We start from the raw sequence: 144,179 nt of genomic DNA, 5'->3' as shown, positions 1-144,179 counted from the left end.
CCTAGCGGATACAATTCTCTCTCAATCCATATCTCTTAGATCATGATTCTCTTTTCATCATATTCTAGAACTTGTTTAATCTTCAAAAACCCTAAAAATAATTATTTACTTAATTTTTTATTATTAAGTATTCGGATTTTTTTTCGGACGGATTTTAATCGGAGTATTCGGATTATTTTCCGGATATCTCTAAACGAATACGGATGCCCCTAAACGAATACGGATGCGAATTCGGATTCGGATTTCGGTTATCCATTTACATCCCTAATTTTAAGTCGATATCACATTCTCGGATGATGAAAATTGTTTTTAATTGTTAAAGAATACGAAATTAACCTAAAATGCATACCAAACACAAACGTTTTTCTATTCTTGTCCGCAGAGCTGCTAAGTGTGCGCAATGGATATACGATCCCTACTCTGTTTTAAAATACACACCTTACGAAATATTTTAATTACAAACTTAATAGCCAAAAGTAGAGTGAAATTTTGTCATGGCCAATTGCTCATATTTTGCTCCAATCATTCAATCATGCTATGACGGTCAGTCTAGATGTCTACGGTTGTGACTCCCCATTCTTTTGTTCTTTGCAGTCCTTAGAGCAGGGCTCTTGCCTCGGCTTCTTGTGTGCTCCTTGTATAACCAAAATCCATGCAAATGCCAACAAATTGTTTATTATAAACAATAATTGACGTCCATCTTACTTCATCTTTTTTTTTTTTTATTTTTTTTTTATCATGATTTTCATTGCATATGGTATAAGATCCAACTATAAGTAACTCATGGTATTCAGATAAAGGCATACTTAGAGAGCTAGAATCAGAAATCCACTTATTTATTTTCCTCATAATCATCACAATGTTAGGCTGAGTTTTGGAAATCATACAATGGTTCGTAGCACTCCCCAAAAAATTAAAAAAAAATTAAAAAAAAGAAAAAAGAAGAAGCATGTAATACAGAACACTAATAATAAGAACAACACATCTTTCCTTGTCACCGAAGAAGAGTTCATTATGTTTTCAAAAAGATTAGTCAAGAATAGGGAATGTAGATGTTCGAACCTCATTCCCAATAACTTTTCTGCACAAATTCTTTTTGAAAAACAACAAAACATAAACAAATGCCAATCTATGTCTTTTTTTCAAAAGAGAAAAACATACACCTGTCATAAATATTAAAAAAAAGGGGTGTTGTTCTCTATGTCACAGCGTAGCCTGTGCCCAGGCACATGGGGGTGAGCGTAATGACCACTCTGCTCCCTTGCACTGGCTGCCCATGTGCCTAGGCGCAGGCTGTGCTGCGGCACAGAGAACATTCTCTCTAAAAAAATTTATACAATTTATCTCTTGTAGTAAGACTACAATTGAGTAATTTCCCTTAAAAAAAAAATATGAAATATAAGATGCATGCTAGCATTCCATACTAAAGGCCGTATAAACAATCTACTTTCTCGTGTTAGAAACCACAAATGTTGAACATTGTCTATCAATCTGGGGTTTCAAAGATAGGAATCAGGCAACAACCTCAGTTATCAAAATATCATTTTTTTTTTGTAAATGGATAGAAAAGAAAATCATCATGCAAGGTTGATGCCAATGAATTGTTATTCCCTCCAAATCGCTGCCCCCTTCAATTCCTCTAATTCCTCACATGGGGGCAGAAATGACCACCTTATCCCCTGCCCAAAAACACTGCCCAAGATGGGGTTCACTTCCCCTTATTAGAGGAATTGGAGGAATTGAAGGTGATAAGAATCTTGACAATGAGAGAAACATTATGACCACGTTTTTTAAATTATTTGAAAAAGTTAAATATAGTTTAAGAACAATGACAGTTGAAAAAACTAAGCAGAAAAAACTCATTTATGATAGGTCATAGAGTTGAGATGAACTACCAAACTTGACCTATGACTTATCCAAAGATTTTCCCATCTATACAATAATACAATGATCAATAATTTATCCACTTGACAAAATAAGTTATTTGCATGCGTATCTAAGGAACATTTTTTAGGAATTGACTTAAATATTCGATATGATAGTTTGCCTATATGATAATTTTATATGAGTGAGCGGTAACAAAACAACCATATTGTCTGGCTTACAACACAACCCAATTATATCTATGACGCTTTAGCTTAATTAAGGCTCAATTTTAATACAGATCGATAAGTATCATCATTCTTCATCGACCTACAAAATTTTAGCCCAATCCAAATTTTACACATAGAGAAAAAGATGTTCATATAATGGAATCATACTATCAAATTTGATATATGATTAACCCAAAGTTGACCATACCTATCCATATGGATGGAACTTTCTAAATCATGTGCTACATGGCACAAATCATGTATTTTCTACATTGAATATAATTTTAGCCCTGCTGCAAACTATCGTATATATACTTTGGATGTAATTAGGAACCAATAAAAGAAATATAAACCTTAGTTTTTTTTTTTTTTTTTGTTAAAAACAAATATAGACCTTACTATGCAATTTGAGGGGTCTTCCATTTTCACATATTTTTTTGATAATTTGAATTTCAATCATTGAATTCTTTTTGAATATTGAGTTAATTTTCCCAACATCTATTTCCATCTAATTTTTTAAGGTCTTGTTATGAAACAGCCACTTGGTTAATCTATGAAATTACACTTAATATCAAATATCTACCATGTGGCAGCTTTGATGGATCAAACTTTTTTAAATATATCGATCACAAGTCTCCTACTCTTATGTCAAGTCTCAATACAATTCAAGTTGACTAGGTGATATAACAAACTACTTAAAAATCCAATACCATGAAGAAGGTACGTACATGAGACTATGAGGAGATGCATTGAAATACATTCGGGGGGAGCGGGGGAGGGGGGAATTTTTATCCTCTCTTGTTACTGCACGGTGCAGTAATGCATCGTGCGGTGGCTGCAAAGGCTATGTGCACCATGTGGGGTCCACTGTATCACATGGCCTTTGCAGCCCAGCATGATGCAGTACTACACCGTGTAGTAACAGGAGGTGATAAAGATCCGGGAAGGGGGACGGATGCTATTACATGAGGGGGTGAATTGATAGAATTTGAGGAGTTTGACCCATCTATCCAATATCTAGAATTTTCAATAGGAGTGCAAGTTTGGCCTTGTCAGCCTGAACTTGCCCTGAACCCAAATAGGGTCTGGGCTGAGATACCTTGGCCCTGTGGACCGGCCAGGCCAGGGTTGAGGCCTTGGCCTGAGCCCGGCCAGGCCAACCTGACCCTTTTCTTCTTCTTCTTCTTCCAGGCTTGGGCCTGCCCCTGCGTCTCCCTTTCCCCTTCCTTGAAAGAATTGAACCAAAAATTCATATTTCACCTTCTACATGTGCCATGCATAATGCTGAAGGCTGAGATGGACAGGAACTATATCATGGGTGTCCACTGTCCAGTGGCTTTTAATTTCAATTTCGACTATTCTTGTTGAATTCTGATATGATATCTCAAAGCCTATGATGTTCTATATGTATTTCTAGTCCCAAGGGTGGGCATGATGTGCGTATATGTTTTTAGCAGATGTTTGAGTGCCAATATTTCTCATTTGTAATTAGTAAATCCTTTATTTAAGTTAGCGAGTTCTAATCAACCAACAAATCTAGTAGCTTAGCCAGTTCAAACGACCCATATCAATACTCTTCATGCCTAAGGTTGTTCACTGTCAGGGCTAATAAGGGTCAGCCCGGCCCGGCCGGTCCTGAGGGCAGGTTAGGGTTGGATTTTTTCGGCCCTAAGTTATGGTTGGGCTGGGGTTTTAAAAGCTCGGCCCAACCGGACCCTATTACAATCCTAATTGCCAACATTATTTTGTAAATGGGAGCATATTGACCTTCAAGCGCACTATTGAGACATCACCGGCTTAAGCAATCCATATATTTTCCCTAATTTTAACAAACAAACTTACTATTTAGTTACCGATATTATTAAAAAAAAAAATCCCCACGCAATCAAAACCCCACAGTCATAATCTTTCATCCCAGACCCTAGTTAGCAAATTTGGATTCGGGAATTATTCGGACGGAGAGTTATTCGGAATAATTCGTATTCTTAATTTAAGAATTCGGTCAAAGAAGAGGACAAAATAAAATTCGGTTTCAAATCCATATTCGAAAAGTATTCGTTTTTAAAAAAAATAATTCGGACAAAAAATTCAGACGTTATTTTTAATATTTGTAGTACATGTTTAACATTATCAACCAATTATCATATGTGCATGCATGATACATAAATGATATAAAAATTGAGATAATATTTATTTCTTTAATCAAAAAACATAACAAAGATTAAAAATCATAACCAATAGAATCTCTCTGTAAGGATCTCAAGTTAAACTTTGGGATGACATGATGTTCTTGACTATATAATTTTTTCATTGATAAACCTTGACTATATGATTGTTATTAAAACATTAGGTCAATTTTTTACGTAAAATTCAAGTTGAGACCTTTTGAATTGATCATGGATATTTTATTGAGCCATGCGTGCCAAAATATTTGTTCTTAACGATTCTATGGTTTTAAACCATCAGCAAAAAAAAAATTACAGTTACTTGACCATTTTTTTTCTTTCTATTGACTACTAAGTTCTAACTAAGAATTTCTACAAAACAAAGACTTCTACCCAAGAAGTACATATTGGATAATTTTTTTGGTAGAATATACAAGATAATTAATTTTAAGTTTAGTTGTTTAATTCGCTGAATAATTCCCGAATTCGATTTTTTTTTTTTTTAATAATGATCGAACAATTCGGATTTGGCGAATTATTCGCAAATAATTCGATAAGTATCAATATATTGTGTATGTTTTCGAATCTTTGAGTCCAATTCAGATTCGGGCAAATAATTCAATGAATTAAACAACTAGGTCCCTGACATACACACACACTCTCTCTCTCCTCTGCCTCCCTATTGATGAAGCCAATCGACGCACAATCATTGATGAAGCGTTAGAAAATCTTCTCACTCCAGTGTCGTGGGAAACCTCCTCCCGATTATTAATAACACAAAAGGTTTTGTGCATGGCCATGCATGATACACGGTCAAACTTACTATTTAGTTACTAATATTATTAAAAAAATAAGATCCCCATGCAACCAAAATCCCAGTCACAATCTCTTATCCCTGACAGAGTCTTGCTCCTCTACCTCCCTATTGATGAAGCCGATCGACACACACCCATTGAAGTGGCATGAAAAAATATTCTCACTCCATTGTCGCGGAAAACCTCCTCCCTGTTATTAATAACGCAAAAGGTTTTATGCATTGCCATGCATGATACACGCTCAAACTTACTATTTAGTTACTGATATTATTAAAAAAAAAGATCCCCACGCAATCAATATCCCACAGTCACAATCTTTCATCCCTGACATACAGTCTCTCTCTCTCTCTCTCTAGTTACCCAAAAAAAAAAAAGACACTCTCGTCTCTACCTTCCTATTGATGAAGTCGGTCGACGCACAATCATTTATGTGGCGTTAGAAAATCTTCTCACTCCAATGTCGTGGGAAACCTCCTCCCTATTATTAATAACCCAAAAGGTTTTGTGCATGACCATGCATGATACATGGTCGTGCACAAGACCTTGCATGGAGACACAACACCCCATCAAAATAAGAAAACATCTCATATTTAATGAATCGTCGATGCATGGAATCTTGCATGCATCGATCCCTTTCGTTATTAATAATAAGCATATTTACTAGCCACGCATTCAATTGATTATTCGTACTGAATCACATATGTAAGCTGATCGGCCAGGCCGTATCAATAAGACCAATCCATATGGATATCAACCATCGGTGGTTTAGAAACCAAGGAAGACAAAAATAGTAAAAAAAAAAAAATGATATCGAAGACTTGGAGGGCAAACTCATTCGATCAAATTTGACTTGATACGATCGATCCATATCAATATCAATATCCAACAACGATATCCAACCACGATACCGGCACCATGAACTAAATCCATGGGAATGTGGGACGAACATCCAGAAATGAAAACATACCAAACATGATTGATTACCCCTGCACGGTAAAGATAATCATTATTGATGAAGCCGATCGACATATTGATGTGGCGTGAGAAAATCGTCTCACTCCAGTATTGTCGGAAAAAAAACCTCCACCCTATTATTAACAAGACAAAAGGTTTTATGCACGATTATACATGGTACACAATTGTGCACAAGACCTAATTGGATGAGGACAAAAATCTCATCAAAATGATAAAACATCCCTTATTTAACGAATCGTCGATCCACGGAATCTCGCATGCATCGATCCCTTTCCCTAGTAACAAACAATATTGAAAAATTCATTTGATCCAATTTAGCTCGATACGATCGATTGATTCAATATGATCGATCCAATCGATATGATCGACCGATATCCGACAACATACCGGCACCATGAACTACATCCATGTAGCCAAAGTCCATAAATGAAAACATAACAATATGACTCTTTACCCCCTGCATGGTAACGGCAATCACTTAATGCTATTATTCGCTTCATTTAATTCATTTATAGTAACGGTGGTCATAGTAAGGTTTCCATTTTTTCAGGTTTTTTTAAAAATTTTCAAACAGTGAAACCGCCCAGTTCTTCCTCCCGGTCATTTTTTTACCCAAAATTGTGACTTTTGGGACTGTGGGCCTTTTTGTGAAGTCTTGGTGGGCCTACTCTCTACGGTCCATTTGATAATCAGATTTATTCCCTGCCGTAGATTTAGGATATTACAGAAGAAGGAAAAGGACATGTCAGTCATTTTTGACAAAGACAAGGACTTGTGAATTTTTGATTTGGGATTCTCATTGCAAGGGCAATCAATTCCATCCTCCCAGTGTTGACCGTTACTTTCGAGATATGGTACGATATTGGGCCCCACTAATCCACACAATTTGACTCTGTAGCAGAAGTTTTTTCAAGAATTCGTCAATATTACACTTGTCATCTTCTGGTGACGTGTTGACGTGAGTTACCTAACGTTACCGGTGACGCAACCATTCCTAAAACGACGAATTAGCGTTTAGCGATAGCCATTTTATCAGTTTAGATTTCGATACCTAAATTCCCAATTTACACGCCGTCACTCTCTGCAACGCTTTTCACCACGTTTCTTTCTCTCTTTCTCTCTTTCTCTCTTTCTCTCTTTCTTCTTCTTCTTCTTCTTCTCGTTCTTCTTCGAAACCTCTCACTTTCTCTCTGGCACCTGGCAAGAACACATTTTTCCTTTTCAGAGTTCTGACCATAAAAAAAGAAGAAGAAAGAAAGACGAAAACCCTCTTTTTTTCATTTGGGTTTTTTATTTGTCTTTCAGTTTCTAGTCTCTGTGCCGTATCTGCCAATGAAGAAGAAAACAGAACTTGTTTCGGCCATTAGAACCCACTCAAGAAGATGACGAAAATCCCTCTTTCTGTGATCTTGGCCGTCTTCTTTGTTGTCTTCGTTGTCCTTCCTTCTGTAACCGATGGACTTGGTTCAGCCTCCACTATTGCCATTAGTTACAGCTCTGAAACTGTTTGCGGAATCCTCGCAAGCAATTCTTCTCAAAGAATCGAATGCTATAGAGGGGGTCAGACGTTTTCGATCTTTCCGAATGTATCTTTCGAAGTCATCTCCGGTGGTCGAGATTATTTCTGTGGATTGAATTCGGGTGGTTCTGTTTTGCTCTGTTGGTTCACCAGTTTTTCTGGTACCAGTTTTGAACCCAAAAGGGTTTATCATAATAGTACTTTTAGGTTGAGGGATGTATCGGTTGGAGATGATCAAGTCTGTGCTGTGGTAGATGAGACCCAGTTTGCAAAATGTTGGAGAGGAGATGGGAATGGGAGATTTCCATCGATGAAACAAAGGTTTCTGTCCATCTCGTCAGGTGGAGGATTTTCTTGTGGGATTCTGAGTAGCAGTAGAAGAGTTCGGTGTTGGGGTACCAACAGTGAAATCGCTATGGAGATTCAGAATCAGTTTGGGAATATCTCCATGGACAGCATAGTTGCTGGTGGATCTCATGTTTGTGGTTTGAATATTACTGGGTTTCTCGTCTGCAAAGGGAAGAACGATTCTGGCCAACTCGAAGCTCCTGAGAATTCGTCTAGAGAGTTCTATCAGCTCGCATTGGGGTTCAACCATAGCTGTGCCGCTCGATTGGATGGTTCAGTGGTTTGTTGGGGAAGAGGAGGAGAATTCTCCAGTAATGTTACAAATGGTGTTTCGTTCCAATTGATCGTCGCTGGTTCTAATTTCACTTGTGGATTGCAATCCAGAACTCTATTGGTGATTTGCTGGGGACCTGGTTGGTCTACAAACGCTAGTTCTTCAGGAATCTATCTTCCTCTGCCTCAGATTGTTCCTGGTCCTTGCACTCAAAATAACTGTAGTTGCGGTCAATATCCAAATGCTTCTGGATTTTGTGCTGGTTCAAGAATAATTTGTCAGACTTGTTTGCAACCACAATCGTCACCGCCACCTCTGGCGGCGTTACCATCTCCATCTCCACCTCCTCCTTCGCCGCCGCCTGCATCACCATCGCCTTCATCAATTTCAAGAGATAGGCGTTTATTAATCTTTATGATTGTGGGATCAATTGGGTGTTTTTCTGGGCTCTGTACCATTGTTTACTGTTTGTGGATTGGAATACGTTGTTGCAGACGCAAGAAAGTACATAATTCTGTGCAGCCCACGATTACTGGAAGCAATGCTAATGCTGGGGGTAATGGAAGTGGCGATCTCTTCAGCCTATCAAGATCTTCCACCATTAGGCGCCAGAGCTCACGAGCAATGAAGCGCCAGAGGAGTGGGACATCGAAGCACCCCGACCGGGCGGAGGAGTTCAGCCTAGCAGAGCTAACTGTGGCCACCGACAACTTCTCTTTGGAGAACAAGATTGGGGCTGGAAGCTTTGGGGTTGTATATAAAGGCAAGCTTGCAGATGGGCGTGAAGTCGCCATTAAAAGGGGAGAAACAGGTACCAAGACCAAGAAATTTCAAGAAAAAGAAAGCGCATTTGAGTCTGAAATTGCATTCTTGTCTCGGGTTCACCATAAACATCTGGTCAGGCTAGTGGGTTTTTGCGAAGAGAGGGAAGAGAAGCTTCTGGTATATGATTACATGAAAAATGGGGCACTCTATGATCATTTGCATTCCAAGGACAACGTTGAGAAGAAAAGCAGTTTATTAAATTCCTGGAAAATGAGGATAAAAATCTCATTAGACGCAGCAAGAGGAATCGAGTATCTTCACAACTATGCTGTTCCTCCTATAATTCACAGGGACATCAAATCTTCAAACATATTGCTTGATGCAAATTGGACAGCAAGAGTATCTGATTTTGGGTTGTCGTTAATGGGACCTGAATCTCCAACTGGGCAGTACATGTCAATGAAAGCAGCAGGAACAGTTGGGTACATGGATCCTGAGTATTATGGGCTAAATGTATTGACAGTGAAGAGTGATGTTTATGGTTTTGGAGTGGTTTTGCTTGAGATATTAACTGGGAAGAGAGCTATATTCAAGGCAGAAGGAGAGGGAGGAGGACCAACGAGTGTGGTGGAGTATGCTGTGCCCAAGATTAAGGCTGGAGAACTGGATTCAATTCTGGATGTGAGAGTTGGGCCACCGGTTCATGAAACAGAAGCGGTGGAGCTGGTTGCATATACTGCGATGCATTGCGTGAACATGGAAGGGAAGGAGAGGCCAACGATGACAGACATTGTTGCTAATTTGGAAAGAGCTTTGTATATCTGCGAAGGCAACCATGGTAGCATCTCTAGTGCTAGCATTTCTATCGCCTCTGACTAACCCAAATAAAGAATTCCAAAATTGATAGAGAAGATGAAATTACAGTGGATTATTTGAAATTTTTTGTCTGGGTAATTTGTTCTTCAAATGAATTTTTTTGATTAGTTGTTTGAGTTTTATTGTTATACTTGAAAATGACAGTGTAAAGAAAGAACAGAGGAGAAAGGGGTCTTTTTTCTTAGCAGTATTTGATCTGCTAACAGAAACAATTGATTAATTATTACCATTAATCAATTAATTCAAATGGGGTTTTTTTTTTTTTTTAAATTTTTTATATGGCTTCTGTGTTTGATCTAATTTTCCAAACTCCAAAAAGGATTTGAGTTTGAACTTTGAGGTCTTGAAGGGTCTCTCTGTTTTGAATTCTATCTCTGTTTCTTACAAATGGAGAGTTCCATTTCCAGCCTTACAGGTTGCAAGTAGTTGCAGTAGTAGTTGGTTTTTGGACTTTTGACTGAATCTTTGAATAACTTCTTTACTCAATCTAATCTGAAAAGGGTGTGGGACTTTTATGTTTTCACACTCACTGACCCACAAAAGCAATTAAGCAATGGGTCCACCTTCACTGAAATACATAAACCAAATGATATATGGGGAATGCCTTTTGAGCTCTCAAACATCACTTTTTCTTATTTTGACTCCTCATCATTAACCTCTTTAAGAAAGGGAACTCTCTGCGCAGGGGAGTTTCAGAGGGTGGTAGGTGACTTACAAATTTCAATATCTATAATTTTAGGCCAAAAGGTCGCAGCGCTCAAGCACTGCCATTACTTTATAATGTTAGCCGTGCTCATCAATCTGAATCGTTGAATTACTATCATTTAATCTGAAACATTTATTTTATTAAACACATTATCTGTTGTTTACCCACATAGCCGGTGAACTTTTCATCTCTTTCAAATACCTCTCTCTTTTTTTCCATACACGATCCCCCAAATCTCTTTCCTTTCTTTTGACCCATCGATACAACATCGACCCAGGATCGATATCGGTCTCAACCAATACTGATCTAAATCGATCTATCAGTTAGGTTTACCCTTTTTTTTTGTTCAAAAGTTAGAAGTTTTTTTTACATTTTCACCCTTGTCCGTACCAACCCACCGATACGGATTCAGCTAGGAATCGATATCGGTGCCGAATCCGTATCGATATTTGCAATCTAATACATATCAATCTCCATCTCCATCGATACCGATCCAGGACGGTATTTATCGGACTGCATCGGTTAGGTTAACCTATGTTCTTCAAAAAAATTACTTATTTTTTTTAATATATTGTTACCCTTGTCTATACTGACCCACCGATAGAAGATCGACCCGGAATCGATATTGGTCTCAACCGATACCGTTCTAAATCGATCTATCAGCTAGGTTTACCTTTTTTTTTTTGGTTCAAAAATTAGATTTTTTTTTTTAACATTTTCACCCTTGTCCATACCAACCCACCGATACGGGTTCGACTAGGAATCGATATCGAGTGGAATGACAAAAATACCCTTACTTTAAAAAATAAAAAAGTAAAAAAATAAAAACAAAACCTGCAACCCATCTTCCCCAAATCGATTGGGGCAGATGAGTTGCAGGTATCCTTCAACCCATTTGCAATCATCCCTGCAAACCCCTTTGATAGAACCCATTTGCAATCATCCCTTGAAACCATATGTGCCCAGCATTTATGCCTCTTCTAAACTCCGGAGGCGGCTCGGGAGAAATCTAGGGTTTTAAACCTCCCCAGCACGGAGATCTGAAATCGTTCACATTCTCATAGAACCTTTGAAACCCAGATTGGATCATATGCTCCAAAACAACAGGAATTGGGATCGGGCATAGCAGATTCGATTTGAATCGGCTTATTTTTCTATCCGATTATGATTTGTATATATCCATGAGGTGAACCCAAAGTGGTAAACATCCGCCTGTTTGGTGGCTTGTCGACTTTGGAGCTGCAGAGATTCTCGATATATCGTAGATGAAGGCAAACATAATCCAATGTTAAGTGGTGTACAAGACATCATAAATACTTGTTAATTTGTCATACAAGATTGCGTGGCTTTGGTTTTCAAGATAAAACTAGGGTTTAATAGAATGAAATTGGATTTGGATTGACCCTCTCCCATTCCGATCCATCGACTTCATTTTGAATTGATCGGCTTATCGAAACAGAATTTCGAACATGAGTCAATCAAAATACAACGTGATGCACCCTGTGTTCCCATTTCCAAAGCCGAGTTAAAATCGCCCACAAGATTTCACATCGAATTCATACTTGTTAGCTCTGGGGAGTCAAAAACCTCGCTTACGGTCACAGCTGCGACTATGTCCATTCTGTTATTTTTCATGCACCGGAACTGGAAGCCACAACACATAAAAAACCTGCTGGGTTTTGGTTAAAGCAAACGATTTGGGAAAGAAGAATTCCCACTACACTACAACAACAGTCCAAAGTTTATTCTAAAAATCTTCCCAACCTGTAACCCATCAGAGAACACAGGGAAGAAGAAGAAAAGGAAGATTGGAAGAAATCGACAAAAGAAGGAAAATGGGGGTTGAAGGATACCTGCAACTCATCTTCCCCAATCGATTTGGGGAAGATGGGTTGCAGGTTTTGTTTTTTTTTTTTTAATTTTAAAGTAAGGGTATTTTTGTCATTCCACTCTATCAAGGGTAGAATGGTCTAACCATGTACAAAAAAGAAAGAGATGAAAAGTTCACCGGCTATATGGGTAAAGAACAGGTAATGTGTTTAATAAAATATACGTTCCAGATTAAATGATAATAATTGAACGGCTGAGACTGATGGAGCACTGCTAACATCACTTTATAATGGCAGTGCTCAAGCGCTGCTACCGCCCGCCCATAATTTTAAGACCAAGTGGTGTATCAAAAGTTAACCACAGAGGTGAGAAAGACCTTAATAATGGTTATGGGCAACAACTTGATTGAATGGCAAGCCAATTTTTATTTTACCAACACATTATAGTTGACAAAAAAGGTGTAGTTGCGTTGAGTTGACAAATTGAATTTGACTTCGACAGTTCAGACTTCAACAATACCATGCCCTTGCCATTTGTGAAGTGAGCTTCAATAATCTGTGGATGATCTAACCAACCAACCAACCAATTTGACAATTCAATTGTAATAGAGAAGGAACATATAGGTTTCATTAAGTTTTAAAAACTTTAATAGGACACAAGATTGACCTCCATCGACTTTGATTTGATCAGATCGGATCGAAACCTTAGAAAATGGAATGAAAAAAAGTTGCGATTTTCGATTTTTTATTCGAAAGGTCTTGTAGATCTTGCTATAAGAGGTAAATTTTATTAATTTAAATTATCATACTGGGAAAAAGCTACAATTGAAGATCTAAATGCATTTATGACAGAATCATGCATAATATAAGAATCCGATTTAACGGATTCCGATTAGATTTTTCAATCCATGATCATCATCTGTATTATTCCAAAAAAAAAAACAGGTGAATGAGCTGAATGAACAGATTGCAGTTAGATCACCTAGTCCAACGGGTCTTAAAAACATTGCTTTTATGGGATATACTTACACAGAACCTTTTGGGGGAAGCTTAGAGCAAAATTAGGCAATTAAAGAGTGCACATGCTGTGTCACATATCGAACTGTCAGGGCCCAGCTTGGTTGATGTCATGTTCGGAGTAGAGCAAAAGAATCAAAACAATGTCTACCCATCCAACCAAGTTTCAATGCTGGCTTTAGTTGTTAAGCTCTTTTCCCTTTTTTTTTTTTTTGGTCTAATCTTGTAAGTTTAACTTTAAAATCAAGGCACATTAGTGTCTCCTATTGGGACAAGTGTAGGGAGCTGATCTCTTATATGGGAGAAGACATTTCAATAAGGGACACTGAGAGGTTTAGATGGCATGAGATTGCCTTTACAATCTTCGGCAGCATTAAAAGTTTCTTAATCAAAATAATAACTGTACCTCCTTCAGTCCCCACCTTCAGTCCCCACCTTTCACAAGAAAATCGATATATGTAGTTAAACAAACAAGTAGTATGTGGGTCAGGAGAATTTGAGAAAGAGCTCCAATAATAATAAATGATACCCATCACTCAAATCCAAAACATCATAATATTTGTAGGGGAGAGTTTTCTGTCCGGGAGCGCACAAGGGAGCATCAACAAAGGCGAGATGTCCTCCTTTCATGGGGGCGGGACAATCATTGCGACCCATCATGTGTTTGGGTACAGGAGCTATGCTCCCAGGCCATCAAGGTTTCACATTTGCACTTTCATCCCCAGGGAGCTTCCAATCCTCAGTAAGGTTAACCGTGTTGATGCATCTACTGTTTGGCTGCTCCAAGATTGCTGGACCTGCATGATACGGTATGGATATTTCATACAAATAATATATGGTGAAAGTATTTATAAGTCGCTCTCATGTATTGGATTTTCCCACATCAATTGAATGAACACACAGGAGGGAGTACCCATATGGTCAACGAGGAGAGAGCGAGTGTCAGAAAGGAAGAGAATGAAAACGATGTACATCATTGTCGTATAATACATCATTTAGGTGAAAGTATGATCGCCTTTTACGGGCACAAGACTTTACCATGTAGATTATGAGTTGCCAACATAGACCAAGCCTTACATCAGACTAGGATCTCTAGGAACTCCTCCAATCCAAAACTCCCTAGAAGATGAACCTGTAAACATCCATACTATGGACCTGTGGAACAAAGAAACATATTCACCTGCAAGAATGCATACATTCATAAGTAAACAAGAAAACTAAGAAATCCTGAAAGAATCATTTCCAAAATGTGATCCTTCAAGTCCGAAAGGACGGGATTGTCATGACAAATGGACCAAGTCGACAGTCGTAGCCATAAATCCAGTAGAATAACTGCTATCTTTTTCTTTGGTATTAGAAAAAACAAAGCAGGTCGCATCAGTCTATAAAGAAAATAAGTTCCAACTGATTGATGTTATGCATGGATAAATATTCTCCAAAACCAAGAATAGAGTAGCCTATTTTCACAATCTTCAGACAGACAAAAGACTCCAAAACCATTGATCATGTCAATGGTCTCTGCTTGAGCAACTTTACTTAGACTTATTTCACACATAGTATATGATGAAAACCTTCAATTCTACTACAAAATGCCATACTGATTAACACACTCCACAACCAAGCAGAAAGATATAATCCACTAAAACGCTCACCAACTCAATCAACAGAAAACATCAACAGGGTTTTTAACAACAGTTTCAAAATCCTGCAATTAATGAATGTAGCAAACAGACCAAATAGTATTTTTTCCAACACCCATTGAGGTTTGACGTATCAAAAATTACTATGGTCTACAGTCTATAGAATAACAAAATATTTCGGACAGGAGGGATGTGGGAGTTTCAAAGACAAGCCCAACCAAAACTTATTTTTTTGGTCACAAAGAAAACAAAATTACATAAGAAAAGAGGGGGAAAAATAGAAGTAGCAAGACACTACTATATCGGGAGATCAAATGTCCCAATTTGCAAGACCTTCCATTATACCAGTGTAAATAAAACCCCAAAAGCAGCAACTTCATTAACCTTACAATTTTACAAAATTTATATTCTGAATGCCTCCCAATCAAATAAGATTCACTGTAATGATGGAAACTTTTTCACTCTACAAGGGGTTGTGAGACCAAGGGAAGAAGATCCAACACTTTTTTCTCTGACAGAAAATTCACACATTTAATGTGTAATTCACTACATGTATTTAATATAACTCATCCCATGAAATATACTAAATATAATAAATATTTGAGGATGATCACATTCTTGGAAATCTTTGTCTTCGTTCTTCAACCTCATAATGGAGATAAAAAGAAGGCTTTTCCTCATATTGTTTCTCTAATTGCCTGTGCAAAGAGCTGCCTCCATTATGACTGAAGAATAAACAGCATGACCTTAACGACAAACTTTACCATAAAACAAACCTGCAGCATTGAAATTCCTCTGCTTTCTTGCATCTGTTCACATCTCTTTCTAAGTCATGGTTTCCAGTGCTGGCTTCCTTGACCTATGGAAGAATAGTCAAAACAGTATAGCATTTCCCTACTTCAAATTCTGACAAAGACGGGCATTCCCATAATATATTTCTAATAGTTGATAACCTCTAATTGATTATTTTCCTTTGATAAATAACCTCTAAGTGGTTATTGCAAATAACAGGATCCAACGTTTTGTAGGTGTTAACATATGCCAGAGATTTCACAACCCATCACGCACACATTCACTATCTCCACTGTGTACATCGGGATCCCATTCGGTAGTGGAGACTTCGCTTCCTGGTTCACTACTTTGTATGGTTTACCACCTTGAGCTTCCCCTTGGTTATCGCCTTGAGCTTTACCACCAACCCCTAGGTTCTCGGCAACGTAGGTTGAAGATAACCTTTTTTCCCGCTGGTTGTGTGCATGACTGTCAATGGGTTAATGACTGTCACGCTATTTAGTTACTTTCTTTATTTTTTTTTCCATATTACCCTCCCTTTGCTTCATTATTTCTCTTTATCCTTCTCCATTAAGCCAAGGACTAGAACCAGAAGAGACATGAAAAATACCTGATTGGGCAAAATGAGAGGCAGATGCAGGGTTAGGTGCAGAAGGAGTGGTGCCAAGTTGAGACATCATGTGCTGAAGAGCTAGTAGCTGTTTTGAAGAGAAAGACTGAGAAGATGCAAAGGCGGGAATTGGAGGTGCAAGTCCAACCTGAGAGATATCTGTAGTCTCAGAGAGATGGACCTGGGAGTGAGTAGAACCTTGTTTCCCACCACAACCACCTTTAGGACGACCATGTCGTTTCCAACATGTCTCACATCACATTTGACCCGTTCTCTTGTTGTGGGAGCGAGTTTAGTACCAGAAGAATCCATGCTTGTAGAACTAGAAACCAGAGCTGAGCGAATCGGAGCATTGGTAGGCATCATGACAAACCTGCAGCAGTCTTTATGTTGAAGTTATATGCCTGAAAGAGTATTGGGAAAAACTCTTTTTTTTTTATAGGTATTGGGAACAACTCTCTACCAAGAATTTGAACACAAAACTGATCATACTCCGAATTCAAACTAGTAAGAAAATCATAGACCTGTTCCATTTCACGCTCAAGCTAAAAGGCATTGGCATCAATAGTACAAGCCATCATGGGAACAGGGTGATAGAAGTCCAACAGTTGCTAGAGAGCATTAAGAGCAGCATAGTAAGCAGTAAGAGACAAATCCTTTTGTGTAGTCTCGTGAACCTATCGATGGAGCTCATAGATTTGTGCATGATTACTTGCCTGGGTATAAGTCTATTGCACGGCATCCCATAACTCCTTTGCAGAATTCATCAGAACAAAGCTAGAGCTGATTGTAGGTTCCATGGAATTAAGGAGAAAGGACATTAACCAGTGTATCATTGGCCAACCAAGTGTTCTTTGTAGGGCCCTCTTGTGGCATAGGGGTGTCACCCATCAAGTACCCTGAAAAATGATTACCATGAATAGTCAGTAGACAAGCTCTTGAGCAGGCAAGGTAATTAGACTCATTTAACTTAGTAGAACGAAGATGGATTATATGATGTGTAATTTTAGCCATACTATGATGGATTCTGACATGGTGTGAATTGAGACATACCACAAAGTGACTATTTTAGATATCTGGGGTCAATCATACATGTTAGAAACCAGAACCTAAATAATCAGTAGAAGAATGAAGGAGAAGAAGAAGAGAAGTAGGGGAAGAGAAGAAGAGAAGGTGTTGCAGGTGCCTAACTTGTATTAATATAAAGAGGGTAAGATAGTTAGGGATTTACAATATTACCCCTAACCCCTTACCTATTACATCCTTACAACTTAAGAACATAAAAATAAGAGAATTGCATATAACCCATATCCCACAACTATAAGACCAAAATACCCCTAATTCTCAACACTTCCCCTCAAGCTGGAGCATACAGGTCACCCATGCTCAGCTTGTTACAACAGGCGTGAAAATTAGGGGCAAACAAAGACTTAGTGAAAACATCAGCCAGCTGATCCGAAGATGAAACAAACGGAGTCTCAACCAGCAACTTCAAGATAGCATCACGAACAAACTGACAGTCCACCTCAATGTGCTTGGTCCGCTCATGGTAAACAGGATTACTGGCAATGTAGATAGCAGCTTGGTTATCACAATACATCTTCATCGGTGTAGGCACAGGAAAGCCCATCTCAAGAAGAAGAGACCTGAGCCACATGTGCTTGGTCCGCTCATGGTAAACAGGATTACTGGCAATGTAGATTGCAGCTTGGTTATCACAATACATCTTCATCGGTGTAGGCACAGCAAAGCCCATCTCAAGAAGAAGAGACCTGAGCCACATTAACTCTGCGTTAGTGTGAGCCATAGCCCTATACTCTGCCTCAGCACTCGACCGAAAAATAGTAGTTTGTTTCTTACTCTGCCACTAAACAAGATTTCCTCCAACAAAAGTACAATATCCAGTGGTAGACTGACGATCACTTGCCGATCCAGCCCAGTCAGCATCAGAATAAGCAACCAAATCCATATGACGATTAGGGCAGTAAATCAGCCCTTTACCAGGAGCACCCTTCAAATAATGAACAATTCGGACAGCAGCATCCCAATAAGCTTTCTGCGGAGTCTACATGAACTGACTCAGCACACCAATAGCAAAAGATATGTCTGGTCTGGTAACAGTAAGATAGATCAGTTTACCAACCAAACTTCTGTACTAGTGCACATCTTTAAAGGATCACCATCGTTCACCCCAAACTTCTGATGAGGATCCATAGGAATGTCCACTTGTTTCGAAGCAAGCAGACCAATGTCAGACAAAAGGTCTAGAACATACTTCCTTTGAGTTTAATGGAGGTGATAGTGACACTCACTGTCTCAGCCGGAGAAGTAACAACAGGTGTAGTTTTATTCTCCCCCATAATTCCAATAACCAATAAACAAAACAACCAGCAGGGATTCTTTGACCAAAGATCCAAATAGAAGGCAGCAAACACTAGACTTGCAATAAAAGATCTCAAGTAGGAAATAATAGGGCTTGATTCTCAGCCAACAAGGTAGTAACAGGGACCAGCAATGGTTACAAGAAGGACCAGCAACCAAACAACTAAAAAAATAATTCCAGAAAAAAAATCGACTTGAGTCAGGGTTTTGGAGGATCACCACAATGAAGTATGGAGAGCCAGCCACCAATAGCCGCAGAATTCCAGAGAAATAAACAGAATAATAATAGGAAGACCAATATACAGCCTAGAACCAGTAGCAACAACCAGGGCTTGAAGAAGAAACCTATCGGGCTCAAGAACAAATCCCTGAAACTCTTGTCGATGTTAAAACAGAGCAGGATCAAAGGAGGCCTCTAAACCATCAATATTGTATCATCCACCATTGGAAACAGATCGCAAATCACTATAAGGGGATACCGAAAATAACCAGCAACCATTGGAACCAGCAGCAATCAACACTGAGGAGCAGCTCTATCGATTTCACAAAATAAAAACCCAGTTCTATCGATTGCAGAAAATAGAAACAACTTCATCCTCCAATCAATTCTTCAAGAGAAGTCTTCAAAACCCCAACACAAATCAGCACTCCATTCATGTAAAAAGGAGTCTTCAATCCATCAACAAATAGGAAGCAGCTAACGATGGCTGCACTCCAGGAAACTAAGAAACCGAGAAGGAGATCAGCAGAAGAAGATTAGCAAAGACTCTTCTACTGATTAGTATGGCTGGGCCAGGTCCACAGAAAGTGTAGTACAAAGACCACATAGAATTGACATGCAATGGCTTTTCCAAAGCTAAAGGAAAAAAGACTTGCTTGTGGTACTATGTAAAATTATAATGTGGATTGATAAGAAAAATACATGTGGAATGGAGGAGCGCATTTGTGGCTATTTCAACGAAGCATCCTGCCACAAATCTAAAATACTGAAATTTCAGTATCATTTCAATGTACTTAAACACATCACCAAACTAAGAAGACCGGGGGAGAATCATGACTTACATATTCCTCTGGAAAAGGTGGGCACTGGGCAGTCCCCATCGTAACAGCGACGCCTGCAAGCATGGTATCCATAAGACAAATCTTGATGGCAACGAGCCTATGCTAGATTCAGTCTAAAGTTGTGCATTTTAAGCAAAAAATTCCACCACATAACTAAAACTGGAGTCCAATACCAATAGTCAATCCATACCTCATTCGTCAAGCTCCTGCACCGGCAAGACTTTACGAAGTCTCAGACAGGGACGGAGATGACACCTCTCATACACTTATGAACACTACAGCTCAACATCCTATCACCAGTGGAACCACACGTAGGAGCTGCAACATCATAAGCCATCCCCTCCTCGTAAACCTTCTTCCGACCCGGGTGACACTTCTCACCACAAACATGCTTTTCCATACCCAAGCATACACTCACAAAGATTCCCGCACCTAAAATCTCTCTCAAAGCATTCCCTCTCCTCCTGTCTTTCCACACCAGCATCGTACATCCCTTCCTATCACCAAGAAGGACACGAACCCTTACGGCAGACCCAAGAACACCAGTGAATTCCACAATTCTGAAACTTGGAGCAAACTTCTTTACATGAGAAATTCTTGAACCCCCCAACGCCAAACACTTGGACGGCCAAGCAAAAGAGACAGCTCTCTACGAGTTTCGGAAACGAAGGGAAAGGACCCGGTGATCTCACCTCATGAATGCTGCAAAATCCAAGGATCGCGGGAGGTGATTCTCTAATTTCCCTCAGTACCAGAGATAGGTGTTAGGAATTTGAGATTTGGAGTACAGAACCCACCATTGAGGGCAATTCAAGGGCATTGGCCGCAGCTACAGGGTGGAAGCTAGTGAGGGGCAGGAGAGTAGACAGAGCGTGATGAGGTGACGAAAGTTTAGAACTTGGAGAGATCAGGGGATGAACAACTGGTGATCTGGAGATAGGATTTGAAGATGGTGTCCAAGAGGTCGGTGAGCGGAGCTCTTCAACTGCTTCGGTTGTGCCGCTGTCGGAATCGTTGTCATAGTCTGATGACGGTGGGAGGTGTTGCCTCGTTGAGGCCCATTGGATAATTTTGCCCAAATGGGAATGCGAATATGCAATGTGAGGGAGTGAACGAGTGTCATTACTCATTAGTTTTTATTTTTCACAAGACACACAGAACAAAGTTGAAGCAAAGTTGTCCAGGAGCTCCCCGCTGAAACTTCAGCTTTAACCAAGGTCAGATTTGGTATAATTTCTATTTCAATCTTATTGATTTGATGCAATAATCAACAAATAATTTTTTTGTCAAAAAAAAGAAATTGTTTTAATTGTATCAATATAAAATATTTCAAGAATAAAAAACCCATTTAGTAGTTTAATTTTTGAGAATATATTCTCTATATTTCTTTGGGAAAGGTGGCAGTGGCAGGGTAGTAGTGGTGGTTTAATTTTTGAGAATAGATTCTCTATATTTCTTTGGGAAGGGTAGCGGTGGCATGGTGGTGGTGAGGTCATTTGGAGAAGAAAAAGGATGGTGTTTTTTTCTAAACATGAAATTACTACTTTGCCCATCAAATTAACCATGTCTCTCTCACGTCTCCTCAACGACTTGGTAGTTTGGCTCCATCCTCTAATGCTTCGGGAAGCATGAACACCAGCAATGGGGCTGCAACTCTGGTTCCCTTGTCCTCTCCCTCACCTCCTTCTATTTGAGTATTTGTGCTACGGTGCAGCCAGTTGAAGTGACCAGGTCATGTCCTGCGTCTTCCACTTTGAGCCTCCCTCTGGGGACTCGGTTTGCATCGTTACATGACCCAGCGGCGACAGAGATTTCTTGTAGTATGGATATGGCTATCTCCACAATCGTTCAAGAGCGCAACCATTGTCCGAGGCGGAGCAACCCCTCGCAACGCTACTTTCTCCCAACTTCTCAATGATAAAGTCTGGAGTATGGAACGCCAGGGGAATTAACGAGCCTCGTAAACGCCGTGCTGTGATGGATTGGGCGACATTTAACAATCTTGCTTTCTTTGGATTGGTTGAAACCCGTGTGAAGCCAGGTAATTTTAAAAATCTTGTTTTCTATTGTTGTGCAGATTTCTTGGCTGGTTTTTTACACTCCTATCAAGAAATTCATCCTTGTATAGACAACCTGATGCAGATTTATCACCAAACTGGGCTTCTTTTATTAGGAATAAGTCTAGCGTTGGGTTATATACATGTTGGGCCTTTGATCCCATGGGTTTTCTATGTAATAGGTCACTTCTATGGGCCTAAAGTTGGGGTACATGAGTTGCATACGAGATTACCCTTCTAATTAGTTTATTTTCATGTTTTTTATGTTTTAAATTGAACTAGTCCAAAGCTGGTTTGAACCAATGGTTCAATTTAAGTGATTTTATTAGTTTTTCTTTTAGTTGTTTAGTTGGGCTGGATTAGGATTCTATTTTGAGTCTATTTCAGTTTTCTAGTCAATTTAAGTTATCTAGTAGGTTAAGGAATGAGTTAGGTCTTTCCTTTTTAATGTAGGAGTCTAATTTTGAGTCTTTTATATAAGGTTGTAAGGGGGCCAAGTATTGAATACGAATTAGATTAATGAAAAGCTTTTGCTTGCTGCCATTGTTGCTGCCCTGCTCTGTTGAATGTTGCCTTGTGAATCATATCAAGGTAAAGGGACTGGTGGATCTCCAGTTGATTCCTTGCGTCTGGTAGTACCGGGAGGATCTTCTACTCATCTCTTTGCATCTTGTAGATCGGGAGACCCTATCTTCTTCAAACTACTGCTACTATTGAAGATCTATTTTTCAAGTAAGTAGTTTACTGTTATAGCATACATCCTTTTTCTTCTAATCCTCCAGCCTAAGCCTACCTATCTCCAATCGATCCTCTAAACCCTAGTTCAATCTACACCCTGTCCAGCCTACCTTCCTCATCCACCATTAATACCATAGATCCATTAGAACCGTAAAACCTGCAACTATTCTTCTTCCCTTCTAGAAGGTCACATGCAAGGTGATTTTCACTAGAATTCTACCCAGCCAAATCTAACCATTAGAATCATCTCAAGTTTTGACCTAATGTTCTTGAACCTAATTCATGAACTCGATTTTATTTTGGTACAATTCTGACATGCAGATCTGATCCTGCTGTGAAGTTCCAATTCTGCCCTTATGATTATATTGTTCTTCTAAGGTCACAATTAATATACCTATTCTGCTGATCTGTTATTGCTGATTCTTATAGGCTAAATTTATTTTCGATTACTGAACATCACCCTAATCTCTGATCTCTGAATTTCCTGGTTAAATTACTGTTTTGCCCCTTTCCTAGTTGCACTAGGATTCCTCATATTAGCTGATCTAACCATTGGATCAATTCCAAATTTTCAGCAATTGTTCCAGCCCCTATTTGGTGAACTCATATGGAATTTGGGATCATTCTAACCATCTGATTTTCTGTTATCAAGATTTTCCCTAATCTGAACTATCCTTTGATGAAAAGATCCTGGTTTGATTCCTAATTTGATTATTCGAATCTAGGACTATATTACAACCTTCCAGCAGCCCTTTTCGTACTAATATGGAATGACGCTAATGGAAGGAAATACTATAGATTGTAACCCCTTATTCTAACATTTTATTAATATAAGCTCCCTTTTATCCAAAAAAAAAAAAAAAAAGAGTGAAATTAAATGAAATAGAACTTCTGAAACAACTCCTCACCAATTTTAGAATTTCTATTCCACTTGATTTCTTTTTCAATGAAATAAGGTGCAAGAATCAAATCAAACAACTTGAAATAAAAATCATACCAAATCAGGCCTAACTTGAATTCGGAATTGAATCTGTCCTGTGATTCTAATCTGGATCGGTTAAAATCAGAGGTCTCAAAAATCCTAGAATGAATCTCTCTCAAATTGAGCACAAAAAAAAAAAATAAAAAAATAAAAAAAATTACTTGTACACCCCATGTACTATGGCCCGATTGCTTGATCACCCAACCTTTTCAAACAATTACTTGAACACTGCATTTTAAGATTTTTTATAACTAGCCCATGTCCGTTAGTCAGTCACCGTTTAGTGATGATGTCAAGGGTTAGAAAAATCATAAATGTCCAAACTACCCTCTAAGGGTAGTGAAGTGACCCTTTAACCCTCCTCCTCCTTCTTCTTCTTCCTGCAACCCCACCGCCCCTACCTACTGCAACCCAACCCACCACAATGCCCCACCCACCCCTACCCCTAGTAAAAATGTTGTTTTTCTCTGGAAATCTAGAGAAGAGCATCAAACCTCCATGTTTCCTAGACACTTGTCACATGCTTCCTTTGCAATGTGAACATCCTTTACTGTTAATGGGGGCTTTATTAAATCAGTGCAATGGGCTTTACCCTTATTCACATTGCAAAAGATCAGCCTTAAGAGTACGAGAAATCCACTAGTTTGTTATTGGTGAAGCCTGATCTCAATCCAGAAAATGCAATGGAGATCTTAGGATGGCCGTTTCAGCTTCGAAACGTGCCAAAAAGGCCTAAAAGTGCATATATCAATGCCGAGGGAATTGATCTTTGTAGAGCTCATCGAGACCTTTGAAATGATATGTATTTCGACATATGTTCAATTCTGGTCCGACCTTGACCGGGTGGTCATTTTTTGGGTTTCTAGAGGCATTTCGTATTTTTCTAGGTTAGGGCTTCCTATAAAGTGTTCTTATCTCGTTGAAAAGGATGTGTGAGATTTGAGGGTTTCACCTTGTGTTTTTCAGAGAAGTAGTGAAACCATATTCTATCGCCGGCCGTGGATTTAACCTACCTTCTAGGGGGTAAACCACGTAATATCCTTGTGTTGTGTGTTGGTTCTTCTCTTCTTTTTTTCTTTTTTTCTTTTTTTTTCTGTAAATCCCATTTCGGAGGGTTGTTTTTCTAACATAGTTATCTCTCAGATCTTAAAAATATAATTCGTCTGCAAACTACATTGTCAGGGTTATCCATTCCAGTTCCTCAAAATTAGGCCCTGATAACGGCAATTCAAAGAGACTTGGCATAGAAACCCAAGCACACAACAAAGTTTGAAAGCTCAGTTGCGGATGCATTGGGAGTAGAGAAAACAAAGACTCAAGGCTATATTCGTAGAAAAAAAAGAACAACCAAAGAGAGAAGGTCGAAGAGACAAGAGTACAAGCCTGAGGTTTCTCTATCCTTTCGTAATCCATGTGAGCTTCATTAATCAAGTAATAACCGAATGGTTAGAGTGGATTCTTCTGCTGCTGCTGTTCCTGCACAGTGCTCTGGCTATTCCCAGTCATGATTTTGAATCTGACGCCGGTGAACTGATCGGCGGCACTTGTTCTCCCTTAGCGGGGATGGCAGGGGCAAGGGTGGAGACGACGGCGGTGGGATGGCCTGAAGTTCAAGGGGTGGGGTGGGTGGGTGGGTTGCGGGAGGAGGTGTGGTTGCAAGAAGAGGAAGAAGTTGTTAAAGGATTGAATAATTCATAACAAGTAATTTTTCCAAAAAAAAAAAAATCCATCTCTCAAATCTAATAATCAAACAATCTGGTCTCAAAAACTTTTGAATTGACCACTCCAAAATGTCTAGAATCCACGATCGACATGATCCTATTCTCATTACCCAAAAAACAAAAAAGACAAGATCCAATTACCTGTGTAGGCAAGTCTTTCTTTCGCTGCATTTTGGGATTTATCAGGAGTCAGGACCATGAGATAGTGGGACCTAATTTGAGAATGCTACCTAGTATAGTTGGTGGTGATGAACCTAAATTCACACCAACCAATCAGAGGTCACCACATGGCATGACCTAAGAATGCGGGCCAAGACAGAGCCGGGGGAGAACCGACCGTAAACACCGACCACCAACGCCCACAGGCGGCAACCCCATCGGGCGCGGCCACCCTTGGGCGCTAACCCCCTTAGGGGCGCGGACCTCCCTGGGTGCCAACCCCCCTTGGGGTGTGGACCTCCTTGGGCGCCAACCCCCTTGGACGGCAGCTCCCTCGAACACGTCATCCCCAGGCACAGTCTCCTTCGAGCACAGCAGTAACCACCGCTATCAACAAGACACAGACCACATCACCAAGGACTCTAGGCCACCACCTATCGAGTCACGTAATCTGAACGGACTCATATACTAGGAACCTCACCTACCACGTAGATGAGGTCTATCCACCAAGGATGCTAAGTCTATCAGGACACTACTTCTTACAGGAAGACGACTACTAGGTCTACCGTGACACCACGTCTCATGGAAAGACAACCTATCAAGGATAAGCCCTGCTACTCAAGGACTCTATCACCTACGGCAAACACTCTACATCGACTGGGACTCTCCACACCGTCATGCGCTACTATAAAAGGCAAGGTACACAGCCCCATCAAGGGGGATCTTAACTCATATTGAATGCTACTATTCATCTGTTTACTCAGAGAGATCTAACTTAGGCATCGGAGAGTCCTAGGCCAGAACCACACCGGTTCTCCTTTGTCACCCAGGGTCTTTTGCAAGTTACGGTACTCGAAGGACCGTTGAGCGATTTCTTGACGCAACAGGTGGTAACTTAGTATAGTTGGTGGTACCCTAGGTTGCAGGACATGGGATCATTGGATCCAGCTCCACTCCTGCAAACCCATCACCCAGGGAGTGCCTAGTGAGGCATCCAAGGACTGGGCTGTTGGGTGTGTGCTGGGATGCACATCGGGCCTTACGCAAGCGCACATTCGTGTGCTGGTCCAACAGCCTTGCCATTGGATGCCTCACTGGGCACTCCCTGGGCGGAGGGCTCGCTGGAGAGGATCCCAATCCGGGATCACTGTCCTTCATCGAGATGAGAGGGGGCCGGGGAGGTTAGAGAATTGAAGAGTTTTTTTTTTGGTAGAGAATTGAAGAGTTAAATATAAGCGAAAAAGTTCATTGAGCCTCTGATGTAGGGTACACTATCAGGTATGTCTATCTCTCTCATCCTCAGATGAAATGTACTTGCTGCCTTCCAATATACGATTCTGTTTTACTACACCTTTTTTTTGCATAAATACTACACCTTATATAGGGGTGTCAATGGGTCGGGTTGGGCCGGGCCTGCCCTAAACCCTAACCCAACCCTAGAGGCCTTAACCTAAACCCTGACCCGACCCAACCCTGCCAGGGCCAAGAAACCCTCAACCCAGTCCCGACCCTACCAGGGTTTTTCCTGACCCAACCCGGCCCTGATTGACCCTGATAGGGTCGGGCAAGGTCGGGTTGGCCCTGATTGACCCTGACCCTGACTCTGATTTTGTCTGTAATCCCATGTGCCTTTAGGGCTTTTTTTGTCTTTTGCTTTTTAATTTTTTTATTAGGCTATATATATAAATAAATATTAGACCAATATATATATATATATATATATATATATATATATATATATATATATGCAATATTATATACTTATAATTAATACAGGTTCGGGTTGGGCCGGGCCGGGCTAAGCCCAGGATCTAAACCCTGACCCGACCCGACCCTGCCAGGGCCAGACTATAACTAAACCCAAACCCGCCCTTAGGGTTGAAAAATCAGGGTCTGGTCCTGGCTGGGCTCAGGGCGGGTTTGGGCGGGTTCGGGCCAGCCGGGCTTTATTGACACCCCTAACCTTATAGGTGGACTTCTATATATGGCGTGCTCAGAGAACCCTCTCCCTAAATATAATCCCTCTTTCTTGTGTCTCAAAAATAAAAATAAAAAAACCTTAACCTACGAAGTGTTTCGGGTGAGGAGCATGGCCCCTACACGCATGTCGAAGAACCATGGGGGCAATTTCCTGAATTTCATGAGGGGTGGGTTGGTCATTTCTCCCCTTCTGTGTTTGGGCACAACACCCCCCCCCCCCACCTCCCCTCCCCTCCCACCCTCCACACAGTTCTTTTTCCCCTAGTAATTTTTGTCATAATGGAGTATAGGCTTCCATGGTATATATAATGTAAGGAGAGGGATTCTCTCAACAAGCGACATAAAGGAACAACCCAATGAGGTACGATAGAATTATACTGTACATTGGAAGGCAACAATATCATTTCCTGTGAGGAAGAGAGAAATAGACATAGAGATGCTACTTATTAGCGAACCCTAACCCTAGTGGCAAACCCTTTCATGTCTATTTAATATAAATGGATAGATAAAAATCTAGATTCTATTATGATTCATATCTATTTATTCATGTCTTTATATCTTAATTTATATAAGATATAAATTTGGATACCCTTTGGTATTCTGATGTTAATTGAATATGGATTCGGATATTGATATATTCACTTCAATATATTGTAATTTTTATGTGTATCGAAATTCCATCAAATATACTTAGGATACAAATTTGATTCAAAATTTGCTTAAACCGACACAAATTTGGATACTTGTGGATTCAGTACAAATTCACTCTATTTATTTAATTACAAGTTAGTCATCATAAAATAAAGTCTTGTCTTGTGTCCAAAAATATTTCTATGGCAGTTTAGATGGGCTGAAAATTTTCTGAATAAATAGACCGCAAGGTCCTTCATTCATATTTTAAGTTTCAGTACCGATAGAATAAAAAAAAGTAGCAATTTAAAGCTTCAGATCTGTCTACCACAAAACAAAAAAACAACACTTCAGATCCATACAAAAAATGAAACTTTTTGAAAAGGAATAAATGGTTGAGTTTGAATTTTTGACATATAGTTAATCCAAATCATTGCCTGAATATTTAATGATTGGAATTACCACATTACCCTTCCATGTGATACAATCATACAAATAGATAGACAATATAGATTTCACAACGGACTTGTGTAATTCATAAACATTTTTACCACCCGGGCAGAGTGTGGCAGGGGTGGAATGGTCTGCACCCCCCCCTCCCTTGTTAGGGGCACTAGGGGAACTAGACTGGGCAGGGAATTGTAAGGGATAAAGATCCCTCTCTTTCTCTTTCCTCGAGGCAGAGAGGTCATTTCCTATTGAGGAGAGAGAGAGGGAGGTGCAACTGCACCCTCCGCTCCTAGGCAGGAAGCATTTCCTTTTCTTTTTCTTTTTTTTTTTAAATTAATTATCTCTTTTCTCCTTGACCATTGTAGACTCCCTACCGATGATACTGTTCTATGCACTACCATTGGTGTGGTGTAGGAGATTCCTCCTACATTGGCATTATGGGGAACTATTGATTCATTATTTAGATAGAGATGCTATGTCCAACTTATGCAATAAGTAACGGGAATAAGCTACCAAGTTTCATTTTTGTGTGAGGTGACAACAAGAATTTGGACGGCATGCCCAATAGTATTGAAGATTTCCGTCACTAGTTCACTACTTTGATTCCCGATGGGACCATGGTTTTAGGTATCAGGATTGGATCGGTTGTAGCAGATACTGATACCTATTCGATACTGTATCGGTGGAATCGAAACAAACGACAAAATAGTTAAAATTTTTTTTTTTAAAAAAATCCATATCAACATCTTCAAGAACAAAAGTGTTTGATCTGAAAATACTGAAAAAACATTGTGATGGCCGCATAGTTTTAGTCCCACATCGGGTGTGTGTGAGTGTGTTGTGTATTATTCGCCATTTTGTGGTCACAAAAGTTGATTAACCTTTTCCTTTTGTACAAAATCGTCTTTCGTAAGTAATCAAGTTCCTCAGAGCCCACCTAGAGTTTTGGTGCATGGTATGGGACTGGCATCGATCACCGTCAAAGCATCAATATCGATATGGATTCGGCTGAATTGAATCAGATCAGGCACTTTTATCCTTTTCTTTTTCCGGTGAAGATACTGATGCAAATTTTTTATTTTTTAAACTATTTTGTCCTCTATTTCGATTCCACGGATACAATATCGATCAAGTATCAGTATCAGCTACAACAGATCCAATCCTGATACCTAAAACCATGGTCCCGCAGGGAATCAAAGGAGTGATGGTCAATCCTCAATACTATTGGGCATGCCATCCAAATTCTTCTTGTCACCTCACACAAAAATGAAACATGGCAGCTGATTCTCAGCACTCCCGGACAGAAAACTACCTCCCTAAAGATAAAATTGTAAAAACAGTGTCTTGAGTTTTGTCATTTCTTCAAATCTACAATGACATGAACTCTTCATCATAGACTTGAGCTAACTGTTGTCTCGCAATCTACTTGGTAGGCTCCTGAGATGGAGTTTATAGACACCAAAACAGTGATAGGAGCATTCGACAAGAACACAAGAGATGTCAATGGGCTTTGCTTAGAGAAGCTTTTGAAGGCAGCATCCCTTCTTGTGACAATGAAGCATCTGCTACAAGAGAGACATTACAGTACAAATTGCAATGAGGACGGCTAAGTTCTTAAATTTGAGCTTCATGTATGTGAATAGGCTGAGTCCATGGAGCCTCCTTGAAATCGTGTGTGGGAGGGTTACTCTTCATTCTGGTCTCTTGTATGGTGACTTACTGATGTACTGTTTGCTAGTGCTGTAATGAAGCGTAATTCTCATTATCCACCTCACCTGTGATTGTCATTAATCCAAACCCAAACCAAAACCTACACCAAACCACCCCCCCCCCCCAACCAAAAAAACAAAGCAGAAAAGTGAAACACAGATAGCACTGAATGAAGATTTAGAGGACCCAAAAAAAAAAAAAAAAACATCCTTCTTTTGCAATACACAACACTCGAGTACTGATGCAAACAAGTACCTTTGTAGTGGCTAATGAATATACAATATATACAAAACATACCCATCCAAAAAAAAACCCCCCCCAAAAAAAAAACAATACATACACAACATAGCATGGTCATGGCATTATCACACCCAACCTTTGAAAACATCACAGGAGAGATCTCAAGCAAACTCAAAGTGCATAAGAAGCTTTACATTGTTGTACTTCTCTCCCTTGCGGTTATGAAGTGGAACTGCTCGGATCCCTGTCCTCAACTCTGACACGGGTAAACATGTTTGGCCCCCAAAGTCATCTTTCTCAGTCATGTCATACTCGTGCACTTCAATTCGAAGCAAAGCCAGCTCTGGAACAGTCAAAGGGAATTCAAACTCCTCATCCCAAGTTGGTGTCCAATCATCCTCGATTGTCTTTGTCTTCTTCATTGTTGTATCAGCCGGGACCCCAGCAATCCCAACCTGCAGGCAGATGATCAGCCTCCTAAACTTTCTATGTATAGTTTCACAAATTAAGCTAGTTTGGCAGTTCATTTAAGTAAAAATGTATATCCACCAGGCCTATGTACTGGTGATGGTGGTACATATGCTTGAGAGAAGCCACCATTGTATTGGTACAACAAGGGATATTGTTTTATAGGCAAGAGTATTAATTTTTACTGGAGTGTTTCTGACAACATAAAGAATATTATGAAGTGGTTGATTTGGACTTTCATTCCATGCTAATTTCGGCAGGAAAGATACCACGGATGATACCAATCAAATAGTGGGCCCATCCGTATTATTTATCAATGCTACCAAATGACCACAAACCAATGAATCTAACTTCTCTCTTGCCCAATCTTAAAACACATTTCAAATGGACAATGCATCTCAGAATGTTATACTGCACCCTTTTCTTTAATAGGCAAAACATGTTTTGAGTTAGCACTTGCACTCATAGACTATGCTAATCATGTACCGGCACAACTTTCGCCCTTCAGAGATGCCAAAGACCTAGGGCACTGACAGCACTTTATAACATACACATCCTGAAACATGGAATAAGAGTTTCCAAAAAAAAAAAAAACACCAGACAGTCTAAAATCATTTTCAGCATAAAACGTAAACAGGAAAAACTAATGGTTGAAATAAATAAAGCAAGATCTGAACAATGTCAAAAAATTTTAAAAAAATAAAGAAATCAATCAAGAAAGATCAATAAATGAAACTCAGTCACCACCATATCAGTCTTTTTTTTTTTTTTTTTTTTTTTGGGGGGGGAGGGAAGGGAGAGAAAGAGCAGGGTCAGAGTGGGGGCTGTGTAGGAGAAGGAAGAAAACCCTAATCCTGTGTTATAGGACCCATGTTCTAAAACCATACATAAATTAGGGTTGATAAACGGATTCGAGAGGATTACATTAAAAAAAAAGAGGCGGATTGGAAGGGTAACATTATAAGAAAATTACATTTCAAATACTAATGGAGATTATGATGAGAAACTAGAACAGGCATGCAACTCGGAAGAGTGTATAGTGTTTAGTTGGAGTAATCAAAGACAACTCATTGAAACAAACAGACATAAAGACCCACTTGGCAAAAGATCCAAGTTTCTAACCAACACAACATTACATAATCTTACCCTAGTATAAAAGTCCGGAGGGGAGTATATATCAAAATGAGTGTGAGGAAAATCCATATACCATCCGTCCCCCATATATACTTTCACCTGTTTAGCAACAATAGCACTCAAATCAGATCAGCTAAGTGGGAAAGAATAAGGGACACAAATTTCAAAAACCCAATCAAGTTTTGACTCACCTTCAAGGTTTTCTTAACTGGCAACTTTACTTTAGGATCGAAAACCTCATTATTCGGACCAGCTTTTAATAGAAAATCAGGTTTTTTTACATAGCCACAGCCTCCATTTGCTCTGAACATTCCATGCATCAACCAGAGTGACCTGCCATATCCCTGTGAAGAAAATCCCCACATTGGTGGGCACATGCAAATTTAGAAGCAATCATTTCTCCAGGCTGAAACCAATGGAAGGTAAGGATGAAGAATAGACCAAGATTTTCTCATTTCAATCCAGGAGATTGTCTTCCATTTTGTTTTTTTTTTGGTTGAGGAGTGCTAAAATTATCAAGCCCAAGGGGCAAAGAGAATTAGTTATTACTTGATATTGATGATTGTATTATACCACTTGGCATTATGACAAGTCTTAGAAATAATAATTGCAATAGTACATGAGAGAGCAATCCGACTGTTTAGAGAGTTTCCTAGGTTGTGTCACAGTATCATCGACCAAAATGCTCATCTGCTAAAAAAGATACTCTGCTTACCTATATCACCTGAATAAGAGGATGGCATCAATCTGGAATCTTAAAATTTAAATGGCAAGCACATGCAGCTCATATTCCACAGTGTCCAGGTAACAGAAATTTTTAGCTCCAGTAACCTCGTTAGGGAGGAAGGATTTTGCAGTTTTTTTTCTGGTTAATATGCATCCTAGGTCTCGTAAGGAATTTCTCCACTCATGACAATAGAGCCCAATATTTTGATTCAACTGCACTGGAAACCTATTGTCCGAAAACTCCCAATGCCAAACATGTAGCATGCCATCATGATAGGTCTACCAACATAGCATTACTGTATACAACAACTAGACCGCTAATGCTATCCGGTAGAATGCTGCCCAACCTCATTGACACTTCTGGAAACACCAAACATGCATTCTAATTTGTAATTGCAAGGTCCCATAATACCCAGATGCTATAATTGTATAGCTGATCATTGGCTGTCATGAATCTCGAGAGTCGAGACATGATCAATCAGTGCCAAAAGAAAAGGCTTTAGTAGAAATCCATCAGAGTATAAATTAATCAGATAGATGTGAAGGGACTGGAAGACCATAACAATGATAGACAGGAATTGCAAAACAACAACAACAAACTCGGCCTTATCCCAACTTAATGGGGTTGGCTACATGTGGATCCAAACAAAACAAAGTAGAGAAAACAGAGTTCTGACCAAAAAAGGGAAAGAAAAGATGGGAAAAGAGGGATGGGGAAAGAGATGAGAAATGAAAAAAGAAAAAAAAAGACAAATGAAAAAGGGGAAATAAATAGAAAAATGAAAAATGGAAGATGAAAGATAGTAAGAGAAAGAGGCACAGCCCAACACGTCGGGAGAAACTCAGCTAAATGGGGTTTGCGACATGGATCCTTGCCCTCCAATAGACTCTGTCCGAGGTCATATTTGGTACAAGACCTAGACTATGCATGTCCTTCCTCATCACTTCTCCTATGGTCATTTTAGGTCTACCCCTAGCTTTTTAGCGCCTTCAATCGGAATCATATCACTCCTCCTTACTGGGGCGTCCCTAGGCCTCCGTTGAATATGACCATACCACCTTAAACGACTCTCTCGGAGCTTCTCATGAGAGAGTCGGTTAAGGTGGTATGGTCATATTCACCGAAGGCCTAGGGACGCCCAGTCAGGAATTGCATTGTGCAATATACCATATGAAACTCTTTTTGTACATGTGGTCATCCCATAACATATAACACAATCTCAGGAGACAAGTCAGGAATGAAAGTTAGGACTGTGCACACCATCATCTAATAACATAGCATGTCAAAATACAATTTTTTTTTTAATTTTTAAAAATCTAGTTCAAAAGAGGAGGGGGGGGGGGAGTTATCTAACCTGCATATTAAAGGCCACCATTTGAGCTCCATGCATCCACGCAATTAGTGGATTATAATTTGACGAATTAACACGTATACCCTTTGGGTATACTCTCAGAATATTCTGCTGGGTGAACCTAGAACAGTCCAGTCATTGCAATACTTAGTACCACAAACATTCAACTAAAGTAATAAAACTGCAGTTATAGAAGTTGAAACATGATTCGTATTGAAAATCAAACAATATAAAACCCAATCCCATAAAACTTGAAGAGGTAGACCATAAGGTGGTATACAGCAAATGCAAGTAGATAGTAATGTTGAACTGGAAGATTTCCAAGGCCACATAGTCACCATAGATGATTGTAATCATTGACACATGTAAGCATTCTAAAAGAGAATATAATGGATGTAACAATGAGAAGTGTAAGGGTATTCCGGTCTTTCTCTCATGAAGTTGGAACATATCACATATGATATAAAATCTCTCCAAAATAGCAGGTTGCAATCGGTCTCACATGTGATATCAAATCTTCACAAGAATAGTAAGTTAGAATCGTCCAAGTATGGCAAGTTAGGATTGGCTCCACATGTGATATAGAATGTAATATCTCTAGGTGTAGTTTCCATATTTTATGTGAGTCATTACCATAGATGGTGATCATGTAATTGTATCTCTATATATTCTCCTATTGAGAGGAGATCAAATTAATGCAATGAAATCAAAGTTTGAACTCCAACATGGTAATCAGAGCCTCAACTCCAACGAGCTTCTCTATTCTCTAAATTTTTTTTTTCAATTACGGAAGGAGCTCTCTCTTCTATGGTGGTTGGGGCACTCTCCTCCTCTACCGAGGTGCCCAACCTTCCCTCCTTCCCCAACGCACATCACTATATCTCTATCAAATTAACTTCAAAGAATTTTCTTTATTGGCAAACTCAAGTGGAGCCGTTTCTAGATGGATTAGGCCTCTTTGGTCATGTCGATGGCACCCTCACCTGTCCAACCGAGCCATCTGCAGCAACTCACTGGCGTCGGCAGGACTCCATGATACGAAGTCTTCTCCTTGCATCTCTTTCCGATGAGGTGTTCTCTTTGGGGCTTGGCAAACGAACTAGCAGAGACATATGGACCACACTTTCTACTGCTTTCTCCGCTCCTTTAGAGAGCCGTATTATGTCCTTGTCTATGGCCCTTCAAGACCTGGAACAAAAGCCGGATGAGTCAATTTCACAGTTCTTACAGCGAGCGAAAGCAATTGCTGCAGAGCTTGCTGCCTCGGGACAACCTCTGCGTCCCACCCAGTTCAACTTGCATATTTTTAGAGGATTAAAGCCTGACTTCCGTCCAATGGTTTCTTCTCTCCTTACTCGGACGGATCCTATTGAATATGATGACTTGCACGCGATGCTTCTCAGCCATGAGTTCCTCAATGGATCGTTCTTAAGCAAGCTGGCCATCTGCGAATAATGCTCAACGAACTGCTTCACCTTCTGACTCTGTTTCAGCCCCGGCTAACCGCGGTGGACGTGGTGGCCACTCTTATGGTCGTTTCTGGTGCACTATTTGTAGGCGCACAAACCATAGCACCAATCGATGCTTCTAAAGGCAGCAACAACCCTACTCCAACCCCATGAACCAACCCTATCACCCATCTAGCCAATTTCCCATGGCCAATTATTCCTATTCCACCACTGTCCCTCCATACCCACAACCCAACCCACCATTGCTGCCTACACCACCGAACAATAATTCCCTACCTTGGTATCCCGATTCCGGTGCTACACATCACGTGGCACCTGATCTTCATGGGTTCTCTCAGTACGATGATTATAATGGTACGGATCAGCTTCATGTTGGTGATGGTAAGGGGTTGCACATCTCTCATCTTGGTCATTCTTCCATTCCTACTCCATCCAATCGTTCTTTGTCTTTACATAATATTCTTCATGTTCCTGACATTAATAAAAGGCTTCTTTCTGTTCATAAATTTGCAAAGGATAATAATGTCTATTTTGAGTTTCACCCGTCTCACTTTCTTGTGAAGGATCAGGTCACCAAGTCAATACTGCTGTCCGGACCAAGTAAGGGAGGTCTCTATGAGCTTTCTGTGTCTTCTTCTCCTTCTGCAAACACTGCCTTTTCCAGTTCTCTTGATCTCTGGCATCGTCGTCTGGGTCATCCGCATGAGCGCCTTTTACGCTTTATGCTTCATTCTAATAATTTGCACTTTGTTTCTTCTCGTTTGAATTCTTTGTGTAGTGCATGCTAGTTGGGAAAAGCTAGTAGATTGACATTACCTGTTACTGGCAGCCGTAGTTTATTTCCTTTAGATCTTGTCTTTAGTGATGTTTGGGGGCCTTCTCCCACTGCTTCTTGTAATGGACACAGATATTATATTATTTTTATTGATGATCATTCCAAATATATCTGGTTTTACCCCCTTGTGCGCAAATCTGATGTGTTCAATGTTTTTATGCACTTTAAATCCAAGGTTGAACGTATTTTTGAACGCAAAGTTAAATCTATCTAGACCGATTGAGGTGGGGAATTTCGTACCCTTCCAAAATTTTTCCAGCAATTGGGTATTACACATCGGTTATCTGCACCCCACACCCATGAACAGCAAGGGAGTGTTGAGCGCCGTCACCATCACATAGTTGAGACAGGGCTTACACTCCTTGCACAGAGTGGTGTTCCTCAGTTATATTGGCATTTTGCTTTTGAAACGGCTGTCTTTCTCATCAACCGAATGCCGTCCTCAGTCATAAATTCTCTTTCTCCATATCAGTTGGTTTATCATAGGGTACCTGATTACAAATTTTTCCGTGTTTTTGGGTGCCATTGTTTTCCTCATCTCCGTCCTTATAACAGTCATAAGATGGATTTTCGTTCTGCTCCTTGTGTTTTTTTGGGTTATAGTACATTTCATTATGCTTACCGTTGTTTCAATCCTTCTACAGGCAAATTCATTATTGCCCGGCATGTTCGTTTTGATGAACAAGTTTTTCCTTTCACTGAGTCTATTCTTGGTGCACCACCTGCAGCTTCTTCTTCTTCTTTGCCGTGGGGAGTAGCACATGTTCGTGTATCTTCCATTGGTGCACCCTTACCACACCACAACACCATACCATCACCTATACCGCTGCCACCATCACCTAATCCATCTCCACAGCCCAGCCCAATCATAGCATCACAAAACCGTTCTCCACAGCCCAGCCCACCTACATCACCACCGAGCTCATCTCCCCGGCCAAGCCCGTCACCACCAGCCTCACCGCCTTCCCCCCTGCCAAATACCGACCTCTTCAGGACATCTATGCTTCCACTGGCCGTATTACTCATCGATCTGGTGCTTATATTGCTACTACTGATTCTAATGCTTTGGTTGAGCCTACTTGTTACACGCAGGCCTCGAAGAGTGCGGAATGGCGAACAGCAATGTCCGAGGAGTTTAATGCATTATTGAAGAATGGCACATGGAAATTGGTACCCCCTGCATCCCACCAAAATTTAACAGGGTGCAAGTGGGTATTCCGGATCAAGAGGAAGGCGGATGGGAGCTTAGAACGTTATAAGGCAAGGCTGGTTGCGAAGGGGTTCCATCAACAGCAGGGGCTTGACTATGGGGAAACGTTCAGCCCAGTAGTCAAGCCCACAACCATTCGCAGTGTTATCTCCATAGCCGTATCGCAGGGTTGGCAGATATGTCAGTTGGACGTCCACAATGCCTTTCTTCATGGCCGCCTTGAAGAGGAGGTGTACATGACACAACCTCCAGGTTTTGTTGATCCCAATCGACCTAACCATGTCTGCAAGCTTGAGCGTTCGCTTTATGGTCTCAAGCAGGCACCAAGAGAGTGGTTCCAACGTCTTACCGAATTTTTTATTCAGCTTGGATTTGTGGGGTCCAAGATAGATACATCTCTTTTTGTTCTTCGTCAAGGACGCCAGGTTTGCTATATTTTAATTTATGTGGATGATATTTTGATTACAGGCAATGATCAGGCTGAAGTTCGCTCTCTTCTTCAACAGCTTTCTACTGAGTTCTCAATAAAGGATTTGGGCCTGTTACACTTTTTCTTAGGGATTGAAGTGCAGCCCCATTCAAAAAGGGTTGCTATTGTGTCAGGCGCGTTATATTTCTGATTTGCTACATAGAGCTGGAATGGATAACTGCAAATCTGTGTCAACACCCATGTCCAGCACTAAGATCCCATCTGACTCAAGGGGTGCAGCCATGCCGAATCCCACTGAGTATCGTTCCATCGTTGAGGCACTTCAGTATGTGACCCTGACACACCCTGATGTGGCTTTCTCGGTGAACAGGGCGTGTCAATACATGCACTCACCCACGGTTGAGCACTGGCAATTGGTTAAGCGCATCCTGCATTATTTAAAGGATATGTGGACACATGGACTTTTGTTTGCAAGGTGTTCCTCATACTCTCTACAGGCCTTCTCTGATGCAGACTGGGCTGGGGATAGCACTGATCGCAAGTCCACTGGCGGCTTTGCTATTTTTCTTGGAAATAATCTTATATCTTGGACATCAAGAAAACAACGCACCGTGGCGCACTCATCCACTGAGGCGGAGTACAAATCGCTGGCTGATGCAGCAGCCGAGCTTATTTGGTTAGAATCTCTCTTCTGCGAGCTGGGGTTTCCATTGAAAGGTCCACCGATCCTATGGTGTGACAACATAGGGGCTACTTATCTCTCTGCGAACCCGGTTTTCCATGCTCGCACGAAGCATGTGGAAATCGATTTCCACTTCGTGCGAGACCGGGTTGCCAAACGCCAGCTCCAAGTGCAATTTATTTCTACCAAGGACCAGCTGGCCGACACGTTCACTAAGCCTTTGGGTACTGCCCGATTCAAGTTTATTTGAGACAAGCTGAAGATTCGCGTGCCGGAATCTCCACCTTGAGGGGGTGTGTTAAGGGTATTCTGGTCTTTCTCTCATGAAGTTGGAACATATCACATATGAAATAAAATCTCTCCAACATAGCAAGTTGCAATCGGTCTCACATGTGATATCAAATCTTCACAAGAATAGTAAGTTAGAATCGTCCAAGTATGGCAAGTTAGGATTGGCTCCACATGTGATATAGAATGTAATATCTCTAGGTGTAGTTTCCATATTTTATGTGAGTCATTACCATATATGGTGATCATGTAATTGTATCTCTATATATTCTCCTATTGAGAGGAGATCTAATTAATGCAATGAAATCAAAGTTTGAACTCTAACAAGAAGTAATTTGATCTAATGTTAATTTGTGGTTATTTAGAATTATACGTTCCAACCCCTTGGACATGCACAGCACCAGCCATTAGTTGAAGGAATGGAAGGGATTAATGTGAGAGAAGAAGGTAAGGAGAGGAGGAAGAAGAAGAAGCGTGCGTACAATGCCTTGGGGAGAGAATCGATTTCTCTCCCTATATTGACTTACTTGCTTATATTATGAGAAATTACATACATACTCCCCATGCTAACATAAGGTAGCCTACGGAGGTAAAAGGTAAAAACACAATATAAGATAATAACAAAGTACCCTTGTTACATGAAGTCTACACATTCCCTCAAGCTGGAGAATAAATGCCATACATTCCCAGCTTGCACATAAGGTTACTGAACTGGTTAGAGATGAGCCCTTTGGTGAAGATATCAACCAATTGGTCGTCTGTCTTCACAAAAGGAGTGCAGATGTAGCCAAAGTCAATTTTCTTCCTAATGAAATATCAATCCACCTCAATATGCTTTGGTCATGTTGCAAGGGGATTGTGAACAATACTTAGAGCAGCCTTGTTATCACAATGGAACCGCACATATGTCTCTCAGTATCAAACCCCAACTCTTGGACCAACCTTCACAACCATAGGGGTTCACATACTCCATGAGCCATGGCTCTAAATTCTGCCCCTGCACTTGATTTAGCCACAACAGACTGTTTTTTGCTCCTCCATATGAACCAGGTGTCCACCCACAAATATGCAATAGCCTGATGTAGACTTTATGTAAAAAACAGAGCCTGCCCAATCAGCATCAGTATAGCCTTCAATCCTCAAATGGTTGTGCCTGGCGTATAATCCTTTTCCTAGAGTAGACTTCAAGTATCTGAGAATGTGATGTACAACATCCAAATGCCCACTCTTGGGGGCATGCATAAACTGACTCACTGCCCCAACAACATAAATGATATCTTGGCAAGGAATAGAGGAAAATATCATCTTTTCTATTAACCTCCAGTATTTTCCTGCATCGATTAAGGGAGGTCCATAGTCTTCACTTAACTTGTGATTTTGGTCAATAGGTGAGTTTGCTGGTTTACAGTCCAACATTCCTGTTTCTTTCAACAAATCCAACAAAAACTTTCTTTGACAGATATTTATCCCCTTCTGTGACCTTGACACTTCAATTCTCCCAGAAATATTTCAAGGGTCCAAAGTCCTTGATCTCAAACTGTTGGGCTAGTAAGATTTCAGTTTTTTTTATCTCCTCCCAGTCATTTCCAGTTACCACAATGTCATCCGCAGAAACAATGAGAGTTGTGATGGTACCGTTCCCTTGCCGGGTAAATAGAGTATGATTCGCCTAACATTGAGTGTGTCCATTTTTTAGAATAGCTTGTGTCAGGGCTGCAACAGGGTCAGGTTGGGTCGGGCTTTTTAAAACCCCAGCCCAACCTTGAGTCCCCTTAGCTGGGCCCAGGCCCGACCCAACCCTGACTCAGGGCCTGGAAAATCCAACCTTGACCCGCCCCCAAGGTCGGGCCCGGGCTGACCCTAATTGGCCCTGATCATAGAGTGGGGGAAAGGAGAGATGCATGGACTAGACTGAGTTGGGCTGGGTCGGGGAGAAAATTATCAGTTTTACATAAACTATTAGATATAATAAAATATTGTATTACTTACTATCTTCATATATAATATATTACATAACAAAATATGTGTGACATTTATAGTTTATAATATATACAGTATATCAATATATATTTTATAGTATAACTTAGAATAGGGTTGGGTTGGGCCGGGCCAGGCTCAGCCCGAGGCCTCAACCATAGCCCGACCCAACCTTGACTCAGGGCCAGATATTTCCAGCCCTGACCCGCCCTCAGGGCCAAGTATCTCAGCCCAGGCCTTGTTCGGGCTCAGGGCGGATTCGGGCCGACAAGGCCAAACTTGCACCCCTAGCTTGTGTAAATCTTTCAAACCAAACCTTCGGAGACTGCTTGAGGCCATATAGAGGTTTCTTCAGAAGACAACTTCCCTTAAGCTGAAGGAAACTTGGGCTATGTTTGATGTAGACAAGCTCATGTTTGGCAAGCAATCTGCTAGAAATAAGCTTAAGAAGACGGTTGGTTCACTTGGCCAATAGGTGAACCAACCCATTGGGCCAACCTTTTTGGGCTGGGAGTTGCTGGGTCTCTCAAACCCAGATTGTGGGGGACAAAATAGTCTTTTTTTTACAAGCTGGCTGATGGGTATCTTAGAGGTGGGGACCACATGACTTCAAACCTTGCAAAGATTCTCCAAAGGGGCCCACAAAGAAAGAGAGAGTCGGCTGCACTTCTATAAGACTTGAAGATTTTATTTTAGTTTCTATTTTTGATTTTAGTATCATAGTCAAGTGGACTTTTTATTTCAATTATTTTCCAATTCAATTCAGTACTTGTAAAACAAATCTCAGCCATATAGGAGACTGCTATTTTTATTCCTTTCTATTTTGACTGACTGCTTGAGTTCTATTTATTTGTAACAGCCCATAGAGGCTCCCCACGATTTTAATGAAGTTGATATGAGATTGCTTTGTGCAAATTTGATTGTCCTATTGTGAGGATGAAGGGCTGAGAGGCCTGGCTGAGAGAGCCGACCTCCTTATCCCCCTTATCTATCTTCTTCTATCTCTTCTCCTGTCCTACTCGATCTCCTCTTGTGCTGCTGCTACCTGTGACTGCTACAAGTGCTGATTCGATCCCCTTGAAGACCTGATTCGATCCGTCAATTGAAGATAAAGAGTTCCTGTTGTTACTCTTGTTTGTTCCAGTTCTTCATTATCTTCCTATGGAATCAGTTGGTTTCATCACAAGGAGGCAATAATCACTCCTGCGATTCCAGTTCTGCCAAGTTTTGCTGCAGATTTCAGGCTTGCATATCTCCACAATCAGCCACTGATATCAGTAAAGATTTGGAGGACAGAATCACACCATCAAGTACTACACTCGATCCCTGGTTTGCAAGTTCTCCCCTAATCATCTCTTTTGGGGTCTTTCATATCTCACAAGTTAGCCATTAGAATTGATTGAAATTTTCAGCAAAGATTCTTCTCATTGCCTATTCCACACAATCAGGCTTTGTAGCCCATTGCCACTGCTAGTTTGCTCAGATCTGTTTACTATTGAAGGATGATTCAGTGACCCAGATACACTAGAGTGTCTAGGTTCATTTTGCACATGTTGCACATGCTGATTTATCTTTCATATTTGTAATAATATTTGATTATAAATAAAGAGGTGGCCTCTGTCTTCTTGACAAGCCAAATTCTAATCCCACTTTGATATTCAACTTGGTATCAGAGCGAAAAGCCCTAATTTTTTTTTGTTTTCTTTCCGCCACTGCCGTCAATAGAGCTCCACCACTAATCTTGAGGCTTTGGCCTCTCCGCATCAAACATGGTTGATTGAACATGCGCCATTGCATGTCGCACCACGTCTGATAGCCACAAACAGCCACTGGCCGGTGCTCCCGCACCACCATTACTACTGCCCACTGCCGCCGGTGTATAGGGCTCCTACCCTCCTTACCGTGACGTTTTCAGGGCCCCGGCTCTCTGTTCGTCGCAGGCCCACGGACTACCGCCTCCTGTACTTCACCGACAAGGGCCTCCTGCCCTTCTGCTTCAGCAACAAGGCCTCCCGCCCCTCTGTCACACTACCAGGGACCTCTCGCCCCCTTTTCCCTTAACCAACAGGGGCTCCTACCTCCTCTGCTTCAACAACAGGGTCTCCCACACCCTCTATCGCACCTCCGAGGACTTGTTGCATTCTGCTCGGTATTTCTTGACATTAGGGTGTCAAGAAAAGCCGTATCTCACTCCATCTCATGGTGGACGAAAGTGATGTTAATGACTCCATAGGAGAAATTAGAGGTAGTGAGGTGAGTAGTCGGGACTCATGGCCATAACCTTTCTCTGAAACCGGGTCCAACCAAGTTGAATGGGACTAACTATATCGCATGGTCACGTGCATGCCTTTTGATTATTCGTGGAAATCACTTTTTGGGGTATTTGACTGCGAACACCCTTATGCCCTTTAGTGGTGCTGCTAAAACTACTTGGCTTGCTAATGATGCCTTGGTGATGTCCTTTCTCCTAAACTCCATGGAGCCCCAACTGAGTGCTACCTTTGTTCTACTCAACACTACACAGGAACTATGGGAAGCTGTCCAACAAACTTATGCTCAAACCAGCATCTACGCTCAAATTTATGAGCTCCGCCGTCAGGTTCGGGAAACCACTCAGAAGGATATGTCCCTTACCTCCTATTATGCTGCCTAGACTGCACTTTGGCAACCGTTGGATTTTTATCATCCTATTCCCATGGTGTGTGTTGTCGACATTGCTACCTTTTAGAAGGAGCGTGAGATGGAGAGAGTTTATGATTTTCTCACAAGCATAAACCCGGAATATGACCAGATTTGAGCACAAATTCTGGAACGGGACAAGTTTCCCACTCTTCTACAAGCATATAATATTCTGCAACATGAGGACCATCATCGCTTTGTAATGCTGCCACCTACTATGCCTCCTCACTTTGCCCTAGTATCTACACCTACCTCTGGGGAATCTATTGCTCGTAAGGCCTCCATTGGTACTCGAGAACCAGTTAAATGTGATTATTGTGCAAGCCTCGGCATACTCAAGAAACATGTTGGAAGCTCCACGGTCGCCCCAAAGGAGGGGGAAAGTGGTGGGAAATAGGGTCTACTCAACCTCAGGCGAATCTGGCTGAACCTCCGAAGCTCCTTCCACTGGATTGCCTGCACCTGCATCTGGCTCTACAACTCCCTTCTCGGTAGATCAGCTATTGGCACTTCAACGCATGATGTCCCACCTGGGGTCCCCGCCTGCCCCTTCCCCTTCCCCTACTTCCAATCTAGCTCAGTCAGGTATTTTCCATGTTTCCTCTGGTTCTAGTTCCTTTTGGCTTCTTGACTCTGGAGCCTCAGACCACATGACTGGTTCTTCTAACCAATTTTTCCTCTTATCATCCCACATCGGGAAAGGACAAGGTTCGTGTGGCTGATGGATCTTTATCCTCCATATCTGGTAAAGGTTCCATTCAGTGCTCTCCCAACATTCCCTTAAAATCTGTTTTGCATGTTCCTAATTTATGTACAAATTTACTGTCCATTTACTGCCTCACTATAGATCTGAATTGTTCTATCTCATTTTATTCCTCCCATTGCATTTTTTAGGATCTGGTGACGGGAGCAACGATTGGATATGGTAGGGTACGTGACGGGCTATACTACCTGGACACGGGTCTTCCTCAGTCGGCGCTTCCTCTCTCTGCTCATACCCTTGTACTGAAAGTTCTCTCCAATAGGTTCATCGTTGGCACCAGCACCTTGGTTATCCCTCTTTTCGCACTTTACGGTTAATGTTTCCTTATTTAATAAAGGATTGTAATTCTGATACTTTTCATTGTGATGTTTGTGAGCTGGCCAAACACACTAGAATTCCTTATTCTCCAAGTTTTACTAAAAGTGATGTTCCTTTTTCTATCATCCACTATGATGTTTGGGGTCCCTCTCGTATTGTTTCTAGGGATGGTTATCACTCGCTTATTTCAATTATTGATAACTGCACCCGGCTTACCAAGGTTTATCTCCTTCGTAGAAAGTCGGAAGCCTTTTACACTATTATTCAGACCCAGTTTAATCCCTAGGTTTGAGTCCTTTGCAGTGATAATGGCATCGAGTATGTGGATCATTTACTTCGCCACTATCTCGATGAACTGGGCATTCATCCTGTGTTCGCACTCTGAAACAAAATGGTATTGAACGGAAGAATCGACATCTTCTTGAGGTGACTCGTTCTCTCCTTTTTACCATGAATGTTTCCAAATATTATTGGGCGGATGCCGTTCTCACAACAGCTTTTCTCATCAACTGGGTTCCCTCCAATGTCCTGGACTTCAAAACTCATGTTAGTCTTCTACCTAATCCTTCCATAGCCTCTTTTGTTCTTCCTCGGGTCTTTGGGTGTGTTTGCTTTGCCCATAGCTCCTCCCATACTTGCTCCAAGCTTGATCTCAGGGCTTTCAAATGTATTTTTCTTGGGTATTCAGGCTCTCAAAAAGGCTATAAATGCTATCACCCTCCCCTCTCGTTGTCTCTTTGCAACCATCGATGTCACCTTCCGTTAAACTGAGCCTTACTATCAATCACCTCTTGAGGGGGAGCGTCTCGACATAATGCCTGAGGTTCCTTCGGGACTCATTATTGACATAGTACGCATTCAGGGGGAGAGATCTCTTGAACCTTCAAGTGATACCAATGCTACTGGTGTCAATCACAGGATCCTATCACATATTCCAGGCAGAAAAACAATTAAGGAAAGAGCCTGTAACCAACGATCTACCATGTCCAACAGCGCCTCCTGATCCTGATCCACCTCAAACACCTCCCTCGCCTTAACCAGGTAATTCCTCAACACCCTCTGATCTTGATGTTCCTATTGCCTTTAGGAAAGGTGTAAGAGCATGTACCCACACCCCATTTCTAACTTTGTTTCCTATGAGTCCTTGTCTCCTTCCTATCGGGCCTTTGTTTCCTCCATATCCTTTGTTTCTACCTGGCAGGAATGGAAAGATGCAATGGCTGATCCCAAGTGGAAGGTTGCTATGTTAGAAGATATGCAGGCTCTTAAGAAAAATGGTCCATGGGAACTTGTTCCACGTCCTCATGGAAAACAGCCGGTAGGGTGCAAGTGGGTATATATAGTAAAGCATATATAGTAAAGCACACAGCTGGTGGAACTGTTGAATGATATAAAGCAAGGTTGGTTGCTGAAGGGTTCACACAAACATACAACATTGACTACCAAGACACATTTGCTTCTGTAGCAAAAATGAATTCTATTCGAGCTTTACTGTCCTATGCCGCAAATTTGGTATGGAATCTGCAATAGCTAGATGTCAAGAATGCGTTCTTGAATGGGGATTTGGAAGAAGAAGTCTACATGGATATACCTTCGAGGTTTGAATCTACCTCTACAGCAAGAAAGGTGTGTAGACTAAAAAAAGGCTCTCTATGGCCTAAAATAATCCCCCGAACCTAGTTTGGGCGATTCCTAAAAGCTATGTAAAAAATTTGGGTACAAGCAAAGTCAGGCAGATCATACTTTGTTCATCAAGCATGAATTGGCAACGTTACAACCCTTATTGTATATGTTGATGACATTGTTGTGATTGTTAGTGATGAGGATGAGATCACCAACATTAAAACCCAACTGGCATAGGAATTAAAGATTAAAGATTTAGGACCGCTTCGATACTTCCTAGGAATTGAGGTTGTAACACCCCCAAGAAAATGGCATAGTATTGGCCCGCCTAGGAGATCAGTAAGGTGTCCCCACCAAGAGAGGGCTTAGTACCAATGGGCTTGGGAGATCGGTGAGGGGATGCAAACTTAGTCCCACATCGGCTAGGGAGGGAGTTCCTGAGCTATTAAATAAAGGATTGTCTCCTCTACTTGGTATAACGCGTTTTAGAGCCGTGAGGCCCATTGGGCCAAAGCGGACAATATCATGCCAAGGGAGGGGCTGGGTCGTTATAGAGGTTGCCCGTTCCGACAAAGGCATCTTTATCTCTAACGGGAAATAAATTCTAGATCTTCTCAGTAAAACTGGTACGTTGGGATGCAAACCAGCAGAATCTCCAATTGAATCTCCCATTGAAGTCAACCAGCATCTAAGCAACAACAAAGGTGATTCAGTTGATAAGGAGAGTTATCAGAGATTGGTCGCCAGATTGATCTACCTCTCCAATACTCGGTTAGACATAGCCTATGCAGTTGGAATTGTCAGCCGACTCTTACATGATCCTCGTACCATGCATCTCGAGGTTGCATACCGGATATTGAGATACCTGAAATCAACACATGGTAAAGGCCTCTTATTCTCCAACAACAAAAATCTTCAGTTGGAAGCTATTACAGATGCTGATTGAGCGGGCTCTATTGATGATCGACACTCTACTTTTGGGTATTGCACCTTTCTTGGAGGTAACTTGGATACCTAGAGAATCAGGAAGCAGTCAATTGTATCCAGGTCCAATGCAGAAGTTAAATATCGAGCCATGGCACAAGGAATTTGTGAACTACTCTGGTTAAAGATCCTCCTCAAAGATCTGGATGTTACTTCTCAAGAGCCTATGAGGCTCTACTATGACAACAAGGCTGCAATCAGTATCGCCCACAATCCAGTCCAACATGATCACACTAAACATACTGAACTGGATCGCTATTTCTTTAAGGAGAAGCTTGAAGAAGGCCTGATATGCAAACCTTTTGACACTACTAAAAATCAATTGGCTGATATTTTCACCAAGGGTTTGGTTTCTAAGTCATTCCATCCTATTGTATTCAAGCTGGGCATGCGAGACATCTATGCACCAATTTGAGGGGGAGTGTTAAAGGATGATCCAGTGACCCAGTTACCCATATCCGGACCCAGATACACTAGAGTGTCTAGGTTCATTTTGCACATGTTGCACATGCTGATTTATCTTCCATATTTATAATAATATTTGATAATAAATAAATAAGTGGTCTCTGTCTTCTTGACAAGCCAAATATTCGAATCCCACTATGATATTCAACTTTTACTTTCTAATTTCAGCTTTTCTCTCTATTTTGAAATGTGGGTTTATTTGGGGCTAGGTTAACCCTAATCTAGTCTTACATTAATGTTTGGATGCCAAGAAAAGAAAAGAAAGGATATTATGAGACAAAAATCATGATGATGTAATGATTTTTTTTTTTTGTCAATCTCTCCTCAAATTCAAATTTGTTTTCGAATTTTTTCTTTTCTTGACATCCAAACATAGCCTTGAAGTATAGTGGAGGACGCATATACACTTCCTCTTCCAAGTCACCATGGAGGAATGCATTTTTCACATCCAGTTGGCATAATGGCCAGTCTCTTTTGGCTGCCATTGTTCGTCTCTGTTAACAAAACAGGAATTTCGTGAATGGCTTGAATTATCAATGAGATCAGTCAAGCTCTCTATTTATAATAATAATAATAAAAGAGATTACAAAGGGAAACACTGTTCACGATACTATTCACGACACTGTTCACGACACTGTCCACGTGAACAGTATCACAGCCCAAATTACAATCCTACCCTTGTTCAAAAGTACATAAATAAAGCATAAATAAAAAACCCAAAATACCCTTATAATATCGGGTAACACATCTCAACACTCCCCCTCAAGTTGGGGCATAGATATCACACATGCCCAACTTGACTAGACTAGGATAAAACAACTTCCCACTCAACCCTTTGGTGAAGGCATCAGCCAGTTGATCTCCAGACTTCACAAAAGGAATACAAATTTGCCCACTCTCTAACTTCTCCTTGATGAAGTGTCTGTCAATCTCCACATGTTTGGTATGGTCATGCTGCACTGTGGGCAATGCTAATTGTTGTGTTGTTGTCACAGTACAACATCATTGGAAGATGAACAGAACCACGAATATCAAGGAGTAAACTCTGAAGCCACAGTAACTCACATATGCCCTGGGCCATAGCACGGAATTCAGCTTCAGCACTAGATCTTGCCACAACATTTTGCTTTTTACTCCGCCATGTGACTAGATTTCCTCCAACAAAAGTACAATAGCCGGAGGTAGATTTCCTGTCAGGGTTACCACCCCAGTCAGCATCTGTGTAAGCCTCAATGCGAAGATGGTCATGAGGAGACAAAAGGATCCCCTTTCCTGGAGCTGACTTCAAGTAATGGAGAATACGAAGAACAGAGCCATGTGAGTGGAATAAGGATCATGCATGAACGGCTCACAAGACTCACAAGCAATGGCAATATCCGTCCGTGTGGGAGAGATAAATTAGCTTGCCCACCAATCGTTGATATCTGCCCTTATCAACGGTTCACCATCCTTCTCTTGCAGATGGGTAGTAGCTTCCAAGGGAGTGTCACAAGGATGACAACCAAGCAAACCAGTCTCTGATAGTAAATCTAGAACATACTTTCTCTGGGAGAGAAAGATGCCTTTTGGAGAACGGGCAACTTCAATCCCAAGAAAATATCTTAGCTGTCCTAGATCTTTTATGTCAAATTCCCGTCCCAAGAAAGCCTTCAGGTGACAAACTTCATCTCTATCATTACCAGTCACAACTATGTCATCAACATAAACTATGAGAAGAGTGACCTTTTCTCCCTTTCGCTTGATGAACAGAGTGTGATCAGCATGACTCTGTTTGTATCCACAGGAAACCATGGCTTTATGAAACCTACCAAACCATGCCCGTGGAGATTGCTTCAACCCATAAAGTGCCCTTTTGAGCCTACAAACTTTCCCTTGGGTCTTGTCAGAGGAAAAACCCGGAGGAACATCCATATAAACCTCCTCTTCCAACTCCCCATGAAGAAATGCATTTTTTACATCCAACTGCTGTAGGTCCCAGCCAAAGTTGACAGCACAAGACAGTAAGACCCGAACAGTGTTCAACTTTGCAAAAGGGGCAAATGTCTCCTGGTAGTCGATCCCAAAAGTCTGAGTGAAGCCTCTGGCCACAAGCCTGGCTTTATATCTATCCACTGTTCCATCTGGCTTCTGCTTGACAACAAATACCCATTTGTACCCGACTGGTTTCTTACCCGAAGGAAGAACAACTAGCTCCCATGTCTCATTTTTAAGTCAAGCCGTCATTTCTTCCATCATGGCTGCTTTCCACTTTGGATCTGCAATCGCCTCCTGCCATTTCTGAGGAATAGAAACAGAGGAAAGAGAAGAAACAAATGCACGATAGGAAGGAGATAAAGCATCATAGGAAACAACATTGGAGATGGGGTGTTGGGTGCATAACCTAACGCCTTTACGAACAGCGATAGGTAAGTCAAGGGAAGGATCCTTACCAGATGATGTAGTAGGGTCTGGATCTGGATCAAGTGCAGACGATTGTGGAGGTGGTATGGTGGTGGTGGTAGTCTCAACTTGTCCTGTGTGCTCCCGGGTATATACCTTATCAACAGGGATTTGACTGACTGGTCTACGCTCCCCCTGAATAGGAGCCACTATAGGAGCTGAAGTTACAGAGGGCTCCCCCTGAATAGAAGCCGGAAGAATAGCAGACACATCTTCAAAACCCTGATCCTGCTCCCCCTGAAGAGGTGTCTGGGAAGAATATGACAAGGACTCATGGAAGACAATATCCATGGAGACAAAAGTTCTACGAGAAGGTGGATGGTAACACTTGTATCCTTTCTGGGTGGCAGAATAGCCCAGAAAAATACACCGAATGCTCCGTGGATCAAATTTCCCATGAGGATGATGATTGCGGACATAGCCAACACAACCAAAAACTTTGGGGGGAACCACAAAGGAGGAGGAACCCTGGAGGAGATCAACGGGGGAACGACCATCAAGGACACGGGTAGGCACACGGTTGATGAGATAAGCAGCGGTAAGATTGGCATCACCCCAGTAGTGAGAAGGAACCTGTTGCAAACATAATGGCCCGAGCTACCTCAAGGAGATGTCTATTTTTCCTTTCAGCAACCCCATTCTGGGCAAGTGTGTCAACACAGCTGGTCTGATGGACAATACCATATGCAGCCAAATAAAGTTGGAACTGACCCTCCATGTACTCTCTGCCATTATCACTGCGTAAAATGTGCAAGGTGACATTGAATTGGGTCTGAACCATACGATGAAATAACTGAAAACAGCGGAAGACCTCACTTTTATGGCTCATCATGTACACCCAAGTGGCACGAGTATAACAATCAATAAACGAGACAAACCATCGATGACCAAAAAGGGAAGTACAACGGGCAGGGCCCCACACATCAGAATGAACCAAAGCAAAAGGAAACTCACTTCTTTTATTTAATGAAGAATAACTGAAACGAGTCTGTTTGGCCAAAACACAAGCCTCACATAAAAACTCATTCCTATTACAATGCTTAATCAAGCTCGGAAACAAAAGAGACAAAGTACTAAGGGATGGATGACCAAGTCGGCAGTACCAGAGATGAAGGTCAGGGGACGAGGTGAACTGTAAATGATGAGCTGTAAAGGAAGCCGAATGCAAAGTAGAAGGCTGACCTAGGTCAAGTAAGTAGAGACCACCCTGCATCTTACCACCCCCAATCGTACGCCCCGTCTCCAGATCTTGTATGACACAATGAGAAGGGAAAAAAGTCAGTTTGCAGTTCAGATCTCTAATTAGACTACTAATAGAGAGAAGGCTGGTAGAAAAGGACGGAACATGCAAAACAGATTTTAATGAAAGGGTAGGGGAGCAGCGTATGGAACCCTTCCCATTAATAGGAGAAAGGGAACCATTAGCTACTCGAACACTGTCTTTGCCAGAAGATGGAGAATAAAGATGAAATACATGGAGGAGCGTCATGTGGTCGATGGCACCGGAATCTATAATCCAAGGACCGGATACAGCCGATGCACACAAGCTACGATCGGAGTACCTAAGGCAAAATTAGAACCAGGAGGGGCAGCAGTGTAGATGCCTAGTGGAGGCAGGAAGAGGCCTGAGCATGTGACGAAAGCTAGGAGCTCATCCCGAGTAAGCCCAATGTCGATGAAGGGGCAACAGCAGCAGAGGAGTAGGAGAATCAGCCATATGAGCCTTGGGCTTAAACTTCCCACGGGCTTTCTTTTCCTCAAAATCAGCAGGCTTCCCATGGAGCTTCCAGCATTGAGCCTTAGTATGATAGAGCCTGTTGCAGTGTTCACACTTGACAAGACCTTTAGGGACAGTAGTACCACCATCAGTAGTGGTAAGAGGAGTACTGGAAGCAACTTGCAAGGCGGAGCGATCAACAGTAGAGGAATGCAGCATAGCAGCCCGACGAGATTCCTCATTATGAACCAAGGCAAAGGCCTGTTCTAGGGATGGAAAAGGGGACTGCCCACGTACTTACACCCGAATAGGATCAAACTCCATATTTAGTCCAGCCAAAAAATCATAGACACGTATTTTGTCAACGTGTTTGCGATAGGCAGCGGTCGATGCGATAGAGGGCGATAGTCGGAGTAATGATCCAATTGCTGCCACATGTTCTTGAGGGCAGCATAGTATTTGGAGATAGAGAGCTCTGTTGGGTAGTGGCATTAGCCTTCTTTCTAATCTCATAGACCTGTGCATCATTCCCCGTGCGACCATAAGTCTCTTTGGCACCATTCCGATAGTATGGGCGGTGTCCAGAGAAGAAAATTGTCCGAGATATCCCCTTGCATAGAATGGATCAAGTAGGACATCACCATCGCATCATTCGATAACCACTTGTTGAGCTGAGAACCCTCTTCCACTGGTTTAGTTGTTGTCCCAAGAAGATGGCCAGTGAGGCCACGGCCAGCTACTGTCAAATAGGTAGACCGAGACCACTTCAGATAGTTAGAGCCATCAAGTTTGATTGGGGCAGCAAGGGGAAGAAAATCAGTCCAGGGCTGGCCATCAATGCCAGGAAGAGGCGAAGAAGAATCTGAACCAGATCATTGCGAGTAACCAATCTTCAATGAAGCGAAACAGCTAAAAATATCCAAAAAATTTTGGAATCGACCCCCAATAGAAAAGGGCTGTATTGGAGCAAAAATCTCGATATGTGGCTGGGAATGATGTCGAATGAAGGCAGCAAGGGTACCAATCAGATGCAGCAGGAACCAGCAGCCCAACCCCAAGATCGATTAATGTCAGGGTTTTGAAAAAAACCCTGAGAAGAGAGATCGATAAGGGGCTGGGGTCTTCAACCAATCTGATGAAGTGAATAGGGACTGAGAACAATATCAAATAAAGATCCCACAATAGAAGATGCAGTCAAAACAGATGTAGAGGCCAGATCTCCAAAAAAAAATAGGAATCTTCAAATCGTAGACAGTGCTTCAACTCCACTCGATCCAAAAAAGAGGCATAAAAAAGGAGGTATATTGGGGCAGCAGCTAGATCATTACGATCACCTCAGTAGTGCTGCCCTAATGGGAGAAGAAGAACCAAAAGAAAGGAAGAAAGAAGAAGGGAAGAAGCTCGATGGAGGGAAGGAGAAAAAAATCGAAGGGAGGGAGGTGTGTTTTGAAAACCTAGATCAGAGTGTATTTGGCTCTGATGCCATGTTAACAAAACAGGAATTTCGTGAATGACTTGAATTATCAATGAGATCAGTCAAGCTCTCTATTTATAATAATAATAATAAAAGAGATTACAAAGAGAAACACTGTTCACGATACTAGTCACGACACTGTTCACGTGAACAGTATCACAGCCCAAATTACAATCCTACCCTTGTTCAAAAGTACATAAATAAAGCATAAATAAAAAACCCAAAATACCCTTATAATATCGGGTAACACATCTCAACAGTCTCGTTCACTTGTTGGGAAAGGAAAGGGAAGATGCAAGTCTTGCTCGAAAGTATCATGCAGTCTAAAAATCCTTTGTTTTTGGACTTTGATCATCTATGGGCTACTGACTGCCTTCACTTACTGCTGAGGGGAGTTTGTGCTGATAAGAGGACTCTTATTGAGTTATGTTTGGCTACAGGAGCAAATGACTCCTTATAGTCAATTCCGTACACCTAACTATATCCTTTGGCCACCAATAGTGCCTTCTGATCAATACTTGATTGAATAGACCCATCTACATCCAACCGGAACTCTCCCCTTTGGGAGATCTACAAGCTTCCAAGTACAGTTCTTCACAAGGGCCATCATTTCCTCACTCATAGCTTCCTTTTACTTTAGGTCAGACATGGCCTCAGTGACATTCTTGGGAATGGGGATGGAGGAAAGAGTACCTAAGAAAGCAACACCAGTAGGAGATATAGCATCATAGGAAACAAATTTGGCTATAGGATTAGTACAAGCTCTTGTTCCCTTTCAAACAGCAATAGGAAGATCAACCTCAGGAGGGGAAGGAGTATTACCTGACTCGGCAAGGCAAAGCATAGGATGAGGATCCGAAGAGGATTCTTAGCAGGTCTTCCTCTCTCTTCCTTGTATAAACAAGTAACTCCTCCCAGTCAACTTTCTCAATGCTAGACTCGATTTCATTACTAACTCCCCCTGAATGGCCTAAAGTATCAACAACGTCTACCCCCTTGCGTTTCCCCACATCAAGCAGAAAAGGAGGGATAGGCAAGGGTTGAAAGGAGGAACAATAGTAGCATGTTCACTTCCATTACTCTCAATCTAAGGAGGCTGCAGATAAAGAGTAAAGAAAGACACAAATTCAAAAAAGGTGACATCTTTGGAGAGAAGCCGCCTCAAGGAGGACGGATGATAGCACTTCTAACCTTTGGTAGAAGGGGCATTACCAAGTAAAATACACTTTAGGTCCTTAGGGTCAAGTTTAATCTGAGCACACTTCTTAACATGCACATAGTACACACATCCAAATACTTTGGAAGGGAGAGATAAGGTGGAAACACAGGGGACAGAATTTCTGAAGGAGATTCGAAACCAAGGATACTAGAAAGCATATGATTCATCAAGGCGGTAGTAGTGAGGGGGGCATCAAACCAAAAGGTTTTAGGAACATGCATACCAAACAGTAGACTCCTAGTGACTTCTACTAAATGGCAATTTTTCCACTTAGCTACTCCATTCTGTTGAGGTGTGTCAACACAAGCTAGCTAATGGACTATGCCATTATCTGTAAAAAAAATTTGGAGCCCACCATACATATACTCCCCTCCAATCGGAGTAAACAATTTTAAGTCTAGTATTAAATTGAGTGCAAATCATCTGATAGAAATTTTTGAAAGCATCAATGACATCACTTTTGTGTTTTAACAGAAAATCCACATGTTAAGGGAGTATTAATCAAAATAGTGATAACCAAATAAAGAAGTGGTGGCAGCAGGTCCCCAAGCATCAGAATACACAATAGAAAAACTAATAGTAGACTGATTACCATGACAAGGATAAGAAGAATGATAGTGTTTCGCAAACAAACATGGTTCACATTGAAATACATGGGAAGTAGGAAAAAGAAGAAAACAAGGCAATTATTTTTTCATAACACTAAAAAGACAGATGGCCAAAGCATCACAGAATCAGCTGTGTTGTTATCACTACGTCCACACACATAAAACTGAGCTGTAGTAAAAATATATGGCCTAGGCCTAAAAAAGGTAAAGCCCTTTCTCCACACGTCTACTACCAGTAATCAACTTCCTCACCAAATCCTGAAAAAGACAATGAGAAGGAAAGAAGGTGACACAACAATTCAAAATTTTGGTTAAGTCACTCGCAGATAGGATGTTAATGGAAAAATTGGGAATATGAAGAACAGAGTCAAGAGATATAGAAGAGGTAGGCCAGACACTACCTTTAACAGAGATAAGAGTACAGGGAACCATCAACAACTCTAACCTTATCCCTACTAGAGCAGATGAAATACGAATCATAACAATGAAACGTACGAGTCATGTGATCAGTGGCTCAGGCGTCAATGACCCAAGTAGTCGAAGTGGTTGATGGAGAAGCCTGCATGACTAAGCATAAGGATCTAATACAATGGGTGTGGATGAAGAGCTACCTAACTGTCACATAACCCATCAAAAAACTGCAAGAACTTCACTTATGAGGGAACTGTGGTCTGTCTATAGTCTAGACGGACACCCCATGGGTTCAGTTTTAACCATCATAGAGTATGCTCTAGCTCCCCCCCTCTCCTACCACCATGTATACCAATAGGTGTGAGGCCAAAAGAACACCCATGAAGTACTCAACATGTCTCCCTAATGTGCCTGGTTGATGCAGATTTATCACCAAATTGGGCTTCTTTGCTTAGGAATAAGTCTAGGGTTGGGTTATATACATGTTAGGCCTTTGATCCCTAGGGTTTTTAATGTAATAGGTTATTTTTATGGACCTGAAGTATGGTAATTAGGTTGCATAAGGGATTAGCTTCTATACTTAGTTTATTTTCATGTTTTAGTTTTGTTAACAGATGTAGAATTAGAGTTAAGGCTTGGATGATTAATGATCAACCCAAGCTCTTCTATTTATAACATTGAAAATAGATGATAGAATTACAAATAAGCGATGTGGGACTAAAACCCACATAATAGAAACATAATAGAAAGAAGAAAATATCCAGAATACCCCTACGGTTCTAACACTCCCCCCTCAAGTTGGACCAAATATGTCAATCATGCCCAACTTGACTAGATTAGGATGGAACAACTTCCCAGACAATCCCTTGGTGAAAATATCAGCAACCTGATCAGTACACTTCACAAAGGGAATACAAATCAACCCTTCTTCCAACTTCTCCTTAATGAAATGCCTGTCCACTTCAACATGCTTGGTGCGATCATGTACCGGGTTGTGTGCAATGCTGATTGCAGCTTTGTTGTCACAGTACAACATCATAGGAAGATGAACAGGAACACCAAGGTCTTGTGGCAAGCCTTTCAGCCGAAGTAACTCACAAATGCCCTGTGCCATAGCACGAAACTCTACTTCAGCACTAGAACGAGACACTACATTCTTCTTCTTGCTACGCCAGGTTACAAGATTGCTTCCTACAAAAGAACAATACCCAGAGATAGACTTTTGATCTGCAGAACCAGCCCAGTCAGCATCAGTATATGCCATGCCTCTATCTGTAGGTGACCATGAGGAGACAAAAGAATGCCTATTCCAGGAGCTGACTTCAAGTAGTGAAGAATCCGAAGAATAGCCTCCATATGAGAAGAATAGAGGCCATGCATGAACTGACTCACAATACTAACAGCAACAGCAATATATGGACATGTGTGTGAGAGATAAATCAGGTTCCCCACTAGTCTTTGGTACCGGCCTTTATCAACAGGTTCACCCTCCTTTTCTTTGAGACGGACAGTAGCCTCCATAGGAGTATCTGAAGGGTGATACCCTAACAAACCAGTTTCAGCCAACAAGTCTATGACATACTTCCTTTGGGAGAGAAAGATGCCTTTAGAAGATCTGGCAACCTCAATCCCAAGAAAGTACCGTAACTTCCCTAGATCTTTAATCTCAAACTCCTACCCAAGAAGCTTCTTCAACCGACTGATCTCATCACCATCATTGCTAGGAACCATAATGTCATCCACATAGACTATAAGAACAGTGAGTTTTTCACCAGCCCTCTTTATAAAGAGAATGTGATCAACATTACTCTACTTATAGCCCACAAAAATCATGGCCTTGTGAAACCGACCAAACCATGCTCGAGGTGACTGCTTTAGCCCATAAAGTGCTCGCTTCAACTTGCACACTTTACCTTGATTACTGTCAGAAGAAAACCCTGGTAGAATATCCATGTATACCTCCTCACCAAGCTCTCCATTTAAAAATGCATTTTTCACATCTAGCTGTTGTAGATCCCATCCAAGATTGACTGCATAAGATAGAAAAACCCGAATTGTATTCAACTTTGCAACAGGAGCAAAAGTCTCCAGGTAGTCAATCCCATATGTTTGAGTGCAGCTGTTTGCAACCAAACGTGCCTTATATCGATCCACAGTCCCATCAACCTTTTGTTTGACCACAAACACCTACTTACATTGTACTGGTTTTTCCCCTGGGGGAAGGGCTACAAGATCCCAAATATTATTCCTTTCTAAAGCACTCATTTCTTCTAACATCATTTCTTCTAACATAGCTGCCTTCCACTTTCCATCTGTATAAGCTTCCTGCCAATTTTTAGGAATAGAAAAAGAAGAAAGAGGACACAAATGCACGAAAAGACGGAGAAAGAGAACTATAAGAAACAAAACGAGAAATGGGATGCAGGGTATAAGTCCTAATACCTTTGGGATGAGCAATAGGTAGGTTGGAAGGAGAGTTCTCACCAGGAGGAGAAGGAGTTGGATCCTGAGCCGACAATTGGATAGAGATTGGTGCCACAGTGGATTGTTATTGCCCTTTTTTGGAACATCTCTTTGTGTAGGTGATTGTATTAGAGTTGTTAATCCTCTTCTGAAAGTCACTGATGGTTCTCTGGACCGGAGTCAACTCCCCCTGAGTAGGAATATCACCACCATTATTTCCTACAGGGTACCTCTATAAAGGAACCCCTTCAGATGAGAAGGCAACAGCCAAAGGAGATGGGGCAACAGCCATAGGAGATGGGGTAGCAACCATAAGAGACGCTTCAACGGGAGGAAACACAGACACATCTTCACTAGAACTAGAACTCTCCCCTTGAAGATGTGGGGATTGATAATAGGGAAGACTCTCATGAAAAACAACATCCATACTGACCAGAGTACGACAGGAAGGGGGGTGGTAACACTTATAACCCTTCTGGATGGGAGAGTAACCCAAAAAGATACACCGCAACCCACGAGGGTCAAGTTTGCTAGGAGATTTTGTGTCCCTAGCATAGCACACACAACCAAACACCTTGGGAGGAACCACCAAAGGTGGAACTCCCATGTAAAATATCAGCCGGATTGCGAGAGTCAAGAACACGGGAAGGCAACCAATTAATGAGATAGGTTGCAGTGAGAACAGCATCCTCCTAATATTGGGAGGGAACATGGCGTGAAAACATCGACGCCCTGGCCATTTCCAACAAGTGTCGGTTCTTCCTTTCAGCTACACCATTTTAGGCTGGAGTATCAACACAACTAGTCTAGTGAATAATTCCATGATCAGCAAAATAATTTTGAAATTGAGTTTCCCGATACTCAGTGCCGTTATCACTTCTCAAAACCTTGAGAGTAGCCTTGAACTGAGTTTGAACCATTTTATGAAAATGCTGAAAACAAGAAAAAACTTGTCTTTTGGTGTGCATAAGATAAACCCATGTATGTCTAGAATGACAATCAATAAAAGAAACAACCCAACAATGACCAGAAAGGGAAGTCTTACGACTAGGACCCCAAACATCAGAATGCATCAATTGAAAAAGTGAAGAACTCCTTTTATTTGAAATTGACTAAGTTGAACGTGTTTGTTTGGCCAAAACACAAGCCTCACAAAAAAAATCGGTCTTATCACATTTTGTGACCAGAGTAGGAAATAAAGATGCTAAAATCCCTAATGGAGGATGACCTAATCTAGAGTGCCACTGGTAAATTTCAGAAGAGACTAAGGAGTTCTGATGTGGAGATTGTAATGGGGGTGGAGTGAGACGACCATCATCAAGCAGATACAAGCCACCATGCACTTTACCCAATCCAATCGTCTTCCCAGAGGCCAAATCCTGAAAAACACATTGTCAAGGAAAAAATGTTACTTTGCAGTTAAGGTCACGAGTAATATTATTAATAGAAAGAAGGTTAACAGTAACATTAGGAATATGCAAAACAGAAGACAAAGAAAGAGAGGAAGTGCAGTTGATGATTCATTTTCCAAAGATGGAAGAAAGGGAACCATTAGCTACTTTGACTTTGTCTTTCCCAGAAGTGGGAGCATAATGATGGAAGAAACTAGAGGACCCAGTCATGTGATCTGTAGCTCCAGAATCAATGATCCAAGGATGGGAAGCTACAGAAGCACAGTGACCACCAAATGAAATACCTGACCGAGCAAAGTTTGAACCTGAAGGAGAAGGTGAATTGGCAGTAGCTGATGTAGTAGAGGCAGCAGCAGCAGAAGACTTGAGCACACATAGGAATGCCTGTAGATCCTCCTGAGATAGGCCAGTGCCAGTAGTAGGGGTTGTAGCAACAGACTCAGAGTGATGGGCCTTCTTATTTGGTTTCTTCTTAGCAGCCCATTTGGCTTCACAGTCAGCTGGTTTTCCATGAAGTTTCCAACATTTGTCCTTTGTGTGGTAGGGTTTATCACAATGCTCACAAGTGACAATGCCCTTGGTACAACCATCACCAGAAGGGGAGGAACCAGCAATCAAAGGAATAGCCGTGGAAGCAGTCTGGAGAACAGATCTCTCAGTAGGTGGAGGATGGAGCATGGCAGCCCTACGGTTCTCTTCAGAGGAGACCAAAGCATAGGATTGTTCAAGTGTGGGAAAAGGAGAGTGGCCCAACACTTGAACTCTAATTTGATCATAATCCACATTTAATCCAGCCAAGAAGTCATAGACCCGTATCTTATCAACATGCTTCTTGTAAGAGGCAATATCACCAGGAGTAGAAGGATGGTAATCAGAAAAATGGTCCAACTATTGCCAAAGGCTGCGAAGAGTAGCATAGTACTTGGACCCAGTTAATTCCCCCTTAATGGTATGAAGGACCTTCTTCCAGAGTTCATATACCTGGGCATCATTGCCAAGCTGTCTATATGTTTCCTTGCCGGCAGACCATATCTGGGCAGCATTATCAAGAAGAAGAAATCCACCCACAAGGTCTGATTACATGGAGCCAATCAGCTAAGACATGAGAATACCATTATTGGAGATCCACCTGGTTAGAGAAGGGCCAGCTTCAGTTGGCATGACAGTAGTGCCATCAATATGGCTAGTAAGCCCACGGCTAGCAATGGCAAAATAGGCAGAGCGAGACCATATCAGGTAATTGCTCCTATCCAGTTTGATAGGATTAGGAAGAAGATCATGGGTGTCATTCCTACTGGACCCATTATCAGCAGAAGTACCAGTAGAGACTTCAAAGTCACCCATAAGTGCAGCAGAGAAACCCAAATCGGAAAGAGGGGCTGTTGTGAAGAGAACCCCAGCAAATACTTCAAGAGAATGGCCAGAAATTGGTCGAGAGACCTTTGGTATGACAATAAGTGTCTCCAAAAATCAGCAGCAACAAAGACTCAAATCCCTTAGATCGATTTTTTCAGAGTTTTGAAAAAAACCCTACTTGTGGTGAGATCGATGTAGGGAGAGAAGCCTTGAAAAAAACACTGGACTGAGCTGAAACTTGGCTTGAGTGTGGGTCTAGAAGGACCTGAGCACTCCTCAAATATCAGAACCAACAGAGAACAACAGCTCCTAGATTGATATTTGTCAGGGTTTTGAGAAAAAACTTGTTTTTGGAGAAATCGATCTAAGATGTCTTCAAGGCAAATCTAAGATAGGAACTTATTCAACAAAAGAGTCTGCTGCAGTTCTTGCTCTTCAATAAGGGAGATTGGTTCCTCATACTTGAGGTGGAATCAATCCAAATATTTGAAGCTTCAAATATCGTAGCCAGGATGTTGTAGGTATCGAATAGAATTATTTAACCATGGAATGAGGTGAGAAAGGGTAGCAATTGGATCTATGGAGCACCTCATCAATGTTGCCCTATTGGAGAATAGAAAACAAAAGAAGAAAAGAGAGAAGAGAAGAGGACATCGAGAGAGAGAGAGAGAGAGAGAGAGAGATGAGAAAGAAGAAGCTGAAATTAGAAGGGAGGGGACCCTAATTCGAAACGTGCTCTGATACCATGTTAACAGATTCAGAATTAGAGTAAGACTTGGATGATTAATGATCACCCCAAGCTCTTTTACTTATAACATTGAAAATAGAGGACAGAATTACAAATAAGCGATGTGGGACTAAAACCCACATAATAGAAAAAAGAAAATGTCCAGAATACCCCTAAGGTTCTAACAAGTGTTTTAAATTGAACCTGTCCAAAACTGATTTGAATCAATGGTTGAATTTAAGTGACTTGATTCACCTTTTCTTTTATTTGTTTTAATTATAAATTGGGTCCACACCTCTCCACGAATTTGAGAGAGGCTGTGTTGCGTAATAGAGTCGGCTAGGGGCTTCTTAGTCTCCTAGTCTGATTAGGATTTTGAGTTTAGGCCTTTAATAAAAGCCATTCGTGGGGCTCCTATCTCTTCCCCCCCCCCCCCAATTGAATGTTTTTTTTTTTAAAAAAAAAAAAAACTCTTGAAGCTGCTCTACAACTTTGTCTTCTTGCTTTGAAGAATGTCTTGTGTTTGATCAAGCCTGATAGGATTGGTGTTTGATCCAATCGACATCTTGCGGTGTGAAGCCCTTGTGGTTCCTTTGAAGCTCTCTTTTCAAGATCTGATTTTTATTCAAGTTTTCATCTTCAAACAAGCCGCTGCCAAGGATTCTCTGCAACAACAGTGAGTTTAAACCATTCTCAATGACGTAGATAAGTCACTTGGGGCTTATTTTAGTGGAAATAAGTTTTGGTTTGGGTCATATATGTATTGAAACTTTGATCCCATGAGTTTATTTTGTAATTGGCCAATTTAATGAACTTAAAATATGTGTAGAAAGTGGGAAAACGGGATTTACTTTATTAGTTTAGTTAGAGTCCTATTTTGAGTCTATTTTCTTTACTATTTCACTTTCTTAGTCAATTTAGGTTACCTTATTGGTTAAGGATAGGGTTAAGCCTTTCTTTTTTAGTGTCTAAGTCTATTTTTAAATCTTCTATATAAGTTTGTAAGGGAGGCCAGCATTGTACACAATTTGATTAATGAAATATTGTTTTGTACACAAATTTGATTAATGAATTATTGGTTTTAGCCTTTGTGAAAATCCTGAGATAGGTTGGGTGAGATGCCCAGGTTGAGATAGTAATTCCCTTCCTCCATCCCCTTCCATCGGTTCTTGATCCCAAATCCTAATTGAGTTTAAGAGTGCTACAAGCTGCTGGGATTTCTTCAACTGATTGTCACATTGAATTCTTGAAGATTATTACATCAAGATCATTGCTGCTTCAACAGGTTACAAATTTGTGGTTTTTTTTTATTTGTTACTTCAACCAAGGAAATTGCTCCCTCATTTGAGTTTCTATTGTTCTCTTGTTTCCCTTATTTTTAGTTACCATTGTTCTCTTGGTTCCCTCATATGATTTTATTTCCCATTGCTCTCTTTCTAATTCTTTGGAGATTTTCTATTTGATCCTGCATGGGATTAGACCTGTTCAGGTTCTAGTCTTACATTACCCAACCCTAACTTTCCCCACTTTTTGTGTTTGAATTTTCCAAGACCTAAAAGCTCCACAGACCAAACCAGCCATTAGAACCACTCCAAAACCAGATCGAGTTCCCCATTCCTAGCAAGGAACACTCGATCCAAACCTCTGCCCAAGATTCCCCTCCTAAACCCTAGATCCCATCAATATTCTCTTCCCCAAAACCCAGAAACCTAACCCTAAAGCTTGAAGCCTATTCTGGTTAACTATCCTAAACCCATCAGAACTTAACAGGACCTTCACTGATAGACTCCCCTATCTCAACTTGCCATAACCCACACATAAAACCCTTACCCTAATTTCACCAAAAACACCTATTTTAGCCTAGCTGGTTTAGTGTTCATAGTAGATAATGGTTTATTGGCTTCTAGTTGGTCTCCTACAATCTAGAACTACATTAAGTGGTATCGGAGCCATGGATAAACATGGTAGACCAGTGCTGCAAGTAGCACCCGATCCTATGGCAAAGGTTATTGAAATGCTTCAGCAGTTACAAGCTAAACAGAACGCTATGGCTGCTGAACAGAGGACTATCAATAATAGGCTGCAGCAAATTGAGCAACACCAAGCTACTCCAGTGAGGGACAGCAACATACCCATGGACAAGGAGAGATATTAAGTATAGTCCCAAGTTCACCGACCTCATAGAAGGCCCATGGAAGATAGGAACAGAGAATACAGAGAAGACAGGGAAAGAACAGAGAGGACAGAGACTACAGAGAACAGCCTAGACCTCAGAGGTGTTCGAGTTGAAGGAATATGATGGCAAACATGATCCACAGGTATTTTATGACTAGTTAGCTGGCCGCTTTAGATGATTATTTTGATTGGTATGATTTTTCTGAGTATAGAAAGATGAGACTAGTGCATACTAAGCTAGTGGGTTCCACCCGTAAATGGTGGAGAACTCTTGAGAATGATCTTGAATACCCTGGTAGAGCACCCGTTACATGGGCAAAGATGAAGCAAGAATTGAGTGACAAATATCTAGCACTGGCATTCAAAGCTTGACGACCAGGTTAATTAAAGTCTCTTCAACAACATTACCACCAAACGGCCTTCAAAGCCGAAGACAACTTGAAGACTCCTTCAATGAATTTCAGTTTGCAAACTGAGGTTCCACCATCAAAGGAAGCATTTAAAGAAAAGGAGCATGAAGTTGTAGATAAAGCTAAAGTGATCACAGTGAATTGTGATAATAACAAGGAGGCAATGTTTGAAGCTTCAAAGGCAGAAGTTCAACATGTAGAAGATTCAACTGAAGAGGTCTACATTGAAGAGATCAAAGTAGACAAAGGTGAAATCATGGAAGATGAAGTGGTGATCGATAATATTCCATATGAAATCATCAACATTCAAGATGTTGTTCTTGAAGAGGTGGAGCTTGTGCCTCAAGTCTTTGATGAGAAGGGCACAATAGTTGAGGATTGCATTATAGAAGTTCATGAAGACATAGTTAAAGCAATAGTGCCAGATGAGGTCATGATTAAGGAAGACTTCAAGTACATTCTGCATGGAGTTGTCACCACCCCTGATGCTATTCTTATCATCGGAGAACCTATTGAGTTTGTGATTCCACCTCATTACTTTGAAGAGAAAACTCCCAGGGGTAAAGACTTTATTCCTAGCGTTCCTACATTACCAAAGTTTTGTTTGGGAATGGTCAAAGCTACTACTCACATGTTGTTTCCCCCTCATTACTGCAAAATTCGAGGACGAATTTTTTCAAGTTGGGGAGAGTTGATGCAAATTTATTACCAAATTGGGATCCTTTGCTTAGGAATAAGTCTTGGGTTGGGTTATATACATGTCGGGCGTTTAATCCCAAGGGTTTTCAATGTAATAGGTCACTTTTATGGACCAAAAGTATGGGTACTTAGGTTGCATACGGATTAGCTTCTATACTTAATTTATTTTCATGTTTTAGTGTTTTAAATTGAACCAGTCCAAAACTGGTTTGAACCAATTGAATTTAACTGACTTGAGTCACTTTTCTTTTATTTGTTTAATTATAAGTTGGGTCCACACCTCTCCACGAATTTGAGAGAGGTTGTGTTTCGTAATAGAGTCGGCTAGGGGCTTCTTAGTCTCCTAGTCTAATTAGGATTTTGGGTTTAGGCCTTTAATAAAAGCCATTCGTGGGCCTCCTCTTTCCCCCATTGAATGTTTAAAAAAATTAACTCTTGAAGCTGCTCTGCAACTCTCTCTTCCTTTGAAGAATGTCTTGTGTTTGATCAAGGCTGGTGGTATTGGTGTTTGATTCAATCGACACCTTGCAGTGTAAAGCCCAGGCGGTTCCTTTAAAGCTCTCTTTTCAAATTCTGATTTTTATTCAAGTTTTCATCTTCAAACAAGCTGCTGCCAAGGAATGTCTGCAACAAAAGTGAATTTAAACCATTCCCAACCCCATCATTCTTTTCCTAATCCTCTACAGCCCCAACCCTAACTTTCCCCCTTTTTTTGTGATTGAATTTTCCAAGACCTAAAACCTCCACAGACCAAACCAGCCATTAGAACCACTCCAAAACCAGATCGAATTCCCCATTCCTAGCAAGGAACACTTGATCCAAACCTCTGCCCAAGATTCCCCTCCTAAACCCTAGATCCCATCAATATTCTCTTCCCAAAAAACCCAGAAACCTAACTGTTAAGAGGATCAGAATTAGAACTCGATGCTTGGATAATTAATTCATCCCAAGCACATATGTATTTATAACTATAATGAAAGAATGAACATAATTACATGAGCAATGTGGGACTAAACCACACGCAAGAAACTAACAAAATAATAAAGGGAAAAAGCCCAGAATACCCCCACGGTATTCTGGCCCATATATCTAACACTCCCCCTCAAGTTGGAGCATATATATCATGCATGCCCAACTTGACTAAGATAGGATGAAACAGCTTGCCACTCAGTCCCTTAGTGAATACATCAGCCAGTTGATCAGTAGACTTCACAAAGGGAACACAAATGAGGCCGGCGTCAAGCTTCTACTTGATGAAATTTCTGTCAACCTCCACATGTTTAGTGTGATCATGCTGGACAGGGTTATGAGCAATGCTAATGGCAGCTTTATTGTCACAATAAAGCATCATGGGAAGATGGACAACAACACCGATATCCGGCAATAATCCTCTAAGCCACAAAAGTTCACAAATTCCGTGTGCCATGGCACGAAACTTGGCTTCAACACTGGACCTTGCCACTGGTATAGTTCAGAAGAGACCATGGAGTTCTGGTATAGCGGAGAAGGCAATGGTGGTGGAGAGTAGCGACCGTCATCAAGCAGGTACAGCCCACCGTGCACTTTACCCAATCCAATTGTCTTCCCAAAGTCCAGATCCTGAAACACACAATGAGAAGGAAAGAAAGTGACTTTGCAGCAAAGAAGGTTAGTAGTAAAGTTAGGAATGTGCAAAACAGAGGACAAGGGAAGAGATGAAGTGCAGTTGATGAGTCCTTTTCCAGATATGGAAGAAAGGGAACCATCAGCCACTTTAACCTTGTCTTTCCCAGAAGTGGGAGAATATCTGTGAAACGGGCTAGAGGAACCGGTCATATGATCTGTAGCTCCAGAATCTATGATCCAAGGATGTGAAGCTACAGAAGCACAATGACCTTCAAATGGAATACTGACCGGGCAAAGTGTGAACTCAAGGAGCGGAAGAATTGGCAATAGCTGATGTAGTAGAGGCAGCAGCAGCGCGAAGACCTCGACACGTAGGAGTGCTGTAGATCATCCTGGATAGACCAAATGTCGATGGAGTGGACTGCATATGATCTCGATCGGATGGGCCTTAGTTTTTGTCTTTGTCTTGGTCTTGGCAGCCCTCTTTGCTTCAAAGTCAGCTGGTTTCCCATGAAGTTTCCAGCACTTCTCCTTGGTGTGGTAAGGTTTGTGACAGTACTCACAAACAACAGACCTTGTAGTAGAATCACCAAGAGAAGCAGTGCCACTAGGTGCAGGAGTGGCAGGGGCAGCAGCCTGGAGAGCTAACCTGTCAGTAATAGGAGGGTGCAACATGGCAGCCCTACGGTTTTCTTCAGAGGAGACCAGGGCATAGGACTGTTCAAGTGTGGGAAAAGGCTTGTGACCCAACACTTGAACCCGAATCTGATCATACTCCACATTTAATCTTGCCAAAAAATCATAAACTCTGATCTTATCCACATGTTGCTTATAAGAAGTAATATCGGCAGCTGTACTTGGGTGAAAGGCAGAAAAATGGTCCAGTTGCTACCAAAGGCTGAGCAAGGTTGCATAGTATTTGGAGACTGTCAACTCTCCCTGAGTAGTGTGAAGGACCTTCTTCCTGATTTCATATACCTGGGCATCATTACCAAGCTGTCCATAAGTCTCCTTGCAAGCAGCCCAAATTTCCGAGGCTATGTCAAGGAGAAGAAAATTGTGCTGCAGATCCATAGTCATAGAACCGATCAGGTAGGACATAAGAACTCCATTGTTGGCAAGCCACTTGTCTTGAGCAGCTCTAACCTTAGTAGGCATAGCAGTGGTTCCCCTAATAAAACCAGTATGGCCACGGCCAGCAATGGCAAAGGAGGCAGACCTAGACCAAAGCAAGTAATTTGTGCCATCCAACTTGATTGGATTTGGGGAAAAAGTATGATAATCTGGTTTGCTGTTTCCATCACCAACAGAAGTAGCAGTCGAATCCACAGAGTCACCCATGAAGACAGTGAAGAATCCCAAATCGCAAAAGGGGGTTGTTGTGAAGAGAAACCCAAGAAAACCTCCAAGTTAAGGGCTGCAACAAGGATGAAAGCCCTCTAATAATGAAGGAATAAATGTCTCCAAAAATCAGCAACACCAGACAGAGAGAACCTTGAGATCGATTTTTTCAGGGTTTTGAAAAAAACCCTGAAAGTGCTGAAATCGATAAGATGAATTGAGGCCTGAAAAGTGACAGGATGAGGCTGAAATTGCAGTCGAATTAGTCTTGACCAGGGGAGAATCACTCCTCAAAAAATCAAAATCAACTGATAGATGGAACCCCAAGGTCGACTATTGTCAGGGTTTTGAAAAACCCTGAAAGTGTGAAGAGATATCGATCTTGAGAGGTCAGAACTTGATATAACTTGATGCAGTCTTGGAATACTAATCTGCTGCAAGTCCGGAGCTCCAATATGGTGAACAAATCCCTTGTAGTATAGAGTGGATCTGTCCAACGAAGGCTGAAGTCTTCAATATTTGCAGCAAAGAGGCCAAGCACCCTATCGATCAAATCTTCATATCATGGGATGAGGTAACAAAGGAGGGCAGCAGCTGGATCAATAGATCACCTCATCAGTGCTGCCCTATGGGACAGAGAAGAACAAAACAAAACAAAGGGAAGAAGAGAAGAGAAGAGAAGGGGAGAGAGATCAAGAATTAGAGAGGTAAGGAGATCGTGGATGGTAATGTGAGTCCTAATTCATAACCAGCTCTGATACCATGTTAAGAGGATCAGAATTAGAACTCGATGCTTGGATGATTAATTCATCCCAAGCACATATTTATTTATAACTATAATGAAAGAAAGAACGTAATTACATGAGCAATGTGGGATTAAACCACAGGCAAGAAACTAACAAAATAATAAAGGGAAAAAGTCCAGAATACCCCCACGGGATTCTGGCCCATATATCTAACACTAACCCTAAAGCTTGCTGCCGATTCTGGTCAACTATCCTAGACCCATTAGAATTTAACAGGACCTTCACCGATAGTCTCCCCTGCCTCAACTTGACATAACCCACACATCAAACCCTAACCCTAATTTCACCCAAAAAAACCTATTTTAGCCTAGCCGGTTTAGTGTTCATAACAAATCCTGGTTTATTGGCTTCTAATTGGTCTCCTACTAATCTAGAACTACGTTACTGGTCTTGCTACAATGGTCACACCTGAGCCCGACTTTCATCCCCATGGTTCGGTCCTTAACCTCTTCCTCCTCTGCGCCAATCTCTATAAGAGTTAGAGGAAAGAGCAAATCTCTCAAGGGATGGTATGGCTTCCATAGCCACTCTTCTGGTTTGTTCACCTTGCAAGTAACTACATACTTCATCTAAAGATGGAAGAGGTGATCGGCCCAAGAATTGCACCCAGATTGGTTCATATTCCGGGTTCAGCCCACCAAGGAGAATCAGGACACATTCCTTCTCAAATGTGTTATATAAATCCGCTTCGTCCTCGGGATTGGACACACGGAGGTCTCTACAGTGATCATACGCCTCCTAGAAGCCAATAACTATATTATAGTACTCAAAGATAGTCCTATCTCCCTGCTTCATGTTGATAACCTTTTAGAGGAGCTGTTAGACCTTAGCTGAGTCACCAACTCGGTCAAAAGTCTTAGAGAAACTATCCCAAATATCCTTGGCTGTCTCCTTTTGCATAAACCTCCTACCAATCTCAAGTTTCATAGAAAAAATAACCAAGTCATGACGGTTGAGTTTTTGATCTCCCGTTTCTGATATGTTGGATCACTTGAATGAGGGCCTAGATGGTACATGTGATGTATCCTAACTTCCCCCTACTTCGCAGAGATAGCTTCACTAAGTGGGCCTAGTCCAAATAGTTGGTGTTGTCCAACTTCACAATGGATATTTGGATGTTGGGATTCTCAAATGCAATAAGACTGGTGATGGTACTGCTTGAACCACCAGCCAAAGCTTCTGTAGGTCCACTGACCTCCGACATGATATACACAATTGCACACACATTTGAAAAGCTGGTTGAATACCCAAACCAGATGGGGAGTACTCACTCTACCCAGAAACTCCTTCCTAGTACTCATAGAAAAATTCCAACAACCAAACAAACAATAAAACTTGAAGAAACTGAAATCAAATGTACCTTTCAAGGTGTGGGTTCATCCCATTACAACTCGTAACCCAAATAGGGTAACTCATCAATAACCAGCACTAGAGTGCATCAAACATAAAATTTCAGATAAAAAAGAGGCAAAAAAACAATTCCAAGGTTCCGAAATAGGTCTTCTTACAACTCTTTGCTTTCTTTGTTCTTCAATCTATTTTCATAGCTTCAATCTTCACCCTTAAGTCTTCTATTTGATGAGAGAACACCTTATGAAGGTCTTCTTACATAGTGCAGCCTCTATTGGAGCCCTCTACTCTACTAGGGTTCCAAAAAAAAAGAGGCACAACGGAGATATGAGCTAGTAGTCGACTCTCAAACCAGCAGTCTAATACCAAGTTGAAAGGAATGGAAGGGATCAATGTGAGAAAAGGTAAGGAGAAGATGAGAGGAAGAAGAAAAAGTGTGCATACAATGCCTTGGGGAGAGAATCAATTTCTCTCTATATTGACTTACTTGCTTATATTATGAGAAATTACATACATACCCCCCATGTATGTCACGTACCCTTATTACATAATGTTGATGTATACATTGACAATGCCCTTCCCTAACAGTTCGAGCTTTTAGATGAAACGGTAGCTAACATGGTATCAGAGCAGGTAGGCCAAGTGTTCAATTCCTGGGAAGTGTATCGGAAGAATGTTCCCCACAATTCCTCTCCCTGGGTGCCGCACGAAGGAAATGCCTGTTGAGCTCCTCGTGCAAGGACCATGGGATCTTGGCATGCATGTGTGGGGGAGTGTTGATGTATACATTGACGCTGCCCTTACCTAACAGTGCGAGCTTTTAGATGAAACGATAGCTAACACATAAACTCTTAACACCATTATGCTGCTGGTAGAACATTGGATATTTTCTAGGTGCCTCACAATATCCTTAGAATGTTCCACAATTAGGATGTAAACCGTTCAAATACAAGTATGCAGTTTCATGCTATACAGCCAAGAACACGAATACACAGGCAAAATCGAACTGAAAATTGGTCTTCCCTAGCAATCACAGTTGCATGAGTAATAAGGAAATTTCACGCAGGCATGAACATGAGCATGCACACAAGATCTAACTGAAATCCGTCATGCAGAAATTTACCTGATGATCTCAGTTCCATGAGTAATAATCGCATTTTCAAGTTCCTGTTCACTCAAGCTAAGACGTCTAACTTTATTTGGATCCACCTGTAGCCAGTCACTAAGTCCACCCTTCGCTTTCCCAGCATGAATAGCAATTAAACGCCTATACTCGGGTGCTGCATGCTGTGTTTTGTGATCTCCATCATCAAGATCTTCTTCATTTTGATGGTCTTCTTCCTCATCTGTTTCATCCTGCTGGCAAATGGAGGTGGATATTCAAGGAGACAAAGCCCTTGGACTGAATCAATGTAATTGTGAAACAAAGTCTATTTCTCCACATACCTTATCAGCAGCTTCAACTGCATGTTTCGGGTCTAGGACTTCCTTCCCCCAAGTCTCTTCATCGGCTGAATCCTTCCCCTTTTGTGATTCACTTTCTTTTGCCTTAGCAATCTTGGCTTCAAGGTATTCTTTGGGTGGTTTAGTTGAAATAATGAGATGTTTCATCAGCGATGCTGGTGAAGGGAATTCTTTCAAGCCTTCTGACCCAGGGGTATACAGCAAATCTCCAAACGTTTGGGTGACCATCTACAAAGGAATTTATTGCATCCATATGATAGTCTAATTGAAAACCAGAATGTGACCATGATACACAGCTAAAACAACATTTTACCTCAGCTACTTTAGCCTGAAGATCTGGAGTAAGGTGATCTTCTAGAGTTATTACAACAGGAAGCGACGATGCAGAAAAAGCATGCTCCTTGATAGACTTCAAGCATTTGATGAGTTCTACAGGGGTTGTCAGAGTCCTAGATATGTAAAACCAGTCACTTTAAATAGAAACAAGGAGACAACAATAGAAAATGCTTGAAATCAATATATAAACAGTAATATTGCAGAAGATACAGAGACATATTTAGATGAAATATTTCATGCAGTAATTAATAGGAACAGCACGGAGAAATTTCTGAAACCATGGAACAATTTAATTTATTATCCAACAAAATTTGTGCTATACTGGTTGACATAATGCATTGCAACCCCTTCTAAATTCTGGATGACTTTGTATACTAACTGACACTATAATGTTGTATAAGATACTCATACTTGAAGGCAGATAGACTTTGAAATAGCTTGGTCCAAAAGAGTGGCAAAAAAATAAGTAAATAAGTGGGATGACCTAAGGATATTTCAAGATCTTTCAGAACATATTTATGGTCTATAAATTTGTGAAGTACGGCATACTCTGGCATAATTTGAGAAATCTATTGTAAGGGTGGATGATTCTTTTGAAATGTGCCTGTGCTCATTGGTTGTTTGGGAAGCTTTTCTTATTTTGTAGATATCTCAGGCTTCATCTGGAGGCCCGACTACAGGGAAATAGGCATGGAATATATTTGAGAAAACAATATCTCCACAAAACAGGAATCTTCTTTATTAAGAATGGCTATCTTACATGTCTTCTCTCAAATGCAAAAGATGATGTCCAGCTAAAGGGATGAAAAAAATGGTCACTGAAGAATGAGAGTGTCAAGGGAAGAAATATCTGCTGAAATAGAAAGGAAAATCATCCCACAGAACTCAAAGCTTGGACTCAAAAGAGTGGCTGATAGTACAGATGGATTGGCCTGCACTCCGTACCTTCCATGAAGAACATCAACACCGTCCTTTGTGGAGTTTGGCCAAATATCCAGTTCGATTACTCTTACACCTCTTTGTAATGCCTTTACAATAGGTACATCACTGCAATCACTGCTAAGTTGATTCCCAGTTAAATAGGAATTATGCCCTGTATATATAAAGTAATGAGATAATGGAGCCGTCATATCATGGTGCACCTGGAACAGAAGACGTACAGTCAGTCACAGAAAGGATGGAGTCCCTCCCCCCCCAACCAAATTGAAACCACTTCTTCAGACTAATAAATTCATTTTAATGATATAAATAACAGGAGAAAAGCTCAATATAATAATTAGATTTTTTTTCCAAATGGCCCGCCTTGTATATGCTACATGGAAGAGTGATATGGCCATTCCACAGTCTGATATCTGGGGAATTGACTCGATTGACCATATGCCAACTTTCAATTCAAATTCAATCATATATCCTCCCATGTATTAGCAGATCCTCTCATGTATGTCCATGCACCCTCTCCCTAGTCCTGAATTTTTTAATGCCTTCTTTTGCCACTCGGCAAACTCCATTTGGGCTGAAACTTGATATGTCAGTGGGGACTGGATCTACCTCTCCATAAACTTTGGGCCCCATCCAAGCTGCCAAATAGTAGATATTTGCTCCGCCTAGAAGACACCTTGTAGGCAGGCCATATAGAAACGTCTCTCTTATAGTAATTTAGTGCATCGAGGATATGCAGGGTTTGAGCAAATTATGGAATTCCCTCTAGTCCTTTTCAGAAGGGAGGTCTATTATATTGATTGGGGGAATCTGTGAGACCCTCCCTGGACGAGAATCAAGAGATGTTACAGAAAATAAGGATTTCAGACTGGGGAAAGAGAAGCTGCATTCTTCTTCCTTCAGGTGAAATTGTGCATTCCCTTAGAAATAGGATTGTGCAGATACATTCAGATTTCATTGGCATTCTACGAAATATATTTAATGCATGGAATTACAAGGCACTCAAATTCTTTGCCAATGGCATAGATGCTTAACCTACTATAAGTGTAAAAATAAGTGCGTATTTGTATCCTTACAATCGGGAGTTCCATAAGTTTAGGATATCTAGTTATTGACAAGTGAAGTTGATTACAATAACAATAGGTGCCTACAGATTATTAAGGAGAGAGCTGAGAATTGTTAGGACAGGGCCAAAGAGTGCGTCCCAGGCTCCCATCCCACGGTTTTTAGGTCATGGGTCCTGTAAGGACTACAATTTATATTTCTCTTTATTTTCTTATTTAGTCGTGATACAAGTTTTTTTTTTTAGAATTTCAAAATGGGTCCCATGGCCTAATCTTTATTTGTGCGCCATTAATCATTTAGTCGTTATGCAAAATTTATTTGTTTAATATTCTTGATATAATTAATAGTTTAAAGAAGTCAGAGTGCTGTATGAAAAGGGAGTCCGATGACCTCATATAAAAAGCGTTGCAATTTCCTTCTAACACAGGCTTTACAAGAAAAGATAAAATCTTCAGCTGCTGATTTTGGCCTCTGGGGGGTATGTGGACTTGTTCAAGGGGTACTACACCCAATATAAGCTGTCTTAGAACAAAAGAAGAAGAGAAGGAGAGAAAAGAGAGACGATTGAAGAAGAAGAGAACCCAATAGACCATGATAGGATTCAGTGATCTCTAATCGTGGTCAATGGCCAATACTCATAATATTAGAAATCAGACTCTTAGTAGGAATCCTACTGAGAGTGTAAGACTAATTACAAGGAAAGAAATCAGGCAAGTTGAGGGTGGTTCTCTTCTTCATCCCCCAAACAAAATAAGTGAGGGCTTAGTTTGACTTTTTGTTTTCTCCGAGGATTTCTTCAAGTTGGAAATCAATCAAACGGATGAAGGATAAACTACTTCTCACTCACCCAGGCCACGAGAGAAACCAGCTAATCGAGGCGTAAGAATAGTTTAGTGGATTTCAGGGTCAGGGACGCCAACGGTAGACTGATCCATTACAGCTTGGAGTTCTTCCCAGGGATGGAATTTCATTAAGCTAGTGGGTGGCACCAATGGGGGCACGGGACGGCGCATTATATAGGAGGGGCAAGGGTCATTTAAAAGGAGGAAAGATAAAGATAGACACAGCGGGTGCTAGCTTACGGTATACGGGCAGTGTGCCTAGCCTTTTTCCTTAATATCATTTATTAATATTTACTTTATCAAACATTTTTGGAAATGATGTATTGGTCCAATCATAGTTATAGAATTTCCGGACAAGTGTTTCCAATAGACTGGGGTTTGACAGCAATTTAAACCATGCCCTGCAGTCTAAAAAGGGCGTACCAAGTGCATGAGGCTCCAGCCGCTGCGGGATCTGGGGAGGGTCATAATGTACGCAGTCTTACCCCTGATTTCTTAGAGAGGCTGTTTCCAGACTCAAACCCGTGACCTCTTGGTCACAATGGAGCAACCTTAATTGTTGCACCAAAGCCCGCCCTCGCCCTGTAGTCTATTATGTGATATTGGAAAGTGAAGGGACTAGTTCGTAAATAACTGCTTCTTTGGGAGGTATGTGTTACAATTATCTAGCTGTGTATGCTTTTGTAATTATTCCATTGAGAATGGAATATTTTCAAAAACATTCCATTCTAGGTAGGATCCCAATCCCTACATCTTCCCATGTCTTTTGCTATCTAAGGAATGATATTGTGCAATAGACAACTTAATTGGTATGATTTCAATGTTATTGAAATAATCATACCCATTAAGATAAGACCTCAAACCCAAACTGGCTGGCTGTGTGTGGAGAAAAAGGTTTTGAGAAAACCCATCCTTGAGAGTGTGTTTGAGTGGTCAATCAGCAACAGAAACGTGAAACGATTCCTTGGTGAACAAAAAGTTTAAGGAAGAGCTATGAGTCCAAGGAGAGTTTGCGCTTGTAAACTTTAAGGTAACAAATCTATCGTTGTATTATAGTTTTCAATGAAATGCCTCATATCAAGGGATGATCCTTACCTGGGATTCTCCAAACAGGTTATGCTTTGGATTAAATAGAGATACAAAATCAGCATATTTAATACTTTCAGGACATAAAACAAACAGACACCTCTGAAATTAAGATTCATGTTAAATAGAAATACAGAAACAGCATATTCAATACTTACAGTACTTTAATAAAATAGACAACCCCTGAATTTAAGATTTAGTTTATGAAAATAAATAAATACGTCAAGAATTGCTCGAAAATAAGAATTGACCAACTTGGCTCACAAGACATTATTTATAATGCTTGGTGTGCATTTGACTTTGATAATGTAAAATGTGCATCAATAGTAGTCCAAACCAATATACTTGCTTCTTCTTTTCTTTATTGCTTGGGATGTTACAAAATTCCAATGTACTTGAACAACTACAATTTCGGACAAACCAGAGTCCATGAGCTTTCAGATCTTTAATTTCTTATCCCATAATAAAAAGTATAGACTAAGTCTTACAGAATGAGGGGCGTAAACAGAGTAAACATTCATCAACTGGAGCTAAAACAACAAAAGAAAGGAGTACAAATTAACCATAAAATTACTCTACATCGGATCAAACATCTAATTGAAATAAAACAGATATTAGGAGCAGACAGACAGCAAAGAGGGAGAGAGAGAGGATTACCCCAAGGGAAGGCGAGAGAGCAGAATTGATATTTCCGAAGAGATACTTGAAGAAGGCTTCAAGATTGAGACCCTTGCGATGGAAGATATTGAGGTGCTTGAGATCTTTCAAGCTATCAATAATGGCTTGTGCGTCCTCTTTGGTGGCCTTATCTTCTCCCTGGATATCTATGAGGAATCTATGAAGCTGATCAACGCTCATAATACCGTTCTCAGAGTAGCGTTCGAAGAGTAACTTAATCTCCTTCGGAGCTTCTGCTACTGTGAGCTTGAATCTCCGGCGAAAACAAAAGCAAATCCGGTAAGTCTGCTTCGACATTTTGATTAGACAACAGAGCAGATAGAGAGAGAGAGAGAGAGATCGAAGCTGATTCTTGAGAGGAAGTGAAGTAGATGCAAAGCAGAAACCTTAACTTAGGAATCAAGATTTGTTTGTATTGTAGGTTCCAGAGAAAGGAATGAAAGAGACAAGGTCTCTCTCTTCTCTCTCTTCTCTCTCTTCTCTCTCTTCTCGTGATGGCGTGAGGAAATAACCAGAATCAGTTCCTCTTCCACTCTTTGTAATTCGTAACTCGTAAGCTTCGTAATATGAAGAGTAACGGGACGGGAGGGGACCATAATGACGCTTTCTATCCTAATTACCTGAAATGTCATCAAGATATCGATGTAGAACCACCGACAACGGATAATGATGCCCCAAGGGTATTATTGTCTTTTAATAAGGTAACCAGTCACACATAGACAACACACTTGGCAATTTCTGATTGGGAGTGAAAAAAAAGGATCAAAGATTCTTAATGGAAACCTTATCGCATCAATCATATTGCGTCTATGCCCATGCACCACGGCCATGCACCCATCAACTTCTTTTATTATGATGGGGCGGGGTTGCTTTCATTACTTGGCTTTGGGTATGTAACGGTGGCTAGCTGTTCATGTACACGCCCGTACACAATTTATTGGATGTCTTTTAAGGGAATTTAGCTCGTCTCCAGGAACCCAGCACACCCAGGGTGCTGCCAGCCGTTGGGCTGTGAGGCATGCATCGAGATGTGTGCGGTATAGCTCAGCCGCTGAATGCCCCCTGGTAGCACCCTAGGCGTTGGGCTCCCTGGAGACGATCCTAATCCCTGTCAAGAAAATATTTATTTTTGTCAGAATCTGCAATTTTATTACGGATAGTTGTCACCGTAATGTAAGGGGGGAGAAAGTCACCAGAATCGGGACAGGAAGAAATGGGAAGCGTCTTTGGCTAAAAGGTGAGCCTAATGTACAGTAGAATGAGATACTAAAGCAAAAGAAAACAAAGGTAAAAGAATAAGAAATACTTAAAACATCATCATCCACAATGGCTATGGTGGCCCAATCTAGAGAAGGCAAAAGGCAAACATCGTCGAAGGGTCAAAATTACAAGACTCTGAGAGAACCATCAAGTGGGTATTCTGCAAGCTACATCCGAGAAGCATGACATCACGGATAGCATCAACTTCAAACAAAGAAGCTGATGAATCCAAACTAGCCTTACACATGACACCAAGGAAGCAATCATCTAAGTCACAAATCAATGAACCGCGACCACCCCTGTATAGGGAGGGAATCTAAGAGCTATCAATAAAAGCAAAGAGACAAGTTGGGGAAGGGCGGTCTAATGGGATGATTAAAGGGCCACAAGGAATATTATTAGAATTGATTATAGTCCCCAAATTACTTTCTTTAACAAAAAGGTGAAAAGTAGTCATATTAGAAAATAAATCAAGGGGCAAATTTAACAACATCATTGTTTCTTGATTCCCAAATTACCAAAATTAAAGATATTCATAAAATATTATAGTCCATTTGGTTTGGGTTGTCAAGAAAAAAGTTGCATAAGATAGATATGCAATCTCTAAAGTGATTCCCTTGAAACTGACTCGTTAAGACATGCAAGAAGGACGCCCACCAACTAGGGGTGTTAATCGGTCGTGCTCAGTCGGTTATGGTCGGGCCTAGCCGAGCCTCACCAATTTTACAAGCTGCACCGTGTCCGACCGTTTAGGCATTCGGGCTTGCCTTGGGCGGGCATGGTACGATTTCATTTCGGTCGGTCGATGTTCGGTCTTTAACCGGGCCAGCTTTATTCGAGCTAAATGGGCCTAAACCGGGTTTAAAACGGGCTAATGAGTCGTTTAACTCTAAACGGTCTCTAAAAGGTGTGGGTTTACTAATTGATATCTAACAAAATAAGATCTAAAAACAAAAACTAAGCCTCATCTTACCTGGGTTAAATGTATCTAACCAATAAATGTCAAAAACTAACAAAGAAACAAACAAAAAAAAAAAAATTTTGGAGGGAAGGGAAGGGGAAGTTTATAAGTTAAAGGGCCAATAGGGCGGTCTAGGTCGGGCGCCCAACGGGCTAGGAACCCACAACAGGACTGCCCGATTACTAAACGTGTCGGGCTTACCTAGGTTAAGTGTGTCTAACCAATAAATATCAAAAACTAACAAAGAAACAAACAAAAAAAAAAAAGAAATTTTGAGGGAAGGGAAGGGAAAGTTTATAAGTTAAAGGGTCAATAGGACGGTCTAGGTCGGACGCCCAACGAGCTAGGAACCCACACCAGGACTGCCCGATTACTAAACGTGTCGGGCTTAAGCCCAGCATGTTTAGTAATCGGGTCGGGCCGGGCCGGGCTTTAACCGGGCAGGCTCGGTTGGGCCTAGCGGGCCGGGCCTGGAATTGACACCCCTACCAGCAACACTCAACAATAAAAGGATTGGGTGCGTATTACTATAACCATGCTAGTTACAAATAATTTTTTTTTTTATTACAAACAAAATTTGTGATCAAGTTTTTTATGTTATATGACAATATAATAGAAGGGATAATGATGTAATTTCATAAGTAGGATAGAGAGGGATGTGAGACCCAACTAGACGAGGGTGGGGAGGAAACTTGGCAGCGCCACAGTTGGTTTTGGGCTTGATAGAAAGAGTTGATCAATCATATGGAGTAGGGCTGCAAGTTTGGCCCTAGGGCTACAACAGGGCCGGGTTGGGCCAGGTTTTATAGAACCATAGCCCAACCCTGAGTCCCCTTAGTTGGGCCCAAGCCCGACCCGGTCCTGACTCAGGGCCTGGAAAATCCAAACCTGACCTGCCCTCAAGGTCGGGTCAGGTTGACCCGAAATGCATGGGCTGGAATGGGCCAAAGAGAAAATCATCAATTTGACGTAAAATAACAATATAATAAAATGTATTATATCACTTATTATCTGTATATATAATGTATTATATAAAAAAATGTGGTTTGACTTTTAAAGTTTATTATTTATATAACTTAAAACAGGGTCGGATCGGGCCGGGCCAGGCTTAGTCCGAGGCCTCAACCCTGGCCCGACCCTACCCTGACTCAGGGCCAGAAATTTCCAACCCTTACCCGCCCTCAGGGCCAAATATCTCAGCACAGACTTTGTTTGGGCTCAGGGAGGGCCAAGGTGGGTTCGAGCCAACAGGGCCAAACTTGCACCCCTATTTGGCCTTGTCGGCCAGAACCCGCCCTGGCCCTCCCTGAGCTCAAACAGGGCATGGGCTGAAGATTTCTAGCCTTGAGGGCGGGTCAAGGCCAGAAATTCCTGGCCTTGAGTCAGGGTTGGGCCAGGTCAGGATTGAGGCCTCACGCTTAGCCCGACTCTGATTTTGGCCGTGATTTTGATCCTAATTTTGGCCGTGATTTTTCGACCCTGATTTTGACTTTGATTTTTTATGTTCAAATTATAGCATCAAGATATGTAGCCACAATAAGAGCAACAACAGAAAAACCACTTAACCACTCAACAACAACATAAAATTCGGGGTTTCTTTTAAACCAAAACAGTAGTTATTCAAGGAATACACAAAACATAAAAGCAAAAGAAAACAACTAATTTATCCAAGTGTTCTTTGTGGTTGTCACTGTCACTCCTATGGATTCATACATAATAAACAATATATCTACCAATATATAACAGTTAGAAGGACTGTCAAAATGTTAGGTATTCCCAGTAAATTTCAACTCAATGTCTCAGGTAGCCAAATTCTAATCTACCTCATTTAATCTATCCATGTGTCACCTCTTTGATTAAATGTTATAACTAACCAATCAACCCAAGTTTGGGTCATGCAAAAAGGTCTTAAAAAACATTATCATTTTGCCAATATTGCCCAAAAGAGAGATTGTAGCTATTTTATCTCATAGAAACGTTGTCACATGCTATTCCAACCCAAAATATAACAACAGAAGTTACATTCACAATCTAGGTCAACAAAATCCATTATATTTTGAAATGGGGTGTTGTTCTCTATGCCACAGCCCAGGCACATGAGAGTGGATGCAATAGCCATCCTGTCCCTCTGAGTGGCAGACCCATGTGCTGGGCGTAGCCTGCATTGCAGCATAGAGAACATTCTCCCTTTTGAAATATAAGGAAAAAAATGACATACTACCCGAAATAACAATGATTATTTATCAAAATATCAAGTCAACATCAAGGAGACAAGAAAACCAAGTTGAAGTCCAATATAGGTCATCAGAGTTCCAAAAGCCTAATATCCAAAAAAAAAAAAAAAAAATTGAAAAATAAATAAATGTTAAGTTAGATTTTGAACGCAAAATGGTTGTTGTTCCATCCGGAAGTAAACATAGTTCTCAGTTCTCACTGAGGCACCATTTAAAAAACCCACACACGCAGGAAAATAATAGATGATATGACTATTTGAAATAGAATGACAAAGAAACATATAAAGTAATGGTGCTTGACAACATATGTGTTGCATCTCTCTCTCTCTCTCTCTCTCTCTCTCTCATAGCAAGCCACCATTGCAACATGATCTTCGTACTCACATCAAAGCTCAGCAACACCTTTTATAACGTACATTATTATAGTTATTTAGATAATTATTTAGGAAAGTTATTGAGAAATATGTGACATGGAGTTGTGGTTATTTGTTTTAGTAATTTAAGGAAATTATTGAAGTTGTATATGAAGTGGAGTTGTACATGGGAGATGTGGGAGAAGTTTTAGGAGTTAGGGTGGAGTTATAACTACTTGTTCGACTTTGCCTATTTAAGAGGCTAATATAAAATAGAAGATAGACTGAAAAATTATAAATTAATTCTTAAGAGAGGATTGGTGGCCTCCCAATTGCGCCAAGACGCTCGACTTCGTCGATAAAGCCAAAATCCCTATTTTTTTCTTCATCTCTTCTATATTCACTCTTATTTTTCTCTTTTTAATCTATTTTTTTTCCACCAAGAGTCGCACACATAACAAACGGCATCAGAGCCAGACACGGCAGAAGAAATCAACCATCCCGGGTCTATACGGGAATATCCCCCTCTGTTTAAAGGCTTAAAACAAGGGTGCTTAGAAGAGATTTTTGGACTGATGAGTTATTGGTAATCGGTGGAAGCAACTTTCGAGTTATCCCAACAAGATTTGGGATCCGGGTGGGAATTATTTTAATTTTTATTTGTACACTTTTCATTTCCTACAATTGGTCTTGAGGACAAGACCAAATTTAAGGGGGATGGATTGTTACGTACATTATTATAGTTATTTAGATAATTATTTGAGAAAGTTATTGAAAATATATGTGACATGAAGTTGGGGTTTTTTGTTGTAGTTATTTAAGGAAGTTATTGAAGTTGTACGTGGGAGATATGGGTGAACTTTTAGGAGTTAGGGCGGAGTTAAAACCAATTATGTCAAGACACCCTTTCGTCGATAAAACCAAAATCCCTATTTTTTCTCTATCTCTAACTTCTCTCTTATTTGACTCTTTTTAATCTATTTTCTCTCCACCTAGATTCATGAACGTAACTTCCTTCCTTTCATCGATTTGGCATATCTTCTTCTCCTATGAATGGTCTAAACGAATTTGGGTTGCTGGTCCTCTGGGACTGTGAGTGGAATGCATCTAAATCCTCTCTAATCAACTTAGGTGTCTCCTTCCTCTTATTTGGCTCTTTTGACAAACTTATGTCTATTTGGTTCTTCTCAATGATTGTTTTAACATGTTATTTTATTTGGGACACTCGAAACAAGGTTATTCGAAGATCAACTAAACCTGATTCTCTTTTAGTTCTTACGCAGGTGAATCGATGGTTGTGTAATCATAGCATCCCCCCCCATCAGAACTTTGTGGATATTTCTCTTTCTGATTCATGGCTATTTGCTGATAACTGCTTAGCTAATCTCTCTATTCCTTGTTATGACCACTACATATTGATCTGCGCAGAAGTTGCTACCCAGCCTTAGTATCCTCTGCATGGGTTTATTGCATTTTGTGTCAAGGACATATTGTGCTGATAGGCTGCATACATTAAAAGGATTGGGTGCGTATTATTATAACCATGCTAATTACAAACAATTTTTTTTTATTACAAACAAAATTTGTGATCAAGTTTTTTATGTTTTATGACAATATAATAGAAGGGTTAATGATGTAATTTCATAAGTAGGATAGAGAGGGATGTGAGACCCAACTAGACGGGGGGTGGAGGTGGGGAGGAAACTTGGCAACGCCAGTTGGTTTTGGGCTTTGATAGAAAGAGTTGATCAATCATGTGGAGTAGGGCTGCAAGTTTGGCCCTAGGGCTGCAACAGGGTCGGGTTGGGCCGGGCTTTATAGAACCCTAGCCCAACCCTGAGTCCCCTTAGTTGGGCCCAAGCCTGACCCGACCCTGACTCAAGGCATGGAAAATCCAAACTTGACCCACCCTCAAGGTCGGGTCAGGCTGACCCTGATTGGCCCTGATCATGGGGAGGGGGAAAGAAATGCATGGGCTGGAATGGGCCAGGGAGAAAATTATCAATTTTACGTAAAATAATAATATAATAAAATGTATTATATCACTTATTATCTTCATATATAATATATTATATAACAAAATGTGGCTTGACGTTTAAAGTTTATTATATATATAACTTAAAACAGGGTCAGGTCGGGCTGGGCAAGGCTTAGTTCGAGGCCTCAACCCTGGCCAGACCCGACCCTGACTCAAGGCTAGAAATTTCCAACCCTGACCCGCCCACAGGGCCAAATATCTCAGCACAAACCTTGTTTGGGCTCAGGGAGGGCCAGGGCGGGTTCGGGCCGGCAGGGCCAAACTTGCACCCCTATTTGGCCCTGTCGGCCCGAACCCGCCCTGGCCCTCCCGAAGCCCAAACAGGGCACGGGCTAAAGATTTCTGGCCCTGAGGGCAGGTCAAGGCCAGAAATTCTTGGCCTTGAGTCAAGGTCGGGCCAGGTCAGGGTTGAGGCCTCGGGCTCAACCTAACCCTGATTTTGGCCCTGATTTTGATCCTGATTTTGGCCGTGATTTTTTCGACCCTAATTTTGACCATGATTTTTTTATGTTCAAATTATAGCATCAAGATATGTAGTCACAGTAAGAGCAACAACAGAAAAACCACTTAACCACTCAATAACAACATAAAATTCGGAGTTTCTTTTAAACCAAAACAGAAGTTATTCAAGGAATACACAAAAGATAAAAGCAAAAGAAAACAACTAATTTATGCAAGTGTTCTTTGTGGTTGTCACTGTCACTCCTATGGATTCATACATAATAAACAATATATCTACCAATATGTAACAGTTAGAAGGACTGTCAAAATGTTAGGTATTCCCAGTAAATTTCATCTAAATGTCTCAGGTAGCTAAATTCTAATCTACCTCATTTAATCCATCCATGTTTCACCTCTTTGATTAAATGTTATAACTAACCAATCAACCCAAGTTTGGGTCATGCAAAAAGGTCTTAAAAAACATTATCATTTTGCCAATATTGCCCAAAAGAGAGATTGTAGCTATTTCATCTCATAGAAACGTTGTCACATGCTATTCCAACCCAAAATAAAACAACAGAAGTTACATTCACAATATAAGTCAACAAAATCCATTATATTTTGAAATGGGGTGTTGTTCTCTATGCCGCAGCGCAGGCTGCACCCAGGCACATGAGAGTGGATGCAGTAGCCATCTTGTCCCTCTGAGTGGCTTCCATCCATAAATTTGACTGAGGACCATAAACAACTTCCGAATTAGTAACTGGATCAACCACTAGACCAATGTCATAGTCATGCTCTCCCAGATAGACCACATAGTTAGGTGATATGGCTGACCTCCTCTCCCTGACGGATCTCCTAAGTGGAGCCTCCACAACCACATCCTGAACCTGAGAAGCTTCAGCAGGAACAGGATCAATGACAGGTTCTTGAACCTCAATAGGTACAACCTCTGGTGCAACAGGCTCTGCATCTGTCTGAATAGGTAAAGGATAAAATACGGTCGTCCGAACCCCACTACTTTCCTGTACAGTCTGAGAACTAGTACTACTCTTCTTGGCCACATCGAACTCCAAAAACTTAGATGTCTGAGAATCCACAATTCTAGTACCCCCATTGGGATTATAAAAACGATAACCCTTCGAATGATCTGGATAGGAAAGACAAAAGCAATGAGTTGTTCTTGATTCCAACTTGCACAATGCTGGATTATACAACCTCACTTCTGCAGGACAACCCCAAACTGTAAGATGGTTCAAGCTAGGTTTACGCCCAGTCCACAACTCGAAAGGAGTCAATGGAACAGATTTGGAGGGGACACGATTAAGGATATAAAGGGCTGTTCTCAAAGCTTCACCCCACAAAAACTCAGGTAAATTCGTCCTACTAACCATACTCCTTACCATATCCATAAGAATGCGATTACGGCTTTCGGCCACCCCATTTTGCTCAGGACTCCCAGGCATAGTAAACTAACCTACTATCCTAGAATCCTTCAAGTACTTGGCAAACGGGCCCTTAACCTGTCTAGCATCGCCATGTCTGCCATAATACTCTCCTCCCCGGTCAGATCTAACAATTTTTATGATTTTCCCTAACTGTTTCTCAACCTCAGTCCTGAAAATCTTGAATTTTTCAAGAGATTCAGACTTTTCTTTAATTAAGTACAAGTAACCATATCGGGAATAGTCATCAATAAAAGTGATGAAATAATAATTTCTACACAGTGTGACTGAATAGGGTCCACTGATGTCAGTGTGAATGACCTCCAACAGGTCAGAACTACGGACTGTCGATTTCTTCTTTATCTTGGTCATTTTACCCCTACAATAGTCTACACAAGTCTCAGGCTCACCCTTAAGAGTAGGCAGGATGTCAGACTTTATCAGCCTTTCTACTCTCTCTTCAGAGATGTGCCCAAGCCTTTTATGCCATAAAGTGTAAGACTGTTCCTTAGGCAAAGGTCTTTTGGAAATAATTTTCTCAACATTATAAGAGACATAGATTTCATTGGGAGATAGACACAATCTATACAATCCATTTGACATAGTGTAACAACCAACTTTATTCGAATTAAAAAACATTACAACCATATTGTTCTTTATTTCAAAGGAGTAGCCACACATGTCCAAACTAGAAACAAAAATTAAATTCCGTCTAAAAGAAGGTATATAAAAAGTGTCCTTTAACATCAAATTAAAACCACTATCTAGAATTAAAATGACATCTCCCACGAACTCTATGTCAACTTGTTCATTATTCCCCACGAAGAGCTTTGACTCATCCTTATTTGGTTTCCTCTTGCTTTTGAACCCCTGTATGGTAAAAGCAACATTATTAGTTGCACCACTATCTAGCCACCACGTACTTGATGGGGCTTCGGATAGGTTGGATTCACAAACAAAAGCCAAAGAATCAATACATGTACTCTCTCGTTTGGCTAACCAAGCTTTGTATTTTGCACAGTCCTGCTTTATGTGACATTTCTTCTTGTAAAAGAAGCAACGGTCACCTCCTTTCTTGAAAGGAACTTTCTTTGGACCCAAATTGTTAGTCTGACTGGACTCTTTGTTATTTCCCTGAGCATCCTTCTTGGAAGGATATTTGGACTTCTTACCTTTTGGGGTACTGGATTTAGAGGCAAACAAGGCTACATGGGCTTTGTCTTTCTTCAGTTTCTCTTCCTCAGCTACTGCTCTAGAAATCAAGTTATTAATGGGTCAAGTTTCATCAGCAGATCTATAGTTGGTCTTGATAATCCCAAATTCAGGTGGAAGGGTGTTCAAGGCTTGATGGATAATACAAGTGTCAAGAAATGAAACATTCAGGGCTTTGAGTTTGGTTTGGTAATCAACCATCCTAATGATATAATCTCTAACTCCTCTAGAACCATTATAAGTCATGTTAAAGAGTTCCTGCAGAAGGGTTCCTATTTCAGCATTAGATGAGACTCGGTACCTCAGTGCCACTGCAGCCAACAACTCCTTAGCAATGCAATTAGAAGGGAAACCACTTTTCAGATGCTCCTTAATGGTCCTCTTCAAGGACAACAAACAAAGACGATTACTCTTTGTCCATGCAGCATGTATTGTCTTATCATCATTAGCACTCCTGTCATCTAAGTTTGCTGGCTTGTCCATATGAAAAGATATATGAACATCAGCCGTCTCCATAGCAAACAAAAAACCCTCTTTCCATTTCTTGAAGTTTGTGCCCGTAAGAATCTCGATAGTAACCATATTGTTATTGACAGAAAAAGTGACTGAAAAAAAACAAAAAATGTATATTATTAGCACAATGTGAGTAATGTGTAACTTTAAAAAATCATATAAATACACTTTCTGGAGAATTCACAAGCATCACCATGTAAACACCTTTGGGCAGAATTCATGATATGCAGTTGCAATACCCTCCTCACACACCAGTGGCCATGAGAATATATTCTAATCCTCGACAATCTACCACCTTTGGGTGTATAGACATCTTGGATCAGTCAATCCTTAACCATATGCTGCATGTGTGACCCTCTAAGCACCAATACACAATCACCACTTTTGGGTGTATAACTATGCATTAGTACTAGAGAAATCCCATTACCATATGAGACCGATATTCCATAAACCCAATCAAGAGTGTCACTTTGGCGGTCACCACTTAATCAAATCCATGAAACTCTCTCATACAGGGACATATTTTATGTTAGTCACATAAACCATATTGTGTGTAATTTTAAACTATATGACAAGGGGCTAAATTGTCCAAAAATTACAATATGTGCCAGTCACATCATTTGAAAAGGTTTGAATTGCCAGCAAGCAATCAAACATAATTTAGCAAAAATGCTAGATTATAAAAGTGAACATTCTAACAATATAGAATCATGCATAAATCACATAATCATAGCAGAAAATTCCAGAATATTAATAAAAATTCCAGAAACCATGCAAAAGGGTAGAAAAGTAACAAAAAACCACTATTTTATAATTTTTTTACAAATCCTGAGGCATAAAATATACCTAAATTACATATCAAAATGTAAGAAATTCTGAGACGAAGCCAACGACAACTGAATCGCCCCAAACCGAGCTCCGACGCTCCCAGAAACGCCAGTCAAAGTTTGCATGTACAAAAACAGGCAAGGTCAAAGATTCCAGAATAAAAAAGGAATATTCCAGAATCAAAACGGGATCAGGTTTGGTTCGGTCCATTTCGGTTCACACACGTGAACCTGACCGGTCAACAGTCAATTGGGTCATGGGTCGACCCGACGGGTCACCCAACTGAGTCAACGGCCGACCCGAATGGGACAGTGGGTCGGGTTACCGGGTCGACCCAAATGGGTCGCGGTCTGGTTTTGGTTTGACCCAAGATGGACCGGACTCAGGTTCTCGGTCTGACCCAATGGGCCAGGTCTTCAGATACTGGGTTGACCCAAGCGGGTCAGGTCCTTTTTTCTTTTTTTTTTCCAAAAAAAAAAAAAAAAAAAACTTGCGAGCTAGTGAGATCACCCGCAGCCGTTCGCCGACGCGTGAGGCCCCGTTCGGTAGTAGCCGACGGCGATCCACACATCAAAATGCTCGCGTCGACGAGACCTATAAGCCCATATAGTCACTTTTACTTTTCACCAGTCGAAAAAATCAACAGTGGCCGAAAAACGTACGGATTCGACAGAAAACCCCAAGAATTTTTTTTTCAGTAGATTGATTCAAAACCACATGAAACGAAAGTCACAAAACAATCCATATAGGTTCATAATTTAATCTATATTGGCTCTGATACCACATATAAGAGTAAATCCAAACAGAATCGCATATAGACAAATTAAGAACACATCCAATATGTGACAGATTCGTTCTAGGGAGCGTACCTTCCTTCGGATCAATGGAGATGACGAAGAACGCAGCGGAATAGCACTTTAGTCTTCTCCGAAGCAAGGATCTTCTCCTCTAATCTCCCCTTTAGCACTGGCTCAATGGTAAAACCCCTTCAGTCTCCGTTTCGACAGAGTGGTGTTGCAATGTGTTGATCGAAGTTAGAAGAGGGACCTAGCTTTCCTTTTATATAGATTACCATAGATCCTCCCATTATAGATCTAACGGTGATCTGTGAGCCTACACTAGCTAGTCCATATTGGAAACCCTAAGATATTGCATATCTACCTTATTAGACCAACCCTTTAGAAATGACAGTTGCCACAATTAATAGAACCCACTAAATAGGAAGGAATATAGAATAGAAATAAAATATTCTAACATAGCCTGCATTGTAGCACAGAGAACATGCTCCCTTTTGAAATATAGGGAAAAAAATGACATACTACCCAAAATAACAATGATTATTTATTAAAATATCAAGTCAACATCAAGGAGACAAGAAAACCAAGTTGAAGTCCAATATAGGTCATTAGAGTTCCAAAAGCCTAATATCCAAAATTAAAAAAAAAATTGAAAAATAAATAAATGTTAAGTTAGATTTTGAACCCAAAATGGTTGTTGTTCCATCCAGAAGTAAACATAGTTCTCAGTTCTCACCGAGGCACCATTTAAAAAACCCACACACGCAGGAAAATAATAGGTGATATGACTATTTGAAATAGAATGACAAAGAAGCATATAAAGTAATGGTGCTTGACAACATATATGTTGCATCTCTCTCTCTCTCTCTCTCTCTCTCTCTCTCTCTCTTTCTCCCTCATAGCAAGCCACCATTGCAACGTGATCTTTGTACTCACATCAAAGCTCAACAACACCTTTTATAACGTACATTATTATAGTTATTTAGATAATTATTTAGGAAAGTTATTGAGAAATATGTGACATGAAGTTGTGGTTATTTGTTTTAGTAATTTAAGGAAATTATTGAAGTTGTATATGAAGTGGAGTTGTACATGGGAGATGTGGGAGAAGTTTTAGGAGTTAGGGTGGAGTTATAACTACTTGTTCAACTTTGCCTATTTAAGAGGCTAATATAAAATAAAAGATAGATTGAAAAATTATAAATTAATTCTTAAGAGAGGATTGGTGGCCTCCCAATTGCGCCAAGACGCCCGACTTCATCGATAAAGCCAAAATCCCTATTTTTTTCTTCATCTCTTCTATATTCTCTCTTACTTTTCTCTTTTTAATCTATTTTCTTTCCACCAAGAGTCGCACACATAACAAATGGCATCAGAGCCAGACATGGCAGAAGAAATCGATCGTCCGGGTCTATACGGGAATATCCCCCTTTGTTTAAAGGCTTAAAACAAGGATGCTTGGAAGAGATTTTTGGATTGATGAGTTATTGGCAATCGGTGGAAGCAACTTTCGAGTTATCCCAATAACATTTGGAATCCCAGTGGAAATTATTTTAATTTTTATTTGTGCACTTTTCATTTCCTACAATTGGTCTTGAGGACAAGACCAAATTTAAGGGGGATGGATTGTTATGTACATTATTATAGTTATTTAGATAATTATTTGAGAAAGTTATTGAGAATATATGTGACGTGAAGTTGGGGTTATTTGTTGTAGTTATTTAAAGAAGTTATTGAAGTTGTACATGGGAGATATGGGAGAAGTTTTAGGCGTTAGGGTGGAATTATAACCAATTATGTCAGGACACCGTTTTCGTCGATAAAACCAAAATCCCTATTTTTTTCTCTATCTCTATCTTCTCTCTTATTTGTCTCTTTTTAATCTATTTTCTCTCCACCAAGATTCGTGAACGTAACTTCCTTTGTTTCATTTGAATAAACCCTACTGAAGCTCGAACCTCCTCTTGCTTGCTCAAAAATGACTTGCAAATGTACTCTAAAAAAAAATACTTACATTTTTCTTTATTTAATTCTCTTCTGGATTTATAAAAATCCCATGGGGTAAATTACATGTACCTCCCCTAAGGTATGATCTTATTACACTTTCACCCACGAGTTTTGGGAAACTACACATACCTCCCCCTAAGGTTTGACCTAAGTAACAAAAACACCCACTTTGTTAACTGTACACTTTAGTTAATTGCTAACGGTAGCAATTTTCAAGATTTTTTATAACCAATATACCCTTGATGGGGTAAAATAACACTAATGCCCTCTTCTTCTTCTTCTTCCATTTTGATCAATTAAAACATAATTTTAACGTTTTCAGTCACTCAGTTAACGGAGTGAGTGTTTTTGTTACTTTGGTCAAACCTCAAGGGAGGTATGTGTAGTTTCCCAAAGCTCATGAGTGAAAGTGTAATTAAGTCATATCTCAAGGAAGGTACGTGTAATTTACTCCAATCCCATGTCTCCAATTCGAATGATATTAGGGTGTAATTCGATGTGTCTTTGTTAGATCAGATTTTTTTCCTGGATATTTTTTAGGGTTCAATATACTTTCGATTGAACTGCAAAATTTGGGTTTTTATTGTTAATCATGAATGTTTAACTGAACTGCTTCATCAATAAAACTCAATACTTCACGAATATAATGGGTTACTGTAGGTCAAATGGTAGAATGCATCATCGTTCATGTAATATCATTTTTGTTGTTAATGAATATTTAGAACTTGTCACTTGGTCTGTGTAGTTAGTTTAATTAGTGCCTTTCGAGCTTCTCAGAGAGAGAACCTGAGAAGATCCAACGCATATCTTCCAAGCTTCGATCTCAAGAGAGAGAGAGAGAGAGAGAACCAACGCAGGTCACTGCCTCAAGGTTCTCCAAGCCTTCAAAGGTTTCGATATTTCAGTCGAGAGGAAAGGCTCCAAAGTCGAGAATCCCAGGTTGAATTTACTTGTGTTTTTGGTTGGGAAATAAAAATTGCCAAGTTATGTGAAAAGTGAAATTCATTCTCATGGGAAAAACAATCCCCTTGCAACCAAACATCTATAATTATTTATATTGGAGAAAAAATTTCATTTTACGTCAAAATTTTACATTCCTCTTGCAACCAAACAGAGCCTTTGGGATCAATAAGGAAAATGGCATTTAAAATGCATTTTAACTAACTATAGGGCACCTACACTCTACCGATAGGATGCCAACCAATTGCGACAGCAATTATCTTCAGCCAACAGAGTTGATCTTGTCCTAAATCCTTGTTAAGACTAATCAAGTATCAATGTATATGTGACAAGTGGTGACAATAACAAATGTTTGATGTGGTAGTTTTTTTTTTTTTAATTAGGGTTGGTGAAATAGGGAATAATAAAAATGGGAAATCTTGTTGCAATCAAAGATGGTGAAAAAGAATTTGTAATCTTAGTTTTTTGCTCTCTTAATATAACACATTTCTTTTTGCCATTTCAGATGTGTACCTGAAAAGAGTGCAAGACACTGTCATCGAAAAGGTGCAAAATTTGCATCAGGGAAAAAAAAAAAAAAGAAGGGTGCAAGATAATGACAACTCTTGAGAAAAGTATTGTGGTAAGTCACTTCAAATTAGGGATCATCTAAAAATTTCTTTAAGTATGGGTAAAATTTGGTTTTCAAAATAATTTGAATTCTTACAACTTAGAACTCCTACAAAATAGAAACCCTTAAAAGATTGAAACTAATAAGGCTTTGGGAGGGTGATCGTTGCCAAGCTGTGTGGCCCCAATACCAGTGAGGGAGCCAATGAGAGCGGGTGTAGAGGCATCCAACAGGGGTGGGATTTTCATTTCACGAGGGATGGGGCCTAGGAGTCTTCTTTTTCCCTAAGACCTTTTATAAGATTCAAGCTTCTAAAACAAACATTGAACACCAAAATTGAAACTAAATAACTTAAGACAAGTAGTAAATTAGGAACCAAAACAGAACCAATACTGTACTCTATGTGGTACTCATACAAAGTCGATTTGGTATATTTTCTTCTCCTGTGAATGGTCTTAACGAATTTGGGTTGTTGGTCCTCTGGGACTGCGAGTGGAATGCATCTCTCAATCCTCTCTAATCAACTTATGTGTCTCCTTCCTCTCAGTTGGCTCTTTTGACAAACTTATGTCTATTTGGTTCTTCTCGATGATTGTTTTAACATGTTATTTTATTTGGGACACTCGGAACAAGGTTATTCGAAGATCAATTAAACCTGATTCTCTTTTAGTTCTTACGCAGGTGAATCGATGGTTGTGTAATCATAGCATTCCCCCCCCCCCATCAGAACTTAATGGATATTTCTCTTTCTGATTCATGGCTATTTGCTGATAATTGCTTAGCTAATCTCTCTATTCCTTGTTATAACCACTACATATTGATCTGTGCAGGAGTTGCTACCCAGCCTTAGTATCCTCTGCATGGGTTTATTGCATTTTGTTTCAAGGACTTATTGTGCTGATAGGCTGCGTACATTATGACCCTCCCCAGACCCCACAGTGGCGGGAGCCTCGTGCACTGGGTACACCTTTTTTTTTTATTGTGCTAATAGCTGCAGGTTTTGAAAGTTTGAAAAACAAAGCAGAAGCAAAGATAGCTAGTATTCTAGCAGGAATCAGCCAAGCACTAAAGGACCACTATTCGATAACTGAACTATGGTGCTACCACAAAGAGGTTCCCACAATGCTTAAACTCTTGCCAGACTTTTTTGTGTTAACTATGATGAATCGTCCGGATGACCCGCTGGTCCTAATTATCCAGCATTTAGCTTTTTGTACTCTCCTTGGAATACAGTCGTTTTGTACAAAGAACCCTGATGTAAATTTTGCCATCGTGGGCTGAACTTGTTGGACCATCTTTTCTTCTTCCTTCTTTGCATCCTATTGCCAGAGCCATCTTTTGAGATGAAGATTTACAATATGAAAAGCAAACATGAGCACACAAGCATATTGCGAAGCAAAAGAGTTGTTGGACTGTTGGTTAATAATATTTTTGATACACAAACATCACATTCAATATTTTGTCAACCAAACGATACCATTAGATAACTAATTCATTTCTTCCAAGATACTTTCATTTTCTTTCATCCACTTGCAGACAACCAAAAGCTTAAATTACAAGTAGCCTTCCTAGTATCTAATGACAATAAAAAACAAAAATACAAAAATATAAAGAAAAGGGCCTTACCCAGTGCACAAGGCTTCTGCCACTGTGGGGTCTGGGGAGGATCATAAAGTACGCAGCCTTACCCCTGTCTACAATGGACCAACCTTTACCATTGCATCAAGGCGCACTCTCTATGTGGGAAGAAATACAACCAAAGATACAAAAATATATGGGAAAAAATACAACCAACTGTACACAAAAGGGGGGAAAAAACCAAACTCAAACAAATTCAAACATCATAAGAAGCTTTACAGACTTGTACTTCTCACCCTTGCGGTTAAATAGTGGAACTGCTCGGATACCTGGCCTCAGCTCTGAAACTGGAAAACATGTCTGTCCACCAAAGTCATCTCTTTCATTCATGTCATACTCGTATACTTCAATTCGAAGCAAAGCCAGTTCTGGTACTGTCAGTGGGAAAGTAAATTCTTCTTCCCAAACAGGGTTCCAGTCATCCTCTTTTGTCTTTGTTTCCTTCATCTTGGAATCTGCTGGCACTCCTGCTATCCCAACCTGCCAAACACATTGTTAGGTTGGTATGCAGGATTCTCATTTGAAACTGTATTAGAGCTCTACAAGAAAACTTGCTGAGAAGACAGACCAATCACTTGCTAGATATCAGCATAATGGTCAATGAAATCCAAAGGTACCATAATATCATCATTTCACATTTCCACTAATCAAGGCAGAAAATAAACTCTTCCAATATTTGAAAGTTGGTTTTAGTATCATGACATGTCAGATGGAAGGCTGACTGTGGCCTATCTGGATTTTGGATCCTTGGCTGAATACTGTAGCCAAAAGCTTTGCCTTCAAATTTTATAAACCATCTCAACCTGATTCAGTTTCCTACAGGTTTTCAAACATCGCTTTTCAATAGTTTTCCAATGCTTCATCAACCTCATCAGCAAGTGCATTAGGCTCAGACTTTACATATGAAGCAGAGCAGGTTGGGGCTATTAATTCACAAAAGTTGGGGTGCTTTGTAAATCATGAGGCTGATATGGATTAAACTGATCTTCCAACCAACTCCTGAGCATGTTTCGTCGATCAACAAAATTATTGGTGGGCATAAGTCTACAGTTGTAGAAAAAGAAAAGAGGAAAAGGGGGGGGGGGGGGGGTTGAGCAAACAAGACTTTCAAACAGACAGCCCAAACACTCAATCCTATCATCAGAAGCCATATGGAGAGTTATAAAGCTTCCACAACAATAATAGTCACCAGGTTTATCCATATCATCAAGGGCTATAAACTTACAGGATACAAGAATTTCTATATATAAAATTTCCATGTCCCAGTTACATTACTCCCCCCACCCTCCCTTTTTCCTTTGGATAGAAAACAAAAGCATTTAATTGCAACACGATTATGTGAGGAATAAGGTAAGATTCATAGTATACAACAACTCTAAGCCAAAACCACAAAGAAAAGATATACAAAGAACTAGTCGACAAGGTAAGGTCCCAAATAAAAAGAATTTGCCATTCACCCCCTTTCTAGCCAACTCGTCAGCTATTGAATTGGCTGTGACCAGAGTCTCCCAGAAACCACTTCAAGTTACACATCAGATATTTAGGAGCAGATGACAAATCATTCTACAACAATGTAAGGGTTCTTTCAACGTAACAGAGATTGGAGAATAACATTAAGTTTGTGCCATCCATTACCATATCCAATTAAACAAACTGCAGCAAGCTTGATGCTAATCAGAGAAATAATGTTATAATGTAAAGCATACATTTTGAACTTAATATCCCTTACCCTTGTATAGAAATCTGGAGGGGAGTATGTATCGAAATGTGTTGGACTGAATTCCAAACGCCATCCATCCCCCATGTAGACTCTCACCTGTTCAGTGATATTAGAGCTCTAATCAAAGTTCATTCAACAAGAGAAATTAACAGTAACATAAAGCCCATTACTCACCTTCAAAGTTTTCTTAACTGGCAACTTTGCTTTGGGATCAAAAACATCGCTATGAGGGTCAGCCCTCATCAGAAAATCAGGTTTTTTAACATAACCACACCCTCCATTGGATCTGAACATACCATGCATCAACCAGAGTGATTTTCCATATCCCTGTGTCACACAAGGACAAATATGTTGGCCTTAGCAAATATAAGTGTATCACTATAACTAACTCAATGAAAGTAAAAAAGTCCTTCCAGAAGCAAAATTTAACTGTGCAATTCAGAGAGAAAGAGGGAGTACAGACTGGAACAAAAGATTGCATGTCATAATGTAGAATGGAAAAACTATAGGCAATCCACAACTAACTAGAACTGAACATAGGTGAAGGAATAAAATTCTGGCTGGTTCATCAATTGATCAAAGCATCAACAATGATCACTAATATTATCATGTACATGGTAATGTAAGACTAGAATACTAGTCCCAAAAACCCACAAAAATTTGAAATAAGAACAAACTCAGAATTAGAAAGTTAGGGTTTTTAGCCAAACCAGCCAAGTGATGATCACCCAACTTCAATCGAGTGTAGATGATGTTAAGGGGAAGCTTGACTCCAAATTAGGTTCAGTTCTGATGGCCTGATGTGGAGATTTCAGTGAAACACTAAAATAGAAGGTTATGAGAAAACCTCCAAAACGGTCCTGTTCTTGGACTCCAACAGTAGCCGAGTGTTGGCTTGGTGATGGAAGCTTGGTCTGCAATTTGGGTCAATTTTGATGGATAAAAGTGGAGATGGAAGGAGAATAAAAATAGAAGGTAAGTGGAATTTGGAGGTTTCAAGCTGTGGAATGAGGTGGAAGTGAAAATCGAGTGGAGGGAATGGTAGGGAGAAACTGTGTTTCAAAGGTTTGGTGAAGATTCGGAGGTGTTATGGAATTAGAAAGTTACAGCCAGAGGAGTTGCAAAGGTGCAGCAGCAGCTTCAATCGATGGTACACTTATTGGAGATTGGTTGAGATTTTATGATTTTGAATATTTTTTAATTTGATTTGCTTGGTTGTATAGATAAGATCATAGTAGCTGTAGATAAGCTTCCTTTCTTAGAATCCTTTAATTCTTACCTGTAGATAAGGATTGCCTTGTTGGCTTCCTTGATTTCATTCATTTGATTTGTATAAATATATCTAAATCTAATAATATAATCATCCTATTCCAAACAATTTGAATACTTTCTTAACATGGTATCAGCCTAAAATCGATTCTACATCCATTACTCAGTTTTTTTTCAAACTTTCCTCTACTCCATGGCTTATTCTGCTACCATTGCTTCTGCTGGCGCCGATGGTTCCTCACCCTTTTTCCTACATACATCACTCTGATAATCTTGGAGCCATTCTTGTTACCCAGACTCTGGACGGTGGCAATTACCCCTCTTGGAGTCATGCAATGCGCATGGCACTTGAAGCCAAACACAAGCTTGGTTTTATTGGTGCTTCTATAACCAAACCAACTGTTGAATCTCCTATCCTTCCTCTATGGACCCGCTGCAACAGTATGGTTCTCTCATGGCTAGCCATTGCTCTTGCTCCCGACGTCGCCAATAGTGTCTTATATGCATCATTGGCCCGTGATGTTTGGGTCGATCTTCAAGACCGTTTTTCTCAAAAGAATGCTCCACGGATTTTTGAGATCCATCGTGCAATCTCTAATCATCGTCAAGGCAGTTCAACATTGGCTTCTTATTACACCATTATCAAAGGCCTTTGGGATGAGCTTGCTTCATATAGCTCATATCCCGATTGCACCTGTGGAGTTCTTCAACATCATTCTGACCTTCTCGAACGAGATCAATTGTTAGAATTTTTTACGGGTCTCAACGACTCCTACACTAAAATTCGCAGTCAACTACTTATGATGGATCCTTTACCAACCATCAATCGTGCTTACTCTCTTCTCCTTCAGGAAGAACGTCAAAGGTCTGTTCTTGCAACACCAGATTCATCACTGAATCAATCCGCCCTTGCTGCTGTTGGTGGTCGCTCCAACTACAAATCTGGTAAACCAAAGCCGCACTATCACTGTACTTTCTATGGACTTGATGGCCATTCGGAGTCCTACTGCTTCAACAAGTATGGATACCCCCCCCCAAAAGATGCCCACTATCCACTCCCTTGCGGCTTCTGTTGCAACTCCAAACATGGCTCCATCATTTACAACAGACCAGTATAACCAGATTCTTTCACTCTTTCAATCTGGTAATGTTACACCATTGGCAAATGCTGCAGGAACTTTCCCCATCTAGGTCACTGATTCCAGCGCTACCCACCATATGGCATCGGACTCCTCGTTCTTTCTAAATGGCACTCTTATACCTCATTCGTCTCCCATCATATTACCTATTGGACATCGAACCAATGTCACACACATTGGTTCCTGTCTCCCCATACCCACCTTGCCTTTATCTAACGTTCTCTTTGTTCCCTCTTTTGGTTTTAATCTCCTTTCAGTTCCTCAGATTATTAAAACCCTTCATTGTTCTGTGTTTTTTTACTCATCTCACTGTATTTTTCCGGACCTACAAAGAAGGAGATGATTGGATTGGGTAAGGCGCATGGTGGACTTGACATATTGGACGTATCCCCTTCAACTATTACAGGTTTGCAGTGACCACGGTCCATCCCTCTTGATCTTTGGCATGCCCGCCTGGGGCATCCCTCTAATTCTGTTTTTCCTTTTTTAAATAAATTGGACTCTACTATCACTATTTCAAAACAACATTTTTGTTCCATTTGTCCATTAGCTAAACAAACCCGCCTACACTTCCCCTCAAGTGTGACTTCAACGAATGCATGTTTTGACTTAATACACTGTGATATTTGGAGACCATATTTCATACCCGCTCTATGTGGTGCTTCATATTTTCTTACTATAGTAGATGACTTCTCCCGATGCACTTGGACTTATCTCTTAAACCATAAATCTGATGCTTGGACACATCTACGGAATTTCTTTCTCATGGTTAAAACATAGTTCAATTGTTCCATCAAACAATTAAGAACAGACAATGGTCGGGAATTTTTTAATCATGCCTCAAAAGATTTTTTTTACCACTCACGGGATAGTGCACCAACACAGTTGCGTCGACACCCCCCAACAAAATGGGGTAGCCGAACGCAAACACCGCCACCTGCTTAATGTAGCAAGAGCTCTATCCTTTTAAGCTCGCCTACCACCCGAATTTTGGGGTAAGTATATTCTTACTGCAGCTCATCTCATAAACCGCCTTCCTTCCCATGTGTTACAAGGCAAGTACCCTCTCCACATTCTAACTAGCAAACCACCTTCTTATAAGCACCTACGTACATTTGGATGTCTTTGTTATCGACACAATCACAACACCATTAAACACAAGTTTGACCCTCGTGCATCCCCTGGGGTTTTCATTGGTTACCCCTATGCTAAAAAAGGTTACAAGGTGTTTGATCTTGAGTAAAAAAGGTATACATCAGTTGTGAAGTCACATTTATAGAGGACAACTTTCCTCTTTCCAACCACCCCAACCCCACAACTCCTAATTTTATGCTATCCCTACCCATTCATGACACAACTGATCCCTACCCAACAACCGTCCCACCAGCCACTTCAACCCCACCCAACATTACACCACCACCATCCCCACAAGCTGCACCACCATCCCCACCAGCTGCACCACCAGCATTATCATCCCCACCAACAAAACCAACACCCCCACCTGCCCCTATGCTGCCTCCCTACCCCTGTCGTGAACGGAATCCCCCAAAACGTCTTGAAGACTACCAATGCTATGCCTCCCACTCCACGTCATCTCCTTCTAATGCAGGTACTCTATCCCCCATTATTTCTTCTCTTAATTATGACAAACTCTCATCCTCTCATTTCAAGTTCATCAAATGTTTATCTGCCATTAAAGAACCAACCAGCTTTGTCAAAGCATCTCTATCACCCGATTGGAAGGAGGCCATGCATGCAGAAATACTAGCTCTTGAGATCAATAACACTTGGACTCTTATGCCATTACCACCATCCAAGAAACCCATTGGTTGCCAATGGGTATACAAAATCAAACGGAAATCGGACAGTCGTATCGAGCGTTACAAAGCCCGCTTGATTGTTAAGGGTTACACACAAACTGAAGGCATCGATTTCCATGAAACGTTTGACCCTGTAGCGAAACTCGTTATAGTTCGCACTTTACTAAGTGTTGCAACTATCAAGGGGGGGTCTCTCTATCAACTAGACGTTCAAAACGCTTTTTTACATAGCAATCTGGACAAAGAGGTATATATGACATTACCACCTGGATATAAAGGAAAGGGGGAGAATGTGGTCTGTCGTCTCAATAAATCCCTATATGGTCTAAAACAAGCATCGCGGAACTGGTTTGCAAAATTCTCTAAGGTTCTTGTACAGCTTGGTTTACCCAATCCAAAGCCGATTATTCCCTTTCCTTTAAAGGGCATGAAGCTATTGCCATCTTTGTGTTGGTGTATGTCAACGACATATTGATTGCAGGTCCTAACACCACAGCAATTTCCATGTTGAAGACTACTCTACATCAACAATTCCGCATAAAGGACCTTGGCCTAATAAAGTATTTTCTTGGCCTTGAGGTGGCCCACTCTAACCAAGGGCTTTTTTTAAATTAACGACAATATACCCTGGATATTCTTTCTGATGTTGGATGCACTGCAGCTCGCCAGACTACTTTCCCCATGGAACAACATCTTAAATTGACCACATCTATGGTGAATTACTTCCAAATGTAACACCATATCGTCGATTGATTGGACGACTCATTTATCTAACCATCACAAGGCCCGACATTGTGCACTTTGTAACTCTATCGAGTAAATTCATGCACCAACCAAGGCAACCACACTTGGATGCTGCTCATCGGCTTCTCCGGTATTTGCACGGTACGGCCGGCCAAGGGATCATATTATCAGCCTCTAGTTCATTATCACTTCAGGCTTATTGTGATTCTGATTGGGCCAGTTGCCCAATGACATGCCGATCTACTATAAGTTACTAAATTTTTCTTGGTTCTAGCCCAATCTCATAGAAGTCCAAGAAACAACACACCGTTTCCCGCTCTTCGGCTGAAGCCAAGTACCTTTCTATGGCAGTGACCTTGTGAACTACTTTGGTTGAAAACTTTGTTATACGATTTGGGTATTTCTACGACATAGTCGATTCCCCTATATTGTGACAATCAAGCGGCTCTCCATATTGTTGCTAATCCCGTCTTTCATGAGCGTATCAAACACATAAAGATTGACTATCACATCGTTCGAGACAACATTCAAAATGGGCTTCTTCGTACATAATATATTCCTAGTCATTCCCAAATAGCTGATCTCTTCACCAAAGCTCTTGGGAAAGATTTATTTCTACAACACAAGGCCAAGTTGGATGTTCTTAACATTCACAACCCAACTTGAGGGGGAGTATTGGAGATAAAATCTCAACCGAGATTTTATGATTTTGAATATTTTTGAATTTGATTTGCTTGATTGTATAGATAAGATCATAGTAGCTATAGATAAGCTTCCTTTCTTAGAATCCCTTAATTCTTTCCTGTAGATAAGGATTGCCTTGTTGGCTTCTTTGATTTCATTCATTTGATTTGTATAAATATATCTCAATCTAATAAGATAATCATCCTATTCCAAACAATTTGAATACTTTCTTAACAACACTCAACAACAGCAATCATAATGAGAAACAACTTGCTTCAGCCTTGAGTGATGATCTCCGGCAACAGCAGCAACAACACCCAAATGGCTTTCTGGGTAGAGGAATGATCACAACAGTCTTGGCTCGATGGAGAAGAAAGAGAATGGAGAAGGTGACAGTAGAGGGGTTGGGATAGATGGATTTGGCTCTCCCAGCTAGGCTCCTTCAGCCCTTCAAGTCACACACAACTTGAGAAACAATCATGCTTACAGCAAAGCAAAATTCTCATTCAACTATGTAAATCGTGAGGTGTGGCCTAAACAGCCTTGCTATAAATAGAGGGCAAGACTTGCACCTCAAATAAAAGAAAAATAGAAACTTGACAAGATAACTTTGACATAAAAATTAGAAACTACTCTAATTAACTTGACTAAACTAAATTAGAAACATAATAGGATCTTCACTCCTTCAAGTGATCCCCACCATAAGTGAATATCAGCCCACACTTGAAGTCACAAAATATTGTCAATAACTTGACAATTATGCCCCCATGAATCTGGGTTTGAGAGACCAGCAACTCCCAACCCTATTGGACTGGCCCAACTTAAAGTTGGTTGGCCCTATGGCCCATTGGGTTGGTCCACCAGTTGGTGAAGTGAACCAGCCTTCTCCCATGAGTTCCCTTGGAATATTTCTTGCCAAATAGCTTGGCTTCTGCATCACATGGGAGTGAAAATAATTGAGTTTAGGCTCTGAAATATGACACAGCCAATCTAGAGTATATCCTATCCATCCAACAGTGCGGATTACCAAATCACCTTTTCACATGGGAAAACAGAATTAATTGAACCATACCAGGAGGCTTCCCTAGGTAGGCCAACAAAATACCTTTTTCCTTACTATTATTATGGGAGACTTGCAACATGTTTGGTTCGGTTTAAGAGTAAAATATCAAATAAATTACTCACGACCAGCCTTGTATTGCATTTCCATCAATGCCTTCAGAAAATAAATGAGCACAAATCCCTGCAGAATTTACCAGCTTAATCATCAATTATTTAGGCTTCATTTGTTTCTAGTTAAAACCCCCCGAAAAGGAAAATTTTCAAGTAAAATATATTTCCCTTTTTTAATATTGATTTTACCCGAAGTTTTTCCTTTTGCATGGTTTTCACTTGGAAACAGAAAAGCCAAAATAAAATATAGATACCTATAGTAAATTCAGGCACCATGGCTTTTACTCTGTAATGAAACAATTTAGACCATTCAAAAAGAAGAGAGAGTAAGCTTGTAACAAAAATTACCATATTAGTCCCTAAAATGTTGTTGTTTCCTGATACAAGTTTGGACTTTGAGAAGCCCCAGTGGACTTATTGGTACATCATTCCATATAAACCTAAAATCTTAGACACAATGTCCATCTAGTTCCAATCTCTACAAATCAGGAGCTATAAGAGATGATCTTTTTACAGATGTATTCTCAATTTTGAGTTTAACTTCAACGAGAAAGTGTAACTGCAAATTGGACCAGATGAAACCAATATCTATAGAACATTATGTACTTCTGAACTCCCTTTTTGATGAAATGAAGTACAATGTATTCACACTTTGGAAGTGAACTATGGAATGAAGTACAGTTAGCATCACATTAAAACTAAATGAAAATTTCCACAAAAAATATACGGGTCAATTTGGATACAATAAATTAGAATCTAACCTGCATATTAAATGCGACCATTTGAGCTCCATGCATCCATCCTATCAGAGGCTTGTAATTTGAGGAGTCAACACGAGTACCCTTTGGGTATACCCTCAGAATATTCTTCTGGGTGAACCTATAAATATTAATGCCAAGCATTATAATCAATCAAGTTGGAGAAACATAAAATTGAAATAAGAACCAAAACCCTTGGGGTAAGTTGACATGTTAGAAGTGTAAGAAATACCTCACAACTTCAGTTCCACGAGATACTGTAACATTTTCAAGTTCTAGTTCACTCAAACTAAGACGTCTAACTTTATCAGGCTCCACAATTAGTGCCATTTTCAAACCCCCCTTAGGTTTCCCGGCAGGAATAGTAATTAGACTCTTGTATTGAGGTGCTCCTATCCGGCGTGAATAACGAAAACTGTCATCCATATCTTCATCATCTTGAGGATCACAGTCACTCTGCCAGTCATTAAGTGTAAAATTCTAAGAACAAAGGACATAAGAGGTCTTTATCCAAAAAGGAAAAAGACAAGAGTCAGCAATTATTGCACATAGGAAAAGTAAATGGTAATGCGAGGTAGATTTAATGTGGCTGCACACCTTATCATCTGCAGATTCAAATTCACCCATTGGGTCTGAGACCTCCTGCTCCTCTGAATCATCATCGGACAAATCCGTTACTTTTTGTGAGTTACTTCCTTTGTCCTGGAATGTCTGTGTTTCAAGGTATTCTTTTGGTGGTTTGGTTGAAAGAATAATCCGATATTTCAATACTTCTGGTGAGGGGAATTCCACTAAAAAATCCGACTCAGGGTAGAACAACATTTCTCCAAATGTTTGAGTGACCATCTAGAAAAACAAATTATTTGCAGTCACGAGAAAGCTGTTCAAATGAACGAATTTAGTTAAATTCAACACAGAAAAATGGACACTCACCTCAGCTACTTTAGCCTGAAGATCTGGAGTAAGGTGGTCTTCAAGTGTTATAATGACGGGGTATGGCGATGTAGAAAAGGCATGCTCTTTAATGGACCTCAAGCATTGGATGAGTGACACGGGGGTAGTCAGGGTCCTACAGTTAAGGAGAAACTCAGACAGTTCAACAAAACCAGGAAACAGACTTGAACAAAAGAAAAAAATAGAAGTGTCCATATACTTGCAATCAATGTCAAACCTAATGTGCTTCTTCTAGTATAATTCATAGTTCATACACTAACCAAGTGTGTTATTGGGTGTCTTGAAATGGCCAGTACCAATGTGATTATTCACACTAGTTTCTTCAGAATTTTTTCTTTTTTCCAGGAATAATGACCAAAACATTGTCAGGCAGAAATTTGTATGATTGGAGAGTCCAAATCTCAACAATATCTCATTGATAAACTAGCTAAAACAAGACACTCTTAGAAGAACCTCAGATAACAAACCTTAATTAACCATAAAGCAATGTGTGGGCTATATATACTGGGATCAGATCTAGTAATCAACCATATAATTATTTATGTTGCTTGATATTATAAAAGACATGTTGGAGATCATACTCTGCCTCCAAAAAATGGGCCACATATGTGATTCACAATTGGAGACATTGAAGTGACCTGATGAATGCCTTTATAGAGTTCTGCAAAGGTGATTTCTTTGATCTGTGGAGCAAGGACATGTTCATCTTCCAAACCCCCAGAAAGGGAGAGATGACAGTTAAAAGCACTACCAATACAATTAGCTTGATTGATAGTACATAGTGCTCTCAGAGGCATTTCATATCTATAGGAGAGGGTTATTTTGAGAGAAAAGGGGAGGGGGTTCCTTACTAGAGGACTTACATTTTAGTAGGCAAGGGACTGATCACTGATGAAGTTCTTATTGCAAATGAATTCACTGATTGTTGCTGAGAAGAAAAATTCCCGGTATGATATGTAAGCTAAATGGAGAGAAGGCTCACAATCATGTCAATTAAGACTGCCTTTAATAAATGATAAGGAGGATGAGAAATAAGGTGAAGTGGAGAAAAGGATGGAGGAATGTTATTCACCAGCAGGTTTTCTATCCTCATCAAAGTAGACATGGAAAGTCTTTTGCAAGCTCAAGGGTCCTACGCAAGATTATCCCATGTCCTTGCTTCCTCTTCATCTTAGTCGCAGAAGTTCTCCGCAAAATGATGACGAAGTTAATGGACTATGGTTTGTCTGTTTTAGATTTCAGTTCCCAATCTCGAGAACCCTCGTCTCACATTCATTATATGGATGACAACTTGCAATTTGTGGGACATCACAGAGTAAATTCAGATATTTTCTGTGTTTTGAGGTACCTGTGGCTTTGAAGCTATTTCTGATCCAAAGCTAATTTCCCTTAGAGACTTCTACTTGCAATGAGGATGCTGAGACACAAATCTACAAGCCCAGAACCTTCAATGTAAGGTAGGCCCTTTCTCCTTTTGGTGTACGAGTGTGTTTCTGAGTTTCTTTGAGGTGGTTTACAAAAAGCAGAGCATATGGGACTTGATCATCAAGAGAACAGAAAAGAAGCTAACAGCATGTAATGGACAGTAACTGTTCAAAGGGGGCAAAATAAGTTTGATCAGAGAAGCAGTACCTACATTCAAAGGGGTTTAGATCACTCTGATCCAAGCAGTACTAGCCAGCATACATGTCCATGCCCTTTCTATCTTAATTAGGATTAGGGAAGGGAATCAAAGGTTCCATTTCTGGAAGGGAGTCCTGCACTGCTGTGGCGAAAGGAGGGGTGGAATTATACAGAGTTATCCGTTCTATCATAGTGGTTATGGACATTTTGTACAGAACCGATCAGTCTGGAGAATTGCCATGGCAATGAAGTATGGAAGCCTTAAATAGAATATAGCAGCTAATAATGTCTTCAAACAACATAGTAGAGTGGTGGTGGGAGATCGTGCCAAAATGCAATTCTGAAAAGACAGATGATATCCTGATATTCTTCCCATGGAAGTTGCTTTACCTGAAATCTTTGAGATAAACACGAACTAAGAAGCTATTGTGGCATTATGTTAAGGTAAATGTGTTCCCATCAGTTTGTTATATTCTCATGACTGGAGAGTTAATCAAATAATTCAGCCGCTCCAAGTCTGGAAGGCAAAATCAGTCATGCAGGGGAGCACGTTGGAAGAGTTTGGGAACTGTCCAATACAGGAGTGTTCGGTGCTTCAGAGGGCCCAAGGTTTCCTACTCTTCTACCAGATTCTATTTAAATAAAAGGTTTTCCAACCAAAATCCAGCTTCTCTTGCATACAGCAGTTAAAGATAGTATTCTCAATATTAAATAATTGATTTTAAGGTGTTTCTGTCTGTTAAATGCTTATCATCTCAGTTTAGGGACTGCAGAAAATGCTTGTCATCTTCTGAATCATTGTTCCTTGACTTTTGAAGTTTGAATAACCTGATGGGTGAAAGGGTCTGTGTTGATAAAGAAGTCAGTGCTTGGCTTCTGTGGGTAAAAGAAAACACAATTGGGCTTTAGTAATCATGCCAACCGACTTTTTGTGTAGCCATGACAGCTAAGGAGAGGTATTTTCTTGGGCATGAAGAAGCAAGTTCTTGGCTTCTGTACGTTGACCCACTTTTAGGTCGCCGTGACAGCTAAAGAGAGGTTGATTCTTGGGTTTCTACATGTAAAGTGTTTTTTGACCTATCTGTTCAGCAGATTGGGAAAGGATGGAAGTCTTCACTAGATCCACATACTCTGCAACTTAAAAATAGAGTCTTTCCTTTCCCAAGCCGATCTACCCATTCAAAAATTATTTTTATAGCTGCTTACGAAGGCACAAATTAAGCACATGAAGCATAAGGTTATGAGGAAATAGTACCAGAACCACACAAAAAGTAAGAAATTCAAAAGTGAAACAGTATTCTTTTCCTTAATGGATGTCTTTAGACATAAATTTTATACTTCATGATTCCTATTTGGATTTCTTTAGACATACCCTCCATGAAGGACAAGCACATCATCTTTCTTAGAATTTGGCCATATGTCCAGCTCAATTACTCTTACACCTCTCTTCAGTGCCTTTATTATTGGAACATCGCTGCAATCACTACTAAGTTGGTTCCCAGTCAGATAAGAGTTGTGGCCTGTATAGATGAAATAATGGGACACTGGAGCAGTCATATCTTGATTAACCTGGAATGACAAATATTTGTCAAGTATAAAACAACAATGCCCACATACCAAAAAAAAATCTCTCAGTTATTAACTAAACACAACAAAACAAACCCATATGAAAAAAAAAAAACCAATAAGAACAGTAAAATTCTGGATTCTTTTGATCACTGAATGCATAAGAAGTGACAATGTATTCTCATTTTCTTACTTCTCTAACTTTAAAACAAGTCATCTAACTTTGACTTGCCACATTCTGAGAGAACTTGGAAAGGGTGGAACGAGATAAACAACAATCCCAGAAGTCAATGAAAGAGAAACCAAGAGCAAGAACATATATTACCTCATTTTTAATGGGTGCATTGAGATCATCAGAGAAAAGGAAATGGAAGAAATCGTCAAGATTGAGAGTAAGCCTCGTGTATCTTGTTATGCTACGTCGTAGCTGAACAACTTGCTGAATGATATTCTCTGCATCAGCGATTGTCGCATTAACATCACCTTGAACCTCAACCAAAAAACGACGAAGCAGCTCAGCTGTCATATAATTCCCCCTTTCGGAGTATTTCTTGAAAGCATTTCTCACGTCCGCTGGAGGCCCTGCCTCGCTATTCCTGAACTTCCTCGTAAAGCAGAAAAACATCTTATAGCTCCCCATTTCCCTCTATATACTCTCAAAACTCTTAAAAATCAGAATTTAACTCCACACAGAGCTTTCTCCTTCGATTTTACTGCTCATAAATAAGATAATAAAGTGAAAGATCTCTAAAAATTCTTCGTTTCTCTTTTTTTCCACTCTGCTACTCTTCCTTCTTCTCTGTAGACCGATCGGTCGCAGCAAAGACCCAAATCTGAGGTAGTCCGTCGAATTTCCACGGCGTTGACGCAGATCGATCCAAATTGATTAACGAAATCTGTCTGGTACGAGAATCATCAGAAGCGAAAAACCTTGATTTTCAGATACCGGAACTCCTCTGCATTCAATTAATAATGGAATGCTTTGGATTCTGAAATCGACATTTTCAGAGTTCCTTCTCAACACCTCCATCTCCTCTCCGTTTCGTTTTTTTTTTATTATTTATTATTACTTTTCTTTTCCCACAGATTTTTCCTATTTTCTATTCTGTTTTTGATTTGCTTTCTCATCTCTGAGTTAGTTGACTGTATCTTTCCCGCCTTTTTTCAATTCCTCCAACCAATAAAATCCTCGTTTTTTCCACGTGCCAATAACTATTCCATCTAAGTTTTAATCGATCAATACTTATCGAACGACTAGGATTGCATGTTTCTAATAACCTGAGTAAGGTTGATCAAGTGGTTGTAAATGCTGTCAAAAGAAGGCTAGTGGATCAAAGGAACCGTCTATTTCCCTTTTGATTTTAATCTTATCTATAAGATAACAGAAATATTGACCGTCCAATCAGCATGATCAGAAAGAACAGGTGAGGGGGTGACATACACGATAACGTAACCCCATAATCGCATCTGTAAAGAATGATGACTCGAAGTCCTTTATTTTATATTTTTTTGTTTTTTATTTTTTAAAGAAAAACTCATAGAAGTCCCTAGGGAAGGTGGGAACTAGGAAGGAAGAAGTCGTATTTTTTTTAAAAAAAACAAAAAGTCGAGTTGGATTACTTGGGTAAGTTGGGAACTGGGAATGGGTAGAGTGGTAGAGTCGTAGACACACTTATCAATTAAGGGAGTAAATGGATCGGATTCGGCTTGGATACGGATCGGATGTGATCAGATCTGGAGAGTCCCTGGCCGAATACATATCTCTAAACAGATTTGGATGCAGATCGAATTTGAATTTTCAATCATTGGTTTACATCTCTTCCTTGCGTAACCCGGACCTTCCTCTCCCTAGCGGATACAATTCACACTCAATCTATGTCTCTTAGATCATGATTCTCTTTTCCTCATATTCTAGAACCGGTTGAATCTTCAAAAACAATCAAGATCATATTTACTTAATTTTTTATTATTAAGTATTCGAATTTTTTTTGGGGATTTTATCAGAGTATTCATATTTTTTTTTCCGGATATCTCTAAACGAATAGAGATATCCCTAAACAGATTAGGATTAGGATTTTTGGTTATCCATTGACATCCCTAATATCAATGCTTGATGGGAAAATCTATATCGTAATGACAAGAGTGAATTAAGAAATTGTAATTTTATTTTCTTGTTCTTTTAATTTTTAAGATAAGATATTTTTTGGAATGAGAAAAAATCTTGTCATAAATCATAATGTTATTTCACATAAACATTGAATTAAATATTATATTAAATAATTGGGGTGGTTGCGTGCACAAGCACATGAGCATAATAAATATTCCATCTCATTTTACATAGAGACGAACCGATAATTAATATTCTTTTTTGTCAATTCTGTAAAAGTTAGATGCCTCTGAAATGTGTAGGGGCATCAAAATGAATGAGATTTTTTATTTCATAAGGGTAAAATGATAATTTCATGTGCATCTTGGTATAAGTTCCACACAAGTCGACACTGTTCTTTATTTCTTTATGAATAAAACAAATGACAATTAAAAGTAGGTTACAACTTCTTTATTCATCAACTTAAATGAAAGAGAGAAAGAATAGATCTAAAGAGCAAAAAAATAAAAATAAAGAGAAAGACATTGGATTCCTCATTGAGCAATGAGCACATAAAATAAAGGATCAGATCCTCTCCAACGAGGAGAGTGTCCAGTGAGGGATCCAATGGCTAGGTGTGTTGCTTGGGTATGCATCAAAATTTGTGCCAGCCAGCTAGCCTAGTCATTGGATTCCTCATTGGACACTGGAGACGATTTGAATTTAAAGGTCTTTTTGGTATCATATTTCATTTTGTTTATGGCCTATTTTAAAAAAATCATTAATAAAAAACTTTTTTATTAAAAGAAAAATGAAAACTGTTTGGTAACTATTAGAAATAATAGAGTATAGAGTGAGAAATCATTTGGAAAGTAGTTCGGGTGAACAAATTTTTAGTGGTAGGTGAAGAAATTCCCTCATCACCCATCTTCTTTTCCAAATCAACACAAAACTGTAAGGGTGCTCGATCTAAGTTAGACGACGCATTGATCTAAAGTTGTGGTTTGATTTATGCTTTTATTTCCTCTGTTCTGGTTGAGCAGGAGCCCTATTCATCTTCGTCTCCATTGATTTTGGTTTGTGGGTGCAATCGTTCTAACTATTGGGGACTATTCTGTGGAATTAAAAGAATGACTGAGGAAGGGGGTAGGGTTGCAGGAAGAAGAAGAAGAGGAGGGAGGATAGGGTTGCGGGAACAACAAGAAGAGGAGGAGGGGGCAGTGGGAAAAAGAATAAGGAGGGAATAGGACTTGGCTTTCTAATTAAAATACACAATGTCGCTTTTACCCTCAACTTTGAGGGCTTAAGAGCAAGTGCTTATTAAACTTGAGCAAAAGAATGAAGAAAAATGTTTTTGACCACAATCATAATAGACTATTGAGTCTATTGTAATTTGAGATGTTTTCATTTATTTTAAATAAATAATAAGTTAAAAAAATGATACCAAAAATATGTAAAATGATACCAAAATGTGTTCTGCAAGCAAATGTACCTCTGGTGCTTCTATTCTATTGACCCCAAGCACAAACAAGGCCACGCTCCCCCAAAACTCTTCCCCAAATAAAAATAAAGAGAAAGAGACTGTTAGCCAATAGCCAACGTCCAACCGTCATCACCCGTCATAAGATATATGAATTGAGAAAAAAGCACATAGCGGGGCGGTGACAGACTATTTGGGTCCCACTCTAAAATGAGGATCTGGCTGTACGAGGTTGTCACGTTCGCCTATGTTTTGTTCGAATTCCAGTGCAAGAAATTTTTATTTTTTAATAAAGATTCTTTTACCCAAACAAAAATCCAAACAAGAGGATCCAGATCTTAGATCTTCTACAGGGCTGCCCGTCCTGCCGTATTGCACAGACATAAGGTGTGTGTATTGATTGTCTTTCATTTATGTTGAAACATGTCAATTAGAATCAGAATCGAATATCAGAATCAAAATCGGACTAAATGAACCAAATGGAATCGAATAAAATTTGATTATATTTGAGTATTAGATTTTAGAATCGATTCGATTCTCGATTTGGTTTTGGATCAATCATAGGATTCAAATTTTAGATTTGAAATTGAACCGTTTTTTAAAAAAATAAAAAAAAAAAAATATATTGAACCGGATTTTGAGGATAGTATTATATTATAGTATGTTATTTTTTTATAGTATATTACATTATAATACTAAAATGTTATAAAATTGAATCCCAATTTAACTGCCACATGGAATGAAAGATAGTTGTGCGTTATAGAAAAAACTATGCTTTTTTAGTTTAGTTTGGTGTGAAAGCAATTAAAAACGTATTGGAACCCTCGGAAGTGGCGCTCCCAAGACCCAACGCCATTTTTTATAGAACAACCCCTCTTTTTCATTCGATAATTTACCTGATTTAACGTGTAAAATACACAAGTGTAAAGGCATATCAACTCCTGAAAAGGATTCTGTCCAGCTGTGTGGCGGAACACTGCTAAACAACAAGAAAAACAGGGATGGGGTGATCATTTCACACGAGTCAGGTCTTATCAACTCCATAATTGATACCTTGGTTAGAAAGCTGTGAGTTGCATTGGACTATTTGATTTGTCTCGAGTCCTTGACTCATTCTCTTATGTGAGGAAGAAGCACCTTATGGTTCAGGTTCCTTTCATCAATAAATTATCTTTTTACTAAAAAAAATTAAGAAATTTGATATTAGTAGGAGCGTTTGGGCATATACACATTGGTGTGACTTATACAAGACATGTGAGATAAAATGTTTGTAGAATCGACCGATCTGATTTCGATTTATTTGTTTTTGGATCGAGTTTTCCTCCACCCACCATGAATGCGATCCCATGTTGCACGGGGTGGAAAGGGTTTTTTATACCCTAAGATGGTGGGTGAATTGTCCTATATGGGTGGAGGGAAACTTAGTCTTTTGATTTTTTATTTCTAAGGTTCTGGTTGATTTTTTGTCTTATTTTAGATGAATCCGAATCAATGGAGGCTAATTTTGTTGTCGACATCGTTACTTGAACCATGTTTACATAAGGGTTTTTACTTTTTAGATGCTGTGTTTTTTTTTTAAAATAAAATTAACTAGATAAAAAGGTAAGTACATCATGTCTACATAGGCTCTAATAGCTAAATTTACTTAGAGCAAAGATCCTATAATTATTCTTACAAATAATGCAAGCATCCAGTATTGACATTAAACTATATCCATCAAGAGTCTAAATCACAGTTAGTAAAAACACGTTTATTTTAAACACGTTCCTTTTTTTTATCGTTTTAAACACGTTTTTCCGTATGTTATTTAAACATATGGTAAAAAACAGCAAACGACAAGCATTTTCGTTTTAAACGTGTTGAAAACACGTTTCCTTTTTTTTTAGTGTTTTTTAAGACCTTGGACTTAACTGGCCATATCTTTCTCTCTTGAACTCTGATCGTCTTAATTCTTTCACCGACGTAAAGATGATTTGAAAGGCTACGTTTTTCATGATATCACCTTCAACTCAAGGTCAATGCACGGATACCAAAAATAGAAGCATATATTTCAATTAAAGATCCCTCAATTTATGAGAATAGTGCTGTTTTTTTTGTTTCTTTTTTTTTTTTAAATATAAACGTTTAAAATCCGTACCGTTCATTTTTCATTTCCTACCATTCTCTATTTTTTTGACCATTTTATTTGACCGTCTATTTGTAATTTTTTACCATTTAAAATCCGTATCGTAGGATTCCATTTTTTTGCCGTCCCGTTTTTGCTAACTATGGTCTAAATTGTTCTAAGGACCATTCAACTTGAGAGTGTTATATATTTTACTCAAAAAAGAAAAATAAAGAGCATTATGTCAATCAACCACATAAAACTTAGGATAAATTATATGACACCCCCTGAAAATCTGCCCATACTCAACTCACCCCTTCTTATTTGAAAATACACACTCGTCCCCTCTAGAGTAACGGTGTTAACTTAAAACAATCCAAAAATTGAAAAGACAAATTTAACCTCAACCAAACTAAGATAAACAATGACAATTAAGATACCCAACGTTTGTAGAAAATGCACTTTAGATACCCAAAACTTATAAATTATATTTAAAATATCAATTTTGATATTTTCAATTATACCCTAAATCACCACTACCGGTGCCATAGCCACCACCATCCACCATTACCACCATTACTGCCATGCAACCCCATTCCAGCATGCCGAAGTACCGGACCGACACTCACTCTCGAGAAGAAAGGTGTTCTTGCCAAGATCGAGGTAACTTTATATACATTCGTTCATTTTCCCCTCTTTCTTCGTTGATACCTTTATCCCTTTCTTAGCTTATCTCCACCCCTTTTCTGTTTGTGATACATTTCACATTCGTTTGAATTTGGAAAAGTGTGGATTCAGATCCTCTACTGTCGAGCTGCCCGGTAGGACCGTGTTGCCCAGACAAGATGCTGCACGCAAAGACCGCTTTATCCCCACTCGGGCAAGGCGTTTGGGAAAGAGTAAAGCAGACATTGCGTGCAACACCGTGTCTAGGCAGCACGGTACTGCCGAGTAGCTCGACAGTAGAGGATCCAAATTGGAAAAGTGTTGGCCAAAATGCATCGGATTTTGGTGGGAACGAGTGTTAAAACGAGTTTTGTTTTAAGGTTTTACGTTCCTTTATTGAATCCGGTCCTCTACCTTTTACAACGACATTGGGGAAATGGGAAGAACTAGGGGTTTTTGGTTTTTTTCCTCCTTTCTTTATCTCCTCTCATGCCTACAATTCTATTTGCAAATTAAGAAAAAAAAAGTTAACCATATTTCTGTTGCGGCTTTTCTTTGTATTTTTTCTCTTTCTTCTCTCCAACAACTCTTCTACTTGAGATTGAGTTGCAGGTCATGTGAGGAAGATAATGGTATGAGGAAGATGATTGATTTTGGGGTTTTTAGATCCAAGGGTAAAAAAGTAACTCTACATTGATCAAGAGTAGTTTAGAGATTTAAAAATATGTAACTTGCTGACTTCATAACTTAACCGCATAAAACTAATCGTGGGGACTAAGTTGTAACATAGTGTTCTAATACAAGGAGACAGGTGAGTATTTTCAAATAAGAGAGGGTGAGTTGAGTATTGTTCGGTTTTCAAGGGGTGTCATGTAATTTACCCTAAAACTTATCTTATGAATAATTCTTCAAACAATATCACACTTGGAGGGTCTATCTTTGGATCACAATCACGATCACGTATGTCAATGGTAGAAGTAATAATAAGACTGAAGTGTATCAATAGATCACTCTCATTGAGATTGTATTTGACCCTATAGGTGCAAACCAAATTCACTTGCAAATCAATCTCCCAAGATACAACAATCTTTACAAACCTACCCAAGAGTCATTGCACTTGACTTGACGGCCACGTTCATAGACAAAGTAGTGCTCAACATTCAATTAAAACTCACAAAAATTAAAAAAGAGAGAGAATTTGGAACAGAAGAAGCAATGCAAATACGCATTTGAGAGCAAGCAAAAATCAGCCAATTCATAAGGAGATCACTCCTATAAATAAAGGCGTGACACCCGTCAAGACACAAGACACCCCTTCCAAGAAAGTGGAAAAACCTCAAAAAAACAATTTTTAAAATCAAATTTAATAGAAAATTGAATTCTATAGATATATGTTTAGACAAAACGGTGCTTATTTTTTTGAATTCCTTCTTTTATTTAACCGTTAAAACCATAGAGTCAACGAATAATACAGTTATTACATTTTTTTTTTTGGTTGACAAATACAGTCCAAAAGGAAGTACTAAGTTCTAAGAGGTCACACAATCGATAATGTAATGTAAATCAGTTGTAGAAAAGTCATTAAAGAACTAAAAATCTCAAAAATCAAAGTAGACTAGAGAAACTCTGTGCGCAAGCCTAAAGGCCCAACAACTCAAATATGTTTGGAAAAAATATGTACAACACAATTTCACTTTTAGACTTATAAAGAGGACATATACCAAAAATAAAGGAAAAATGAGAAAGCTTATCAAAAGAGATCCTCAGCAAGAATTCTCCAAAATCCCCCATCTCTAATCCTATAAGTACTGTAGTCCTCAGCGATGAGGTTTCCTCAGCCTTATTGGCGACAGACTTTTTGGGTTTGATAAAGTGGGGGTATCATTCTGATACATTATCATAGGGTAAGGGTCATACTTCATAAAAATATTAAAATAAAATGAGGAGTCGCCACCTAGGATTAGGGCCTAGGACCCAATAGGTGTAGCCCTATCCGTTATGAACGAAAACGGACTACAAAACTCCATATGGTCTGGTCAAAGATTCGGGTAAGGGGTCAGGTTACAAGCATGGGAAGGTGTTAGACACCCATCTTTCTGTTATAGATGCTAAAAGGGCGAATATTCTCTCTTTATATGATAATAGGGCTATATAATGTACACTATACCTATATTTATAATATATACATTAAAACGGAAAAACACAAAAGACTACATTGTAACAAAAAAAATGTAATGATTATACCTTTATAGGGGTATACCTCAGATCTTGACGATCCCCTGATTGAGGGGAAGGCGGACGAATGGACCAACACTTGGTTTCTTGAACAGAGTAACGACTCTCTAGGATGACTTTTCGTTATCTATAAACGGACAGAATAACGATTGTGAAAGGGAATTTTCGCTATCCGTACATTGACGGGATAGCGAGGTAGAGGGGTGGAAACCGTTCTTTTATTCGAGTGGGTAATCGAAGGATCTACCCATGCATTCGGAATCTTGCTCCAACGGGCACTCAAGAGGGGGAGAAATGAGGGAGAAGAAGCTCAAAAATAAGATAGGAGGGTCTCTCTGCCCCCGAAAATCCTTGGTTTGGGGGGAGGGGGACCCTCCTATTTATAGGGGGGAAGCCCCTTCAAAAGCCAAGTGGGGACCACCACGGCGCCGTGGTGGCCCCTGCCACAGAGTTGTGGCCGATGTCAAAAAAGTCCCCGGCGCCGTGATTTTGTACTTGGGTGCCGTGGGGGGCCTCCACAGTGCCATGAGAAGCTGTCACAGTGCTGTGGTCAGTGAGATTTCTCTCTTTTCCACTTTTTGGGGCCAAAATGGGCTTTTTTTTGGGTGTTGGGGTGTATTTGGGCCCATGGGCCCTGTCTTTTTAGGTTCTTGGAAGGGAGGAAGGTGCGGCGTTCATCGTCCGTATGCCGTCATCATCATTGCCAAGGGGTGACCAAAATCTAGCGTCTACAAATCCGAATTCGCATGTTACTATTTGGATCGAAGCGAGATACAATTCCAAAAGATCCGGATTGGATGGTTTACATATAAATACATACATACGTTCTCAGACGTGAGAAAGGGAGTTGCGGGGTTGAGGGGTGGGGGAGAAAGGGAGAGCCGGAGGGCAAGGGGGTGGGCCGGACTCCGTAGAGCTAGAGAAGGGGGGGGGGAGCGGGCTAATAAACCAATGACGAGTGTTGTTGTGGTTAAGCCACTATAGTAGACAATCCTAGTATATGGATTCAATACTACCAACCATAGTTGTCATGGCGTTGCCATGGCGCCGTCATGGTGTCCTGACGCTGGAGAAATGTGCATATCGATCAACGCCATGACGTCTCAGTTTCCCTAAATCTCTTAGCCTTGGTTTTTGAGTTTTTTCTTTCTGGGTAGTACTACAAGATTCTGGAAAGCCATCCTAGGATCCTTACACACACATCAACTGGTTCTGAGATTTGATCCATAAGTTCTTTTCTCTTGGGTGGTCCATACCTGGAAGTTTCATATCCAAAAGTCTCTCTTTCTGTGAGATTCAAATTTTCAAAGTAACCTGCAACTTAGACATCCGCCTGATTTGATTTCAGATCTCACCATTCGATTGCCAACATAATTTTGGGGCTATTTCTCGTTGGGATCGGCAGACCTTGGCACTACGATTTTGTTCCAGAAATTGCAGGGAGAATCGTTTTCTTAAGAAGGAGTTTCCTCTGCTAGAACTACTCCAATTCACCGCCTCTCTTTCTATCGTGTTATTGCAAGGTTGAAGAAGACATATTAAGTCTTTAAAATTGCAAGTGAGGATAATTTATATTATTTACATAAAACCCCCTATATTCTCTATTGCTATTCTGTTTAGTCCATTCAGTTTTCTCTTTAACTCCATTAAATTACAGCTCTGGCACTCCTTTACAACTTCAGATTAATTACAATTCTGCCATTGCTCTTATAAATTTTGATTTATCTACTAGTTTGCCATTCAACTTTGGATTTAATTACAATTCTACCATGGTCGAACATGATCACCATGGCAACGCCATGGCGAGCGATGTGTCGATATATCGATCAGACACCCATCTACTGACTTGGATCGACGTGACACCGTGACAACTATGCTACCAACAGAAGCACATGAATATTGAAGAGGGTGCTTGGCATTGCCAGTGTTTCGGAAAATCTTGCAAACATCCTTTTCATCCTCATCTTTTACCTATGTTATTGTTGTTGTCCGCTGGACTAAGAGGGGAAGAAGATGAACCTTCATAGCTCCCGACTGAGATGTTGCCATAATCATCCCTCTTGCCATCGTAGGTGGTCACTAACACCATTACAATCTCCATTGCTCCTCTTGTTTAAAAAAAAAAATGCAGCAGAATGGCGATTTTGTAAAAGAAATGCAAAAAAAAAAAAACACACATACAAAACAAGATTTACGTGGTTCACCCCCAAGAAGGAAGGCTATATCCACGGCCGAGCGATAGAACGAATCCACTATTTTTGCGAAGCAAATACAAACCCTCTCTCTCTCACATCTCTCTTATGGCACTATCGTATACACTTTTTGGCCATTCTAGCACGTTTTGAAGGCGAAACGGCCCACCAAAAAATCACCACAACACTTTCTGGATTGAGATTAGGCTTCACCAGTAACACCTATGTCCCCCTAGCAACCCCTGTTTCTGTGTCTTCTCTCTTTGAAAGATAAATCTTTTGGATTCCTTTGGACAAGAGTTTCCAATGGGCATATTTTCTCTATAAATAAAAGATGTCCCAAATAGTTTAAAATTTCATTCTAAGTGCTCTATTACACCTTTCATATTCGTTTGTTCTTTCCCTCTGTTTAGGTTTTTTGTCTACTATTTTGAACGTTCCTTTTATTCTACTACTTGGTTGATTGAACATAACCTAATAGTTTACCCCCAAAAAAAAAAAAAAAGCACATAACTTATTAGTGTTCCAATAATGCACATTAAATGAATACAATAACTACTGAAGGGACCAAGGATTGATTCACTAGAACTCTTTTACATCATAATAATGAATACAATATTAAGAATAGTGACTAATGACATGACTTGATTCACAAGAACTCTTTTACACCATAATAATGAATATAATATTAAGAATAGTGGCTAATGACCTGACTTGATTCCCCCATCACTTTGATATCTTTTGGAGCATTAATATAGTGTCAAGTTCCTGTCCAATTCGATTTATCAAAGAGAGAAAGGAGAATTCACTTTCACCGCATAAGTGAGATTTTAATTAGTCTTCTTTTATATTAGTTTCTCAAACTATCTTTAATTTTGTTGTTATATTTTACTATAACATGTCTTTTACATGCTTATTTGAGGATCCAGTAATTTTGAATCATAGATTAATAGATAATCTTTCGAATAGACTACGTGAAGCTTTAAGTCACATCTCATTATTTTTCTGACTTTTATTATAAACCATCAAATCATTATTATGGTTCTCAATGTCAGCAACTTCTCTTCATTTTTTGTTTTTTGTTTTCTTGTCTACATCAAATCAAATCAAATCAATGATATCAAAATTTCTTTTAAATTAGGAAGAATGTTTTCTGCGTGGGACGCAGGGGCCACGCCAATGCACAACAGAGGCTGGAACGACCGACATGCTCTCCATGTTATTGGGACATCTTGAATGCAATCCTTCAAAAGATACGCCACTAAGAAGAACCCTTGCTACAAATCCAAGACCAGTAGAGCAAAAAAAAAAAAAAAGCAAACAGAAGAGGGAAACGACGAGAAGTTATGAACGATTTAAGGCTTCACAGTGATTGAGACTTTTCTTAGATATTCAGTCTTCCACGAAGTCTACAATTTGTAGGCCTTTGTGTTGTTTCTGTTGGAGAGTAACAAAAAACCCTCTCAATCATGAATCATCCGTTTCTATTTTCTCTCCACATCCCTTTCTATACAAGATGATTAACAGTGATGTTGGATAAGCCCGTTGGATGAGGCCAACGTGGCCACATCCTCAACATCTCCCACTTGGTCATATTAGCCGAATGTATATTCTTAAAACTCATTTCCAATAACTTCCATCATAAAACTTTCATTTCCATTCCCATTTTCAGGAATAATAAAATTTCATTCTCATGATGGGGAACATTCAATTCCTTTTCCAGACTTAGACTGCTCTAAGTTTCTTATATATTCCAAACATTTAAGTTCAAATTCCAGACTTAGATTGCTCTAAGTCCCATTAAATTCACATGCTTAATGTAAACTTCCACATGTACTCCCTTTGTGAGGGGATTGGCTACCATATCGCTTGTAGGTATATAGATTACTTTAATTTCACATTTTTCTACTATATCTCATAATAGTGATATTGTATTTGTACATGTTTTTCCTTCGAGTTATTTGCACCACTGTGTATCAAGCTTATAGTCGCTTAATTATCACAGAATATTTTCCCTAGTCCATTTACAAGATCCAGCCCAAATTTTATTAAGAAACGTCTTAACCAGACAGCATGAGTAGTTGCCATATTACAAGCAATGTACTTAGTTTCCTGTGTGTGTCTAGCAATACACCCTTGTTTCTTGCTACCCTAAGAAATAGTCGCACCTCCATATATAAATACATGACCAGAAGTGGATTTATAGTCATCTCTGTCATCTCCAAAATCAATGTAAGAATATCCAATGACCTCAAATTTTTTCGCTTGAAAACATAATTTCAAGTGTTTAGTTCTTTTGATGTACTTCATAATCCTCTTTACTGTTTCTCAATGAGCAGAACCAGGATTACTTTGGTATTTACTTACCAATCCGACTGGATAGGCCAAATTTGATCGTGTACATAATATGACGTACATCAAACTACCTATTGCTTGAGCATAAGGTACATTGAACTTTTCTTGTCCTTCTTGAGGGCATTGACTTTTTAATAAAGCCTTTCCTAAAACAATTGGAGTAGATGAGGGATTGCAATTCTGCATCCCGAATCTTTTCAACATAGAACCCAAATATTTTTTCTGACTCAAATACTATATACGTTGTGTTCTATCTCTAATGATTTGAATTCTTAAAATATAGGATGCTTCCCTCATATCCTTCATTTCAAATCTATTACTGAGTTATACTTGATTTTGTTCAACATATCCAAGTCATTTCAAGCCAATAGTATGCCGTCAACACACAACGAGAGTATAATGATACAACTCTCACTCTTCAAAATATACACATAGTTATCCAACTTATTTGCTACAAATCCTAACTTAAGGATCATTTTGTGGAATACAAGATACCATTGACATGAGGACTGTTTTAGATCGTATAAAGACTTTTTAAGTCTACATACTTTAACTTCCTGTCCTATTATCTAAAAACCTTCAGGTTGTCACATATAAATGATTTTTTCCAATTTGTGATTTAGAAAAACGATTTTCATGTCCATCTGAAACAATTCTAAGTCCAGATGTGCAACTAGTATCAATATCAATCTAATAGAGACAAATTTTACTATTGGTGAATAAGTTTTCTGGTAGTCCATTCCTCCCTTCGGTGTAACCTTTGCGACTAAACGGGTCTTGAATTTATCAACAGACCCATCTACTTTAAACTTTTTCTTAAGCACCCATTTACAACCTATGGCATTTTATACCCTTTGGTAGGTCACAAAGTTTTCACACTTGATTCTTTGTAATATAATCAATTTCCTCCCACATGGCATTTAACTATTCACTTGATTCTCGCGATTTAATCGCTTCGCTATAGTTACGGGATCGATTACTTTTTCCACATCCGTGCCAACTGTATGACAAAATGGTTCACATAAATAAAGGTAGTAGTCATCTAAGTAGGTTGGGGGTGCCCTTGTTCTTTTACTCCCACTTACCCTAGGTTCTGGGTTTTGTCCTTGAAAATCAATTTGATTTTCAGGAACATGGGTTCCTTGATAAAAAATGCTTTGTTCCTCTTGAGGGTTAATACCATAATCATCATCAATAACATGCAGGGGTTTTGTATCCTCCTACTATGGTTTCTCTTCTAATTTCTTTAGAAATTTCACATCACGATTCTCAATGATCCAGTTTTCAGGGTGATAAAACCTATACCTTTTTTATCCTTCTGGATATCCTATGAGCTTGCATCTGATTGCTCTACAATTCAACTTGTTTCTATATGGCTCAAGTATTAGTACATGGGCTATAGATTCCCACTTCCTTAGATTTTATAAATTTGGATTCCTACCTATCCATAGTTCATAGGGTGTAGTCTCCACAGATTTAATGGGAATTCTATTCAAGATATAATTTGCTATGAGAATGGTCTCTCCCCAAAATTTCTTGGAGAGAGTGGAGTGAGATAACATGCAACATACTACATTAAGTAGTGTTTTATTCCGTCTTTCAGTTACACCGTTCTATTATGGTGTGAAAGACATAGTCCTTTGCTTAATAATTCCATGTTCCTCACAAAATATTTCAAACTCAATGGAGTTGTACTCTCCACCACGATTGGTTCTTAGAACCTTAATTTTTCTTCCTAATTGATTTTGCACTTTAGTTCTATAGCATCTGAAGCATTCAAATGCATCAGATTCCTACTTAGTAAATAAATGTACTCATATTTGAAGAAATCATCAGTAAACGTGATGAACTACGTCTTTCTAGTATGGGTACCCACATTGAGCAGTCCACAAATGTCAGAGTGTACCACTCCGAGGAGTTCTTTTCTTTCACTCCCACTGGAAATGGTTTCCTAGTCATCCTACCAGATAAACAATGTTCACTGTGACATATTCTATTTTAATTAGCTTAAGAACTAACCCTAATTTGATTATTTGTTCCATTTTCTTAATTCCAGGGTGTCCTAATCTCATATGCCAAATGTATGAATCAACCACATTTGCAACGTCAATATAAATCAAAGAACTAGATGCATTTTCATTAATGTTGGTGGTTACATTATGAGCATTATCTACAGTGGAAAGCAAAAATAAATCATGATCAGGGACAAATCGTCCTGAAGCAAAAATGCGACCATGTCGTCCAATAGTGACCTCAGCTCCTGTGAAGCACACATTAAGACCCTTTCTAACAAGGGCTGATATAGATATCAGGTGCAAGAGGCTTATCTCTTGTTGTCCTCGTGTAGTCCTTGCTATGTGACGAATTGCACCTGAGTTGATCCACCACCCCTCATACTGTTCCCTAAACAAATTACACTCAACAGTGCCAATGAACTCTTTCCGTTGAGTGTTAGATGAGGATCCAGGTGCAGGATTTTCTTTGTTATTCTTCTTAGGATTACGGCAGTTAGCCTTAAAGTGGTCAAAATTTTCACAGTTGTGGCAAGCTCCAGGTCGTACCTTTTGAAAATTCTTGGGCTTCCATTTATCCTTCCCCTTAAACCTATTAGGATTGATTTTGGGGTGGAGCTAGTTGGTATTGGAACGGAACTGGTGCTAATGCGCTAGTGCTACCACCTGTCCATGCTCTGGCTCAGTTGGTGTGGGCTGGGCTATATGCAATTCACTCATATATTTTGTCACCATGCACTCTTGGAAGTACTGCAGTTGTTGGGAAAGTTTCTCAAGAGTGAGATTTTCCCCCAAGAATCTCAGTGTAGTTTGAGCCATTACCCAAGAAGGGGGCAAACTGTCGATGATCATGGATACTTGGTAATTATTTGACACATTCGATCCCGCATTGTCCAAGTCTTGAGCCATTACGAGCATCTTATTGATGTGATTCACAACATCATCACCTTCAGCCATTCTACAACTTTGTATCTTTGAGTCTGAGTTTCAATTTTTGCATCATATTTGGCCTTCACAGCATTCAACACTACTTTAGTCGACTTGTGGTTGTTGAACACCTTTAGTACATGATCTTCCATCTTCAAAAAGATCATGCTATGGGCTCTCTTGTCATCTTCAGCCCATTTTTTGCAGGTCTAATCTCTACAATGGTGGAATTATCTCCAACCACAGGTTTCGATTCTAGAACATGGTCCAATTTCTTATATATTAGTATATGATTGATTTTCATGTTCCATGTATCATAATTCGACCCATTCAGTTTTTCAAGATGGTTGATTTTTTGTGCTACGGGTTTTCGACCATGATGATGAAGGTCTGACAAGAATGAATAAAATTTAGTTTTTTCTATTATAATTATATTTCCACAAAGGTTTTAAAATTAACGTTTTTTTTTGCATCAAATTTCAATTCAATTACTCTAAATAGTAAAAAAAAAATTTTGTAATTATTCTATGTAAAAAGGTTTGAATTGATTGGTTTTATAAGATAGAATTATTAAAAAACTTAATAAAAACAGTTGCATTAAAAGAAAAGAGAAATTTCTTTTAGCAGTACACTAAGAATCCTAAAGCAATAAACAACTTTTTAGCAAATAGGGGAAAGGGTCATACAGAGTTAAAGATGTTAAAAAATATTTTAATAATATTGTTGAAGTAATACTCTGATCTTAAAAAACTTCAATCAAAAATAAAAAAATAGAAATATACTTTATAGCAAACGAATTAATTAAACACAAAAAGAATTAAATTATCTAATATGATGATTGAGTAGCTTTAAAGACTACTTGTACTAAAGGCTGCTTGTACTGGTTTTATTAGTCAAACAAAATTGAAAAATATATTTTACTTTCTCTTTAACCAATGTAAAGTTCAAAAAAATATATGAAAGACTAAAGACAAGTTCTATTAGTTTTGTTTTCTTTTTAACCGATGCAAAGTTAATAGAAAAATGTTTGAAATATTAAAGAGAAGTTGTACTAGTTTTGCTTTTTCTTTAACCAATGCAAAGTTAATAAAACAAAAAAATTGAAATACCAAAGACAAGTTATACTGACAGCAAGTGTTGTCAACAGAGATATAAAACAAGATTTTTAAGGATTCTTATTTTCTCTACAATCAATGCTGTAAAAATAATATTATTTCTCTTTAATCAATGGGATTCAATGCAAAGTAATATTATTTCTTTTTAATCAATGGGATTCAATGCAATAAAACAAATAATATTAAAGATTAAAACTTCTTACACTAACCTTTTTGGCAGAGAAAAAATCTTGTTAAAAAAGTTAAAGCACCGATTGAAATAAAAAGAAGAAGAAGAACTCAGGCCAAACACCAGCTTCTCAAGGGGTTGCAATGGGATCAGTGTAGTTGCAGGTTGTCTGCCAAGAAACAAGAAGAATACAGCCTTGTGAAATAGAAGGTCCATTCGAAAGAGAATGAAGACACACTATGAAGTAAGTTCAACAGCCTTTGCACAAGTCCGTTCGAAAGAGGATGAAGACACTATGTGAAGAAGGTTCAACAGCATCTTCTCTCTTTCTTCCCCGCTCTGATACCAGTGTTGGGACATCTTGAATGCAATCCTTCAAAAGATACGCCATCAAGAAGAAGCCCTATTACAAATCCAAGACAAGTAGAGCAAACAAAAAAAGCAAGCCAAAGAGGGAGACGATGAGAAATTATGAACGATTTAGGGCTCCACAGTGATTGAGACTTTTCTTAGATATTCAGTCTTCCACAAAGTCTACTATTTGTAGGCCTTTGCGTTGTTTCCTTTGGAGAGTAACGAAAAATCCTCTCAATCAGGAATCATCCGCTCCTATTTTCTCTTCACATCCTTTTCTATACGGGATAACTAACAATGACGTTGGATAAGCCCGTTGGATGAGGCAACATGGCCACATCCTCAACACATGTATGGTAAAAATTCCACCCCCTTTTGTGCCATCGCATGGGCTCTCATTGGTTGGTGCGCGCGGCGTGGCCCCTGCTTCCCACCCAAAAAATAGTGCCCCTTTAAACAGTCTTCCTCTTAATCATACATTCATAGCTCTCATTCCTAAAGTTGATTATCTTACTGCTATTTTGGAGTTCAGACCCATTAGTCTGTGTAATTTCATTTACAAGGTAATTTCCAGAATCATTGTTACTCGTCTTAGACCCATTCTCAACTGTATTATCTTCTTTAATCAGAATGGGTTTATCAAGGGCAAGTAAATCCAGAATAATATCCTTTGTCATGAGCTATTGCACATGATCAAGAAGACTAGGACAGCTAAGAAGGATTGACATGAATAAGGCTTAAGATAGAATTCAGTGGTAGTTTTTGTGAAATACTCTTTTTCATATGGTTTTGATTTGGAGTGGATTAAGAGGGTTATGTTCTATGTGGAAAATACTCAAATGAACATTCTTCTTAATGGTACACCTCTTCCGTTCTTCAAAGCTTCCCGCAGGCTAAGACAAGGTGGGCCTTTTTGTGCTTTGTGCTGAGGTGCTCTCAACTAAGCTCTCTTTGGCTATAGAGGAAAGAAAAATTCATAGAATTCAATTAAATAGAGGTGGCGAAAGAATTTCACATATGACATTTGCGGACGATCTTATTTTTATTTTGGGAGGCTTCCATGTCTGAAGCGCGAGCCTTGAGTGAAGTTCTTGACATTTATTGCAGTTTTTTAGGTCAAGCTATCAACTTGTGCAAGACGTGAGCTCAGTTTATTTCTAATGTGGAATCAGGTGTCAAAAGACAACTTTATGAGTTTTTTAAAATAACTCCTACTTCTTTATTAGATTCTTATCTTGATATTTCTTTTGTTGGTGGTAAACTCTTTCTTGTTACAATAATCTTCTGTCTAAAGTCAATTCTAGACTTCATCATTGGAAGTCTCAATTTTTTAGCCCTGTCAGTAAAGCAATTCTTGTGCAATCTACTCTTTCCACTATGCCCCTCTACACTATGTCATGTTTCAAGATCCCTTCCTCTATTCACAAATCCCTTGACTCAATTAGTAGAAACTTTTTCTGGTCTAATGGTAATCAATCCTTGGTCCTTACTATATCTTGGAATATTATTTGCCTTCCCAAGAGAATGGGGGGGCTTGAATATCAAACTTTCGGCATTCATGAATCAAGCCCTTCTTGCAAAAATAGGGTGGGAGCTTATTCATTCTCCGAATTCTCTTTGGTCGAGGTTAATGAAGGCCAAATATTTTTCTTCCACCTCATTTCTCCTTGCTCCTTGTCCTGTCCCGGCTTCTTGGGGGTGGAAGTCCATTCGCTCCTCTCATAATCTTCTTCGTAAAGGTATATTTTTTTCAAGTCAGGAATGGTTGTTTCATAAATCCTTGGTTAGATTTTGGATTCTTAATCATCCGCCTTCTATCGCTCCCTTTCCGCTTCCGGTCGGGGCTCCCACTTCTGTTGATTATTTTATTGATCCTTTCACATTTTCTTGGAGAAGAGATCGGGTTTTCCGTTGATGGCCTCCTACTGTGGCGTTGCCTATCTTTTCCATCCCTCTCCCGATTTTCCCATCAAAGGATAAAATTGTTTGGGCTGCAACTTCTTTTGGACAGTTTTTTGTTGCTTCAGCTTATACTATTGCACTTTCTGAATTTTCAAACCTCAATCCTTCGGTTCATTGGTTGTGGAGATGGCATCTTCCTACTATTCCAAAAATCCAACAGTTAATTTGGAAGATTCTTCATCAGAAACTTCCTCTTCCAGATGTTCTTATTTCTAGGGGTTTTCATCTAAATCCGTTATGTATGCTCTAGCAAAACCAATTACAATCTGCCAATCACTTGTTTTTGGAGTGTCCTATAATTAAGCCAATTTGGGTGCAGCTGGGTCTTCTTATTGATTTACAAAGAGGGGATTCTGGAGGGAATCAAATCATTTTCAAGTTAAGTTCTACTTCAGATAGGGAGACCAGACTAAAGGTCTCAACCTTTTGCAATATTCTCTAGTACATTTGGAATAGTTATTGGGATTTCATCTTAAAAAATGCTCCTTTTAATTTGGCACTGTCATTCTTTGAGCTATTTCTGCTACGAAGGATCATGTAAGAGGAGTCCATATTCATTCTAGACAATGTCTTCGGCTGGTGAGATGGATCCTTCCTCCTGAGCTGTTTGTTAAGTTCAATGTGGATGGTTCTAGTCAAGGCAATCCTGGTAAAGCGGGCATTGGAGGAATTTGTAGAGTGCCTAATTCTTCCTTTATCTATTGCTTCTTTGTGGGAATTGGGTCGACCTCTGCGATTGTCGCTGAAGCCTTGGCGGTACGATTTGCGTTTAGGGTGGCGACTGTAATGAGAAGTTCAAATCTTATTGTTGAAAGTGATAATCTCCTTATTGATAGCATCCTCAACCACTAAGTCGCTCAGATACCCTAGAAGATTGCGGATATTGACAATGATTGTCGGCTATTGCTTTGCTCCTTTTCCAGGATTTCTTTCACTCATACCTTGCGTGAAGCTAATTCTATAGCGGATTGCCTAGCGACGTCTGGGGCTTCTTCTCAATCCTTTTGTTTTTGGCCTTGTTCACCCCCACCTTGTATCTAGAGTTCGAGAACTCGCGAGATCTCGCAGAGTTTCTCGATTTTTGGAAAAGTCGAGACGAGACTGCCTGCGAGTCTCAAAAGTGCAATATCTCGGTGAGATCTCGGATCTCGGTTTCGACCCATTATTTTGACCCACCTACCACTTAAATACCTTACCTAGCTGGACAAAACTCGACATATCTCGGCGAGATCTCGGGTCCAGATCTCGGGTTGACCCAAAGTTGAGGCTTCGAGTTGGGAAAAAAAATGCACCAACTCGGCGAGATCTCGACTCGTCTCGATTTTTCCAAGAGCCGAGTTGGTACCGAGACCCAAGTTTTAGTACCTTGCTTATATCTCCCTTTCTTTGTTTGTTGATTCTGCTGGCTCTTTATTCCAGTGTTAGTAAATACTATTTACCAAAAAAAATAAAAATAAATTATGATAAAGATTTATTTATTTTTTGATAATGAATTATTGCAAAGATTGGAAGATAGAATGGGCACCTATTTTCAATCACTTGACACGCCAGTTCAAGAAGGGTTAACCAACCTTTCAATTGTACTAAAAAATAAAAAACAATCTTTCAAGCGACGGAGTGCATATAAATACAAACACAAAAGCAACTTTTCAAGCGACGGAGTGCAAATAAATACAAACACATACACCCCCCACCCACCCAATGTGGGACTAAAGCCCCACCGCGGGGGCAATGATATTGTTTAACGACATTGAAATTTTGTAGATAAAGTTGATTTCAAGGTCTCATAGCTTAAGAGGAGTTTAACATCGAGCAAATTAAATTTTGAATAATTAATTTCAAAATATCAAAAGTACATGAAATGGTTGGATGACCTAGGAATGCATAGGTATAGTGGTTTAGATGATAGGGTAAACGATTGAATTTGAGGTTGTAATTTTACAACATAGCTAATCTAGATCATTCCATACATATTCAATGGTCAAAATGTCTGAATTACCCTTCCATGCGCCAAAAATAGGTATCCATTCGACAGGCTTTCGTGGTTTTATCCATCAGAAAAACTTTGGCATACGTAACTCTTATTGTTCTATGTTGTGATTTTTGCATATCACAAACCTCTTTACACTTGACACCATCATCTGAAATATTCTTTTGAGAAAAAGTACTCTTTCGGGAACATGGTTCCTACACTAGACACAGGATGGGGCAAAATGACCATCCCCCACCTAAAAGGTGAAAATCCCACATCTATTAATGTTTTCACGTGCTCTTCCATTCATGGTTTGTGAACTCGGTATCAGCTAGATCGGATCGGCCGGTACAAATCAGGATTGCCCAAACTTGGGCAAATATGACATTTTTGCCCCTGTTTTCTTATTAAAAAAAAAAACCACTTTTTTTTTACATTTTTACCCCTGTCCGTACAGCTGGATCAGATCGGTATCGGGATCGATCTCGGCCGATACCAATCCGATCCGACCAAAATCGACCAATCCAATCTGATACCTCAAACCATGCTTCCATTGGTCCCTGTGCTGGTGCAAGGGCTACGCTCCCAGGCAGAAAATTCCTAAAGCTCAAAGTGAAAAATAATTCCTTTTTGCTTTAACTTTCTCATCTTGCCATACACAAACAAACTATGGAGGGACTAATTAACTAGTCCACACTGTGGAAAAGGCAGTCATATTTGTCACTTGCTAGCATTCTTAGTACCAAGTTAAATTTGATGCATGGGTAGGCTATCTCTTTCAAAACTTCAATAAAAAAGGAAGGTTCTACCACCATTTCATTCATATTTAAGTTTCAGCCCGGAGAACCAAAAAAAATGCAAGAGTGAAGCATTAGAGAATCATTAAAAAAGTGATTTGAGAAAACATTAATGATTTAAAATACTATTAAGTACTCCTTTTAGGTTTGGTATATAAAGCTTAAGCAATGAGGCTTGGAATTCAAATCAACCAATTAATCAAAAGAGGTGAACTGGTGATTCGTTCTCTATCAAAATAATTTTCCCTTGTTCTTGTAATGCAAGTCAAGAAGGATGTTTAGATGTTAATTTCCTTTGCTTTGATCATGTCGTTAAATGCTTGATCTTTTCAACTCTTAAGTAAGAGAATTTAATCATCAATAAGTTGGTTTGGTAGGTCTAATCAGCTTCGTTTGGGCTTAATCAATCCGGAACCTTTGTGGAACACGATCGAGATTGACCGAATACATAAATCGGTCGTCAAAGCCAAGATCGAGATCAATTAATAATTGGGTAGATTAGTTCTAGAGAATTAATCAGCCAGTTAGGCTATTTTCTTATTGAGGTGGGCCTTGGTGCAACGGTAAATGTTTCTCCATTGTGATCAAGTGGTTATGGGTTTGAGTCTGAAAACAGCCTCTTTGCAAAAGCAGGGTAAGGCTGCAGTCATTAGGACCCTCCCCCAGACCCCGCAATGGTGGGAGCCTTGTGCACTAGGTTCGCCCTTATTTTTTAAGCTATTTTCGTAAGTATAGTTTGGCGAAGGGTCTTAGAATAGACTAATTGCTCCTTCATCAGTGGGCTTAATCGGTCAGGTTTTGGGTGGGCTTGTAAATTCAGTCGTAATTAGTTGATTTGTTGGGTTAATCAGGTTGGGCCATGGGGCCCATCACTGATTAATCAATAAATTGCATATCCTAATTTTGAATCCAGACCAATTAATAAACAAACGAGTCATGGGCCTTGAGCTGTCTTTGAGTTCTTGAGATTTAATAGTCACTGGTGTCACATTGTGGGACGTTTGATCTCATCTGTTTCTGATGAACCACATTGTCACCCACCAATCAGGCGGAGGCACGTGGTAGAATCGGATCGTCAATAAGCCCATATTGCCCCCAATCACCGATCCGATCCAACAGTCAGACCGACCACTGTGGAAGGACCATCAGGGACGACCCGATCCTGAAGGTCGGCCCGCAATGCATGACCTGTCTCGTAGAGGGGCGAAACCAGGCAGATCAAGATTGGCAAGGAAGCAGCAAAGCGTGATCCGACTTTACAAGTCGGACACGAGACGGGGACTTCAAAACTCACCAAGGCCGAACCGTGAGGTCAGCCTCGGAGATCACATTAGGTACGAAATAGATTTTATCAAGCACCAATGGGGTTCCAATTGTCTTCTGGAAACGTTTCTAGAACAGGTTTACCAAACGGATAAAAAACAGTTTCTCAGCAAAGAAAATGAAAAAAACTATACTGGGAAACAAAAAAATGTTTTGGTGTTTCCCAGCACATTTCCAGAACAGAAACACTTGGTAAGGTTATCAAGGGGACCCCATGTTTACATGCTTTAAATGGGCAGAGATAAGGATGTTTTTAATTCTGTACGTTCTCTTGTAATATGATATTCTCTTTCATTCATTAATCATTATAAAAAAAAGGGGAAACATGGTCGTGTAAACCGTGTATGTGAGAGTGTGGGAGTTTCAAGGCATTAATTAATGGGTGGAGATTTATGACTTTTTCAACTCTTTGAGAGACCCTCTCACATACACGGTTTACACAGCCGTGTATGAAAACTTTTCCCAAAACAAAAAATAGTTGATCCAATTTCAGTTTTAGTTGGCCATTTTTTATGGGTCCTGTTGATTTTGGGTCCGAATTGACACCCTTAGGTTAGCATCAGCCCGCCAGCCAACTACCATTTAATTTGAAGTTCAAGCTATATAAGAGCCGTTAGCTTGGTTGGCCGGTGCCTCGGTGGCATGCTAGTTGAGTGCATCGGCCTACAGAAGGAGATCAAGTGATCAACTTCTTCTGGTTGCATTATTGGGCAAATATGGCCCCTTTGTTGGTAGTTGTAGATTCTCCTCCTTCCCCCTTCCCCCATCCTGGTAATGGTAGTTCTCTTAACGAAGGCCACTTGCATACCCTCTCCCTCCCTCGCTCTTTTGCCCTTATTTAACAATTAATGATTGAATGTGCACAGTTATGTGAAATTAGGTCATCTCATAAAGGATAATTAAATATATTAAAAACTTAATAATGGTATAGAAAAAATTACATAAAACCTTAGAATTATAAAGTTTCTTGGGAAAAATAATTATGCAAGTTAAATTAGCAATTGCTTTAGAAGATGGCTACAAGAAAAAAAGCCTTTTTTCACTAGCAACAAAATCCCAATGAAACCAAGATTTTGGTAGCCTTTCTACCCAAAAAAAAAATACAAAAAAATGGTAGCCTAATAGCCTATTGGGCTGGGGGAGCAAAAGTACCGCATGACACACCGAAAGCTGATCAATGATACATAAGCTAGACGCATTAATAATGCCATGTTTAAATGCTTTAAATGGGAATATTTTAATTTGGGTTGAGGTCCTCTGTGTCGCAGTGCAGCCTGCCCCCAAATACATGGGCTGGGTATTTAGGGGGGCAGGGTGGTTATTTCACCCACCCCTATGTGTCTGGCGCAGTCTGCGCCCTCGACATAGAGAACATTTGACCTTTTAATTTTTACCAAAAAAAAAAAAGGTATATTTTGGGAAAATTGTCTCTGTGCCGGGGGCGTAGGCTGTGCCCAGACATATAGGGGTGGCCGCAATGACCACCCTGCCTCCCTGAGTGGCAGACCCATGTGTCTGGGCACAGCCTGCGCTGCGGCACAGAAAACATGAGCCCTTTAATTAATTTATTGTGTAAAATATATGTATAGGGAGAGGGATGAGTATGCTAGCGGTATACCATAAAAGAAAGGAAGAGAGAGATAGACACATAGGATGCTACCTTATGGTATACTACTAACATACCCAGCCTTTTCCCATACATATTTTATATATCATAGTTTTTATATGAATACATATAAATATCATATGTATTACATGAAGTGTGCTCAGTTTATAGTTTGGGCTTAGAGGTCAGTCTAGCGGGGCCCTAAAAATGTTTGAGCTTAAGTTGGGCTAGAAATACCGGGCTAATTTTAGGGCTGGGCTGATTGGGCCTTGAGTAGCTCAGTCTAAGTTTCATCCTAAACCGAACATTCTTTTTGAAAAAAAGGAGAAAAAGTTTTGTTTGTTAGTAATCTTTATTTTTTTTTAGGCAAGAGATCGCTATCTAGTCGTGTAGTGCCTGTATTAGCGTGGGGGCCAATAATAGTGCAAGTAGGAGCATTCGATTGATTGGAATTTTTCAGTTTACTGGAGGCTGGGGGGTAATTCATGAAGTTTGTGCCTAGGCGCAAGAACCAAGCAACCAATTAGCGTTCTTTTCACCTTTTCCTTAACCCTCAATACAATGAGACGGGGCTGTAAAGGAGGCATGATTTAAGGTATCGGTATCGTATCGCTTGTATCATGTGATACGTAACGGTTTTGTTAATGGCCAAACTTGATACCATGGTACGAACTAGAGGTAAAACAATGAAAAATCCAATTTTTTTTAAGGCTATGTTTGTTTCGGTGTAAAATTTTAACTGAAAATTTTCACTTCAAAAAATTTTACATGTTGAAAAGTGTTCTAATGTTTGTTTCTTTATGGAAAAAAACATTAAAAAAAAATTCAACATATAAACTTTTACATTTATGAAGTAAAATTTTCCTTCTAGGTAAAATTTTACAGCAAAACAAATGGAGCCTTTGGAAAATCAGAGATAAATTTGTCCGATGCAATCGATCCATATCAATATCGTATCAATTTTGCAAGTGACTGATAACCGATTTGATAACATGCACTAAACCCATTAAGGGAGGATCCGTTAGGGATAAAGATCCTCTCCAATTCTTTAATCTAGCAATACCTGGCGATGCTACCTGCACTGTGCAACACGTGGCACAACTAAATCTAATGGCTAATAGTCCTTTGAACCATTTCATGCTCCACCAACCCGTTTTATTTTCTGATCCGATAAACCCGATTAGGATTGTAATTCCAAAAACACATAAAGGTTAAAAAAAAACCGCAAAAACAAAGAAACGAAGCTCTCTCGGCTCATCTTCTTCATTTCTTCCCACCATTGGAGAGGTGCAGAGGTTACACCAGATCTACGTTTCTTCTTATTTATCTGCAACAATGGCGTTTCTTTTGGTGCTTGTCTTTACTCTCATCTCTGCAACATCGTCTCATTCCCCTGTTTTTTTGGACCTCTTGGTTTTTCTGAAGACCCCTAATCTGTTACAGTCAAAGAAGCCTACAATCTAGGATCCACCATTGACAGTCCCTCTAGTTGAGGGCTTTTTAAAATCCAGCATCATCGATTTGTTTCTCGAATTAGAGACACCTGAATTTTGGGCGTTGCATCCATTTCATCTCTCAGCTAAAAGAGCCTAAAAAACCCTCAAACCAGCCCAACCCAAAACAGAAAAGAAAAATCAAAAGCTTTCTCCAGGAGTGCTGCAGTATCCAAAAAGCCTATTTAATTTTTCCCCTTGCGAGAGAGAAAACTAAAGGAGTATTACTAAACTTAGCCTATACTATACCTTGTAGAATGGAAGATAAACCAAAAATCAGAGCTTATATTTTTCAAATCTCAAAGAAAAATAATAGACTGGATGTTCTTCCCTTCTCTTTGGTTTCTGGGGTTTAATGGATTCAAAAAAATTCAGAAAACCAATCATGTCCTCTTCAAGCGTGGGGTTTAGCTGAGGCATCCAGACAAAGAAAAACACGTTCAGTATGTCTCTTCAATTTAAAAACAGAACTGCAAGATAGAGATTGACCCAGATCGAATTGTTTAAGCTCAAATACCAGTGAAGCACAGAGAGGATCAGAGGTAGTTAGAGAGAATGAAAGAGATTTAGGGAAGTACGTATATGTAGGTGTTAGAAAGCATTTGAAAGCATGGAAAGTGTTTCCTTCTTTCTGCAGCTCTCCAATGGTGGGAAGAAAGGAAGAAGATGAATCGAGAGAGAGAGAGAGAGAGAGAGGGAAGCTCTCTGCGATTAGGTTTACAATCCAAATCGGGTTTCTCGGATCAAGTAAGTAAATGATAAACATAAGAAACCAAGGATATGAGATTTGAAATTTGTGTGTATTTCCATTAATAAGGATTGTCTAATTTATACAAGAGTACTTACCAAGATTATAAGATAACTTACCAAGATTACAAGGGTCAATCACCCAATATTAGCCCCTAATTTAATTTTATGATTTGAATTTGAAATTAGTTTCCTATGATGGAACCAATTAGCCTAGTCAGAAGATAAGAATGAAAATTCATATGGTAAGACTCCCCCTCAAGTTGGAGCATGCAGGTTACAAACGCCCAACTTGGAAATGAGATATTGGAATGGTTCCAGACCAAGGGATTTGGTGAAGAGATCTGCAATTTGATCAAAACTGAGGATCTTTGTTGGTCGAATGAGGCCTTGCTGAAAATTTTCACGGACCACATGACAGTCAATTTCAATGTGCTTGGTGCGTTCGTGAAAAACTGGATTGGATGCTATGTAGATGGCCGCTTGATTGTCGCAAAATAATGTGATTGGGTATGTTGGAGGGATTCCCAAATCCTTCAACAAATATGATAACCATGACAATTCACAAGTGGCCACGGCCATGGCCCTGTATTCCGCTTCTGTAGAGGACCGAGATACAGTAGTTTGTTTCTTGGTCTTCCAAGAAATTGGGCTGGAGCCAAGTAAAACGCAATACCCAATCATCGACCACCTGGTTGTTGGACAAGTGGCCCAATCAAAATCACAGTATCCACGTGGTTCAAGGGATGATGTAGAAGAAAGGAATATTCCTTGCCCTGGTGTAGCCTTTAAAAATTTGAGTAAACGATGCGCAGCATCCAAATGGGGTTAGCGGGGCTGATGCATAAATTGACTGAGGATGTTTACCGTGTGGGCAATATCGGGGCGGGTAACTGTGAGATAAATGAGCCGACCGATAAGACGACGGTAAATTGAAGGATCATGAAGTAAGTCTCCTGTTGAATCTGTAAGACGCAAGTTTTGCTCCATGGGTATCGGCGGGCTTGGTCCCTATGAGGCCGCAGTCTTTTAGAATATCCAAAATGTACTTGCGCTGAGATAGATAAATCCCTTTAGTAGATCGAGCAACCTCGATGCCCAGAAAATATTTCAATGGGCCAAGATCTTTGATATGAAAATTTTGGAACAAGAATTCTTTGACTGTATCAATCAATGAAGCAGAGGTGCCAGTGATGGTGATATTGTCCACATAGAGCACTATATAAACACTCGCATCTTCCCTTTGTAATGAGAACAAGGAGTGATCGGCCTGTGACTGGGTGAAGCCAAATTGGAGGAGAGCACGTGAAAATTTTGAGAACCACTGGCGGGATGCTTGTTTCAAACCATACAATGATTTTTCAAGCTTGCAAACGACGTTCTCCCCTTTGCAACGATGTCCAGGAGGGGGTGTCATGTAGACATCTTCGTCGAGATCGCCATGTAAGAACGCATTGTGAATGTCCATTTGATGTAATAACCATCCTTTGACAGAGGCAAGGGCTATCAAAGTGCGAACTGTGACAAGTTTTGCAACTGGTGCAAAAGTATCATGATAATCGATCCCTTCCACTTGATTGTAACCCTTGGCTACAAGACGAGCCTTGTAACGTTCTATTGAACCATCCGAACGCCACTTTATCGTAAACACCCATTGCAACCCAATTGGCTTTTTTCCTTTAGGTAAAGGAAGAAGGGACCATGTTCGGTTCTCATGTAATGCCACAATTTCAGCCTTCATTGCATCACGCCACTATGGGTATTTCATTGCCTCAGCAAAGGTTGCAGATTCACTTGTGATTGCTAAAGAAGAAAGAAAAGCAACATGGTTGGGTGCAAAATTATGATATTGAAGGAATTTATTCAAAAGGTGAGAAGTACCTTGGACCATTGCTGAAGATGGTGATTGAGAAGGGGTAAATGAACATTGGTAATCTCGTAAATAGCTTGGTGGTACTCGATTGCATTGGGGACGTGTAGCTGGATCTTGAAGAACTGGATGCGGTTTTGGATATGGATAGGGTAAGATGGTGGCTGGTGGTGAAGGATCAGTTGCACTCGCGGGTCAGAAACAATGGGAGCTGGTGGAGGGATATCTGAATTTTCTAAATCATCCTCTTCATCGTCATGGGACTGTAGGGGGCGCATAAGGGATGATGGGGTTTCCGGGGTGGTTTGAAAAGGACAAATATTCTCATGAAATACGACATCCCTTGAAACCATAAATTTTTTTGTGACCAAATCATAGATTCGGTATCCTTTTTGCCCAAATGGATAACCAAGAAAGACCCCTAGTGATGCCCTTTTGTCAAACTTATGTTGAGCTGCGATGTTTCGAGCAAAACAATGGTAGCAAAAAACTTTTAGGTGAGAAAAAGAAGGTTTCTCACCAAAAAGTATTTCATATGGTGTTTTCCCATTTAGCACAGGGGTGGGTAAACGGTTGATGATGTGGGTGGTGGTAAGGACACAATCCCCCCAAAATTGCAGTGGTAATTTGGCTTGATATCGTAGTGCTCGAGCTACATTAAGAAGGTAATGATGCTTGCATTCCACCACTCTATTTTGTTGGGGGGGGGGGGTGGAGATGCAACTTAATTGATAAACAATCCCCAATGTTTGAAAAAATTGATTAAGTGGATGATTTAAAAATTTAGTACCGTGATCAGAACAGATTACTTTTATAGTGGTTCCAAATTGCCGATGTATCATAGCAAAAAAGGGTTGAACCAAAGTGGGTATAATTCAGCCTTGGTTTGCATAAGGTAAAGCCATGTACTTCTAGAAAAATCGTCCACAATTGTTAAAAAATATCGTGCCCCAGATAAAGATTGGGTACGATATGGTCCCCAAACATCCAGATGTATCATATCAAAACAAGCAATTGTGGAAATAGAACTAATAGGAAATGGCAATCGGGTTTGTTTTGCCAAAGGGCAATCCATACAAGTGCACTTCTTATGAAATGAAATAGAAGAGTCCAAAGTTTGTAAATAAGGGATAATAGAAGAACCCGGATGATCAAGGCGGTACTGCCATAGGTCATTAGATGATCCATCAACAGCAGCAACCAAATGAGTCGGGATGTCCAAATAGTAGAGATTACCATGACGTTTACCCGTCATAAAAATCATCTTCGAGCGAGGGTCTTGAAAAACACAAGAGGTATTGGAAAAATTAGCTTCACAAGAAGTGGTAGAAGTTAGCTTAGGAATAGAAAGCAAATTGAAACGGAAGGTGGGAACATAAAGAATATTCTCAAGTGCAAATGAAGATGATAAATGTACAGTGCCAATATGAACGACAAGGGTTTGAGTACCATTTGGTAGTGTAATGGGTAATGCAGTAGTGGGATTAGAAGTATTTGAAAAAATAGATAAATCTAAAGAAATATGATCGGTGGCCCCGGAATCAATGATTCAAGGGGAAAAACCGATGGAAGAAGCCAAACAAAGTGTACCTGCAAGGTTTGTAAGGGGATGAGTGTTACCGATAGGAAGCAACACCAATAGTTGTTGAATCTGATCAGCAGACAGAGATGGTGCTAAAGTGGTGGTCACGGTGGCAGCCAAATGGGATGGAGCAGTAATGGTGCGTTGTGCACCGGGGGTGCGATGGGTGCCCTTTCGATTGGTGTGAGGACTACGGTTGTCGGGGTACCCATGTTTCTTGAAACAACGGGCCTTGGAGTGGCCATCTTTACCACAAAAATCACAGTGGTAGGCGGGCTTCGAAGCACGCTGTTGGGATCCTTTTCCAACGGCCATAGCAGCATAATGAACCGTTGAAGTTGGAACCAAGTGTAATGAGCGTTGGCGCTCTTCTTGCAATAAGAGAGAATAGGCCTTGCCAATCGAAGGCAAAGGGTCCATTTATAGGATCTGACTGCGGATGGCAGAGTAAGATTCATTTAAACCTTGTAGGAAGTCCGTTAAGGAATTGGAGTCAAGGTGTTCTTGGAGTGTGGTAGCGGTTCCACAAGCGCAGTGGGGCAGTGCTTGGTATGAAGATAATTCATCATGAAGGCTCTTCATTTTGGTATAGTAGGCTGATATGGAGTCAATACCTTGATTCAATGTTGAAATGGATCTACGAATTTCGAAGATCCGAGGAGCATTCTTCTGAGAGAATCGATCGTGCAAATCGAGCAAAGCATCTCGGGCAGAATCAATCCAAAATATGCTATGAGCAATGGTGGGAACAATGGAATGAACGATCCATGATCTCACCATGCTGTTGTAGCAAACCCAATGTGGGAGATTGGCAGAGGTAGGAATGGGCTTGGGCAAAGACCCATCGAGAAACTGGAGCTTGTTCTTAGCTTCAAGCGCCATGAGCATGGCACGATGCCATGTTGGGAAGTTATCTACATCAAGAATGAGAGTTGCAAGGGCAGTTCCTGGTTGATCAGATTAATGAAGGAAGTATGGTGAATGAGTTGGAATGGGGGAAGGAGGTGTGGCTGAATCACCCATGATGGAAAAAAGAAATAAAAGAACCCAAGAATCGTGTTAGGCTGATACCATGATAAACATAAGAAACCAAGCATATGAGATTTAAAATTTGTGTGTATTTCCATTGATAAGGAGTGTCTAATTTATACAAGAATACTTACCAAGATTACAAGGATCAATCATCCAATATTAGCCTCTAATTTAATCCTATGATTTGAATTTAAAATTAATTTTTTATGATAGAATCAATTAGCCTATTCGAAAGATAAGAATGAAAATTCATATGGTAAGAATAAAACGGGTTGATGGAGCATGAAATGATATAAAAATCATCAGCCATTAGATTTGTTTGTACCACATATCACATAATGAAGATAGCATTGCCAGGTATTGCCAGATTAAAGAATTAGAAAGGGATCTTTATCCGGGCCACCTAACAATGTACTTTACACGATATCTCCACTACTAAAAGTTTCAGTATAGCGGCGTGTCGCCCGAGGTATAGCAAAGTACAAAAAAATCTAAAAATGGTTGCACACCTTAACCCAACCGCCTCTCTCCGGCTCCCCCCTCCCTTCTTTCTCTTCCCTCGTGGCAACGGCAGCCTCGATAAAGCGAATCAGCTTTGATAAGTGTAACTGATGCGCTTTATCGGTCTATTAAGTGTCAAGCAGAAAAAGAACGAAAAAAAAAACTGGAAATAGCAAGTAGCAACCCACGTGACCTGCATGTGTCAGGTTTTTTAGAGTTTCAATGTCTCACCTGGGTATTCGTGAGGGTATACCAACATGTATCCCTACATTGCACTTGTCGCTTTCATACTTACGAAATTGTGTAGAGGCGGGTGCAGGGGCAGAGGAAAAGTGAGAGAGATATTGAAAAATGAGAAAAAAAGAGGGCAGGATTGTAGGTGAAGGTGGGGGCATGGAAGGTTTTACAGTTGAGGGGCAGGGTTAAAGAGTGGGGACGGGGTTGGGAGCGGGATCAGGAAGTACATAGGAAGTTAGGTTTTGCAGAGGAAGGGGCAGGGTTGCAAAGTGGGGGAGGAGGTGACTGGTGAGAGCTGGAGTTGGGAAAGGGGGGGGGGGGGGGGAGCTGGGGGAGGGCGGCGTTGAGGAAAGAGATGTAATGGATATGGGGAGGGGAGGGGAGGGGAAAATTATCCTCTTTGATACATCCAATATTCACCGGTCAATCAACGATCGCCACGTGTCACAGACGACCCGCCTCATAGCCAAGGGGCGAACCGGGGTCCAAGACCACCCGGCGCGGTCGGGCGCGGCCTCACCAGCGCGGCCTCCTCAGCGCGGCCTCGGCGCGGCCTCCTCACGAGCGCGGCCTCATCGGCGCGGCCTCACCAGCGCGGCCTCGGCGCGGCCTCACCAGCCGCGGCCTCGGCGCGGCCTCACCAGCGCGACCTCGGGCGCGGCCTCACGGCGCGGCCTCGGCGCGGCCTCAGCGCTGCCTCACCAGGCGCGGCCTCAGCGCGGCCTCACCAGGCGTGGCCTCGAGTGCGGCCTCGGGCGCGGCTCCTCACAGCCTAACCCACGCGGCCTCACCTAGCCGCGAGCATCGAGGGCACCTGTGGGGGCCACCCATCTACGACCCGATCGTATCACTAAGACTCATGTCACTACCAAGACTACGGACCTTAGAGGTCACGTCATCCAGACGATTCAAGCACCAAGGACGTTATCACCACACGCGGATATCTATCCACCAAGGATCCCATGCCACCAGGACACTCCCTCCCGCGGAGATGATGAATCGAGGATAGAGCCCCGTTACCCAGGCCTCTATCCACTCAACGGCACACTCGCCATCAAACCGGGACTCTCCACTCGCCATACACCGCCATATGCTACTATAAAAGACAAGGTACGCAACCCATCAAAGGAGGAAAAAACTCTTCGAATAATCACTATTCATCTGTTTGCGCCAGAGATCTAACTTTGGCATCGGAGAGCCCTAGGCGGGACCACACCGGTTCTCTCGATCGACCCCTTTGGTCCACTTGCGGTGACGGCACTCGCGGACCGCTCGACGATTTCTTGGCGCATGCATTGGCGCCGTCTGTGGGAGCGACGCTAGCCATTACGACTACTAGCTCGCTTCCATACTCATTCAATGGCACGAAGGAAGACTACCACCACCAACAACGGAGCAAGGAATGGATCACCACCCCCAGAGGGCTCTCGCCGCAGAGCCAACGACCGAGACCATGTCCCTCCGGAGGAGGAGATCCCCCTTAATGACCTTCGTGATCGCAGAGCCCAACAATGACGAGGCCAACGATGTGGTGGTGGAGGTGACACGACCCCAATGCTCCGGCCAACGCTAGTGGGTCGAGATCAGCGACTGCAACGGCAGCATCCTCGATGAACAACGACTCTTGCGAGAATACGCCGCGGCGTGCGACATCTCACCGTCGGAGGACTTCACCCTCGGCAAGGGTGGAGTCCATACCTCAACAAGAGCCAAACCCTAGGAGATCATCTCCCGGGGCGAGATCGAGAGAGACTTGCGCGACAGGCAACCCCCACTCCGCGGCCGGGGAGCCTTCCCAGCATCCCAGGAGAACAAGAGACCTCTCACCACGGTCGAACGTGGGAGGGCGCCAACACCCGGGCGAGGGTGTCTAGCCCGCAGAGATCGGTCCGGAGGTCCGTGTTTGACGGACGGCTGGAAGAAAGTCACATACCACGCGGCCGGACCCTCTGAGAGAAGAAAGCCCCTCACCTTCACGACAGGGGTTCATCACGGCATGACCATTCACCATCCCGCCAACACTCAAGGCGGAGGGGACATCGAGGAGAGGCGTGAAGCGGGGCCGCGGCGAACGTCCGGCTAGGCGTGGGGCGAACAAGGGCGAGGAGCTCGATCAAAGACTCCGCGACCTGGATGAGAAGCTGGAAGGGTTGAAGAAGCGACCAAAGCGAGACACATTCCATACCTGGACAACACCCATTCTCGCGAGAGATCATGTCACCACACTACCTTCCGAGTTTCGACTACCCACCTTTGAACTCTACGGTGGTACCACGACCCTAATGACCACATCAACTACTTTAATGGCATGATGGCCGTATGGGGGTCGGACGTGGTATCCTGTCGGGCATTCCCTGCGTCCCTCAAGGAGCAGCCACATCATGGTTCTCAGGCTACGACCGAGATCTATAGGCTCGTTCGCGAGCTATGCGACAGATTCGTCACCCGCTTCCAAAGTAGCGTCAGCGGGAAGAAGACCACCGTCAATCTCCGAACGTGGTACGAACCCTGGGGAATCTCTCGGGGAGTACGTTACCAGTTCACCAAGGAGTCCCTGGAGGTACGAGACTTGGATGACCGGACACGACATGCAGCCCTAGCGGGAGGTATTAGGGACCTGGACTTGATCAAGGACCTGGCACGTCATGAGACCAGGACTATGAAAGAGCTTCTGGAGGCGATGCAACGAGTTTGCAAATATGGCGAGGTATTACAAGCTAGAACAAAAATAATCGAGGCCAAGCCACGGGGACAACAAGAGGTCGCACACGATGACCGCAAAGAGGAGTAAGAGGTCGAGGACAGGCGCCGACAAGAGAAGAGCGACCGCCCATCTAGGAGGACAGACCGCCGCCCGAGAGAGAGTGAGAGGGCAAGCACCCCTGAGTTCACACCATCAACACCACCGGGTCCCGAGATACTCATGCGATCCAAGACCGTGACCTACTCCGGTGGCCACGACCCATGCTAGCAGCGCGGAAGCGAAACCCTAACAAATATTGTCTCTTCCACAAAGAGAATGGGCACGACACGGAGGAGTGCTATCAATTGAAGAGAGAGATAGAACAAGCTGGTAAAAGCGGAAGCTTGAACAAGTATGTGAAGGGAGACGTGACAACCGCTCGAGCCAAGGAGATAGAGGTCGCGACGGAGACGAGTGGAACCGAGACGAGAAGAAAGAAGAACAGATCGAGAGAGAGACCACCCGAGAAGGGCGGAGAGATGCCACCGAACCTAGTGGCACCAAGGGACCTCTATCCTCACCATATTTGGAGGACCAGGGCAAGAGTCCACCAGAAAAGCTAAAGCTCATGCCAGGTTCGTGGGAGTGGCGGAGAAGCCCAGAAGATAGCCAGGACCGAGGCGGTGATCTCCTTCTCGGATGAAGACCGGAAGGACTAAACTTCCCGCATGAAGATGCCCTGGTAGTACAGTGGAGGTAGCCAATCGACTGCACCAGTGCTGATAGACACGGGGCGTCGGTGACGTACTCTCCTTGGGCGCCTATCGGCGTTCGGGTTCGGGGCGACCAGCTCAAACCGAGCCCACTTATCTCCATGGATTCTCGGTGCCACCGCCTCCATCGAGGTACCATAGAGCTACCGTCACCTTCGGGGTACACCCTCGACAAGTAACCATCATGGTAAATTTTATGGTAGTCAAGTCCGTGGTGTCCTTCAACGGCCTCTTAGGGCGACCATCACTGACCCTTAGAGGAGTCATATCACCACTTCACTGAAGATGAAGTTCCCCACCGAGAACGGGGTAGGCGAAGTCCGAGGAGATCGAGAAGAGGCAAGGGAGTGCTACGCCACCTTCATGAAAAAGAATAATGGCAACACCGTGGAGTGGCACTCTGCCTAGAGAGCATGATCGGTGACCAGGAGATGAGCGACGAGAGAGAAGGGGAAGGCCGAGTGGAAGACCTCATCCCATGGCCACTCGGCCCGGGATGACCCCTCCAAGGTCGTTCAGGTCGGCTCCTTGCTAAGCAAGGAACAGAAAGAAGAACTTGGACACCTCCTCCAAGCAAACATAGATGTCTTCGCATGGTC

The 144,179-nt window shown here is 40.5% G+C and overlaps 5 protein-coding genes across 6 annotated transcripts; 1 reads left to right on the top strand and 4 right to left on the bottom strand.

Annotated features, from left to right (window-relative positions):
• Nucleotides 1-7,373: 7,373 nt before the first annotated feature.
• Nucleotides 7,374-9,885, top strand: LOC122670588 (putative serine/threonine-protein kinase-like protein CCR3). Its single transcript, XM_043867528.1, has one exon. It carries the CDS (start codon nt 7,431-7,433, stop codon nt 9,831-9,833), a length of 2,403 nt encoding a protein of 800 aa, XP_043723463.1. The 5' UTR covers nt 7,374-7,430; the 3' UTR covers nt 9,834-9,885.
• A 20,723-nt stretch (nt 9,886-30,608) lies between these two features.
• On the bottom strand, nt 30,609-76,898 carry LOC122671254 (phosphoinositide phospholipase C 2-like). Of its 2 annotated transcripts, none has more exons than XM_043868378.1 (9): nt 76,540-76,898; nt 72,896-73,092; nt 71,928-72,063; nt 71,597-71,842; nt 71,274-71,509; nt 34,219-34,336; nt 32,329-32,481; nt 32,150-32,236; nt 30,609-30,990 (listed from the first exon to the last, which is right to left on the bottom strand). In XM_043868378.1, exons 1-9 carry the CDS (start codon nt 76,855-76,857, stop codon nt 30,697-30,699), a joined length of 1,785 nt encoding a protein of 594 aa, XP_043724313.1. In that variant the 5' UTR covers nt 76,858-76,898; the 3' UTR covers nt 30,609-30,696. The 2 variants fall into 2 exon arrangements, with proteins under 2 accessions (XP_043724313.1, XP_043724314.1); XM_043868379.1 differs by having other exon boundaries at nt 71,274-71,506.
• A 9,669-nt stretch (nt 76,899-86,567) lies between these two features.
• LOC122672397 lies at nt 86,568-87,086 on the bottom strand. Its single transcript, XM_043869879.1, has one exon. The coding sequence runs from the start codon at nt 87,084-87,086 to the stop codon at nt 86,568-86,570; it is 519 nt and encodes a 172-aa protein (XP_043725814.1).
• Nucleotides 87,087-93,985: 6,899 nt separating this feature from the next.
• Nucleotides 93,986-107,967, bottom strand: LOC122671255 (phosphoinositide phospholipase C 6-like). Its single transcript, XM_043868380.1, has 9 exons — nt 107,633-107,967; nt 107,114-107,310; nt 104,098-104,233; nt 103,762-104,010; nt 103,397-103,620; nt 103,168-103,285; nt 95,752-95,904; nt 95,587-95,673; nt 93,986-94,337 (listed from the first exon to the last, which is right to left on the bottom strand). Exons 1-9 carry the CDS (start codon nt 107,945-107,947, stop codon nt 94,044-94,046), a joined length of 1,773 nt encoding a protein of 590 aa, XP_043724315.1. The 5' UTR covers nt 107,948-107,967; the 3' UTR covers nt 93,986-94,043.
• A 30,807-nt stretch (nt 107,968-138,774) lies between these two features.
• On the bottom strand, nt 138,775-139,236 carry LOC122672396. The gene has a single exon (XM_043869878.1). The coding sequence runs from the start codon at nt 139,234-139,236 to the stop codon at nt 138,775-138,777; it is 462 nt and encodes a 153-aa protein (XP_043725813.1).
• Nucleotides 139,237-144,179: the final 4,943 nt, after the last annotated feature.

Source organism: Telopea speciosissima, chromosome 8, assembly GCF_018873765.1.
Source record: "Telopea speciosissima isolate NSW1024214 ecotype Mountain lineage chromosome 8, Tspe_v1, whole genome shotgun sequence".
NCBI lineage: Eukaryota > Viridiplantae > Streptophyta > Magnoliopsida > Proteales > Proteaceae > Telopea > Telopea speciosissima.
This window is presented reverse-complemented; position numbering and strand designations above follow the sequence as displayed.

What these genes read in the sequence shown, in the direction of transcription:
- LOC122671255 (XM_043868380.1), bottom strand. Translation starts at nt 107,947, where the DNA reads ATGGGGAGCTATAAGATGTTTTTCTGCTTTACGAGGAAGTTCAGGAAT. An exon ending in GTGCTTGTCCTTCATGGAGG is followed by an intron (nt 104,234 to 107,113) that starts GTATGTCTAAAG and finishes CCTTAACTGTAG; the next exon opens with GACCCTGACTACCCCCGTGT. An exon ending in CAGTTAAGAAAACTTTGAAG is followed by an intron (nt 95,674 to 95,751) that starts GTGAGTAATGGG and finishes ATCACTGAACAG; the next exon opens with GTGAGAGTCTACATGGGGGA.
- LOC122672397 (XM_043869879.1), bottom strand. Translation starts at nt 87,086, where the DNA reads ATGGTTACTATCGAGATTCTTACGGGCACAAACTTCAAGAAATGGAAA.
- LOC122671254 (XM_043868378.1), bottom strand. Translation starts at nt 76,857, where the DNA reads ATGTCGAAGCAGACTTACCGGATTTGCTTTTGTTTTCGCCGGAGATTC. An exon ending in CAGTTGAAGCTGCTGATAAG is followed by an intron (nt 71,510 to 71,596) that starts GTATGTGGAGAA and finishes TCCATTTGCCAG; the next exon opens with CAGGATGAAACAGATGAGGA. An exon ending in TGGTGGCCTTTAATATGCAG is followed by an intron (nt 32,482 to 34,218) that starts GTTAGATAACTC and finishes TTTTCTTCACAG; the next exon opens with GGATATGGCAGGTCACTCTG.
- LOC122670588 (XM_043867528.1), top strand. Translation starts at nt 7,431, where the DNA reads ATGACGAAAATCCCTCTTTCTGTGATCTTGGCCGTCTTCTTTGTTGTC.
- LOC122672396 (XM_043869878.1), bottom strand. Translation starts at nt 139,236, where the DNA reads ATGGCGCTTGAAGCTAAGAACAAGCTCCAGTTTCTCGATGGGTCTTTG.